Source organism: Pristiophorus japonicus, chromosome 21 (assembly GCF_044704955.1).
Source record: "Pristiophorus japonicus isolate sPriJap1 chromosome 21, sPriJap1.hap1, whole genome shotgun sequence".
Lineage (NCBI taxonomy): Eukaryota > Metazoa > Chordata > Chondrichthyes > Pristiophoridae > Pristiophorus > Pristiophorus japonicus.
This window is the reverse complement of record NC_091997.1, coordinates 53,007,680-53,150,931: the sequence shown is the minus strand read 5'-3', so window position 1 is coordinate 53,150,931 and position 143,252 is coordinate 53,007,680. Positions and strand designations below refer to the sequence as shown.

The window sequence follows — 143,252 nt, the reverse complement described above, 5'->3', positions numbered from 1 at the left end:
GGGCTGGGAGTGGAGTTAGGGCTGGGGCTGGGGCTGGGAGTGGAGCTGGGGCTGGGACTGGGAGTGGAGCTGGGGCTGGGAGTGGAGTTAGGGCTGGGGCTGGGAGTGGAGCTGGGGTTGGAACTGGGGCTAGGAGTGGAGCTGGGGTTGGGAGTGGGGCTGGGGCTGAGAGTGGGGCTGGGGCTGGGAGTGGGGCTGGGGCTGAGGCTGGGAGTGGGGCTGGGACTGAGAGTGGGGCTGGGGCTGGGAGTGGGGCTGGGGCTGGGGCTGTGAGTGGAGCTGGGGCTGTGAGTAGGGCTGGGGCTGTGAGTGGGGCTGGGGCTGGGAGTGGGGCTGGGGCTGAGAGTGGGGCTGGGGCTGAGGCTGGGAGTGGGGCTTGGAGTGGGGCTGGGGCCGGGAGTGGGGCTGGGGCTGTGAGTGGGGCTGGGGCTGGGAGTGGGGCTGGGACTGAGAGTGGGGCTGGGGCTGGGAGTGGAGCTGGGGCTGGGAGTGGGGCTGGGGCTGGGAGTGGGGCTGGGACTGAGAGTGGCGCTGGGAGTGGGGCTGGGGCTGGGGTTGGGAGTGGAGCTGGGGTTGGGAGTGGGACTGGGGCTGGGAGTGGGGCTGGGGCTGGGAGTGGAGCTGGGGCTGTGAGTGGGGCTGGGGCTGGGAGTGGGGCTGGGGCTGGGAGTGGGGCTGGGGCTGGGAGTGGGGCTGGGACTGAGAGTGGGGCTGGGGCTGGGAGTGGGGCTGGGGCTGGGGTTGGGAGTGGAGCTGGGGTTGGGATTGGAGCTGGGGCTGGGAGTGGGGCTGGGGCTGGGATTGGGAGTGGAGCTGGGGTTGGGAGTGGAGCTGGGGCTGGGAGTGGGGCTGGGGCTGGGAGTGGGGCTGGGGCTGGGAGTGGGGCTGGGACTGAGAGTGGGGCTGGGGCTGGGAGTGGGGCTGGGGCTGGGGTTGGGAGTGGAGCTGGGGTTGGGATTGGAGCTGGGGCTGGGAGTGGGGCTGGGGCTGGGATTGGGAGTGGAGCTGGGGTTGGGAGTGGAGCTGGGGCTGGGAGTGGGGCTGGGGCTGGGAGTGGAGCTGGGGCTGTGAGTGGGGCTGGGGCTGGGAGTGGAGCTGGGGCTGTGAGTGGGGCTGGGGCTGGGAGTGGGGCTGGGCTGGGAGTGGGGCTGGGACTGAGAGTGGGGCTGGGGCTGGGAGTGGGGCTGGGGCTGGGATTGGGAGTGGAGCTGGGGTTGGGAGTGGAGCTGGGGCTGGGAGTGGGGCTGGGGCTGGGAGTGGAGCTGGGGTTGGGAGTGGAGCTGGGGCTGGGAGTGAGAGTGGAGGTGTTCCTCGAGTTGAGGGTGTAATGGAAGCACTCTCATATATAATGTTTCATTATATATCACAAGCCTTCATAAAAAGCTAGTTATTTTTGCTCTGAAGTTTCTGGGCTGTGGAGGACAGAAATCCAAGGTTTCATTCACTGGGAGGGGCTGGAGTTTGAGTGGGGAGCTATGATTCATTGGGTTTCTGCCGCATTTCCCCAACATCTGAAATCTTCACGAGGAGTTTGACACATTTTCTGTCACCTCCTTGATGTCCTGGCAACAATTGGAGGCAGATTTGGGACCTGTTTGCAGACCCAGTGGATTGCACACCTGCTGAGAACAGGCACAGATTCTAAACAGGGCATTACAAAGATTCCAACCATTTTGATTTGGGCGAGGAAATGGAATAAATTGTTTGGTAATTCAAAACTGCCAGTCTAACATTGCACCAGAAATTTCTTGCCAACATTTTTTGTTAGTTCGTGCCTCGGATGTGGGCGATGTTGACAAGGTCAGCATTTATTGCCCATCTCTTGAGAAGGTGGTGGTGAGCCGCCTTCTTGAACCGCTGCAGTCCATGTGGTCAAGGTGCTCCCACAGTGCTGTTAGGGAGGGATTTCCAGGATTGTGACCCAGCGACGATGAAGGAACGGCCGATATATTTCCAAGTCAGGATGGTGTGTAACTTGGAGGGGAACTTGGAGGTGATGGTGTTCCCATCCGTTTGCTGTCCTTGTCCTTCTAGGCGGTAGAGGTCGCGGGTTTGCGAGGTGCTGTCGAAGAAGCCTTGCCGAGTTGCTGCAGCGCATCGCGTAGATGGTACACACTGCAGCCACGGTGCGCCGGTGGTGGAGGGAGTGAATGTTGAAGGTGGTGGATGGGGTGCCAATCAAGCGGACTGCTTTGTCCTGGATGGTGTCGAGCTTCTTGAGTGTTGTTGGAACTGCACTCATCCAGGCAAGTAGAGAGTATTCCATCACACTCCTGACTTGTGCCTTGTAGATGGTGGAAAGGCTTTGGGGAGTCAGGAGGTGAGACACTCACCACAGAATACCCAGCCTCTGACCTGCTCTTGTTGCCACAGTATTTATGTCGCTGGACCAGTTAAGTTTCTGGACAATGATGACGCCCAGGATGTTGATGGTGGGGGATTCGGCAATGGTAATGCCGTTGAATGTTAAGGGGCTGTGTTAGACTCTCGCTTGTTGGAGATAGTCATTGCCTGGCACTGTGTGCCACGAATGTTACTTGTCACTTATCAGCCCAAGCCTGAAAGTCATCCAGGTCTTGCTGCATGCGGGCATGGACTGCTTCATTTTCCGAGGAGTTGCGAATGGAACTGAACACTTTGCAATCCCATCAGCGAACATCCCCACTCCTGACCTTATGATGGAGGGAAGGCCATTGATGAAGCAGCTGAAGATGGTTGGGCCTAGGATACTACTCTAAGTAACTCCTACAGTGATATCCTGGGGCTGTGATGATTGACCTCCAACCACCACAACCATCTTTCTTTGTACTGGGTATGACTCCTGCAGTGGAGAGTTTTCCCCCTAAATCCCATTGACTTCAGTTTTACTGGGGCTCCTTGATGCCAGCCCCGGTCAAACGCTGCCTTGATGTCAAGGGCAGTCACTCTCACCTCAGCTCTGGAATTCAGCTCTTTTGTCCATGTTTGGACCAAGGCTGTAATGAGGTCTGGAGCCAAGTGGTCCTGGCGAAACACAAACTGGGCATCGGTGAGCAGGTTATTGGTGAGTAAATGCCGCTTGATATCACTGTCGATGACACCTTCCATCACATTGCTGATGATTGAGAGTAGACTGATGGGAGCGGTAATTAGCCGGATTGGTTTTGTCCTGCTTTTTGTGGAAGGACATACCTGGGCAGTTTTCCACATTGTCGGGTAGATGCCAGAGTTGTAGCTGTACTGGAACAGCTTGGCTAGAGGTGCGGCTAGTTCTGGAGCACAAGTCTTCAGCACAACAGCCGGGATGTTGTCTGGGCCCATGGCCTTTGCTGCAGCCAATGCGCTTAGCTGTTTCTTGATATCACGTGGGAATTGAATTGGCTGAAGACTGGCTTCTGTGATGGTGGGGACCTCAGGAGGAGGTCGCTATGGACCATCCTTTGGCACTTCTGGCTGAAGATGGTCGCAAACACTTCGGCCTTGTCTTTTGCACTCGCGTGCTGGGCTCCACCATCATTGAGGATGGAGATATTCATGGAGCCTCCTCCTCCCGTTAATTGTTTAATGGTCCACCATCATTCATGACTGGATGTGGCAGGACTGCAGAGCTTTGATTGGATCCGTTGGTTGTGGGATCACTTAGCTCTGTCTATAGCATGTTGCCTCTGTTGTTTAGCATGTAGTCCTGTGTTGCAGCTTCCCCAGGTTGGCACCTCATTTTTAGGTACACCTGGTGCTGCTCCTGGCATACTCTTCTACACTCCTCATTGAACCAGGGTTGGTCCCCTGGCTTGATGGTAATGGTAGAGTGAGGGATATGCCGGGCCATGAGTTTGAGTATCTGTGCTAGAAGTGTGGCTAACTGTTGTGACCAATTTACCCCAACTTCCACCTCAATGTACCCCAATTTAAACAGCTACCAAGTAAATGCTGTAAGAGTACAGCGGCTCCAGGTGAATACTGCGTGGAGGAGGCCATTTTGTTCACTGCATCTGGTTACGTTGCCTGTTTATCGATCTGGTTGGAAATCATAGGAACATAGAGACAGGAGTAGGCCATTCAATCCCTCCAGCCTGCTCCACCATCCAATGAGATCATAGCTGTTTGCCTTAGAAATCCATCTACCCAGCTTGCTTCCGTAACTCTAAATATCCTTGCCTAACAAATTACTATTAATTTCAGTTTTGTAATTTTCATTTGACTTCTCCCAACTTCAACAGCTTATTGGGGGAGAGAGTTCCATATTCCCACTTCCCTTTGTGTGAAGAAGTGTTTCCTGACATCACCCCTGAACGACCTGGCTCTAATTACACCCCCTTGTTCTGGACTGCCCCACCAGAGGGAATAGTTCCTCTCCATCTACCCCATTGAATACGTTAATCATCTCAAACACCTCATTCAGATCTCCCCTTAATCTTCTATAGTCAAGGGAATACAAGCCCAGTCTGTGCAACCTGCCCTCGTCATTTATCCCTTTTAGCCCTGGGGTCATTCTGGTGATTCTGCACCGCTCCCCTCCGAGACCAATGTATCCTCTCGGAGGGGCGGGGCCCAGAACTGGACGCAGTGCTCCAGATATGGTCTAACTAGAGTTCTGTATAATTGTAACATAACTTCCACCCCTGTGTATTCCAGCTACTTTGAGATAAAGGCCAACATTCCATCAGCCTTTTTATAAAACAAATTAGTCCCTGTCCACGAGCGTTTAGTGATTGTTGTACTCGGACCCCTCACACACTGCCCTGCTTCTCACCATTCTGAACATACTCTCATTGTCTCTCTTCGCTCCTGTCCTCACATTTACCCACAATGCACTCCGTCTGCCACTCCATTAACCTATTGATGGACCTTTGCAACTTTCTGCTACCATCTACCCCACCACCCCCGCCCCTCTCCCCCCCCAAACGATGGTGATGAGCCTGGAAACAATTCTCTCTCCCCCTGCTGATCCTCCACCGACCCCGCCCCATGCTACCTGACCAACCCCCCCCCCCACCCCCACCGATCCCGACCCCCCTGATCAACCATGCCGATCCTCTCCCCCCCGATCCTCCCCCTGATCCTCTCCCCTCTCTGATCCTCCCCCCGATCCCCAACACCTGCCGATCCTCTCCCCCCCGATCCCCACCACAATCCTCCCCCCCGATCCTCCCCCTGATCCTCTCCCCCCCCTCTGATCCTCCCCTCCGATCCCCCCCACAATCTTGCCCCCACCCCACGATCCTGTCCCCCATGATCCTCGACCCATGCCGATCCTCCACCGACCCCTCCTCGTGATACCTGGCTGAACCCCCCCCCTCCCCGATCCCCAACCACTCCGATCCCCAACCCCCACGATTCCCAACCCCTGCCGATCCTCTCCCCCCGATGCTCTCCCCCTGAGCCTCTCCCCACAATCCTCTCCTCTCCCCCCGATCCTCCCACCCCGATCCTCTCCTCTCCCCCCGATCCTCTCCCCCCCGATCTTCTCCTCTCCCCCCGATACTCTCCCCCCCTGATCCTCACCCCCCGACCCTCCCCCCCAATCCTCTCCCCCTGACCCTTTTCTCTCCCTCTGACCCTTTCCTCTCCCCCAATCCTCTCCCCCTCCCCGATCCCCAACCGATTGCCGACACCCCTCATGCGATCACTCCCCCAGATCGGCCCCCCATGACTGAGGCCCACCCGCCCACCGCCCGCCATCCTCCCGGGTTTCCTGCCCCGCCAGCCTCGGAGGACCCTGTCCCCAACCTGCCTCCCTTGAGAAAATTCCAGCCTTAGTTAATGAAAAGCTGAGGCCCCAGCGCACACCACTCGTCACCTCCTGCCAATTGTGGTACATACCCATTATCCCTACTCTCAGTCTCCGACCTCCCAACCAGTTCCCTACCCATGGCAATAGCTTGCCTCCAGTTCCTGCGCTCACATTCTTGTTAACAGTCTCTTGTGTGGAATCCTGTCGAATGCCTTCTGGAATCCATATCAATAACATCCATAGGCACTGCCATATCTACCACGTTAGTGAGATCCTCAAAAAAATCAACTGGGTTAGTCAGACATGAATCGCCCTTTACAAATCCCCACTGGCTCTCTCCGATCAGCTCACGATTGTCCAAGTGCTCAGTCACTTTGTCCCCAATAACAGATTCTAGTCACTTCCCTACGACACACATTAGACTAATAAGTCTATCACTTTCAATTTTTTCTCTCCTACCCTTCTTAACCAATGGAGTGCCTTTGGTAATTGTCCAACCCAAGTGAGATTGTTCCTCAATCAAGAGAGATCATGACTAACCCAGCTATTTCCTCAGCTATTCTGTTTAATACCCTGGGGTGGAAACCATCAGATCCTGGAGATTGGTCTGTCTTTAGTCTCAGTTTTCCATGATCATTTTTTTACTTGTATTAAATCAAGGCAATTCCTCCCCCTGATTTATTTTTAGTTTTCTTCCTATCTCTGCTGCTTTATTCTCTTCCTCCGCTGTGAGGGCGGATGCAGAGTCGTTATTTAGTGAGCCTGCCATTTCCTTATTTCCGATTATAATATCAGCTGCGTCTGTCATTAAGGGGCCCACATTGCACTGAACCTCCCTCTTTCTCTTAATAAACCCCTGAAAACCTTTACTGTTGTCCTCGATATCCTTCACATGTTTTCTTGTATTCCCTTTTTCAGCTCTTACTAATTTATTTGTATCCCTTTGCCGTTCTTTCTATCTCTCCTAGTCCGCCGGATCTCTACTGTGATTTGCATTCTTATAAGCCCTTTCTTCTAGTTTTATTCCATCTCTCATTTCTCTTGCTGACCAAGGTTGTTTAATGACACAAGTAGAGCTCTTGCCCGATAGGGCTATGTACAGATCTTGTAATGTACCAAATACTTCTTTGAACTGTATCATCTGTAGTTTCGCCCGTTAACAGTTTGTCCCACTTTACTCTGGTCAATTTCCGATGCATCCCTCCAAAGTCTACCTTCCCGAAAGTTAAAAGGCTGGAGTTTCCGCTTTCCCGATTTCGGGGTGCTAATCGCGTCGGGGCGCTCCCAATCCCGCCTGAAAAAAGTTGTGCCTTCGACTGGAGCTTTTGTTAAAAAATGAGGATCCATGATCAGGGGCGTTAAATCAGACATTACACAATGGACTTTGTGCCCCCCGAGCCGAAAATTGCGGCGGTAAAAGAGGCGGCCATTTTGTGCATGCGCAGTCGCGTTTTTGTTTTCCCGGCCGCAGGTGGTATTTCAGGGCGCGGTGACTTCCCGCGCATGCGCGGATGACCCGCCCGACCTCTGGCACTTGTGCAGAGATGGAGCAGTAGGAGGCCAGGCAGCGTGCTAGGCATTTCTCCCCAGAGGTTGCCGAGGCCGTAGTCCATGCAGTGTAGAGGAGGTGGACATCACTGCTTCTGTTGGGGGAGGGAGACCACTGCCAACTATTTTCAAACGATTATGATGGGAAATTGCCCAGGAGGTGTTGGCGGCAGACAGGCTCGCCAGAACTGGCACCCAATGCCGCAAAAAGTTCAATGACCTTACCAGGGACGTCAGGGTGAGTACCCTTCACATTGATGTATGCCTGCTATCCTTCCAACATTCATGTCAGACACGATGTGAAGTCTTTCATGTATCTGCCCATTCTCAAAGCCTTGCAGCCTGTAGTGTGGGTTTCACAATGCATCAGAAAGCTGAAGGCTGACTTCTTCAGCCATTGCCTCTGAATGAAGGATGCACATACCCTCTAATTCCCTAATCATTGAGAACCTTCCTCGCAATACACTCCCACTGCTGATATGGGTTTCATAAAGATCGCCTGCAGCCCCTAGGCTACCTCCCTCTCACCTCCCACCAATCGCTCACAAAGCTCATGCAACATCCACACAGATTGAAGTGAAGACATTTGCACATCCACCTAATCTCAGCTATTGAACTATGGTAGGCATATGTGGCAAAACAGGAGGTTGACACCTACTGAACCCTTCCTATTTTTCTCATTGAAGGCGAAGCTGTCACACAACAGGCGTGAGCAGCACCCGACAGGCGGGGGTCCACATCAGATCCTGGACTTAACAGATGTGGAGGAACAGGTGTCTGCTCTCATTGGAGCACCAGCTCAGATAGTTGCCGGGGACGATGCTGAGCCCCCTTAGGATAGTGAAGGTATGTAAATGGATTGCGCGAATGTTGTGACTTCATTCAGACATATTACAGAGTGGCGTGGGGCCTTCATATGTACATGTGCAATATCACCTTCCTAAAAATATCCCAGCAGTGGATAGTCAAGGGGCTATAGTGGGCGAAGAACTTAACATAATCACAATTACTAAGGAGGTGGTACTCAGTAAGATAATGGGACTAAAGTCGGATAAATTCCCTGGACCTGATGGCTTGCATCCTAGGGTCTTAAGAGAAGTAGCAGCAGAGATAGTGGATGCATTGGTTGTAATTTATCAAAATTCCGTCAATTCTGGGGAGGTCCCAACAGATTGGAAAATTGCAAATGTAACGCCCCTATTTAAAAAAGGAGGCAGACAAAAAGCAGGAAACTATAGGCCAGTTAGCCTAACATCAGTGGTTGGGAAAATGTTGGAGTCCATTATTAAAGAAGCAGTAGCAGGACATTTGGATAATTCAGTCAGGCAGAGGCAGCATGGATTTATGAAGGGGAAGTCATGTTTGACTAATTTGCTGGAGTTCTTTGAGGATGTAACGGACAGGGTGGATAAAGGAGAACCAGTGGTTGTGGTGTATTTGGACTTCCAGAAGATATTTGACAAGGTACCACATAAAAGGTTACTGTACAAGATAAAAGTTCACGGGGTTGGGGGTAATATATTAGCATGGATAGAAGATTGGCTGACAAACAGAAAAAAGAGAGTCGGGATAAATGGTTCACTCTCGGGTTGGCAATCAGTAACTAGTGGGGTGCCACAGGGATCAGTGCTGGGACCCCAACTATTTACAATCTATATTAACGACTTGGATGAAGGGACTGAGTGTAACGTAGCCAAGTTTGCTGATGATACAAAGATAGGTGGAAAGGCAATGTGTGAGGAGGACACAAAAAATCTGCAAAAGGACATAGACAGGCTAAGTGAGTGGGCAAACATTTGGCAGATGAAGTATAATGTTGGAAAGTGTGAGGTCATGCACTTGGCAGGAAAAATTGAAGAATAAGTTATTATTTAAATGGAAAAAAATTGCAAAGTGCTGCAGTACAGCAGGACCTGGGGGTATTTGTGCATGAAACACAAAAGGATAGTATGCAGGTACAGCAAGTGATCAGGAGGGTCAATGGAATCTTGGCTTTTATTGCAAAGGGGATAAGGTATAAAAGCAGGGAAGTCTTTCTACAGTTATACAGGGTATTGGTGAGGCTACACCTGGAATACTCAGTACAGCTTTGGTTTCCATATTTAAGAAAGGATATATTTGCTTTGGAGGCAGTTCAGAGAAGGTTCACTAGGTTGATTCCGGAGATGAGGGGGTTGACTTATGAGGAAAGGTTGAGTAGGTTGGGCCTCCAATCATTGAAATTCAGAAAAACGAGAGATAATCTTATCGAAATGTATAAGATTATGAGGGGGCTTGACAAGGTGGATGTAGAGAGGATGTTTCCACTGATAGGGGAGACTAGAACTAGGGGGCATAATCTTAGAATAAGGGGCCGCCCATTTAAAACTGAGATGAGGAGGAATTTCTTCTCTCAGCGGGTTATAAATCTGTGGAATTTGCTGCCTCAGAGAGCTGTGGAAGCTGGGACATTGAATACATTTAAGACAGAGATAGACAGTTTTTTACCGATAAGGGAATAAAGGGTTATGGGGAGCGGGCGGGGAAGTAGATCTGAGTCCATGATTGGATCAGCCATGACAGTAGTAAATGGCGGAGCAGGCTCGAGGGGCCGTATGCCCTACTCCTGCTCCTATTTCTTATGTTCTTATGTTCCTGCTATCACCCTGCCCCCTACCCTGTTGCTAACCACAAGTCTGTTGTTCCCAGCTTGCAGAAGAACAGCCACAATCGCGACAGGCATCTGGCCATGGGGGAGATGACGAGGCGTGCTAGGAGACTGCAATGCTTGAGCTGCAGAACCCACCAGTTGGGCCGTCTGCACAAAGCACATCTGGGGACAAGCCCAATTTCCCTGGCTTTGAGTGGTCGGAGGCTCCTGGCCCCAGTCGCCTACAGCAATGTGCAGTGAGAGGGGAATCCCGCAGGCCAGCTCTCCAGAGGCAAACATGAGACTGGACTTGGCGCAAATGTCCAGGGACAACACAGACATGCACTGAGAGCTCATGGGTGCATTAGGTCGGATGCCACAGAGCATCGACAAGCTCACTGCGACTGTTGTGGAGGCAGCGTCACGCATTGTCGGTGCAACTCGGGACTCCAGCGAAGCCATCATTGCTCACTCACAGAGGCTGGTGGCCTCCAGCAGCGACAGCGGTGTTCCAGAGTGTGTGTCACGTGCCATTGATCAGGTGACAGCATCGGCTGCACCGCAGGCACAAGCTACACTGCAGCTTGGTGATGTGGTGTGGTCGATGACTGATGCCATCCTCTCTGCATTCCCCACTGTCCAACGGGGACGGGACGGTGCCGAATCAGACCAGCAAGTTGTGGAGACACATCGTGCTCCGGATGCTGAGGCCCAGCCCTGTCAGACTCTCAGTGGCTCCCAGGAAATGGAAGGTGCTGAACTTCCTCGGGATGACAGCATTCTGGCTCCCACCACCGACTCTCCCACCATGCACCTTACACGGTACACACCCGAGTCACCCCCAGTGACTGTTTCCGCCGATGATGAGGTGCAGCAGTCCACAGCCATGACCAGAGCTGGTCCAGGGCATCCTCAAACGCTGTCTACACGTTTTGCCTCCCTAACACAGCAGCCCTCAAGCAGCCTTGCTGTAGGCACTGAGGCCTCATTGAGGAGCAGCAGCTGGTGTGAGAGGGGATGAAGGGAATGTTGGCGGCGGGGGGGACGGGAAATCTCAGGCCAAGTCCCATTAAAGGGTGGGACAGCCTTCTGCAGATGCCTTGATATTTTATGAGAACGCCGGTAAATAGTTGTTTGTTTAATAATGCACATTTTAATATTTTTTGTTTTTTTAATAATCCACAATTTAATAATTGTTGTTAAGTAACTTGCACAGAACGCTGTTTATTGTATCGTTTGGTTCTGTTGGGGGTGCATTGTTTGTAACTTTTTTTGATAAAAATGTCACTTTGACCCTTTGCCGGTGGTGTCGTGTGTATCATTGCGAAGCTCAGCGTAGATGTGCCTGTGTGGTGGCACACAGCGTGGCCAGTATTAGCTCCATCCCTCAGCTTCCTCCCGCCAACCAAACCGCTCCATTACGAGCTGGCGATGTGTGGCTCTTGGTCCGGCAGCATCTCCACGCTGCCTCCCCCGGCGATGGGGTGGCCTGTGCAATCGGGGCTCGCCAGACTCCTCCTCATCGTCCTCTTCCTTCTCCTGAGGTGGGTCTGCGATCCCCACTCACAATGCTTGGCCCCTCATGATGGCCAAGCTGTGCAGCATGCAGCACACCACAATTAATTCAGAGACCTGGAGAGAACTATTGAACGCTGCCTCCAGAGCGGTCCAGGCATCGGAAGCACTGCTTGAGCACCTCAACTGTCTGTTCGATGATCTTGCGGGTGGCAGCGTGGCTCTCATTGTAGCGCTGCTCTGATCTGTGATGGGGTTGCGGAGGGGGGTTATAAGCCAGTTGGCTAGGTCGTAACTTTTGTCCCCGATCAGCCAGCCCTGCCCTTCCCTTTGTCGCTGAAACATTCGTGAGACACCGCTCTCACGCAAGCTGGAAGCATCATGTGTGCTCCCTGGATAGCGGGCATTCACTGCAAGTATGTGCTGCATGTGGTCACACACCAGCTGGCCGTTTAGGGAGTGGTATCCCTTTTGGTTTCTGAATACCTCTGCATTGTCAAATGGTGCTCGCAAGGCCACGTGTGTACAGTCAATGGCTCCTTGAATCCTTGGGAAGCCTGCAATTCTGCCAAACCCACATGCCCGCTCATTCTGGCTCTCGCTGCTCATTGGGAACTTTATGAAGTCCAATCTGCGGGTGTACAGAGCCTGTGTGACATGGCGAAAGCAGCGATGTGTAGCGTATTGAGAGATGCTGCATATGTCCCCTGCTGCTGCCTGGAAGGAGCCGGAGGCACAGAAGACCAGTGCTACAATGACCTTCACTGCGACAGGCAGCACAGCCATGGTGCCTAGGTGAGGCTGTATGTCTGCCTGCAGTAGATGACATATCTCTGTCAGCACTTCCTTTCGGAAGTACAGTCTTCTCACATACTGTTCCTCAGAGAGCTGGAGGTACGAGTGTTGGTCCCTGTAAACCTGTGGGGGGGTAAGGCCTCCTCCCCAGATGTCTTCGGTCTCTCATTATCCATGGTCCGACATGGCCAGCAGCCCTTCGTCTAGCTTGGCGCTGCCTGTCAATAGCAAGCAGCATGATACGCTGGCGAACTAGTAATGCCCCCATTAAATTCTCTCACTGACCTCGTACGGGCACTGTAATGGCAGATAAAATGGCCGTTTGCAAGTCGCAGCGTGACGCAGCATGACACAGCGTGCTGTGCCCAACCGTTGCAGTCAATGTGACCTGCTATGTCTGATCCTCCTCCATCCAATTAAATACACTGCTAACATCACCTGCTGCACCCTGGGAACGCTGTTATTTTCAGATGGTTCCTGGGCCGGGTGTTAAATGAGGCGTAAGGATCAAATTTTTCATCCAGGGCTCTAGCGCAGCATTGCACGACAATTGACGTCATGCTCTCACTCCAACTGGAGGACGGGGCGGTCAGTTTTTGCACCGCCGAATTTACCGGCCGGGCGCTAACACCTGGATGCCTGGCATTATTCCCAGAAACAGCATTTACCGCCCCTCCGGGGCACAAACAGAGGCAAAAGAGAGCAGAAAATCCAGCCCAAGGCTTGGGTTTGTGGCTCGGCCTGCTCCCTCTCAAACCGAATATCGAATTCTATCATGTTGTGGTCACTGCTAGTTCGGTGTCTCAGCACTAAATCTCGGGTGGCCTGTTCTTTTGTTAGCTCAAGAACAGATTGTTTCACAAAAATCTCTCGAATACACTCAAGAGATTCACTGTCTTTTGACTCAAGCTGTTCTGCTTCCCCAGTCTATGTATTGATGAAAGTCTCCCGTTATAAGCACTCTCTTTTTACAACAAGCTTCTCTGATCTCTATGCTTTTGTATCCTGCTACTTTATCGCTGCTATCTGGAGGTCTGTAGACAGCTCCCACTAAAGTCTCAGCAGTTGAAATTCGCTTGATAACGCTGCTCGTTAGCACCGGTACAAAGGGCCAACCTTCGACGGTAAGCTGCATCGACACCTCGTCCTAACTTCAGTCGGATCTTTGGCAGAGGCGCCAAAAGGCAACTCTGTGCTGGCTAATACCACCCGCGTGGTGACATCATCCAGCGTGCAATACCGCTTTGACGCCTCTGTCCCGACATTTGCTTTGTGCCGTAACAGGAGGCTGTACAGCCTGAATAAAGTGGTGGTTAAAGAGTGGATCTCGGGCGGGATTGCCCAGAAAGGAAGATAAGTTTTTCTCTTTCTTTATTTCTGCATGTTTTCATTAGTTTTAAGAGTGGGGGAAGTGTGTGTGTGGATCGGAGAAGTTTGAGTTGTTCTTTTCCTTCCCGTTCTTTCTCCAGTATGGCGGCAGCCTTCCGTGGGGAAATTCCATCAGCCTCCTGAGCTCCCGCCTGAGGGTGAGTATGCAATGACACGTTTTAGCGCTGCTCTCTCAGCTTTGGGCGTAAAAACTGAATTTCGGACTTTGAGGCTGTGCCTAACGCCCAGCACTAAAATCAGCACTCAGGCGGTGACACCGCCTCAAACACGGCCATAACAAATTTCAACCCCTTACTTGTTTTTCTATTCCTCAATTCTACGCAGAGTGTGTCTACTATCTACTCACCCTTACTGATAGCCCCTCTTTCTAATGCTGTAATAGTTTCCCTTATCAATATCGCTGCACGTCCTCTTCCAAACTGCCTGCCTTTGTAACGTCCTTAGAACCTGGAATCTGTATCTGCAGTCATGCCCAGCTTGTGGTCGGGTCTCAGTGATGGTCACCATGTCATACCCTTAAAGCTGAATGTGTGCTCCTAATGTATTTGTTCCATTCCTTATGCCAGATGCATTTTTGTATAGAACTCTTACTGTGTATTAAAAGCCCTAACCTGCCCTTTGACCCTGACCGTTTTCCACCAACGTTTTAACTTATCAACATACACATGTGTTTTTCATTACTCCAGTTGTATTTTTAATCAGTTATTTTATTATTTCCTTTATTTGTTTCTGACCCTGAAGTATTTATATTACCTTTAACATGATTAGTAATCTAGACTTTGCTTTCATTCCTATTCCTTATCTTTAGGCTAATATTAATATTTCTGGCTGAACCCTCCCCACCCCCTTTATTTGTTTAAAGTTCTTTCTCCAGCCCGATTTGGAGGCTGTGTCAAGACATGTGGTGCTAGTTTTAGGCACAGCTGTGGCACTGGGAGTGTGGGTTTCCCAATGGGAATCCCTCCCTTCCTCCGTTATGAAGTGGGTGAGGCTGCCTTTCGTTATTCTTATTCGTTCATGGGATGTGAGCGTTGCTGGCAAGGCCGGAATTTATTGCCCATCCCGAGTTGCCCTTGAGAAGGTGGTGGTGAGTTGCCTTCTTGAACCGCTGCAGTCCGTGTGGTGAAGGTGCTCCCACAGTGCTGTTAGGGAGGGAGGTCCAGGATTTTGACCCAGCGACGATGAAGGAACGGCCGATATATTTCCAAGTCAGGATGGTGTGGAGGGGAACGTGGAGATGATGGTGTTCCCATGCTTCTAGGTGGTGGAGGTCGCGGGTTTGGGAGCTGCTTGTGGCGGGGGGGGGGGGGTGCGGTGGACTCATGTCTGAAGGCCCCATGTCTGAAGGCGCCTCATGTGCCAACATTGGAGGGAGGGGCGCAGGGAGGGGGGCGGGTTTAATGAGGCACACTCATTGCCAATCTGCAGGGAAGGGTTGCCAACCCTTGGGGATTGCTCTGGGGTCTGCGGGAATGGACGATAAATCCCCTGAACACTGCAGCGGGAGAAAAATCACGTGTTTCTTTTCATTTTCTTTAAACTTTTGTTTATTAGTGCTAAAAGTATTGAAGATGGGGAAAAAAGGGTTGCTTTTAGTAACAGATTCATCCAATCAACTTTCGAATTGACGTGGGGGGCAAGGCATCGTGAGGATGGACATGTTGGGCGACCAATAGCGGGAGTGTGGGGGCAGGTCTCCGTGAGAATGGACTTGTTGGGCGACCAATAGCGAGAGTGTGGGGGCAGGTCTCCGTGAGGATGGACTTGTTGGGCGACCAATAGCGGGAGCGTGGAGGTGGGGCTCCATGAGGATGGACGTGTTCGACGACCAATAGCGGGAGCGTGGGGGCGGGTCTCCATGAGGATGGACTTGTTGGGCGATCAATAGTGGGAGCGTGGGGGTGGGGCTCCGTGAGGATGGACATGTTGGGCGATCAATTGCGGGAGCTTGGGGGCGAGGCTCCGTGAGGATGGATGTGTTGGGCGACCAATAGTGGGAGTGTGGGGTTGGGGCTCCGTGAGGATGGACGTGTTGGGCGACCAATAGCGGGAGCGTGGAGGTGGGGCTCCATGAGGATGGACGTGTTGGGTGACCAATAGCGGGAGCATGGGGGCGGGGCAGTTGAAGACAGGCAGTCACACAATCAAACCTCCAGGAATATATGCAAGCAAAGTTGGCAACCGTGCTTCCGGGACACAGGAACATGTGCAGCCACTTCCCTCAGGCGCTGGGCACAGGCTGTGAGGTGCTACAGGTTGGTGCTGTCATAGAATGAATAGTTCCAGTGAGGCTTTTGGAGCCAAGGTGTGCTGGAAGGTCCCGCACAGGCCACTCACCAGCTTTTACACCGTAAATACCACGCATGCGGCAAAATTGAACGGGACAGTGCATTAAAAGGAACAGGCCGCGCAGAGCAAAGCACAGCTCACAGGGAACATTGCCTGGGAGCCCTGAGAGAGCATGGTGTACAAAGCTTCAATGACACCAGTGCTCGCTGCCAGTCCAGAATCCACTAAGGTAAGCTATTCCTGGCGTCAGGGTGCTGCGGTACTCTCCCAGACTGTCTCTATCTCCAGGGTGCTCTGTAGCTTGTGAGAAGTTCTGGCAGCACAGTGCAGGTCCAGGTAGTGGAATTATCCATCATCTTAACCATGTGACTGGAAAGCATGTCCATTGGGCGCCCCACTGCTCTCATATCAATGCTCCTTTGAGGTTTGCATCTCTGAGATCTTCAGTCCAGGACAGAGATAGAATTACACAGAATGTCTCGCATAGAGACAGGCCATTTGGCCCAACTGGTCCCTGTCAGTGTTTATACTCCTCATATACCTCCTCCCAACTTACTTCGTGTTACCCTATTAACATATAAGAACATAAAAAATAGGAGCAGGAGTCGGCCATATGGCCCCTCAAACCTGCTCCGCCATTCAATAAGATCATGGCTGATCTGATCATGGACTCAGGTCCACTTTCCTGCCCGCTCCCCATAACCCCTTATCCCCTTATCATTTAAAAAACTGTCTATTTCTGTCTTAAATTTATTCAATGTCCCAGCTTCCACAGCTCTCTGAGGCAGGGAATTCCACAGATTTACAACCCTCTGAGAGAAGAAATTCCTCCTCATCTCAGTTTTAAATGGGCGGCCCCTTATTCTAAGATCATGCCCTCTAATTCTAGTCTCCCCCATCAGTGGAAACATCCTCTCTTTATCCACCCCATCAAGCCCCCTCATAATCTTATACGTATATTCTATGCCTTTCTCCCTCATGTGCTTATCCAGTTTCCCCTTAAATACATCTACACTATTTGCCACAACCAGTCCCTGTGGCAGAGAGTTCCACATTCTCACCACTCTCTGGGTGAAGAAGTTTCTCTTGAATTCCTTATTGGATTTATTAGTGACTATCCTATATTTATGGCCCCTGGTTTTGACTCTCCACAAGTGGAAACATCTTCTCTATGTATACCCTATTGAACCCCTTCCTAATTTTAAAGACCTTTATTAGGTCACCTCTCAGCCTTTTCTTTTCTAAAGAAAAGATTCCCAGTCTGTTCAGTCTTTCCAAATAGTTGTACCCTCTCAGTTCTGGTCTTCATAAATCCTTTGTGACTTTCTCCAGTGCTTCTATATCCTTTTTGTAATATGGAAGACAATTGCTTCTCCCCCTCCATTGAGAAGCTGCATACACCCCCCTTCCATATCCTAAAGCTCACTAGCTCAGTGCCTCAGTCCGTGAAAACCCTCATGATCCTCCTGAGTGAGTGCCTCTGGGCTGGTGCTTGTGTTGGTATGATGATATGATAGACTTGATGATGAACTGGCAGCAGATCAGGCTCTGAATATGTCAACCGTGGTTCAGTGGGCAGCACGCTTGTCTCTGAGGCAGGAGGTCCTGTGTTCAAGTCCCACTTCAGATTGAAGACATAACCAAGGCTGACACTCCAGTGCTGTACTGAGGGAGTGCTGCACTGTCGGGGGCGTGTATTTCAGACGTGACAAGGCAGGAAATTCAATCTCAGATTCCTGGGCCGTTTAACATTTTATCCTCTAAAATGTTTACTAATTCACAACATTTGTGAGGCACACAGTGTTCACAAAGCTCTCAGATCTTACTATTGGCCTTAATTTGTCCATAACTCTGAACTACATTTCTACCATATATCCCATTCCAGAGACTTGAGCACAAAATCCAAGCTGACACTCCCAGTGCAGTACTGAGGGAATGCTGCACTATCATAGATGCAGTCTTTCAGATGAGACGTTAAACTGAGATCCAGCCTGTGCTCTCAGGTGGATGTAAAAAATTTCATGACAGTATCTTAAACAAGATCAGCGGAATTATCCCCAGTGTTCTGGCTAATATTTCTCTTCTTCTTAGGCAGTCCCCCGGATCGAGGATGACTTGTTTCCGCACTATAAGTTCCCAGATGACTGATGAGCCCAATGCGAGACCTACAGTCTCTGTCACAGGTGGGGCAGACGGTGTTGGAGGGACGGGTGGGTGAGGTGCCTGGGTTGTTGTGCGCTCCTTCCGCTGTTTGTACTTGGTTTCCGCGTGCTCCTGGCGAAGAGACTCAAGTGTTCGGTGCCTTCTCAGATGCTCCTCCTCCACTTTGAGCGGTCTTGGGCCAGGGATTCCCAAGAGTCGGTGGGGATGTTGCATTTTTTTAAGGAGGCTTTGAGGGTATCCTTGAAGCATTTTCTCTGCCCTCCTGGGACTCGCTTGCCGTGACGGAGCTCGGAGTAGAGTGCTTGTTTCGGGAGTCTAGGATCGCATATGCAAACAATGTGGCCCGTCCATCAGAGCTGATCGAGCATGGTCAGTGCCTCGATGTAGGGGATGTTGGCCTGAGAGAGAACGCTGATGTTGGTGCGCCTGTCCTGCCAATGAATTTGTAGGATTTTGCGGAGGCAGCGTTGGTGGTACTTCTCCAGTGCTTTGCGGTGCCTGCTGTACATAGTCCATGTCTCTGAAGCATATAGGAGGGCGGGTATCACTACTCTGTAGACCATGAGCTTGTTGCCGGGTTTGAGGTCCTGGTCTTCGAACACTCTTTTCCTCAGGCGACCGAAGGCTGTACTGGCGCACTGAAGGCGGTGTTGGACTTCGTCATCGATACCTGTCCTTGCTGATAGTAGGCTCCCAAGGTATGGGAAGTGGTCCACATTGTCCAAGGTCTCATCATGGATCTTGATAACCGGGGAGCAGTACTGTGTGATGGGGGCAGGTTGGTAGAGGAGCTTTGTCTTACTGATGTTTAATGTGAGGCGCAGACACTCAGACGCTTCAGTGAAGGTTTCAACGATGGTTTGGAGTTCAGACTCCAAGTGCACACAAATGCAAACATCATCTGCATATTGTAGTTCAATGACAGAGGTTGGAGCAACCTTGGATCTGGACTGAAGGTGTCAGAGGTTGAACAATTTCCCGCTCGTCCTATAGAGTAACTCCAATCCAGCTTGTTAAGGGTGAGATGAAGCATTGCAGCGAGGAAGATTGAGAAGAGTGTTGGTGCGATGACACAGCCTTGCTTGACCCCAGTCTGCACTTGGATTGGGTCTGTGGTGGATCCATTGGCAAGAATCACGGTTTCCATGTCATCGTGAAGCAGGCGGAGTATGGTGATGGATTTTTGAGGACAGCCGAATTTGAGAAGGGTACTCCATAATCCCTCATGGTTGACAGGGTTGAAGGCCTTTGTGAGGTCAAAGAAGACCATGTACAGAAGTTGATGCTGCTCCCTACATTTTGCTTGGATTTGCAGCGCGGTGAAGATCATGTCCATTGCGCCCCTTAGTGGGCGGAATCCGCATTGCGACTCTGGGAGGAGCTCTTCGGCCACTGGGAGGAGACGATTGAGGAGGACTCTTGCAGTGATTTTCCCTGTGGCAGACAGCGGGGAAACTCCTCTGTAATTACCACAGTTGGACTTGTCACTTTTCTTGAAGATGGTCACAATTACGGCATCTCTGAGATCCCCTACATACTCTCCTTCTTCCAGATAAGAGAGATGGACTTGCACCAAGAGTACTTCTCCACCTTGTTGTTCTTCAGTTGCTGGATCGCCTTTTCAACCTCATGCCGGGCTGGGATTGTGCCGAGGTGGTGACGGGTAGCTTGCTGTGGGATGCAGTCGAGGACACTCACGTCAAAGACAGAGTCTTGGTTGAGAACATCTTTGAAGTGCTCCTCCCAGCGGGCACTGATTATCTCCCTGTCCTTGATGAACACCTCTCCATTCTTGGCTCTCAGTGGGGTAGGACCTTGAGTGCTTAGGCCGTAGGTAGACTTGACTGCATGAAAACATCCACGCATATCGTGATTGTTGGCTAGATGCTGGATCTCCTGCACTTTCCGACCCACCATCTGTTCTTTAGGTCACGAGTTTTTGGTTGGACCTCGGTTGTCTGTAGGTCTCTAGGTCTTCTTTCTTTCACTCGAGTTATGGAGTTGTTTCCAATTCAGAAATGCTTTGCGTTTGCGGTTTATTAGCTCCTGGATTTCCTGGTCATTCTCGTCGAACCAGTCTTGATGTTTTCTGGTAGAGTAACCAAGAGTCTCTTTGCAGGACTTGAGGGCAGACCAGGCACTATGGACACTCTGCGGCTTTGGTTCATTGGAGGTTGTCAGGTTGGCTGTGAGGCGTAGCTGAATAGGGCTTTTTTTTGCAGGGTCTTTGAGTGCTTCTGCGTTGACCTTTTTGCGGCAGCATTTCTGTTGCCCCCGCCGTTTTGAGGCTACGTTGATGGAGATAACAGAGCGGATTAGACAGTGGTCAGTCCAGCAGTCATCAGCTCCTGTCATGGTGCGAGTGATGTGGACGTCTTTGTAGTCCTTCGCTCGGATGATGAAGTAGTCGAGCAGATGCCAGTGCCTGGAGTGAGAGTGCTGCCATGGAGCTTTATATTTGTCTTTCTGACAGAACAGGGTGTTGGTTATGACGAGGCCGTGATCTGAGCATTTTGTCAGGAGCAGGGTCCCGCTGGAGTTGGTTTTCCCTACCCCCTCCCTGCCGATCACATCTCCCCAGAGGTCCGTGTCCTTACCGACTCTGGCGTTAAAGTTGCCGAGGAGGATCAGCTTGTCGCCCGTTGGGACTCGGGACAGGGTTTGTTCAAGGCTGGAGTAGAATTTCTCTTTGATCTTGTCCGTAGCTTCCAGTGTTGGGGCATATGCACTGATGACCGTAGCACACTGGTTCTGGGCTAGGGTGAGCCAAAGGGTCATGAGGTGTTCGTTTATTCCGTAGGGGGAGTCTCTGAGGTGCCAAACTAACTCATTTTTGATGGCAAAGCCAACCCCATAGAGGCGACGATCTTCCTCTGATTTGCCTTTCCAGAAGAAGGTGTATCCTACACCTTGTTCCTTGAGCTGGCCTTTCCTTTTCCGCCGGTCTCGCTCAGGGCGGAGATGACGATGGCATAGCGTCTGAGTTCCCGGGCAACGATAGCAGTGCAACATTCTGGTCTGTCTCTGTCGGGGTTGTCCGAGGGTCCTGATGCTCCAGGTCCCGAACTTCAATTTAAAGGGTGGAAGATGCCTGTGCGTGAATTCTTTTAACGTGGGGTGGTCGTTGCACACTAGCCACCACATGGGCTTGACAGAGCTAGGTCTTGGTCCAGTAGTAAGGGGGTCCAAGACGATTCGAGACCAGGCTCTGCTGCATACACCTCAATTAATATCAGTAAAACAGATTATCTGGTCATTATCACATTGCTGTTTGCGGGTGCTTGCTGTGCGCAAATAGTCTGCCGCATTTCCCACATTACAATGGCGACTACTCTTCAAAAAGCACTTCATTGGCTGTAATGTGCTTTGAGATGACCCGAGGCTGTTAAAGGCGCTGTATAAATGCAAGGCTTTCTTTTATATTCTAAGTATGTTTGTGTAAATCTGCAGTGAAGCAACATTTGGTTAAACATTCAGATGGTAGGAATACGAATGGAAGTCAGGCGGAACTGCTTCAGGCAAAAAATAGCAGACTGAAGGAGTACACAGCCAGGAAGTGTAATGAAGTGTGCAGTATAAGTGGACTTGTTGTAACTGCAGTACGAAAGAGAGGGAATGAAAGTATTTCAGAACCATTACCTGAGGCTAGAAAAGGCAAAGCTGTGTACTAGCAGCTGAGAAAGATTGCTTACCAACTATCCGTATGCACAGAGAGGACTGACTAACCGAGGCACTGACGTCAAAAGTACTGTGTGGGAGAAATGGGCCTGGTGTGTGCCTCCCGTTAGTGCCTGTGGGTCAGTGATCGGGCGCGGCGAAGTTCACCGACCCCCGTGAACTTCCCTGCCGGTTTTGTGCTGGTGCTGACACTTACTGCCTGGCTCTCTTGCGCCCCGGAGATTGTGACATCATCCGGTGTGCAGCGCCCCGTTACATCGCCCCGGATGCAATATTCGCTCCCGCCCCCGGGCGTCAACACCGGCAGCTGCAGGAGGCGATGTTGCCTCGGCCGGCCGCTTGGGGAACACCAGTGGTCAGTGATGGTCAGGTGGGGCAACATTTATTTATCTCCCCATCGTGGTGCCTCCTGATTTCCAAGTGCCTCAGAGCGCTTGGGGCTGCTGTGCACATAGCGCAGGTATCGTGGCCCGACACAGAGAGCAGGAAAACCCAGTCACCCCAGCACTGGCCCTGCCACTGAAGCACTGACAGCAGCGTTGCACGGAACGTTGCTCAGCGCTCTGCCGCGACCACCCCTCTCACTCCATTTTGCGCTTTGAGGGAAGCGGTAACGCTTGATTATCAGGATCCCTCACCCTCCTTCTCTCCTCCCACATCCCCCTCAGCCCGCAATCTCTTCTGACGGAGAAGCCACAGATGGGGCAAGCACATACTTCTTACTTTCTCACTCTCCTCACCACAACCCTTCTTCAGATACACCAAAAACTGGAGCATTCTCAGCTGCTGGAGGAAGAGGAAGATGAAAGTGAAGATGAAGAGACACGGTCACTCGATCTCACACTCGCAGCCACCAGCTCAGAGACTGACACGGCGCGTATTTTAGAGGTTAGGATAGAGGAGGGGTCTGCATGTGGTGAGACACCGGGCACAAGTGTGCAGGAGGCAGGGTGGGGGAGGGGATAGTACAGGGGGCAGGGTGGGGGATCCCTCCTATATACACACACACTCCTGTATACACACACTCCTATAAACGCACACTCCTATATACACACACTCCTGCATACACACACTCCTGCATACACACACGCTTATATACATGCACTCCTGTAGACACAAACTGCTATACACACACTCCTGCATACACACACTCCTGCATACATACACTCCTGTATACACACACTCCTGTATACACACACTCCTGTATACACACACCTCCAGTAAACATACACTCCTGTATACACATTCTCCTGTATACACAAACTCCTGCATACACACAATCCTACATACACACAATCCTACATACACACACTCCTGTATACACACACTCCTCTTATATACACACTCCTATATACTCACACTCCTGTATACACACACTCCTATATACACAAAGTCCTATATACACAAAATCCTATACACACACACACACACACACAAATCCGACTTTCTGAGATATTGGCCCTGAAATCCCGGTTCTGGGCTTTCTGCGGGCGGTCGCCTGAAAAGAAGAGAAAAGATGCGCACTTACGTTTTGCTCGGGCGCCCACCAGCGATTGCGGTTTTGGGCCTCTTCTGCATGCGCCTCGGTGCATGTGCACAACTGAACGGACATGGAGCTGGAATCACGTGGGCCTGGACACCCAATCAAGGTAAAGTATTCTCAATCATAATGGGAACTCCATAAGTGGGTGTTCTCATTATTATGCAGGTGCGTAGCCTACTTTTATCAGCATAAGAGTTTAAAATATATAAAACAAGTATAAAATAAAATATAAAAACACATTCTTATGTTTAAAAACCCTGTCTACTAAGGTAAGTTTATTTAAAACTTTAATTACAAAACTTTAAATAATTCAGAAAAGTAAATTTTTTTTCTAACTCATTTTATTAATCCCCCCAAACACCCAAACACAAATACATTTTTTTAATTCACATATTTAACATTAATTTAAATTAAAGTTAATAAATGTGTTAGAAAAAAAATGTATTTTTCTGAAAGCATTTGGATCAGACCAAACTGCGATTCACTGACAACCAGGAACAACTTGAAAAGGACATCACCATCATCGATCCACCAACACACACCCAACCAGCAATTGACCTCGCCGTCAATCAAGAAAATGAACCCACCATGCCCAACAGTCTAGTCAGACCAGCCGCACTGCAGTACAGCAATGGCATGACCAACTCACCCATGCCAGGGGTCGAACACAGGCGTTCAACCAGGGAGCGAAGGGTCCCGGATCGCCTCAACTTATAAATAGCTTTTATCAAAGGTTTTCGGTGGGATGTAAACAATATAACTGTGTAAGACTTGCCACCAGAGGGCGCACCTGTTGGAGGCCCAAGGGTCACCTGCACACCTCGTGCAAGTGAGTATAAAAGTTTGTCTGCCATGCTGCTTTGGCACTCTGGAGTTTTATTAAAGAGACTAAGGTCACATCAGTTTAAGCTCAGAGTGCTCAGTCTTGTGGAGTTATTCTAAACATAACAGTGTATGTGGGTCTTTATGTGTCTCTGTGTTTGTGCATGTCTGTGTACATCTTTGTGTATCTCCAGGGAGTATTTTATCCCACCCCCCATCGGGTGGGGGTAAAGGTGGCAGCAGGGTGGTTTCATGCTGCATTCCCAATGTGTTCCTGCCCCTCTTCATCTTAACTCACCTGAGATCAGGAACGGGAAGCTCACCCTCGCCAGAGGGAGGGGAGCCTCATTTAGATGCACAGCACGAACCTGACCACAGGAGGCCTGGGTACGTTTACCCAGACCAGTCCTTCTGGCCCCTCAAGGATATCTTCTTTTATTATTCATTCACGGGATGGAGTCCCATCCCTACATGTCCACACCAATATTGGATGACAAAGTCTGCGTTCAACCGCGAGTGCCTTAACATTGCAAGTACTTTCATGCCATGACCGTCACTGACACCAGAGATGAGTGTAGCCTTACCCTGCAGTCGCACCGGATCGGCAGAAACGTTTGTGCTTGGAATGCGGCGATGTCCCACCAATGCCAACGCACGCTCCTCCAGCCTGGTCAATTCCACAACATCTTGTGAGCCCCCTCCAGTCGCACGCAGGCTTGCCTGTTTGGCTGCATGGTTTCTCTACACAAAGAAAGGAAGATTTAGGTGTTTTTATTTTGTAGTTTTGTAGCCTGTTGTAGTCGTTTTGTGGCCCTTGCACACTAATTGAGTAAGTGTTCAGAGCCATAAAAAGATACACTCAATTTCACCTGTGACGGGCATCGCTGGCAAGGCCAGCATTTATTGCCCATTCCTAATTGCCCTTAGGAAGGTGGTGGTGAGCCGCCTTCTTGAACCGCTGCAGTCCATCACAGCAGTTTTTTTTGATACGACAGAGTGTCTCGCTGGGCCATTTCAGAGGTCAACCACATCACTATGGGTCTGGAGTCACATATAGGCCAAACCAGGTAAGGACGGCAGATTTCCTTCCCTAAAGAACATTAGTGAACCAAATGCGTTTTTCCGCCAATCCGGTAGTTTCATGGTGACCATTACTGATACTGGCTTTTTAATTCCTTATTTAATTAACTGTATTTAAATTCCCCAGCTGCCGTGGTGGGATTTGAACTCATGTCTCCTGGTCACTAATCCAGGCCTCTGGAATACTCATACAGTAATATAACCACTATCATACCATTCCCTTGGACCTCCCCGCTTCCAACAATCGGCAACTTCCCTCCTTCCTCACCCGCCTTGCCGAGCACCATTTCTTTGTTTCCATGGTGACCTGGCTCACCAGGAATATGCACTCCCGCCATTGGCCATTCCCACAGACCCCTGGCTGGGTAGTCATTCTGGCCGAGCTTGGGTGTGGAACTGAGGCCCGGGGTTTAAAATCTCACCAGAGCCCAGGCTGAGGGAGCACTGAGGGGCAATGGGCCCAGGCTGAGGGGCAATGGGCCCAGGCTGAGGGGCAGAGGGCCCAGGCTGAGGGGCAGAGGGCCCAGGCTGAGGGGCAGAGGGCCCAGGCTGAGGGGCAGAGGGCCCAGGCCAAAGGGCATTGAGCCCAGGCCGAGGGGTATTGAGCCCAGGCCGAGGGGCATTGAGCCCAGGCCGAGGGGCATTGAGCCCAGGCCGAGGGGGGATTGGGCCCAGGCCGAGGGGGATTGGGCCCAGGCCGAGGGGGATTGGGCCCAGGCCGAGGGGGATTGGGCCCAGGCCGAGGGGGATTGGGCCCAGGCCGAGGGGGATTGGGCCCAGGCTGAGGGAGCTCTCAGGGGCGACCGACCCCATTCTGATCTGTTAGGTTTAAGATAATTCGCAAACAAACCAGAGGGGAGATGAGGACAATTTGTTTTACGCAGCGAGTTGTTGTGATCAGGAACGCACTGCCTGAAAGGGCGGTGGAAGTATATTCAATATTAACTTTCAAAAGGAGAATTGGATAAATATTTGAAAAGGTAACATTAATCGGGGCTGTGGGGAAAGAGCAGAGGGATGGGACTAATTGGAGAGCTCTTGCATGGTGGGCTGAACGGCCTCCTCCTGTGCTCAATGGTTCTATGAATTTTCTCCAGGCTGTGGCTCACAGCAGTGTCTGGAGTTTCATCTTCAATTCAGGGAGAATCCAGGACAATCCTGGAGGGTTGACGACACCACGCAGAATGTGTAATTGCAGCTGGCGGGAGCCATAGGAACAGGAGCAGGCCATTCAGCCCCTCAAACCTGTCCAGTGAGATCATGGCTGATCTGTGACCTAACTCCATATACCTGCCTTTGGCCCATGTTCTTTAATACCTTTGGTTAACAGAAATCAATCTCTGATTTAAAATTAACCGTTGACCCAGCATCAATTGCCGTTTGCGTAAGAGAGTTCAAAATTTTGATCACACTTTGTGTCAGCAAATAAAGGAAGCCGTGCTTACTACAATTCATCCTGCATTACTCGCCCGATATCAGTCTGTCGCTGTTAAGGTTCCTGTTGTTAGAACAGAGAGTGCCATATATTCTCGATCTATGAGACTGGGTTTGCAACTAATCAAGGTTCTGCTGATAATTTAATATCTGCTTATCAACCAAACATTTTGTCATTAATTTTACAACAGCAATAACAGCAATTGGTTTTCGATGATCTTTATTGACTTATAAACTGCAGCGACAGCAATAATAATGTTATTCATTACTTTAATAAAAAGCACCTCAGGGCGTTGGAAAAGAGCAGTCCTTAAACAGTGGAATCTTTCTGTGTTTACATTTTTAATATGCACTCTCGGGATGTGCGGTCGCTGGCAAGGCCGGCATTTATTGCCCATCCCTAATTGCCCCTTGAGAAGGTGGTGGTGAGCCGTTTCTTGAACCGTTGCAGTCCGTGTGGTGAAGGCAGTGATGTTAGGGAGGGAGTTCCAGGATTTGATGCCTCGGTCACAGGCAAGTGGTCAGTCCTCTTCTTCTTTTGCCATGGGTTTGATACGACTGGAAATTCTGGATCGGCCATTTCACAGAGCAGTTAAGAATCAACCGTGTTGGTGCGGGACTGCAATCACAGAGAAACCATTGGTCACTGGGTCACAGGGAGACCATTGGTCACTGGGTCACAGGGAGACCATTGGTCACTGGGTCACAGAGAGACCATTGGTCACTGGGTCACAGAGAGACCATTGGTCACTGGGTCACAGGAAGACCATTGCACACTGGAAACCAGCTGGGTCCTCAGTTCACTAAAGAGGTGTGATACAGAAAGTCTTGCATTCATCGAGCGCTTTTCACGGCCCACAACCTCAAAATGTCCCACAATGCTTTACAGTGAAGTATTTTTGGAGTGTAGTCACTCTTTTCTCATAGCAGCGCATTTGGAAAGAGGTGACATGATAGGTCCAAGTCAGCATGGATTTGTGAAAGGGAAATCATGCTTGACAAATCTTCTGGAATGTTTTGAGGATGTTTCCAGTAGAGTGGACAAGGGAGAACCAGTTGATGTGGTGTATTTGGACTTTCAGAAGGCTTTCGACAAGGTCCCACACAAGAGATTAATGTGCAAAGTTAAAGCACATGGGATTAGGGGAAGTGTGCTGACGTGGATTGAAAACTGGTTGTCAGACAGGAAGCAAAGAGTAGGAGTAAATGGGTACTTTTCAGAATGGCAGGCAGTGACTAGTGGGGTACCGCAAGGTTCTGTGCTGGGGCCCCAGCTGTTTACACTGTACATTAATAATTTAGACGAGGGGATTAAATGTAGTATCTCCAAATTTGCGGATGACATTAAGTTGGGTGGCAGTGTGAGCTGCGAGGAGGATGCTATGAGGCTGCAGAGTGACTTGGATAGGTTAGGTGAGTGGGCAAATGCATGACAGATGAAGTATAATGTGGATAAATGTGAGGTTATCCACTTTGGTGGTAAAAACAGAGAGACAGACTATTATCTGAATGGTGACAGATTAGGAAAAGGGGAGGTGCAACGAGACCTGGGTGTCATGGTACATCAGTCATTGAAGTTGGCATACAGGTACAGCAGGCGGTTAAAAAAGCAAATGGCATGTTGGCCTTCATAACGAGGGGATTTGAGTACAGGGGCAGGGAGGTGTTGCTACAGTTGTACAGGGCCTTGGTGAGGCCACACCTGGAGTATTGTGTACAGTTTTGGTCTCCTAACTTGAGGAAGGACATTCTTGCTATTGAGGGAGTGCAGCGAAGGTTCACCAGACTGATTCCCGGGATGGCGGGACTGACATATCAAGAAAGACTGGATCAACTGGGCTTGTATTCACTGGAGTTCAGAAGAATAAGAGGGGATCTCATAGAAATGTTTAAAATTCTGATGGGTTTTATTTATCCCTCAGTCTGTTTTATTTATCCCTCAGTCAACATCACTAAAACAGATTATCTGGTCATTATCACATAGTTGTTTGTGGGAGCTTGCTGTGCGCAAATTGGCTGCCGCATTTCCTACATTACAACAGTGACTACACTGCAAAAAGTATCTAGAAACATAGAAACATAGAAAATAGGTGCAGGAGCAAGCCATTCGGCCCTTCGAGCCTGCACCAGCATTCAATAAGATCATGGCTGATCATGCAACTTCCGTACCCCATTCCTGCTTTCTCTCCATACCCCTTGCTCTCTTTAGCTGTAAGGGCCACATCTAACTCCCTTTTGAATATATCTAACGAACTGGCCTCCACAACTTTCTGTGGTAGAGAATTCCACAGGTTCACAATTCTCTGTGTGAAGAAGTTTCTCCTCATTGGTTGTAAAGCGCTTTGAGACATCTGGTGGCCGTGAAAGGCGCTATATAAATGCAAGTCTTTCTTTCTTTAGTTATGTTGGTTGCAATGCTCCCCGTGAGCTGCGCCTCGTTCTGCGCAGCCTGTTTATTTTAATGCATGGTCCCTTTAAATGTCTGCGCATGCGCGGTGTGTACAGTGTAAAGGCCGGTGAGTGGCCGTCGCTGGACCTCGCAGATTGCTGTGCGGCCGTGCGTGTGTGCACCTTAGTGGGAACATTGATATGGCGAGCGATAAATATTGGTCAGGACACACAAACTTGGTTTGTTTCTCTTGTGTTTAGAAGGTTGAGGAGTGATCTGATCATGATGTTTAAATATTAGAGATTTTTGTCGGGTAAGGGGGTCAAGGGATATGGAGCAAAGGCGGGTAAATGGAGTTGAGGAGCAGAACAGCCATGATTTGATTGTGCAATGGTCTATATGTGATTGCAGTGTGCAATGGTCTACATGTGATTGCAGTGTGCAATGGTCTATATGTGATTGCAGTGTGCAATGGTCTATATGTGATTGCAGTGTGCAATGGATTATATGTGATTGCAGTGTGCAATTGTGCAGCAGACTAGAGGGACTGAATGGCATCTGTTCCTATGTTCCGGCCCCTGCACACCACACTCTGGCCCGCTGTTAAAATCTGTGGTGCTTATTCAGCTGCTGTGTTCTGACCTGTTGAGCCTCCATCTCCGGCCAACTGTTTGACAAATGAACGGCAGTATTGCCTCCAGAGACTGTCTCCCTCCACTGGATACAAACGTAATTACACAGAAGCTGCACCAAGCGTACAACTCCCGGTCTGAGCACTCGTTATTAATATTTTACTGTGAAATATAGACCCTAGGAGATACCACAGCACCCAAATTGCCCAGTCAGCATGTTAACTCAGCGATCTAATAAAAGAATTTCCGTTGATGCAATTTACTGCTGAGGCTGTCTATTTACCCTTCTGTTGGTGACTGCCAACTCAACAAACTCCACAGTTACAGATAGTGAAATAACTCACTCCCCTCGCCAATCCTGGATCATAAATCCAAACGCTGTACAGCCGGGTGACTGATGACCCACATGTAGGCCGTCGTTTCACGGGCTCCCAGGCCGCCTGCAATTTCTGCGGTCTGGAAGAGTCCGTGTTCCACGTTTTTATGGAGTGTGCGAGGTTGCAGCACCTGTTTCATTATTTAAAGGGCTGCTCCTCGATTTCTGATTGCACTTCAGTCCCACACTCCTGATCTTTGGGCACCCTGTGCGGAGGGGAGCGGTTAGGTCCGAGGGCCTCCTCGTAGGACTGCCCCTGGGCACGGCCAAGGGTGCCATCAGCTGGTCCAGGCAGCGGGCGGTCGAGTGGGTCGTTCAGCCTGACTGCCTGCCTCTCTTCCGCGCCTACATCCGCGCCAGGGTGTCCTTGGAGATGGAGCACGCGGTGTCCACCGGTACGCTCGCGGCCTTCCGTGAGAGGTGGGCGCCGGAGGGACTGGAGTGCATCGTTACCCCCGGCAACAAAATTTTAATTTGATCAAATAATGTGAAAAGTTTAATTGGTTTAATTTGTCGGTTTTAGTGTCCCTTTTAAGGGGGGGCACTTGGATTATAGTTTTCACTAAAATAGTTGTAGGCCATCCCACCGGGAATCATTGTATCATACGTAGTGTTACCAATACCAACCCTCCAGGATCGGCCTGGAGTCTCCAGGAATGAACAGAAAAGGAAGACTTGCATTTATATAGCGCCTTTCACAACCTCAGGACATCCCAAAACGCTTTACAGCCAATGAAGTACTATTGAAGTGTAGTCACTGTTGTAATGTGGGAAACGCGGCAGCCAATTTGTGCAAAGCAAGCTCCCACACACAGCAATGTGATAATGACCAGATAATCAGTTTTTTTGTTATGTTGATTGAGGGATAAATATTGGCCCCAGGACAATGGGGATAACTCTCCCTGCTCTTCTTCAAAATAGTGGCATGGATCTTTTACATCCACCTGAGAGAGCAGATGGGGCCTCGGTTTAATGTCTCATCCGAAAGATGCCACCTCGACAGTGCAACATTCCCTCAATACTGCACTGGGAGTGTCAGCCTAAGTCCCTGGAGTGGGACTCAAACCCAGAACCTTCTGACTCGGGGAGCAAAAATATAACCACTGAGTTACGTCTGATACTTCGTCTGTAAGGTTTCATCTGTACTGTTCTGTCTGGAGTTAGGAATTCCTGTTACAGCAGTCTCACTCTGCCGACTGCTCACACTGCTGTCAGAGAAGCTCAGACAGTTGCCACCTTAGCTCTGGGGGCCAGTGTTCACAAGGGGTTCCACAGCGTTGCCTCACTCCCGCATGCTGTTCCCGTACAGAGCCCCGGCAGTACTGAGGCCCAGTCCCAGGAGAGCGGCCTTGGTTCCGTGGGAGAGGCACCTGTTGTCCTCTCTCAGGATGGCAGCATGCCTGCTCTCCCGCCACCCACTCCGTCAGTGCCCTTGTTTGTGCCACACAACCACCGGGGCCAGCCTGCTCGGACAAGGCTGAGAGGCCGCAGTCTGTAGCCAGGCCCTCAAGGTCCAGAGTTGGTCCAGGCCCTCGAGGTCACACACCACAGCCATCTGAAGAGTTTTCGATTGGAGCTCGGCACCCTCTCAGCTCTGAAGCAGTAGGCACTGAGGAAACACTTTGTCGAAGCACTAGGATATGTAAAAGAGCACTAAGGGCTTGGATAAAAGTGATCCATAATTATTTCTGTTAACAACAATAAAAACATATTTATATAGCACCTTTAACATAGTAAAACGTCCTAAGGTGCTTCACAGCGGCGTTACCAAACAAAATTTGACACCAAGCCGCATAATGGGATATTAGGCAAGCTTGGTCAAAGAGGTAGGTTTTAAGGAGCGTCTTAAAGGAGGAAAGAGAGGTAGAGAGACAGCGAGGTTTAGGGAGGGAGTTCCAGAGTTTAAAACCTCGGCAGCTGAAGGCACGGCCTCCAATGGTGGAGCAATTAAACTCAGAGATGTGCCAGAGGTCAGAATTGGAGGAGGACAGAGATCTCGGAGGGTTGTAAGGTTAGTGGAGATTATAGAGAAAGGGAGGGGCGAGGTTATGGAGGGACATGAAAGCAAGGTTGGGAATTTTAAAATCAAGGTGTTGCTTAACCGGGAGCTAATGTAGGACAGCGAGCACAGGAGAGATGGATGAAGGGGCCTTGGTGCGAGTTAGGACACGGGCAGCAGAGTTTGGATGACCTCAAGTTTACAAAGGGTAGAACGTGGGAGGCTGGACGTAATTTTGTTGAAATACTCAAGTTTAGAGGTAACAAAGGCAGGGATGAGGGTTTCAGCAGCAGGTGAGCTGAGGTAGGGGCGGAGTCCGGCAATGTTACGGAGGTGGAAAAAGTCGGTCTCAGTGATTGGGCGAATATGTGGTCGGAAGCTCATCTCGGGGTCAAATACGACACCAAGGTTGCGAATCAGACCGTTGCCAGGGAGCGGAATGGAGTCAGTGATTAGGAAATGGAGTTTGTGGCAGGACCAAAGACAATGGCTTCAGTCTTCCCAATATTTAACTGTTAGATACAGATGGAATTAAGTTGTTGGATGAATATTTTGTTCTGGATTTGTCGTGGTGTTTACATTTGTGGTGAAGTGAGACTGGACTCAAGGACGGAGATCGGATTGTTGTGGTGAGGGCGATGGTGATCAGGATTGGGGGTGGGGGCGAATGGTTCAGGTGAAGCGCTCTTCGATGAATTGCTCTATGAGAGCTCTGGCAGCAGAGGCACTGGTGGTCGATACCTCTCCTGCTCTTCCCCCTCCCCCACCTCCAGCTCCTGCCCTTCATCCTGCCCAGGTGATGGCGAGAATTGGTCCCTCATGATGGCCAATTTATGCAGCAAAAGGCCACAAATCTGGATACCCGCTCAGGGCTGCAGTGCACAGCTCCTCCCAAAAGGCCCAGGCAGCGGAAGCGTTGTTTGAGCATACCATCATCACAGGCAGTCCCTCGGAATCGGGGAAGACTTGCTTCCACTCTAAAAATGAGTCCTTAGGTGGCCGAACAGTCCAATACGAGAGCCACAGTCCCTGTCACAGGTGGGACAGACAGTTGTTGAGGGAAAGGGCAGGTGGGACAGGTTTGCCGCACGCTCTTTCCGCTGCCTGTATTTGGTTTCTGCATGCTCTCGGCGACGAGACTCGATGCATACCAACTCTCTGCTCAGTGATATTTCGGGTGGCAGCTCTGGTAGTGGGACAGCTATTGCAGCTGTCCTTACGGGGGGGTAATGACCGAGTGTGAAGGGGCCAGGCCTTGTCCAGTGGGCAGCCTGTAAGCTGCCGGTTTGGTTGGAGCAGAAGACATCAGAAGAGGGTAGAACCCTCATTTGAATAATGTATTTATTGTTTTAAATAGTTCTGGCGTGCCTACAGAGCAGTCCAATCCAATATGGCGGGATGCGCAGTTTCGGCCAGTAACGAGCGCGGGGCCTTGCCCACCATATTGGATGCCTAGATGCCTGAGAAAGGGGAGTGGTGCCTTCAAATTCCCACCTCTGGCAGTGCTGACACCCTCACAACCCGCAGGGCCAAAACCTTTCTCCTGCTCTCTTATTTACAACAATTTGATCTTGTATCTATGCCCTGGTGTTCTAAACCCCTCAACCGCTGCAATATCTGTTTCTATCTGCTCTGTCGTAATCCTAAACATGTTGGGGTTTTGTAACTGGGTGGCTTAGCGCCCCTGGGAAAGGGTAGGAAGAGGGGTGTTAAAGGGGCGGGAGCGGCGAGCGCCTCTCGGCACGCTCAGTGTGCGCGGTGCGGGCGGGCGTGCGGCCCCGCCCCCGGGGATCCCTGCGGCCCCACCCCCGGGGATCCCTGCGGCCCCGCCCCTGTGGATCCCTGCGGCCCCGCCCCCGGGGGTCCCTGTGGCCCCCTGTTTCGAAGGTGAGGTGGTTTGTGTTGCGCGCTGACCCTGCGGCGCCCCGTAACGTGCCCTGGCGGGAGCGCGTGGAGCAGCAGGCCATTCGAGCGGTCCCGGCGGCACGGGGGCAGTGACCGCCTGAGGTAAGTGTCGCTTTTTATTTGGTTTTAATTTTAGCGATTTATGTTGATGTGGGGATGAGCAAGGTGTTGGGAATGTTTTTTGTGGGGATTTGATTTTCTCAGGGGCGCTCCGAGGCCGGCTCTTTATCTCGGGGGGGATTTTCCCCTTGCTCGGCCGGGCCTTAGCGCCCCGAGACAGCTGTGTAACGCACCTTTACCGCTCCGCCCCACACCCGGGGCCCAGCTGGTGAACGTGCTGGCTGCCATCGCAAACCATTTCCCGGCGCAATATTCACCGCCCCACCACCGTTAGCGCCCAAATTAGCCCCACGCCGAATTTGCGCAGTGTAATGGTTCCTTGTCCCCTGGCTCTGTGTGACCAGCAGCCCGCCTCTGGCCAGTGCCTCAGTCACCTGCTCCAAGGGCACACAGTTACAGGACTGTGGAGTGGGACACATTGGGCAGCCCCTGTCCAAGAGCTGGATGGCTTCCTTCTGGTCAGATTTTGTGATCCTATGCCGAGAGAAATCTGCGGGTAAGGACAACCCTTGCACAGCTTTAATCTTAAACACTAGCAGTCGGCAGGGCTGTGGGATCAGTCGCTGACTGAGCTCCTGCTTATCTGGCACAGAGGGACCTCTGATACCACCTGGTGATTGTGCATTGACTACTCTTCAGATTTATAATGAGTAACCTTGAAGTCAGATAAGAACAGGCGGCTGTAATCTTTCAGCAAAGAATCTTATGACCAATTCGTGACTTTCAGCCGTGGGAAGGGGGCAAATTAAAGTTGGGTCTGTTTGAGGTCAGAAAGAAGAAAGGAAGAAGTCAGCACAGCGACTCAGGACATCACAAAGCACCTCACAGCCAGTGAAGCACTTTTGAAGTGTAGTCACTGTTGCAATGTAGGCAAATGCGGAAGCCCATTTGAGCACAGCAAGACTCCATAGGCAAGCAATGAGATAAATGACCAGATCATTTGTTTTTAGTGATGATGGTTGAGGGATAAATTGTTGGCCAGGTCAAGTTAGATGCAACCCCTGGAAATGGGAGATTAAAGCAGTGTCAACCCTCTGTGACCACTGGGTCAGGCAGATACACAGCATTTCAAGGCCCTGTTCATGATGAGCCATGAGGGCTTGCTCATTGATGGGACATGGAAGGCTAGGCCAGTTACAGGTGGCTGATACTGGGATCTCTATAATCAGTTGTACAGAGCTGTGGTCAGATCCCAGCTGGAGTCCTGCCCCTCAGGAAGGGTATATTGGTCTTGGAGGGCTGCAGTGCAGATTCACCAGAATGATACCAGGGTTAAATTATGAGAACAGGTTGCATAGACTTGGCTGGTACTCCCTTGAGTTTAGATGGTTGAGGGGTGATCTAATGGAGGTCTTTAAATTGGTAAAAGGATTTGATTGGGTAGATAGAGAGAAACTATTTCTTCTGGTAGTGGAATCAAGAACGAGGGGACAGAACCTTAAATTTAGAGCTAGGCCGTTCAGGAGTGAGATCAGGAAGCAATTTCTCACACAAAGGGCAGTGGAAATCTGGAACTCTCTAAAAGGCTGTGGATGCTGGGGGCCAATTGGAGGTTTAAGATGGAGATTGATGTGGAGCGAAAGCGGGTAAGTGAAGTTGAGGTACATCACCCATGATCTAATTGACTAGTGGACCAGGCGCGAGGGGCTGAATGGCCTCCTCCTGTTCCTCAGGTTCCTATATTCCAAGCTGGACAATCTCACCAACGCTCACCAAGGTCCATTCTGGCCCCAGGTAAGTGGGGGTGGCAAGTAATCCAGCTACAGCTCCCAGTTACGAAAAGGGTATGGATGTGAAACAGACAGAAGGGAAGTGTACTGGACATTAACATACTCTGGGGTATGTTTATATAACTTAATTCTATCTTTTAAAATATTTATGAAGAATGATTTTGCTGAAATTGCTCAGATTGCCTGAAGTAATATTTCGACAGTATTAAAGTATCTAAATTTGCAAAATTGTTGTCCTGCCAAGACACAAGAGGGAGAAGTCTGAATGATTGTAAGGAAGGTTTTACAAAAATTCAGGTCTAGAAATTTGGGACGTTTGTGCCTCCCGTTAGCAACGCGGACTTTTCGCCCGGGTGGTGCGCCGCTAACGACTCCCGTTAAATTCCGCGGGAGCTTAGCACCGGCGTTAACCCGTAGCGCCCCGGACAGCTATGCCGATGATGACAACGTTATCACTGTGCGCAGTGACCGTTTTTTTTCCCTGGAGCTGCGCGGGGCGATGCTAGCGACAGGTTCAGGGCTTGTGAACTGGGCTTCCGGCCGCTCGCGGGGCGATACTTAAAGAGGAGGTGGCGGCCATGTTAACAAATAAAATTGCCGCCTTTCTTCGGCTCATCGTTGGTGCCATGATGGCGGAGTCCGTGCCATGATCGGTCAGCTCGGCTCTGTGCTTTGAGTGCCGGACGGTTGAGACGGCACTCCCAACTTCCCAGTGGTCCAGGGAGGGCCCGGTTCTTACCTGCAGAGTTTGCAGCTTGTGCCCTTCCCCTTTAATGAAGGGAAGAGCCCCTCCTACACGGCCTCGTGCATAGCGCTGAGCCCCGCTCCCGACCCGTCTGCCTCACTATCCCCCCAGAAAGGAAGTGGAGCACGTTATTTTGCGGGATTTCCGTGCCTGCCGGTTGTTACCGCCCCAAACGGGGCGATATGGAATTTCTACCCGTAAGAATTTAATTAAGACTTCAGAAATATTCCCCCACATTAACAGTTTCTAATATTGTAACCGTGGGACATGAACATAGATCAGGAACCTCTGAGCAGCTCAGATCAGGATGGAATCGGTTAGAACACCAGCTCTTATTCGCGGAAGTATTTCCCTGTGTGTCTAACACGGACTGAGAAAGAAAAAGATGGAGGAAAAGAAAGAAATTTAAAAAGAAAGAGAGAAGGAAAGCACAAACTTGCATTTATATAGTGCCTTTCAGGACCTCCCAAAGCATTTACAGTACTTTTGGAGTGTAGTCACTGTTGTAATGTGGGAAACGAGGCAGCCAATTTGCGCAAAGCAAGCTCCCACAAACAGCACTGTGGTAATGAGCAAATAATCTGTTTTTGTTTTGTTGATTGAGGAATAAATACTGGGCCCAGGATACTGGGGATAACTGCCCTGTTCTTAGTGCCAGGGCATCTATTGCATCCACCTGAGAGGGCAGACAAGGCCTCACTTTAACATTTCATCCAAAAGATGGCACCTCCAACAGTGCAGCACTCCCTCAGCACCATACTGGAGTGTCAGCCTGGTTTGTGTGCTCAAGTCCCTGGAGTTGGACTTACACCCACAACCTTTTGACTCAGAGGTGAGAATGCTGCCCACTGAGCCACGGCTGACACTAAGCACCTTAATACTTCCTCAGTGGAGGAGAAGCATTCAGGAAGACACCGAACACTTTGAGCCTCTTCGCGGGAGCACGCGGAAGCCAAGTACAAACAGCGGAATTCAAGCTCCTTACTCACCCGCCCCTCCAAACACCACCTGCCCCACCTGTGACAGGGACTACAGGTCCCGCATTGGCCTCATCAGTCACCTTGGAACTCATGTGTGGAAGCAAGTCATCCTCGACTCCGAGGGACTGCCTAAGGAGAAGACTTCCTCAGTACTTTCCAAAGTGCTTTACAGCCAATAGGTTACTTTTTAGTGGCGAATGAAGCTGTTATTGGTAGAATTTAGATACTGTGGCCGATTCCTGAAGCTTCCCAAGTGGGTTGGTGTAAGGGTTAACGACAACCATTTAGTAATGATTTGTACTGACAGATTTAGTAACTGCACAGGCACAGGTCAGGGCTTTGTACTGACAGAGCACAGTCACTGCCTCAGCAACACTAACACCAGGCAGCTTTAGGGACTCGTGAGTCAAGGGGTGAAAGGTCATGGGCAGTTTCTCAGGTCAAAGAGCAGAAGAACTGGAGGATACCGCAAAGGTGCGGACAGCACCGCTGTCCTTGGTGAATTAACTGGACACTAAAAGTCCCTCCACTTGCAGCAGGTTCTGGAGCACATCGACACATGCAACGTCTGCCATTTGCGGAAACCATCACCAGATTTCAGAGTTAGGAATCACCAAGGGTAGATATGAAATACTCAATCGTCTCCTACACGGACCCCCCCACCCCGCCCCGCACTGATTCAGGCCCAAAGCGAGGACCACCTCACCTGTTTGAGCAGTTGGATTGTGGGGTTGCCTGGAGCTGAGTGGGGAGATTCCATCACCCAGCGATAGTTCTACCCCTCCACACCCCAGCAACCAATTAGGCTGCAGATCAGTTACCAACAGTGCTGTGAAGTACTGCAGGCCTGGTCAGAATACTGATTCGGTTCCATATTCCCATTTTCATCTCAGAACCAACAAAACACAAAGGGGACCCTCCTACTCACTTCCGCCTTCAACAGGTCAGATGGATTATGAACTACAGGTTGAACCTCCCTTATCCCGAACCCTCGGGACCTGGCCTGTTCTGGATAAGGGATTTTTCTGGACGAGGGGGTCAGGTTAAATTGAATGGTACAGGTACTGAGCAAGGGGAAATCGGGGCTGGCTGGCTTGGGGCTGGGAGTGCGGCAGAGAGTTCATGGGGGAGGGAGGGGGGGTGGTGGATCGTGGGGTCTGGCCAGCGATTGCGGGAGTCGGCAGTGAGGAAGGACTTCAATTTGTTCATGTTGGAGCTCTGCGCATGCGCCATCCGGTGGCCGGGAATGGTTCTGGATAAAGGAGTTCTGGATAAGGGAGGTTCAATCTGTACCACCTTTCAGGACAGACTGTAGCTCGATCAAGCTGATTGGGAAAATGTAGAGATGGTCCCACATTAGCAGTTTCTAATATTTTAACCATGGGACATGAACATAGATCAGGAACCTCTGAGCAGCTCCGGTGAGGATGGAATCGGTTAGAACACCAGGTTTTATTCGTCCAGAAGCTGCGGAAACATTCTCTCTGTATCCACTCTATCAAAACCTTTCATAATTTTAAAGACCTCTATTAAGTCACCCCTCAGCCTTCCTTTTTCAAGAGAAAAGAGACTCAGCCTGTTCATCCTTTCCTGATATGTATACCCTCGCATTTCTGGTATCATCCTTGTAAATCTTCTCTGCACCCTCTCCAGTGCCTCTAAATCCTTTTTATAATATGGTGACCAGAACTGTACGCAGTACTCCAAGTGTGGTCTAACCAAGGTTCGATACAGGTTTAGCATAACTTCCCTACTTTTCAATTCTATCCCTCTAGAAATAAACCCTAATGCTTGGTTTGCTTTTTATGGCCTTGTTAACCTGTGTCACAACCTTTAGTGATTTGTGTATTTGTACTCCGAGATCCCTTTGCTCTTCTACCCCACCCAGACTCACACCCCCTTCCCAGTAATAAGTGACATCCCTATTTTTCCTACCAAAATGTAATACCTCACATTTATCTGTGTTGAACTTCATTTGCCAATTATATGCCCATTCTGCAAGTTTAATATGTAAAGTTAATGTGCAAAGTTAAAGCACATGGGATTGGGGGTAGTGTGCTGACATGGATTGAGAACTGGTTGTCAGACAGGAAGCAAAGAGTAAATGGGTACTTTTCAGAATGGCAGGCAGTGACTAGTGGGGTACCGCAAGGTTCTGTGCTGGGGCCCCAGCTGTTTACACTGTACATTAATGATTTAGACGAGGGGATTAAATGTAGTATCTCCAAATTTGCGGATTACACTAAGTTGGGTGGCAGTGTGAGCTGCGAGGAGGATGCTATGAGGCTGCAGAGTGACTTGGATAGGTTAGGTGAGTGGGCAAATGCATGACAGATGAAGTATAATGTGGATAAATGTGAGGTTATCCACTTTGGTGGTAAAAACAGAGAGACAGACTATTATCTGAATGGTGACAGATTAGGAAAAGGGGAGGTGCAGCGAGACCTGGGTGTCATGGTACATCAGTCATTGAAGGTTGGCATGCAGGTACAGCAGGCGGTTAAGAAAGCAAATGGCATGTTGGCCTTCATAGCGAGGGGATTTGAGTACAGGGGCAGGAAGGTGTTACTAAAGTTGTACAGGGCCTTGGTGAGGCCACACCTGAAGTATTATGTACAGTTTTTGTCTCTTAACCTGAGGAAGGACATTCTTGCTATTGAGGGAGTGCAGCGAAGGTTCACCAGACTGATTCCCGGGATGGCGGGACTGACCTATCAAGAAAGACTGGATCAACTGGGCTTGTATTCACTGGAGTTCAGAAGAATGAGAGGGGACCTCATAGAAACGTTTAAAATTCTGATGGGTTTAGACAGGTTAGATGCAGGAAGAATGTTCCCAATGTTGGGGAAGTCCAGAACCAGGGGTCACAGTCTAAGGATAAGGGGTAAGCCATTTAGGACCGAGATGAGGAGAAACTTCTTCACCCAGAGAGTGGTGAACCTGTGGAATTCTCTACCACAGAAAGTTGTTGAGGCCAATTCACTAAATATATTCAAAAAGGAGTTAGATGAAGTCCTTACTACTAGGGGGATCAAGGGGTATGGCGAGAAAGCAGGAATGGGGTACTGAAGTTGCATGTTCAGCCATGAACTCATTGAATGGTGGTGCAGGCTAGAAGGGCCAAATGGCCTACTCTTGCACCTATTTTCTATGTTTCTATGTTATTAATGTCCTCCTGTAATTTGTTGCAGTCCTCCTAAGTGTAGTCACTGTTATAATGTTGCTTCCGCAACAGTAATGTGATAATGACCAGATGATCTGTTCTAATGCTGTTGGTTGTAGGATAAATATTGGCCAGAACACCGGGGATAACTCCCCCGCTCTTCTTCGAATAGTGCCATGGGATCGTTTACGTCCACCTGGGAGGACAGACAGGGCCTCGGTTTAACGTCTCATCCGAAAGACGACATCTCTGACAGTGCAGCGCTCCCTCAGTACTGCACTGAGGTGTCAGCCTGGATGTTTTGCTCAAGTCAACATAGATGTAAGTGAACAGCCACAGTGAGTCCCTTCCCAGTTTGTCAGTGTGCTTCGCTTTCATCATAATATGGCCAAAAGAGAATTAACATCATAAATTGCCTATTAAAGGCCTGTGAAGATTGTCAGTTAGGGGCTGTCATGGTAAAACTGCAATCTGAACTCACACGCCGGATGCGAGTTGTTTAGGTGGAAGACATTACAGAGGAACAGCATTTAGAAACAAACAGAATGAGGGGATGGGAAAGAAAATAGAAACACAACTGCAGACAAGAAAAAAAAGTACTTAAGTAGAATAAGAGGAGATTGTGAAATGATATTCATCATCATAGGGAGTCCCTCAAAATCGAGGAAGACTTGCTTCCACTCTAAAAGTGAGTTCTCAGGTGACTGAACAGTCCAATGCGGGAATTACAGTCTCTATCACAGGTGGGACAGACAGTGGTTGAGGAAAGGGTGGGTGGGACTGGTTTGCTGCACACTCCTTCCGCTGCCTGCGCTTGCTTTCTGCAAGCTCTCGGCGACCAGACTCGAGGTGCTCAGCGCCCTCCCGGATGCTCTTCCTCCACTTAGGGTGGTCTTTGGCCAGGGACTCCCAGGTGTCGGTGGGGATGTTGCATTTTATCAAGGAGGCTTTGAGGGTGTCCTTGAAACGTTTCCTCTGCCCACCTGGGGCTCGCTTGCCGTGTAGGAGTTCCGAATAGAGCGCTTGCTTTGGGAGTCTCGTGTCGGGCATGCAGACAATGTGGCCTGCCCAACGGAGCTGGTCGAGTGTGGTCAGTGCTTAGATGCTGGGGATGTTGGCCTGATCGAGAACACTGACGTTGGTGCGTCTGTCCTCCCAGGGGATTTGCAGGATCTTGCGGCGACATCGTTAGTGCTATTTCTCCAGCGATTTGAGGTGTCTACTGTATATGATCCACATCTCTGAGCCACACAGGACAGCAGGTTTCACTATAGCCCTGTAGACCATGAGCTTGATGCCAGATTTGAGGTCCTGGTCTTCAAACACTCTCTTCCTCAGGCAACTGAAGGCTGCACTGGTGCACTAGAGGCGTGTTGGACCCATCGTTGATTTCTGCCCTTGCTGATAGTCAGGTCCTGAGCTATGGAAAGTGGTCCACGTTGTCCAAGGCCGAGCCATGGATTTTGATGACCGAGGGGCAGTGCTGTGTGGTGGGGTCAGGTTGGTGGAGGACCTTTGTCTTACGGATGTTTAGTGTAAGGCCCTTGCTTTTGTACGCCTCGGTGAAGATGTTGACGATGGCTTGGAGTTCGGCCTCTGAATATGCACAGATGCAAGCGTCGTCTGCGTACTGTAGTTTGACGACACAGGCTGGGACAGTCTTGGATCTGGCCTGGAGGCGACGAAGATTGAACAGATTCCCACTGGTTCTATAGTTTAGTTCTACAGTTTAGCAGGACAATCGTACAGTGAATGAGAGAAAGGAAAGGCAGATACTGGACTCTGTTAGTGTGGAATGGGTGTGCCAGCGTTTCCAGGGGTGGAGGGAAGGAGTGGTTGGCGCTTGGTGTGGGACCCATGTTCTATTTAAGCTGTGTGGCCGTGCAGTGCTCTGGAGTCCCGCACCACCGGCTCATCGGCTTTTAAATGGAAAAAACTGCGCATGCACGGAATTTTGTACAGGCCGCACAGCCCATTAATGGGGCTACATGACCCAAAATAAACTACAGGAAACATTGCTCAGGACACTGCTGCCAGGGTGCTGGCGGGGTGGGGGGGGTCTGCACCCCTGGTATCCACCTGCTTTTTCCTTCTCCCAGACTCCTGGGCCAATCGAGGCCACTCCACGTTTCCAGGTTTTCATGCTTTCCTTTCACCATCTATCTCCCAATCCCTTTAGCAATTTACACACACGCCATGTAAATGTATTTTATATTTCTCATTCTGCTTCTTATTATCTCAGGTTATTGTCACTTCTGCCATTTAACCATCTCCTGTTCTTCATGCAAGCACTTTTACAGGTCAATCTAATTATTTTCTGTTTGTGTGTGTGTGCTTCTGTATGTGCATCTGTGTCTCTATCCCGTGTGTGTCGCTGCCTGTGTGTATATCTGCGTGTGTCTGTGTGTGTGTGTGTGTGTATGTTTGTCTGTCTGTTTGGTGTGCGTGTCTGTGTCTCTATGTCTGTTTCCGTGTCTGGTGTGTGTGTGTGTGTGTCTGGTGTATGTGTGTGTGTGTCTGGTGTGTGAGTGTGTGTCTCTGTTTCTGTGTGTCCATCTCTGTTTTTGTGTGTGTGCCTGTCTGTGTGTGCGTCTGTGTTTGACTAAGTGTGTGCATCTGTGTCTCTGTCTGTCTGTGTGTGTCTGCATGTGTGTGTCTGCTGTGTGTGCTTTTGTGTGTCTGGTTTGTGTGTGTGTCTGTCTGTATGTCTGCGTGTGTGCCTCTCTACATGTCTGTGTGTGTATTTATCTGTCTCTGTCTCTGTGTATGTGTCTCTGCGTGTGTGTGTCTCTGCGTGTGTGTGTCTCTGCGTGTGTGTGTCTGTGTGTGTGTGCCTGTCTGTGTTTTTATTTCCTTTCTCTTTGTTCTATTCCTCTTTAAACACTGTCCATCTGTAATTTCTCCCAGTTCTGTTGAAGGGTCTGTACTCAAAGTGACTAGTCTGTTCTCTCCGCAGACACAGCCCGACCTGCTGAGTTTTTGCAGCATTTTCTGTTTTTATCCCCAGTGTATGTTTGGTTGAATGAATGTTACCTGGTGCCAAGAGCCAGAGAGCCGCAGATATGGCCACTGATGATGCCCAGCCTCAGCCCCTTCCAGCAGCAGATACAATGAGCTCTGAGAGCGACACCATGTGTGAGGGTGGGTGAGTGGGAGCGAGTGTGTGAGCGAGTGTGAGGGTGGGTGAGTATGAGTGAGTGTAAGGGTGGTAGCGAACGAGTGTGTGTGAGTGAGTGAGCGAGCGTGTGTGTGATCGAGCATGTGTGAGGGTGGGTAAGTGTGTGAGGGTGGGCGAGTGTGTGTGTGTGAGCGAGCGAGTGTGTGTGAGCGAGTGAGTGAGCGAGCATGTGTGTGATCGAGCGTGTGTGAGGGTGGGCGAGTGTGAGGGTTGTCGAGTGTGAGGGTGGGCGAGTTTGTGAGCAAGTGTGTGAGCGAGTGTGTGGGTGAGTATGAGCGAGTTTGGGAGCGAGTGTGAGGGTGGGTGAGTGTGTGGGTGGGTGAGTATGAGCGAGTTTGTGTGTGTGTGAGCGAGTGTGTCGGTGGGTGAGTGTGAGGGTGGGTGAGTGTGAGGGTGGGTGAGTATGAGCGAGTTTGTGTGTGTGTGAGCGAGTGTGTCAGTGGGTGAGTGTGAGGGTGGGTGAGTGTGAGGGTGGGTGAGTGTGAGGATGGGTGAGTGTGTGGGTTGTCGAGTGTGAGGGTGGGTGAGTGTGAGCGAGTTTGTGTGTGTGTGAGCGAGTGTGTCGGTGGGTGCGAGTGTGGGTGGGTGAGTGTGAGCGAGTTTGTGTGTGTGTGAGCGAGTGTGTCGGTGGGTGAGTGTGAGGGTGGGTGAGTGTGAGGGTGGGTGAGTGTGAGCGAGTTTGTGTGTGTGTGAGCGAGTGTGTCGGTGGGTGCGAGTGTGGGTGGGTGAGTGTGAGCGAGTTTGTGTGTGTGTGAGCGAGTGTGTCGGTGGGGGAGTGTGAGGGTGGGTGAGTGTGAGCGAGTTTGTGTGTGTGTGAGCGAGTGTGTTGGTGGGGGAGTGTGAGGGTGGGTGAGTGTGAGCGAGTTTGTGTGTGTGTGAGCGAGTGTGTCGGTGGGGGAGTGTGAGGGTGGGTGAGTGTGAGGGTGGGTGAGTATGAGCGAGTTTGTGTGTGTGTGAGCGAGTGTGAGGGTGGGTGAGTGTGAGGGTGGGTGAGTGTGAGCGAGTTTGTGTGTGTGTGAGCGAGTGTGTCGGTGGGTGAGTGTGAGGGTGGGTGAGTGTGAGCGAGTTTGTGTGTGTGTGAGCGAGTGTGAGGGTGGGTGAGTGTGAGGGTGGGTGAGTGTGAGCGAGTTTGTGTGTGTGTGAGCGAGTGTGAGGGTGGGTGAGTGTGAGGGTGGGTGAGTATGAGCGAGTTTGTGTGTGTGTGAGCGAGTGTGAGGGTGGGTGAGTGTGAGGGTGGGTGAGTGTGAGCGAGTTTGTGTGTGTGTGAGCGAGTGTGAGGGTGGGTGAGTGTGAGGGTGGGTGAGTGTGAGCGAGTTTGTGTGTGTGTGAGCGAGTGTGTCGGTGGGTGAGTGTGAGGGTGGGTGAGTGTGAGCGAGTGTGTCGGCGGGTGCGACTGTGAGGGTACAGGAGCGAGAGCGAGCATGAGCGTGTGTGTGAGCGTGTGAGCAAGTGTGTTTGAGCGAACGCGCGTGAGCGAGGGCGCGGGGCGAGTACGAGCACACAGGAGCGAGTGAGCGCGTGCAAGAACGTGTGTGAGCGCGCGCAGGAGCGATTGTGAGCACGCGGGAGCGAGGGTGGGATCGAGTGTGTGAGCGAGAGTGTGGGAGCGAGCGAGTGTGAGAGTATGTATGAGTGAGCGAGTGTGAGTGAGGACAACATTCGCCCTTCACACACTGAGACTCAGCACTTTATCGAACTGCTGCTGTTTGCATGACGTGGATTACTGTCCCTTGTGTGAGTCATTAACCCTTGCCCCTGTGTGACGGTTCGAAGCCCCATCACACTACAGGTCACCCAGGGTGTTACAGCAAAACTCCTATGATCAACCAGCACCATTCATCCGTCTCACTGTGTTTTGTGGGATCTTGCTGTGTGCACAATTGCTGCCACGTTTCCCACAATGGTTATGTTATGACGAGTAATCCAGGGGCCTGGACTAATAATCCGGATACGTGAGTTCAAATCTCACCTCCGCAGCTGGGGAATTTAAATTCAGTTAATTTTTTTTAAAATCTGGAATTCAAAAGCCAGTATCAGTAATGGTGATCATGGGCTCAATTTTCCCCAGTGATTTGCACCGTTTCTTTTGAGTAGGCTGCTTTTTTTGGCGTATTGCGTCAAATTTTTTTTTTCAAACTTTCCCCCTGCGATCTGTGCCGGCGTAACTGACTTAGTTCCGATTTTTCTAGGCCAGTTTTTTTGACGTCATAGTCTGCTCTGGTTTTTTCAATTTTTCGCAGTTTGGCCAACATTTTTTTGTATTACGTTAGCTTATCTGGCCACTCCCGAAAAACCTTCTGGTGAGTTCAGAAAACCAGCGCACATTCACAAATGTGCCATTGTTTTTAAATCGAAGATTTTGGAGGGAGTCAGGAACACTGTCAAAATCAATAATAAAGTTCAACTTTTTTTTTAACCTGTCAACGTAGAAGTGTAAATGTGTTGGATTTCACAAGTTCTCATTTTTTTAAACTCACTCACACGCCACCACCGAATGTCTTCAAGAAAGCCTGGAGGGTTGTCGGTTTGGCCGGCAGAATCGGCCTCGTGCACGGGCACAACGGCTCGGAGTTCGGCTACAAAACAAGCCGGGCCGGGGGGGGAGGGGAGGAAGAGAAAGGAGAGGAGGGAGAGATAGCCGATCTTCCGGCTTGTTGTAGCCCGGGGAGGGGGAGGGAGCGAGAGGTCACAAGACTGGTGGGGGGCGGTTGTGGAGAGGGGAGACCCTGAGGGCTCAGCAACTATTCCACATGGACATGCTTACTGTTTGGAGCTGATCTGTAATGTGTTGTATTAATGGAACATAGTTCAGTTTTAATGTAAAATATATTTTATTCAAAAGTTTACAATAACTTAACTTTAGTAAAATTATTCCTGTATCAAACTTCACTGAAGATTACTCTTTAAGATCACTTAAAAGCTTTAAGATCACTTAGAAATGTCTAAATTTACATAACTTACAAAAACTTTTAACTTGAATAGTTACAACAGTAACAATAATGACAACAACAGCAGCAGCAAAGACAGGCTGCACCCATCTCTCCTCCACTTTAGTCTCAGACCGCCGCTGCGCTTGGTCTTGGACAGTCCAACACCCCTGCCCGCAGGCAGTGGCGCAGTGTTTCTAGGCTTGGTACCAAGCTTATTCCTTCTAACATCTCGGGTACTGTGCACCTCTTGAGGTTGGGGGGCGTCGGTGTCAGGCGGCAAGTTGGAGGGCCCGGCTTTGGGCTCTTCAGAGGATGGTGTGGGGATTGCAGTAGGAGTGTCAGCTGATTCTGTCAATGGGCGCGGGGTCTGGGCGCGTTCCCTTATTGCAGCAACTAACTCACACATGCCGTCCCTCATGCACCCTGACAGTGTCTCAGCGGCCTGCAACATGGCCAGTGACGTGGTTTGCACTACCTCTGACATTCCCTCCCTCATGGCCACTATTCCCTCACTGATGGTCCCGGATATAGTTCCCATTTCTCGTGAGAGTGTTGTTACTTCTCCCGACAGTCCCGCTACTTCCATCACTCACCCCACTGATGGTGTCCAGGAGTGATCGGGTAAGGTCAATGCTCTCCGCACTCAATGACATCATCTGAATCACATCTGTTAGATCCTGCATCTCAGGAGAGCGTGGTACAGCTGGGACCCACAGCCTGGGACGGTGGGGCCCTGGGTGTGCCTCGCTGCACCACACCACTGGGACGTGCAGCCTGGAACGGTGGGGCCCTGGGTGTGCCTCGCTGCACCATACCCCTGGGACCCATAAACTCGGAAGTTGGGAAACCATGGAATGTCCCACCAACACTCAAACCACTAGTCACGGAAGGGGCTGTCACCTCCACGTGCGGCACCTCCTCCATATTCAGTACAACAGTGGGAGCTTCATCCAGCTCCATCCCCTCCCCCTCACCCCCATGTTCTTGGTCTGGAGGGTGGGATTGGAAGATGTTCCCCTCTTCAGGCTCATCCTCGTCTGAATCTTCTTCTGCATCGTCAGGGTTGGCCTCAAGTTCTGCAAAAGATAACCGAACGGTCAAATGGTTAGCAGCAGAGGAGGGGGCAGGGTGGGTGGTATGAGTAGGCTCACACATCGCAGGCCAGGTAGCAGGTTGATTTGAAGGACCATGATGAATTTGTAGGACTTGCCCTCTCCCTCGAGTGTGGGCCCAGCTTGTGCAGTGGTGATTGCTTTTTTCCAGGCAGGACGCACCAAAGCAGCGACCGTCTCTTCCAAGGGTGTCAGTGGGTGCAGATTTGCTGGGCCTCCTCCTGTTCGAGTTCTTTCCCTTTTATTATGTGCCACCTTCCTCTGCAAAGATGAAAATGCAACTCTTTAGAGAGGGTGTCTTTCTGCTGGGTGGGACATATACAGCTGGTCACATTTACAATTGCATTGAATAAATGAAAATATTACTTACACTAACTACTTGACCAAGGTCCTGCCATTTGTTTTTACATTGGCTTCCAGATCTCATGGTGTTCACCACTGCGCAGTAATCTTCTGCAACGTGGTTCCAGCGTTTCTTCATTTCTTTGGTCAGAACCTTTATGTGACCTCTGCTGGTATCCATCTCCTGCCATCTGTTCTCAATCACAGTAACTAGTGCCTCCACTTCTTCCAGTAAGAAATGTTTTGTCCTTGCACCGCGTTGCATCGTGTATTGCTCTAGCTGTGATTTTTCCAATGCTCTCACAGCACTCCTTCGCACACACACACACACAACTGGCTCATTAAAAATGGCCGATTGTCAAATCCGAGCTGTACTGAGCATGTGCGTCCATTGGAACGATGTCAAAAACGTTACTTTTTTCCCGTGCATGCGCAGAAGGTGCAGCATTGTTTTTTGACGCAGACAGCAGGCTCCACCCCCCCGAGGCGACTGGACATACTGCACGGCGGCAAATTCAAATTATAGATCAGGGAAACTTTGGCAAAATAGTTCTGCCGCATTTCTGGCCTAGAAAACCTGCTGTAACTCTGGCAACATGCCAGAAAACGGGATCGGGGAAAATTGAGCCTCATGAAACTACCAGATTGTCGTAAAAGCCCATCTGGTTCACTGATGTCCTTTAGGGAAGGAAATCTGCCGCCCTTACCCGGTCTGGCCTATATGTGACTCCAGACCCACAGTAACGGGGTTGACTCTTAACTGTCCCCTGAAATGGCCCAGCGAGACACTCAGTTGCACCAAAACCACTCCGACAAAGTCACACTGGGAGCACCTTAACCACACGGACTGCAGCGATTCAGGAAGGCGGCTCACCACCACCTTCTCGAGGGCAATTAGGGCTGGGCAATAAATGCCGACCTGGCCAGTGACGCCCACATCCTGTAAATGAATAAATAAAAAAATGTCAGTGCACTTTGCTGTGTGTGTTGGGCCTGGAGACATGTTGTAAATGTGATCATTAATCTCAGGGGGAAGTTGAGTTCCCCCAGGTGGTGAATCTCTGGAAGTATAGTCCCCAGAATCTCCCCAAACTGCTTTTTCCTGAATCTCATTCCACAGGTCTGTCGAGCCTTTCATCGGAATATAGGTGCTCCGGCCTGCAGCAAACGCTCAGTTAAACTTACACAATCAACCAGCTTTCCTCAGCTCTGCCTCACAACCCTCTGCTTTAAAAACAGCTAAAGGAGCAGTTTCAGCAGGAGGCGATTTCCCGACGCTCCTGGCTGGATCAACACTTGGAATATTGCCTGCATCCCACAGAAGGTGTTGGATGGATGAGGAGGCCTTGCCGAACTCTGTACCTGTCTTGGACTCGGATACTGGTAACTGAGTGAGGGCACGAATGTCCCGCCCCCCCCCCCCCCCAGATAGAGGGCCGTAACACAGAGAGAGAGTGTGAAAACCCAGGCAGTCAGACCCTCCAGCGCTGTCCCCTGTGCTGTCCCAACAGCTGTCCCAGTGATGTAACACCAGGGGGCGACATTGCTCTGCGCTAACCTGCTGGGGCCGGGATTTCCTGCGCCCAGCACAAGAGTCCCGTCCCGTCCCGCCGCTGAACTGGGCCTAGCGCCCCTCACAGGAAGTGGAGCGCAATCTCATGGGCTCCACTTCCTTTAGGGGTGGGACCAGGGGCGCTAACGGGGCGAACAGTGCAGCGCGAGTGCTGACGCGCTACAACGCACCTCCCCTTAAAGGGGAGGGCTGCTGCCCACTCTGCAAGGCCTCTGATGGCGTCCGCTGGACCACCAAAACCGAGTGGCGGGCTGCACGATGGCGACGCGAACCACGCGAAAATACAGCGAGGGAAGCCAACCCATGAGTCGGCAAAGAGGTACGATTGCGGGGCACTGCCGCCCTCCCCTTTAACCTCCGCTCCGCAAGCGGATGTCGGTCAGCTTCGCGACCCGCGGCGCTGACGGTGACACCCAATCGCGCCAGACGGTAAGGGGCTGGCGTGCGGCACTGGAGGGATCGTTAAACACGGCGATGAAGTCATTGCTGGTTGGGTTGTGCGGAGTGGTGGGGGGGGAGGGGTTAGTGGGAATGGGAGGGGTTGTGTGTGGGGTGGGGAAGGGGGTGGAGGTGGGAGAGCGATGAGGGTGGGAGGTGGTGAGTGTGACGTTAGTAGGGGTGGGGTGTGAGTAGAGGTGGGGGTGAAGCGAGGTGTGGGGGGGGGTGTGGGTAGCGAGTGGGGGTGAGCTAAGGCGAGGCATGTGGAGTGGGTTGGGGGGTGGTGGCGTAAGTAGGGGTGGAGTGGAGAGCAAGTGGGGGTGAGTAGAGGCTTGAGGGGGTAGGCTGAGAGTGGGGAGCGAGTGGGGGTGAGGAGAGGCTTGAGGGGGGTAGACTGAGAGTGGGGGTGAGTAGAGGCTTGAGGGGGGTAGGCTGAGAGTGGGGAGCGAGTGGGGGTGAGAAGAGGCTTGAGGGGGGTAGACTGAGAGTGGGGGTGAGTAGAGGCTTGAGGGGGGTAGGCTGAGAGTGGGGAGCGAGTGGGGGTGAGACGTGACTTCTGCTTTGTGACTCAGCTCTCAGCTGTGATCCTGTCGCTGTTTCAGAGACCGCCCTGCTTTGTTCCTGGTGGGATCCCACTGATAACATTACCCCCACTGGGAACTTGCAATGTGGAACAGCAAAATCCTAACCAGCTGCAGCGTTTACATAGGATTACACCGGATATACGGCACAGAAACAGGCCACTCTCTGCTTTCTGTCTTGAAGCCAGCTAAGTATCCATTCTGCTATTTGTTCCCAGACTCCTTATTTTCTGACCTTGCTCATCAGTCTATTATAGGTCAAAGGCCTTATACATGGCCTTTGACCTTACAAAGGCCTTTGACAATGTCAACCGTGAGGGTCTATGGAGCGTCCTCCTCCATTTTGGATGCCACCAAAAGTTCGGCACCATTCTCCACCTGCTCCACGACGACATGCAGGCCGTGATCCTTACCAACAGATCCATTACAGACCCAATCCACATCCAGACCGAATCTACCTCATTGCCATGCTCCACCTCACAGTCAACAAGCTCCCCGCTGGAGTGGAGCTAAACTACAGAACCAGTGGGAACTTGTTTAACCTTCGTCAACTCCAGGCCAGGTCCAAGACTACCCCAACCTCTGTCGTCGAGCTACAGTACGCAGACGACGCCTGCGTCTGCGCACATACAGAGGCTGAACTCCAGGACATAGTCAACATATTCACTGAGGCGTACGAAAGCATGGGCCTTATGCTAAACATCCGTGAGACAAAAGTCCTCCACCAGCCTGTCCTCGCTGCACAGCACTGCCCCCCAGCCATCAAGATCCACAGCGAGGACTTGGACAACGTGGACCATTTCCCATACCTCGGGAGCCTCTTATCAACAAGAGCAGACATTGATGACGAGACTCCCAAAGCAAGCGCTCTACTCTGAACTCCTTCCCGGCAAACGAGCCAAAGGTATGCATAAGGAACATTACAAGGACACCCTCAAAGCCTCTGCTATCTTTTCCCTAGAACCTGTCCTCACCTCACAGCACTACCACTGGTCAACGGCTTGGCCTTGGACAACGTGGACCATTTTCTATACCTCAGGTGCCTACTATCAGCAAAGGCAGACATCGATGACGAGGTCCAACACCGTCTCCAGTTGCCAGCATAGCCTTCGGTTGTCTGTGGAAGAGAGTGTTTGAAGATCAGGACCTCAAATCTGGCACGAAGCTTAAGGTCTACAGGGTAGTAGTGATACCCACTGTCCTATATGGCCCAGAGACATGGACCATATACAACAGACATCTCAAAGCCTGGGAGAAGTACCACTAACGCTGCCTCCGCAAGATCCTGCAAATCTACTGGGAGGATCGAAGCACCAACATCAGTGTTCTTGCTCAGGCCAACAGCCCCAGCATCGAAGCATTGACCACGCTCGACCAGCTCTGTTGGGCGGGCCCCATCGTCCACATGCTGGACACGAGACTCCCTAAGCAAACGCTATATTCGGAACTTCTACGCACCAAGCGAGTCCCAGGTAGGCAGCGGAAACGTTTCAAGGACTCCCTCAAAGCCTCCCTGATAAAATGCAACATCCCCACTGCCACCTGGGAAGATAGTCCAAAGTGGAGGGTGCTGAGCACCTCGAGTCTTGTCGCCAAGAGCATGCAGAAATCAAATGCAGGCAGCGGAAGGAGCGTGTGGCAAACTAAGCTCCCCACCCACCCTTTCCTTCAACCACAGTCCTCCCTTCCTGCGACAGAGACTGTAATTCCCGCATTGGACTGTACAGCCACCTTTGAACTCAATATTAGAGTGGAAGCAACTCTCCTCGATTTCGAGGGACTTTCTATGATGAACTCTCCCTAGATTCTTTTAAAATGTGTGGATGCAATCCATCCAATCCAGGGGTTTTATCCTCTGAGTTTGATTTGTTTATTTAATATACCCTCTTTTTACTTTGAATGCACTTATCTCATTACTAATCTCATCATCCAATGTCATGTCCACCTGTTCTATCTCCCTGGTAAATACTGAAGCAAAATATTTATTTAATATTTCTGCCATCTCTCTATCGTTACCTGTGGTATTATCCTGTCAATCCCTTAATGGTCCTATTCCCATCTCAACCTTCCTTTTTTATTGATGTGCCTCTAAAATATTTTATGTTCCTTGATAATTTACTGTCATAGTTCTCTTTGCCTTCCTACTTTTTTTTGGACCTCTCCTAATCTCTTTATATTCTCCCTTATCATGCACTCCCCTGCTGTCTATATACTTAATGTAATCCTCTTTCCTTACCCTCAATTGTTCCCTTATGGCTTTATTCACCCATTAGTGTTTAATTTGTTCTTTCCTTTGGCAGAATATATTGTTCCTGCACTCTGTTGAACACCGTTTTAACTGTTTTTTGCCAATATTGTTGCCCAGTTTATTTTCCCAAGTTCTATTCTCTGTCCCTCAAAATCAGCTTTTCTCTAATCTATTACCGTGGTTTTAGTCATACTTATGTCCTTCTCAATTATCATCTTCAAGCATATTATATTATGGTCACTATTGCCTAGATGTTCTCCTACTTTCATTTACCTTATCTGCTCTGGTTTATTCCCCATTACTAGATACAATAGCGAAAGTTGGGCTTTTTACATATTGGGTTAGAAAGGAGTCCTGTACATGTTGTAGGAACTCCATTCCCTTATCCCCTTTGCCTACCTCTGCTATCCAATTAATATCAGCGTATTTGAAATAATGATTACTATTTTATGTTTTTTACTAATTTGTCTGCATATTTCTCCCCCCACCTCCCTTCTACTATTACATGGTCTGTAGGCTACACCTATTAGTGTGATTGATTCTTTATTATCTTTTATCTCTGTCCATATTGATTCTATTTTTGTCATGCTGATCGCTGCATCACTTTTTCTTACTATCATCGGGCTCAATTTTCCCCAAAACTTTTTATTGGTGCACTTGAAGAGTTACACCTGTTTCTTTGAGGCCCAAGTACGCCAAAAATAAATGTTCTAAGTTTCCCCGTTTAATTTCTTCATTTTGGCACAGCCTAACCTGTCCTTTAGTTTTGGGGGTGGAGCCTTGACCTGTGCCAAAAAGATCGGGTTTCCACGGTAACCAAGTTGATGCAATGTACTTTTATGTGTTGCGAGCTGGCTGTATGTTTCACTTTGCAGCCTCAGCCCGCAGTGACTCTGAGCCGGAGAGATTCGAGACGGAGACGTGTCCTGAACACGTGTTTGCTCAGGACAGTCTCGCTGTCCACATCTCCCACATACATGTTATTTGTGTACCCACTCTCCCAATGTGCCCTGCTGCACTGCCCCTGTCGCCGGGTTCCCGCGCTGCGGTTAAAGGCTCCGCTCTCCCGATGTGCTCTGCAAGGTGACACTGAGCGATGCCTCCCCCTCACTGATTGGAAGAACTTCACCATTGAACCAGCTCAGCCGAGGAGCGAGAGCCAAACCTTCCTTCACCTCCAACAGCGCCTCCCTCACAGTTGGCCATCACTGTGCCGTTTCTCCCATGCACCTTCGCGCACTCCCATAATGCTCGGCTTGCTGCCATTGTGGCATCGGACAGGGAATGGTGCCGTCAGAGAAAGGAGCCCATAATCCAAGGCTGGGAGTTACACGCCGTGAGGGAGCCTGGAACCACAGGAGGTGGGGAGGCGTGAGGGCAGGTGCATGATGTCTTTTCTCTCTTCAGAACACGAAAGGTCAAGGATCAAGCAAGACACTGTCGTTGTTTTCCATCTTTAATGAATTTGATTTCACATATAGACACGGCAGTTTTTACCAGAAAGGAAGTGGGGCCAACCTTTTTCCAGTGAGCACAACTCAAGACAGAAGATTGATCAAAACAGAAAAAGCTGGAAATACTCAGCGGGTCAGGCAGCATCTGTGGAGAGAGAAACAGAGTTAACGTTTCAGGTCGATGACCTTTCGTCAGAACTGGAAAAAGTTAGAGATGTAATGGGTTTTTAAGCAAGTGTAGGGGCAGGGAAGGGGGGCAGGGGAGGGAAGAACAAAAAAGAAAGCTTTGTGATGGGGTGGAAGGCAGGACAGATTAAGAGACAGAAGGGATGATGGTGCGAGGCAAAAGGAGATGGTAATGGGACAAGTTAAGAAACAAAGGATGAGTCTAGATAGGGTGTAAATGGCAAAATCATCAACAAGTGCCGTGGGAAAGAGAAAAAATTAGATGCCACGAAAACATAAAAACATAAGAAATAGGAGCAGGAGTAGGCCACCTGGCCCCTCGAGCCTGCTCCGCCATTTAATAAGATCATGGCTGATCTGATCTTGGGCTCAGCTCCACTTCCCTGCCCACTCCCCATAATCCTTGACTCCCTTATCGCTCAAAAGATTTGTTCTTGGGAGAATACGAAGGTTGCTCACCGTCACTGCCTTGTGACATCATACGTGCTTCACCTGAAAACTCTTGCAGAATGGGCTGTTTTATATGTTTTTCCACTGAAATCTTCTGTTGAACATGATATCAGAGTTAGATTGTTGCCAACACTAAAAACATTCTTATCAGTTCCTCAGACCTTTCAGCTTACCAAGGTCAGTCTTGCTGACACATTCTACCCTCTGTCTCAGCAAATCTGTATCCTGCCGGTATTGTAGTAAACAAATCATGATCCTTTGCAGGAGATGTCAATGGCCAAATTTACTCAAGTTGACGGTTCTGTGTTATTTTACCAAGTAATCGTGGGTTCCAAGTCCATTCGTGAGTATTCTTCAAAAACAAGTATTGAAAGTCCATATTTAAAAGAAAGATTTGGATTTATATAATGCTTTAGAAACATAGAAACATAGAAACACTAGAAAATAGGTGCAGGAGTAAGCCATTCGGCCCTTCGAGCCTGCACCGCCATTCAATGAGTTCATGGCTGAACATGCAACTTCAGTACCCCATTCCTGCTTTCTTGTCATACCCCTTGATCCCCCTAGTAGTAAGGACTACATCTAACTCCTTTTTGAATATAATTAGTGAATTGGCCTCAACAACTTTCTGTGGCAGAGAATTCCACAGGTTCACCACTCTCTGGGTGAAGAAGTCTTTCCTCATCTCGGTCCTAAATGGCTTACCCCTTATCCTTAGACTGTGACTCCTGGTTCTGGACTTCCCCAACATTAGTAAGAACATAAGAACATAAGAATTAGGAACAGGAGTAGGCCATTTAGCCCCTCGAGCCTGCTCCGCCATTCAACAAGATCATGGCTGATCTGGCCGTGGACTCAGCTCCACTTACCCGCCCGCTCCCCATAACCCTTAATTCCCTTATTGGTTAAAAATCTATCTATCTGTAATTTGAATATATTCAATGAGCTAGCCTCAACTACTTCCTTGGGCAGAGAATTCCACAGATTCACAATCCTCTGGGAGAAGAAATTCCTTCTCAACTCGGTTTTAAATTGGCTCCCCCGTATTTTGAGGCTGTGCCCCCTAGTTCTAGTCTCTCCGACCAGTGGAAACAACCTCTCTGCCTCTATCTTGTCTATCCCTTTCATTATTTTAAATGTTTCTATAAGATCACCCCTCATCCTTCTGAACTCCAACGAGTAAAGACCCAGTCTACTCAATCTGTCATCATAAGGTAACCCCCTCATCTCTGGAATCAGCCTAGTGAATCGTCTCTGTACCCCCTCCAAGGCTAGTATATCCTTCCTTAAGTAAAGTAACCAAAACTGCACGCAGAACTCCAGGTGCGGCCTCACCAATACCCTGTTCAGTTGCAGCAGGACCTCCCTGCTTTTGTACTCCGTCCATCTCGCAATGAAGGCCAACATTCCATTCGCCTTCCTGATTTCCTGCAAACTAACTTTTTGGGATTCATGCACAAGGACCCCCAGGTCCCTCTGCACCACAGCATGTTGTAATTTCTCCCCATTCAAATAATATTCCCTTTTACTGTTTTTTTTCCCAAGGTGGATGACCTCACATTTTCCGACATTGTATTCCATCTGCCAAACCTTAGCCCATTCGCTTCACCTATCTAAATCTCTCTGCAGCCTCTGTGTGTCCTCTACACAACTCGCTTTCCCACTAGTCTTTGTGTCATCTGCAAATTTTGTTGCACTACACTCTGTCCCCTCTTTACAGCCAATGAAGTACTTTTGGAGTGTAGTCCCTCTTCAATGTAGGAAACGGGGCAGCCAATTTGCCCACAGCAAGTTCCCACAAACAGCAATGTGATAATGACCAGATAATATGTTTTAATTATGTTGTTTGAGGGATAAATACTGGCCAGGACACCGGGGAGAACTCCCTTGCTGGTCTTCAAAATAGTGCCATGGGATCTTTTATGTCTACTCGAGAGAGCAGACGGGGCCTCGGTTTAACGTCTCATCCGAAAGACGTTAGTCCAAAACCTATCGGTGGTGCCAACTACAGATCGGCTGCAGTGTTTGTGTTCTCTCAATATTACTGTCAGCACCCTGATGGTACAAGGCTGGAAGTTTACGGATGTAATTTGAAAGCTGATTTCACCTCCAGTTGTAACCTGGAGTGTGTGTGCGGGCGGACGCTGGAGCGAGCAGGAAGATCCCATGACGTGGCGAGAGTCACGCCCGAGTGGCTTGAATTCACGGGCCTCACTTATACGGCCCACATCAGACCAGTGCCCAAACCCAGCGTCATCGGGATTTCAGCCGACCAACGGCACCCCCTTCCCACACTGCACCCACCCTGCCCCCGCCCCAGAGCACCCCCTGGATTGATCCCTTCCACTCAGGTAAATGGTTAGCAGGTTAAAATCACGCCCGTGAGATTGCAGCGGCCATTTTAATTGCCCAGGCCTCCAACCCAGTTTCCGCCAGTTCGGCAAGTTTACAGACAACCCTTAATCATAAACTTGTAAGGTACAGATAGAGGATTGGGGCGGGAGGATTGGGGGCGGGAGATCGGAAAACCAGGAAGACAATCAGAAGCTGCAGGGGGTATCGGAGGACCCGGGAGGGAGGAGTGAAGGAGGGAAGGTGGAGGATTGGAAGGGTCGGGAGGGCGGGCAATGGGTGTGGAATCATGGGGGAATGGGTGAAGCAGGGATGTTCAATCCAGCAGCGCAGTGGAAAGGCCTTTAGCTCCTGGATCCGCAGTCCTCGCCTCTCTGTAGCTGGCGGGTTCCCCGAGGCCTGGGTAACACAGCAGCACAGAGTTCAATTGAAGACGCAGCTTCAGAATGAGGCAAGCAGCCTTATTATAATATTTAAATGGTGTCCCGTCTCCTGGGAGCGGATTAGCTGCCCACCCCTATCCCGCCTTGGTTATAGTCGCAAGTGGGCGGGTTGGGGTCGGGATTCCGTTTTTTAACTCAGCAGACTCCAGCAGGCTAAAATTATCCCCAATACGCCAGCTGAGGCCTAACCAGTTACCATAACTTACTAAAGGGTTACCATAACTTACTAAATTTTGTACTCCATTGGGCCTAAATTGCTCACCATCAGAAACGCGGCTCACCTCTCTGGTTTCTCGTGTTTTTACCAGTGCGGTGGATGTGGTGGCCTCTTGAGCGAAATTCCGTTCTTTGTTTTTTTTACCCGGTGGCCCGGAAGTCGGTCATAAAGGGGGCGGAGTTGGAGCAGTGAGCACACGACAGGGGCAGAGGTTGGGGGGTGAGCACACTAGAGGGGCGGAGGTTGGGGGAGGGTTGAGCACACTAGAGGGGTGTAGGATGGGGTGTAAGCACACGAGAGGGGCGTAGGTTGGGGGGTGAGCACACTAGAGGGGTGTAGGATGGGGGGTAAGCACACGAGAGGGGCGTAGGTTGGGGGGTAAGCACAAGAGAGGGGTGTAGGTTGGGGGGTGAGCACACGAGAGGGGCGTAGGTTGGGGGGTAAGCACAAGAGAGGGGCGTAGGTTGGGGGGTAAGCACACGAGAGGGGCGTAGAATGGGGGGTGAGCACACGAGAGGGGCGTAGGTTGGGGGGTAAGCACACGAGAGGGGCGTAGGTTGCGGGGGAAGCACACGAGAGGGGCGTAGGTTGGGGGGTAAGGACACGAGAGGGGCGGAGGTTGGGGCAGTGAGCACACGAGAGGGGCGGAGGTTGGGGGGTAAGGACACGGGAGGGGCGTAGGTTGGGGGGTAAGCACACGAGAGGGGCGGAGGTTGGGGCAGTGAGCACACGAGAGGGGCGGAGGTTGGGGGGTGAGCACACGAGAGGGGCGTAGGTTGGGGGGTGAGCACACGAGAGGGGCGTAGGTTGGGGGGTAAGCACACGAGAGGGGCGGAGGTTGGGTCAGTGAGCACACGAGAGGGGCGGAGGTTGGGGGGTAAGCACACGAGAGGGGCGTAGGATGGGGGGTGAGCACACGAGAGGGGCGTAGGTTGGGGGGTGAGCACACGAGAGGGGCGTAGGTTGGGGGGTGAGCACACGAGAGGGGCAGAGGTTGGGGCAGTGAGCACACGAGAGGGGCGTAGGTTGGGGGGTGAGCACACGAGAGGGGCAGAGGTTGGGGCAGTGAGCACACGAGAGGGGCGCAGGTTGGGGGGGTGAGCACACGAGAGGGGCAGAGGTTGGGGCAGTGAGCACACGAGAGGGGCGTAGGTTGGGGGGTGAGCAGACGAGAGGGTCGGAGGTTGGGGCAGTGAGCACACGAGAGGGGCGGAGGTTGGGGGGTGAGCACACGAGAGGGGCATAGGTTGGGGGGTGAGCACACGAGAGGGGCAGAGGTTGGGGGGTGAGCACACGAGAGGGTCGGAGGTTGGGGCAGTGAGCACACGAGAGGGGCGGAGGTTGGGGGGTGAGCACATGAGAGGGGCGTAGGTTGGGGGGTGAGCACACGAGAGGGGCAGAGGTTGGGGGGTGAGCACACTAGAGGGGCGGAGGTTGGGGGGTGAGCACACGAGAGGGGCGGAGGTTGGGGGGTAAGCACACGAGAGGGGCGTAGAATGGGGGGTGAGCACACGAGAGGGGCGTAGGTTGGGGGGTAAGCACACGAGAGGGGCGTAGGTTGCGGGGGAAGCACACGAGAGGGGCGTAGGTTGGGGGGTAAGGACACGAGAGGGGCGGAGGTTGGGGCAGTGAGCACACGAGAGGGGCGGAGGTTGGGGGGTAAGGACACGGGAGGGGCGTAGGTTGGGGGGTAAGCACACGAGAGGGGCGGAGGTTGGGGCAGTGAGCACACGAGAGGGGCGGAGGTTGGGGGGTGAGCACACGAGAGGGGCGTAGGTTGGGGGGTGAGCACACGAGAGGGGCGTAGGTTGGGGGGTAAGCACACGAGAGGGGCGGAGGTTGGGTCAGTGAGCACACGAGAGGGGCGGAGGTTGGGGGGTAAGCACACGAGAGGGGCGTAGGATGGGGGGTGAGCACACGAGAGGGGCGTAGGTTGGGGGGTGAGCACACGAGAGGGGCGTAGGTTGGGGGGTGAGCACACGAGAGGGGCAGAGGTTGGGGCAGTGAGCACACGAGAGGGGCGTAGGTTGGGGGGTGAGCACACGAGAGGGGCAGAGGTTGGGGCAGTGAGCACACGAGAGGGGCGCAGGTTGGGGGGGTGAGCACACGAGAGGGGCAGAGGTTGGGGCAGTGAGCACACGAGAGGGGCGTAGGTTGGGGGGTGAGCAGACGAGAGGGTCGGAGGTTGGGGCAGTGAGCACACGAGAGGGGCGGAGGTTGGGGGGTGAGCACACGAGAGGGGCATAGGTTGGGGGGTGAGCACACGAGAGGGGCAGAGGTTGGGGGGTGAGCACACGAGAGGGTCGGAGGTTGGGGCAGTGAGCACACGAGAGGGGCGGAGGTTGGGGGGTGAGCACATGAGAGGGGCGTAGGTTGGGGGGTGAGCACACGAGAGGGGCAGAGGTTGGGGGGTGAGCACACTAGAGGGGCGGAGGTTGGGGGGTGAGCACACGAGAGGGGCGGAGGTTGGGGGGTGAGCACACGAGAGGGGCGTAGGTTGGGGGGTGAGCACACGAGAGGGGCGGAGGTTGGGGGGTGAGCACACGAGAGGGGCGGAGGTTGGGGGGTGAGCACACGAGAGGGGCAGAGGTTGGGGGGTGAGCACACTAAAGGGGTGGAGGTTGGGGGTAAGCACACAAGAGGGGCGTAGGGTTTGGGGGTGAGCACACGAGAGGGGCAGAGGTTGGGGGTGAGCACACGAGAGGGGCAGAGGTTGGGGGGTGAGCACACTAGAGGGGCGGAGGTTGGGTGGTGAGCACACGAGAGGGGCGGAGGTTGGGGCAGTGAGCACACGAGAGGGGCGTAGGTTGGGACAGTGAGCACACTAGAGGGGCGGAGGTTGGGTGGTGAGCACACGAGAGGGGCAGAGGTTGGGCAGTGAGCACACTAGAGGGACGGAGGTTGGGGCAGTGAGCACACTAGAGGGGCGGAGGTTGGCTGGTGAGCACACGAGAGGGGCAGAGGTTGGAGGGTGAGCACACTAGAGGGGCGGAGGTTGGGTGGTGAGCACACTAGAGGGGCGTAGGTTGGGGGAGGGTTGAGCACACTAGAGTGGCGGTGGTTTGGTGGTGAGCACACGAGAGGGGCAGAGGTTGGGGGATGAGCACACTAGAGGGGCGTAGGTTGGGGGAGGGTTGAGCACACGAGAGGGGCGGAGGTTGGGGCAGTGAGCACACTAGAGGGGCGGAGGTTGGGTGGTGAGCACACTAGAGGGGCAGAGGTTGGGGGGTGAGCACACTAGAGTGGCGGAGGGACGGAGTGTCTGCCGCTGTCACTCATCAGCGACATCATCGCGCTGGCACGTCTCTCCCCTTCACTTAAAGGGGAGAGCCTTAGTGATTTTTAAACTTCGGTCCACTGGGCCACCAGGGAGGGTTTTGGCCGGGCCAGCAGCCTGGCAGCCAAGAGGGAGTGTGTGCCAGGCTGCCTATTGTCGGCCGGGCCAAACCCGGGGGCGTAATTGTCAGCCCGACCTGGTAGTCTGCCGACAAAAAAAAACATGGCGGCAGTGGCAAAAGGCCCTGTCCTTTAATGAGAGCCGCACTGCCATTGCAGAAGGCCACAGCCTCACTGCACCGCCGGGAAAAAGCAGCTTTTGGCACTACCCGACGGGAGCAAAATCTTCTCGGCGGAATTTCGCGATCGGGCGGGAACATCGGCGGTGTGCGCTCTGATGACGCACTTAGGTCGGATCGGCAGCAGCGGGGGGTGGGGTCACCGCCGGGATACCGCAGGAGCGGAATTTTTAAAATGGCGGCCATTGCACTCCGCAGCGTGGCCCGGCAGTAACAGGTCTATTTATAAAGCCCAGGGTCCCACGTGTTTTCAACAGTCTTCTTGTTCTGCCACCTTCGAAGGTTTGTGTCAGTGAACCTGCATGCCACTCCGTTCCTGCTCCCGCTTTAAAATTGCACCATTCGTTTATACAGCCTCTGGTTCTTTTGTCAATTGCCTGAATAGGAAAGCTTTAGCACTCGTGTCTGAGCCAGCAGTCTTGAACCGTCCTTTGGGTTGTGCCTCCGGCAGCCATTGCTAATGCGCCCTTTAAGCCGCATGCTGTGGAGCTCCCGTGCAGCCAGAGAGACGGCTCTTACCTGCAAAACCCGCTCCTGCGCAGGTTCTCAGAGGTGCCACGTGGCCCAAAACAATTAGAGGGAACATTGGTAGCTGTGTACTCATTGTCGACTGTGTTTTAATCTTGCAGATTATCAGTAAAATGAGAACATTTTATACTGAGATAACATTGATTGGAACACTGTGCTGCTTGAGAATGACAGGCAGGTGCAAGCAGCACATTTATTTTCGAATTGTGAAGTACATTAGTTGATACAGGAGTCACGTGTCCCATCACAGTTACAGATACTGTGTCACAGAAGCTTCCTCATGACTGCAAAGTAGCGCAATAATTTTAATTAGGTGAACATTTCTTGGTTACTTCACCTTTCTCACAGACCACAGTACACAAAGAAAGACTTGCATTTATATAGCGCCTTTCACGACCATCGGACGTCTCAAAACGCTTTACAGCCAATGAAGTACTTTTGCAGTGTAGTCACTGTTGTAATGTGAGAAATGCAGCAGCCAATTTGCGCACAGCAAGCTCCCACAAACAGCAATGTGATAATGACCAGATAATCTGTTTTTCATACGTTCATTGAGGGATAAATATTGGCCCCAGGACACCGGGGATAACTCCCCCTGCTCTTCCTCAAAATAGTGCCATGGGATCTTTTACATCCACCTGAAAGAGCAGACAGGGCCTCGGTTTAACATCTCATCTGAAAGACAGCACCTCTGACAATGCAGCACTCCCCTGGAGTGTCAGCCTAGAGTTATGTGCTCAAGTCCCTGTAGTGGGACTTAAACCCACGATCTATCTGAATCAGAGGCAAGTGTGCTACCCACTGAGCCACAGCTGACACAATAAATACAGACTATATAAAGAATGTGAGAGCTATGTGTTTCCTGAGCAGCATCATTGGAGCAGGTCAACACGTCAAATTCTGAATTGCAAAGTTGTTATTCCCGGTGAAGGAGAGTATGACCCAGTTGCTAAAATACCAGTTACAACAATCCAATTCTTGGATTTTTCTCTCACTAGTTTGCTGCACAGTTACCTTCTGCTTCATCCTTTGGCTGTGAAAATTATAACTGCTCTCTAAAATTCATTCTTCCCTTGGTTTTAAGATGCGATATGTCCTGGGTTGTCATGCAATGTTTTACAATTAGAAACATAGAAACATAGAAATTTACAGCACAGAAGGAGGCCATTTCGGCCCATCGTGTCCACGCCGGCCGACAAAGAGCCGCACGGCCCTCGGTCAGCAGCCCTAAAGGTTACATATAAACCTATGAACAATGACGAAAAGGCAAAGAGCAGCCTGCCTAACCAGACTGCCCCACACAACTGCGCCACCCCTTATACTGAAACATTCTACACTCCACCCCAACCGGAGCCATGTGATCCCCAGGGAGAGGCAAAAACAACCAGATTAAAAACCCAGGCCAATTTAGGGAGAACAAATCTGGGAAAATTCCTCTCCGACTCATCCTTGCGATCGACACTAGTCCAGGAGATCACCCTGACCGTATTCTATTCCCTGCAGTACTTATCATTATATCTGCACCGTCCAACAAAAGGTCATCCAGTCTAATCCCACTTACCAGCTCCAGGTCCATAACCCTGCAGGTGACTACACTTTAAGTGCCCATCCAACCATCTCTTAAAAGTGGTGAGGGTTTCTGCATCCACCACTCTTCCAGGCAGCGAGTTCCAGATCCCCACAACCCTCTGCGTAAAGAAGCCCCCCCTCAAATCCCCTCTAAAGCTTCCACGAACCACCTTAAAACTGCCCCCTCGTAATAGGCCCCTCCACCAATGGAAATAGACCCTTACTATCCACTATGTCCAGGCCCCTCAATATTTTGTACACCTCGATGAGGTCTCCTCTCAACCTCCTCTGTTCCAATGAGAACAAACCAAGCCTATCCAATCTGTCCTCAAAACTAAGATTCTCCATTCTAGGCAGCATCCTAGTAAATCTCCTCTGCACCTTCTCTAGTGTAATCACGGCCTTCCTATAATAAAGCGACCAGAACTGCAGGCAGTACTCCAGCTGTGGCCTAACCAAAGTATTATACAATTTAAGCATAACCTCCCTGCTCTTATATTCTATGCCTCGGCCAATAAAGGCAAGCATCCCGTATGCCTTCTTAACCACCTTCACCACCTGACCTGCTAATTTCATGGATCTGTGGACCGATGGTGGAGCTTTGGAGGCGTGGCCTAATCATTTGGAGCCTGGAGCAGTGAGAGAAGGAGCTCCCTGCTGTTGCTCCTGCCTGGAAGGCCTTTGTGAGCCCTGTGAAACAGCCCAGGAAGAGGAGGAAGGGGCTTACTACAATTCCAATTCATCCAGAGGGAGAGGAGGAGAGCAGAAAATTCATCAGCTTTATTACTTTTACAAAGAGTTGGAGAGAGGGGGAAAAAGAACAACAACTATCCAGTGTGGAAGGAGGGAGAAACTTCATCAACCAAAGGTGGGTGTGTTTTGGTGCATTCCCCTAAAGACCGGTGGGGGGAGAAAAGAAGATTTCTTCGAGGCCCGGAACATCACAGGGGGTGTGTGTGTGTGGAAGTGTGTGTGGGGGTCTTGCTTACATCTAGGCCCCACACACCACTGAAGCACCCCTCCCCCATTGCCTAGCCTGGGATAGCTAGAGTTACCTGGCTGAAGACTGATTAATCACCCTATTTAACATCGTTGGGAGTGTGTGCCTGGGTGGCTCCAGCTGCCCCAGGTGAAGACATCTTCTCCCCCCACCAGAAGACCATCCTAAAGACTGTGTCTTGCTTTTTTTCTCATCATCTGGGGAGTGCATCCCAAAGAAAATACCCACCCATCACTGTGAGGGGAGACCTGTCCTCACAGCTTCCCTCTTTCCCACCCCCCCTCACTCTTTCTCTGTCACTCTCTCTATCTCTCCCCTCTCTCTCTGAGAGCCCTTTCCTCCTAACTGAAAAAAACAATTAAGACAACTGAGCAGAGGGAGCAAGGCCCCTCCCCAATTGTCAACTAGGGGAGAGGTGTGCCTCATTGAGAGCTCCTCTGCTCATACACTTAAACGAGGCCAATTTAAGAACATTAAGGCCTGTGACTTTGGGGTGGATGTAGTCCTTAAAGGGACCCCGTGATGGCGACCCCATCCACGCCGGTGGCAGGGCCAGCTAAGACATATGCGCAGGCGGAGTCCACATCCACGGCAGCTCCTGCACCACCTGCTGCCCTGCCACCGTTCAGAATTATAACAAAAAAACACGGGGTCAAGAGCTACACTCACCCCACAATGACCATCGAGGAGTGCGTGCGGGCGATGGCTGGGGTAGTCGGCCCCTCAGCCATTGTCGCAGCCTCCAAGATGTCTGGGAAGGCTGTATTCTTCCTGGGGTCGGAGCGGGCAGTGTCCCTGGCCCTTGAAAAGGGGCTCACGGTGGGCGGGACGTTCCTGCCGGTGGACCCTCTCGAGGCCACCGCGCAGAGGGTCATCCTTTCTAACGTCCCGCCCTCTGTTCCCACTGGGCTCCTCCTCCCTCACCTACACCAACTGGGGGAGGTAAGGTCAGGGATCAACCCCATACCGATCGGCCTCAGGGAGAACAGCCTGCACCATGTCTTCTCCTTCCGCCGCCAGCTCTTTGTCCGGCTGGCGCGGGAGGAGATGACAGAGGGTAGTTTCAATGTGGTGCACGAGGGGACTGCCTACCGCGTCTTCTGGACGTCGGACGGCGTGCGGTGCCATGCCTTTAGGGAGGTGGGGCACGTTCGCAAGAACTGCCCCGCCTCCAAGGCCGCCAAACCACCGAAGGCGGCCAAGGCTGGCGCCGCCGCCACCCCTCCCCCTAGTTGCGTCCACGTGCCGGGAGCCGTAGGTGCGCAGGCATCGTCGGGGGCCTTTGTTTTCACGGCCTCTGGCGGGGGGGAAGGGAGAGCGTCCGATCGGAAAGAAGGCGCGGAGGAAGGCAAAACATCCAGAGGCGGGTCCCCTCAGTGCGCCAGACAGTTTGATCACCGCGCTCAGCCCAACTCAGTCATCGGCGAGCGCGGGGTGCCCTGAGCCCATGCCCGAGCCCTTGACCAATACCGCAGAGGGGCTCGGGCGCGGGCAAGATAAGAAAAAGGGGGGGGTGGAGGGGGAGGCCTCCGCAGACATGGAGGTCTCCCTGCCTCCGCGCACCCCCAGGAACAAAAGGAGGCGCCGCTCCAATGAGGCGGAGGGAGAACAACATCCCTCCGCAAAGGAGTCGGTGCCCGCCGCATGTCCTGCGCCCCCAAACGGCGCCGTAGGCAAGAGGAATCTGTCCCCGGGGAGGGTGGGGCAGTCGAGGCTGCCCAGCCTCTGCCTCCCGGGGATGGCGAGGAAGATCTGCCTGTCGTGGGGGGGCGTGGGGGGCCAGCGGAGGAATGCATTACCGCTGGGTCGAGCGTCCCCCGGGATTTGCTTGACTCGGCAGAAAATGACAATTTAAAAAATTTTAACATACATCCACACGCTGGGCCGGGGGGTGGCGGCGGGGAGGGAGAAGAACACCAAGCCTCGCCCCCTACTTTGGAGCTGACGGACTTGGTGGACCTGGAGAATTTCCAAAACCGGGTCTCTCCGTGTTCCCCGGTTCCTGGGGCGGAGGAGGAACCCCTTCCGCTGTCGCTTCCCGACCCAGCACCGCTTTTAAAGAGCCCAGTGGGGACTCCTCTGCCGACGATCCAGGGGGTGGGATCGGGGCAGAGCCAGGGCCGGATGGAGCGGCCGGGCCGTTTGCCGTACCTCGTGCGGTCGACGGGCCGGCTGCTGGCGGCGACCTCCCGGAGGGGGACGGGGACGAGGGTGAAGATCTCGAGTCCATCGCCAGTGAGGCGGTGGATCTTCTCGTGCCCGCCGCTGAGTCCCCCCTAATTCCTGTAAAGGAACTCCGGGACTTTTTGGCCCAGAGCCAGGGTCGCCGCAACCGAACCCATCTGTCCCTGGAAAGATGGTCTGAGCCGGGGCTGCTCATCGCGTCCGTCCGCGCCGCCGCTAAAACCATGGCCGCGGGCGGGCCCTTATCAAAGGCGCAAGGCCCTGAGCTGCGCCGGCTCAAAAGGTTCCTCGCTGGGCTGCTGAAGGAGTGGAGGTCAACAAACGACTCCACTCCCTCCTCCACAATAGGTTAAGGTAGAGGTTGTACTCTGCTTTTGCCATGAAGATAACCATAGCCAGCCTCAACATCAACGGCGGCAGAGAGGCACGCCGTAGATTTAACAATTTTTCGCTCCTGCGGAAGGGGAAATATGCGGTGTGCTTCCTGCAAGAAACCCACACCGTTCCGGGAGACGAAGCCACGTGGCTCCTGGAATGGCAAGGAGAGGTCCGCATGAGCCACCTCACCGCCATTTCTTGTGGGGTGGCCATCTTGCTGGCCCCGCATTTTCAGCCGGAGATCTTGGCGGTCGAGGAGCCCGTGCCAGGCCGCTTGCTGCACGTAACGGTTCGCCTGGGGGACGTGCTGCTCCATCTCGTTAACGTGTACGCCCCTCAGGCCGGCCCGCAGCAAACGCGCTTCTTCGAAGAAGTGTCCGCTCTTCTTGGCTCCGTCGACGTCGGCGACTGCATTGTCCTCGGGGAGGATTTTAACTGCACCCTCGAGGCGACGGACCCCTCCGGTGCCCCGCAGTGCATGACGGCGATCGAGAAGTTGAGGGACCTGGTCGGGTCCTTCGACTTGGTGGACGTCTGGCGAAATCTCCACCCCGACTCCAGCGCCTTGACTTGGGTGAGGCCTGGAGTAGGATGGTCCAGAATTGACTGCCTTTACGTGTCTCGGGCGTACATTTCCTGCGTCCCGGCGGCCTCCATGCGGCCGGTGCCGTGTTCGGACCACCACCTGGTGTGGGCGGAGCTCGCTTCGCTCCGCGCGAGGACGGGGTCCGCGTACTGACATTTTAACAACCAGCTGCTGGAGGACGTGCGGTTCCAGGACTCAATCCGTCGTTTCTGGGCGGACTGGAGAAGGAAGCAGGGGGGCTTCCCCTCCTTGAGGCTATGGTGGGACGTGGGCAAGGCCCACGTCCGCGTCTTCTGTCAAGAGTACGCGAGGGGGTCGACCAAGAGGCGGGCGGCCAGGTTCGGGTGCCTAGAAAAAGAGGTGCTCGACCTGGAATCCCGTCTCGGTCAAGTCGTCCAGGACCCGGCCCTGCGGACGGTGTACGAAGCGAAGAAGGCCGCGCTGAAGAACCTGCAGCTCGTCAGGTCCCGAGGCGCGTTCGTGAGGTCGCGCATCCGGTTCCTGCGGGATCTGGACCGCGGCTCCCCCTTCTTCTACTCGCTGGAAAAAAGGCAGAGTGTCCGTAAGCAGCTCTTGACGCTGCTGGCCAACGACGGCTCTCTCGTCTCGGATCCGGAGGGCGTCAACAACAGGGCCCGTGAATATTACGGGGCTCTGTTCTCTCCGGAGCCGTCCAGCGAGGAAGCGCGTAGAGTTTTGTGGGAGGACCTGCTGAAGGTCAGCCCGGAGGACGGCAAAAATCTGGAAGCTCCGCTAAGCCTGGCGGAGCTGACCGGTGCCCTCGCCCGGCTCTCGAGGGGAAAATCCCCGGGGCTGGACGGGCTGACCGTGGAGTTCCACAGGGCGTTCTGGGACGTCCTGGGGGGCGACTACGTGCGGGTCCTGGGGGAAAGTCTGGCGACCGGGGAGATGCCCCTCTATTGGCGCAGGGCAGTCATCGTCCTGCTGCCTAAGAAGGGCGATCTCCGCCTCCTTAAGAACTGGCGCCCGGTCTCCCTCCTCAGCACGGACTACAAAATCTTCGCCAGGGCGATGTCTGCTCGCCTTGGCGCCGTGCTGGACCACATGATCCACCCCGACCAGTCCTACACGGTCCCGGGCCGGACAATCCACGACAACATCCATCTGGTCCGGGACCTCATCCATCATTCCCAGGAGGCTGGTCTGTCGGTCGCCTTCCTATCCCTCGACCAAGAGAAGGTGTTCGACAGGGTGGATCACGACTATCTGTTCGGGACTCTGCGCGCTTTCGGGTTCGGGACGCATTTCGGCGCCCGGATCCGACTTTTGTATGCCGCCGCGGAGTGTCAGATTAAGGTTAACGGGTCCTTGACGGCGCCCCTTCGCTTTGGGAGAGGGGTGCGCCAGGGATGCCACATGTCCGGCCAATTATATGCCATCTGAGTGGAGCCTTTCCTGCACCTCCTTCGGACGAGGTTGATGGGACTGGCTCTGCAAGGGCCGGGCGTGGAGGTCGTCCTCTCGGCTTACGCCGATGACGTGCTCCTCGCGGTAGAGGATCCCGCTGACCTGCGGAGGATGCGTGAGTGCCAGGAGATTTACTCAGCCGCATCCTCCGCCAGGATCAACTGGGAGAAATGTTCTGGACTCCTGGTGGGTCAGTGGCGGGTGGACTCCCTGCCGGAGGAGCTCAGGCCTTTTGCCTGGAGCACGACCCATCTCCTCTATCTGGGAGTCTACCTTAGCCCCGACGAGGAAGCCTGGCCGGCGAACTGGCAGGAGCTGGAGGCCAAGTTCGCCGCTCGCCTAGGGCGCTGGACAGGCCTGCTCCGAGTGGTGTCCTACAGGGGTCGAGCGCTAGTCATAAACCAGCTGGTGGCCGCCATGCTGTGGTACCAGCTGGTCACTTTGACCCCTCTCCCTGCGTTTGTCACCAAGATACAGAAGAAGCCGGTGGACTTCTTCTGGAACAACAGGAAGCACTGGGTCTCTGCCGTGGTCTTGAGTCTCCTGCTTGGGGAGGGCGGTCAGTCGTTGGTGTGCGTCAGCGCCCAGCTCGCGACTTTCCGTCTTCAGACCCTGCAGAGATACCTTTCCGTCGTGCCCCCTCCGAGGTGGCGTGCTCTGGCGACGTATTTCTTCCGCCAGCAGCACGGCCTCAACTACAACACACAGCTCCTGTTTGTGAGCTCGGGGGGCGTCAGGACCGCCTTCCAGGAGCTGCCTGTCTTTTACAAGGAACTCATCAGGGTCTGAAACAAAGTCTCCACCAAGCGCAGCTCTCCACTGGCTGGAGTGGCGGCTGTCCTGCAGGAGCCGCTGCTCGGGAATCAGTACCTCCACGACCGAGGTTTTAGGTAGCAGTCGGACGAGAGGGCTGTGGCTGGTGAGGTGACCAGGGTCAGGGACCTGCTCGATGGCGGAGGAGCGGGCTGGATGGCGCCAGATGCCCTGGTGCGGCGCCTAAATTTGGCCGACGTCCGCCGCTCGGCCGATGCCATCGAGTCGCTAAAAACAGCTCTGGGCCCTGACTCCGTTAGGTGCATCGAGGAGGCTCAAGCACGTGGGGAGATCCCGTCCAAACTGACCCCCGTCTGGACGGAATTCCTCATCGGCGCCAAACCCCGGAACCTCCCTCGCGAGCCGGCGCCTCACAACTTGAGCCGCCTCGCGGAAATCCCCTCCGTGCCTTTCAGTTCTGCACGGAGGTGTTTCCTGTATGGGCTGCTCCTGCACACTCTCAACTTTGCCAACCTCGTCTGCCGTCCGGACACGCCATGGCGTACCATCTTGCCGTCCAGTGGAGGCAGGGGTCCCCGATGGAGGGCACTCTACGCGGGAGTCCTCCCACTATTTATCGGGGACTTGGCCTGGAGGGTGGTGCATGGAGCAGTGCCGTGCAATAAATTTTTAAGCCGGTTCACGGGCTCTCAGGCCGCCTGCAATTTCTGCGGTCTGGAAGAGTCTGTGTTCCATGTTTTATTGAATGCACGAGGTTGCAGCCCCTGTTTTATTATTTAAAGGGGCTGCTCCTGAAATTCTGGCTGCACTTCAGTCCCACACTCCTGATCTTTGGGCACCCTGTGCGGAGGGGAGCGAATAGGTCCGAGGGCCTCCTCGTAGGACTGCTCCTGGGCACGGCCAAGGGTGTCATCAGCCGGTCCAGGCAGCGGGCGGTCGAGGGGGTCGTTCAGCCTGACTGCCTGCCTCTCTTCCGCGTGTACATCCGCGCCAGCGTGTCCTTGGAGATGGAGCACACGGTGTCCACCGGTACGCTCGCGGCCTTCCGCGAGAGATGGGCACCGGAAGGACTGAAGTGCAACATCACGCCCGGCAACCAAATTTTAATTTGATTTTATGTTTTAAAGTTTAATTTGTTTTAATTGCCAGTGTTTTTTAGTGTCCCCCTCCCCTTTTATAGGGGGCACTTGGAGGGGGGAGGGAAAATAAGATTTTAGTGCCCAAAATAACTTAAAAAAAAAACAAAAACACAAAAAACCCCCCAAAAAAACACAAAAAAAAAGGGCCTTGAAAATGTTTGGTGTGTCCCCCAGACCGGGGTGGACACGATTTAATGTTTTAGTTTCCTCCCAAAAAGAGTTCTGTGGCCCAATGGTGGAGCTTTGGAGGTGTGGCCTAATCATTTGGAGCCTGGAGCAGTGAGAGAAGGAGCTCCCTGCTGTTGCTCCTGCCTGGAAAGCCTTTGTGAGCCCTGTGAAACAGCCCAGGAAGAGGAGGAAGGGGCTTACTACAATTCCAATTCATCCAAAGGGAGTGGAGGAGAGCAGAAAATTCAACATCATTTTTACTTTTACAAAGAGTTGGAGAGAGGGGGAAAAGAACAACAACTATCCAGTGTGGAAGGAGGGAAAGACTTCATCATCCAAAGGTGGGTGTATTTTGGTGCATTCCCCGAAAGACTTTGTTGTATCGGTGGGGGGAGGAAAGAAGACCATTTCGAGGGCCGGAACATCGCGGGGGGTGTGTGTGTGGGGGACTTGCTTACAGCTAGGCCCCACACACCACTGAAACACCCCTCCCCCATTGCCTAGCCTGGGATAGCTGGAGCTACCTGGCTGAAGAATCATTAATCACCCTATGTAACATCGTTGGGAGTGTGTGCCTGGGTGGCTCCAGCTGCCCCAGGTGAAGACATCTTCTCCCCTCACCCGAAGACCATCCTAAAGACTGTGTCTTACTTTTTTTTCCCATCATCTAGAGAGTGCACCCCAAAGAAAACATCCACCCATCGCTGTAAGGGGAGACCTGCCCTCACAGCTTCCCTCTTTCCCACCCCACCACTCTCTTTCTCTCTCTCTCTGTCTCTCCCCTCTTTCTCTGAGAGCCCTTTCCTCCTAATTAAAAAAAAAACAATTAAGACAACTGAGCAGAGGGAGCAAGGCCCCTCCCCAATTGTCAACTAGGGGAGAGGTGTGCCCCATTGAGAGCTCCTCTGCTCATACACTTAAATGAGGCCAATTAAAGACCATTAAGGCCTGTGACTTTGGGATGGGTGTAGCCCTTAAAGGGACCCCATGATGGCGACCCCATCGACGCCGGTGGCGGGGCGAGCTAAGACGTACGCGCAGGTGGCGTCCGCATCCACGGCGCCTCCTACTGCCCTGCCACTGTTCAGACTTATAACAAAAAAACACGGGGTCAAGAGCTACACTCACCCCACAATGAGCATCGAGGAGTGCGTGCGGGCGATGGCTGGGGTAGTCGGCCCCTCGGCCATTGTCGCAGCCTCCAAGATGTCTGGGAAGGCTGTGTTCTTCCTGGGATCAGAGCGGGCGGTGTCCCTGGCCCTTGAAAAGGGGCTCATGGTGGGCGGGACGTTCTTGCCGGTAGACCCTCTCGAGGCCACCGCGCAGAGGGTCATCCTTTCTAACGTCCCGCCCTTTGTTCCCGCTGGGCTCCTCCTCCCTCACCTGCACCAACTGGGGGAGGTAAGGTCAGGGATCAACCCCATACCGCTCGGCCTCAGGGAGAACAGCCTGCGCCACGTGTTCTCCTTCCGCCGCCAGCTCTTTGTCCGGCTGGCACGGGAGGAGAGGACGGAGGGATCATTTAATGTGGTGCACGAGGGGACTGCCTACCGCGTCTTCTGGACGTCGGACGGCGTGCGGTGCCATGCCTGCAGGGAGGTGGGGCATGTTCGTAAGAACTGCCCCGCCTCCAAGGCCGCCAAACTACCGAGGGCAGCCAAGGCTGGCGCCGCCGCCACCCCTCCCCCGAGTAGCGTCCGTGAGCCGGGAGCTGTGGGTGCGCGGGCATCGTCGGGGGCCCTTATTTTCACGGCCTCTGTCGGGGGGGAGGGAGAGCATCCGATCGGAAAGAAGGTGCGGAGGAAGGCGAAACATCTCGAGGCGGGTCCCCTCAGTGCGCCAGGCAGCTTGATCACCGCGCTCAGCCCAACCCAGTCATCGGCGAGCGCGGGGTGCCCTGAGCCCGTGCCCGAGCCCTTGACCAATACCGCAGAGGGAGGCCTCGGCAGATATGGAGGTCTCCCTTCCTCCGCGCACCCACAGGAACAAAAGGAGGCACCGCTCCAATGAGGCGGAGGGGGAACAACATCCCTCCGCGGAGGAGTCGGTGCCCGCCGTGTGTCCCGCGACCCCCACCAGCGCCCCCAAGCTGCGCCGTAGGCAAGAGGAATCTGTCCCCGGGGAGGGTGGGGCAGTCGAGGCTGCCCAGCCTCTGCCTCCCGGGGATGGCGTGGAAGATCTGCCTGTCGTGGGGGGCGCGGGGCCAGTGGCGGACTGAGGCGGGCGGGGCCGAAAAGGCCGAACCTGAGCCCGCCCAGCCAATATCCAACTTCCCCCGGGATTTGCTTGACTCGGCAGAAAATGAAAATGTAAAAAATTTTAACATACATCCACACGCTGGGCTGGGGGGAGGCGGCGGGGAGGGGGAAGAACAACAACCCTCGCCCCCTACTTTGGAGCTGGGGGACTGGGTAGACCTGGAGAATTTCCGAAACCAGGTCTCTCTGTGTTCCCCGGTTCCTGGGGCGGAGGAGGAACCCCTTCCGCTGTCGCTTCCCGACCCAGCACCGTTTTTAAAAGAGCCCAGTGGGGACTCCTCTGCCGACGATCCTGGGGGTGGGATCGGGGCAGAGCCAGGGCCGGATGGAGCGGCCGGGCCGATTGCCGTACCTCGTGCGGTCGACGGGCCGGCTGCTGGCGGCGACCTCCCGGAGGGGGACGGGGACTCGGTGGGGGACGAGGGAGAAGATCTCGAGTCCATCGCCAGTGAGGCGGTGGATCTCCTCGTGCCCGCCGCTGAGTCCCCCCTAATTCCTGTAAAGGAACTCCGGGACTTTTTGGCCCAGAGCCAGGGTCGCCGCAACTGAGCCCATCTGGCCCTGGAAAGATGGTCCGAGCCGGGGCTGCTCATCGCGTCTGTCCGCGCCGCCGCCAAAACCTTGGCCGCGGGCGGGACCTTATCAAAGGCGCAAGGCCCTGAGCTGCGCCGGCTCAAAAGGTTCCTCGCTGGGCTGCTGAAGGAGTGGAGGTCAACAAACGACTCCACTCCCTCCCCCACAATAGGTTAAGGTAGAGGTTGTACTCTGCTTTTGCCATGAAGATAACCATAGCCAGCCTCAACATCAACGGCGGCAGAGAGACACGCCGTAGATTTAACAATTTTTCGCTCCTGCGGGAGGGGAAATATGCGGTGTGCTTCCTGCAAGAAACCCACACCGTTCCGGGAGACGAAGCCACGTGGCTCCTGGAATGGCAAGGAGAGGTCCGCATGAGCCACCTCACCGCCACTTCTAGTGGGGTGGCCATCTTGCTGGCCCTGCATTTTCAGCCGGAGATCTTGGGGGTCGAGGAGCCCGTGCCAGGCCGCTTGCTGCACGTAACGGTTCGCCTGGGGGACGTACCGCTCCATCTCGTGAACGTGTACGCCCCTCAGCCCGGCCCGCAGCAAACGCGCTTCTTCGAAGAAGTGTCCGCTCTTCTTGGCTCCGTCGACGTCGGCGACTGCATTGTCCTCGGGGGGGATTTTAACTGCACCCTCGAAGCGAGGAACCGCTCCGGTGCCCCGCAGTGCATGACGGCGATGGAGAAGTTGAGGGACCTGGTCGGGTCCTTCGACTTGGTGGACGTCTGACGAAATCTCCACCCCGACTCCAGCGCCTTGACTTGGGTGAGGCCTGGAGTAGGATGGTCCAGAATCGACCACCTTTATGTGTCTCGGGCGTACGTTTCCTGCGTCCCGGCGGCCTCCATGCGGCCAGTGCCGTGTTCGGACCACCACCTGGTGTGGGCGGAGCTCGCTTCGCTCCGCGCGAGGACGGGGTCCGCGTACTGGCATTTTAACAACCAGCTGCTGGAGGACGTGCGGTTCCAGGACTCGTTCCGTCGATTCTGGTCCGACTGGAGAAGGAAGCAGGGGGGCTTCCCCTCCTTGAGGCTATGGTGGGACGTGGGCAAGGCTCACGTCCGCGTCTTCTGTCAAGAGTACGCGAGGGGGTCGACCAAGAGGCGGGCGGCCAGGGTCGGGCGCCTAGAAAAAGAGGACCCGGCCCTGCGGACGGTGTACGAAGCGAAGAAGGACCTGCAGCTCGTCGGGTCCTGAGGCGCGTTCGTGAGGTCGCGGATCCGGTTCCTGCGCGATCTGGACCGCGGCTCCCCCTTCTTCTACTCGCTGGAAAAAAGACAGAGTGTCCGTAAGCAGCTCTTGACGCTACTGGCCGACGACGGCTCTCTCGTCTCGGATCCGGAGGGCGTCAACAACAGGGCCCGTGAATATTACGGGGCTCTGATCTCTCCGGAGCCGTCCAGCGAGGAAGCGCGTAGAGTTTTGTGGGAGGACCTGCCGAAGGTCAGCCTGGAGGGCGCCGAAAATCTGGAAGCTCCGCTAAGCCTGGCGGAGCTGACCGGTGCCCTCGACCGGCTCGCGAGGGGAAAATCCCCAGGGCTGGACGGGCTGACCGTGGAGTTCCACGGGGGGGCGACTACGCGCGGGTCGTGGGGGAATGTCTGGCGACCGGGGAGATGCCCCTCTCTTGGCGCAGGGCAGTCATCGTCCTGCTGCCTAAGAAGGGCGATCTCTGCCTCCTTAAGAACTCCCGCCCGGTCTCCCTCCTCAGCACGGACTACAATATCTTCGCCAGGGCGATGTCTGCTCGCCTTGGCGCCGTACTGGACCACATGATCCACCCCGACCAGTCCTACACGGTCCCGGGCCGGACAATCCACGATAACATTCATCTGGTCCGGGACCTCATCTATCATTCCCAGGAGGCTGGTCTGTCGGTCGCCTTCCTATCTCTCGACCAAGAGAAGGCGTTCGACAGGGTGGATCACGACTATCTGTTCAGAACTCTGTGCGCTTTCGGGTTCGGGACGCATTTCGTCGCCCGGATCCGATTTTTGTACGCCGCCGCGGAGTGTCTGATTAAGGTAAACGGGTTCTTGACGGCGCCCCTTTGCTTTGGGAGAGGGGTGCGCCAGGGATGCCCCATGTCCGGCCAGTTATACGCCGTTTGCGTGGAGCCTTTCCTGCGCCTCCTGCAGAGGAGGTTGACGGGACTGGCTCTGCAAGGGCCGGGCGTGGAGGTCGTCCTCTCGGCTTACGCCGATGACGTGCTCCTTGCGGTAGAGGATCCCGCTGACCTGTGGTGGATGCGTGAGTGCCAGGTGATTTACTCGGCCGCATCCTCTGCCTGGATCAACTGGGAGAAATGTTCCGGACTCCTGGTGGGTCAGTGGCGGGTGGACTCCCTGCCGGAGGAGCTCAGGCCTTTTGTCTGGAGCACGACCCATCTCCTCTATCTGGGAGTCTACCTTAGCCCCGACGAGGAAACCTGGCCGGCGAACTGGCAGGAGCTGGAGGCCAAGGTCGCCGCTCGCCTAGGGCGCTGGACAGGACTGCTCCGAGTGGTGTCCTACAGGGGTCGAGCGCTTGTCATAAACCAGCTGGTGGCCGCCATGCTGTGGTACCGGCTGGTCACTTTGACCCCTCCCCCTGCGTTTGTCACCAAGATACAGAAGAAACTGGTGGACTTCTTCTGAAACAACAGGAAGCACTGGGTCTCTGCCGCGGTCTTGAGTCTCCCGCTTGGGGAGGGCGGTCAGTCATTGGTGTGCGTCAGCACCCAGCTCGCGACTTTCCATCTTCAGAGCCTGCAGAGATACCTTTACGTCTAGCCCCCTCCTAGGTGGCGTGCTCTGGCGATGTATTTCTTCCGCCAGAAGCACGGCCTCAACTACGACACGCAGCTTCTGTTTGTGAGTGTGGGGGGCGTCAGGACCGCCTTCCAGGAGCTGCCTGTCTTTTACAAGGAACTCATCAGGGTCTGGAACAAAGTCTCCACCAAGCGCAGCTCTCCGCCGGCTGGCGTGGCGGCCGTCCTGCAGGAGCCGCTGCTCGGGAATCCGTACCTCCACGACCGAGGTTTTTGGTGGCAGTCGGAAGAGAGGGCTGTGGCTGGTGAGGTGACCAGGGTCAGGGACCTGCTCGATGGCGGAGGAGCGGGCTGGATGGCGCCAGACGCGCTGGCGCGGCACCTAAATTCGGCCAACGTCCGCCACGCGGTCGATGCCATCGAGTCGCTACAAACAGCTCTGGGCCCTGACTCCGTTAGGTGCATCGAGGAGGCTCAAGCACGTGGGGAGATCCCGTCCAAACTGATCCCCGTCCGGACGGAATTCCTCATCGGCGCCAAACCCCGGAACCTCCCTCGGGAGCCGGCGCCTCACAACTTGAGCCGCCTCGGGGAAATCCCCTCCGTGCCTTTCAGTTCCGCGTGGAGAGGTTTCCTGTACGGGTTGCTCCTGCACACTCTCAACTTTGCCATCCTCGCCTGCCGTCCGGACACGCCATGGCGTACCATCTTGCCGTCCGGAGGAGGCGGGGGTCCCCGATGGAGGGCACTCTACGCGGGAGTCCTCCCACTATTTATCAGGGACTTGGCCTGGAGAGTGGTGCACGGAGCAGTGCCGTGCAATAAATTTTTAAGCCGGTTCACGGGGTCCCAGGCCACCTGCAATTTCTGCGGTCTGGAAGAGTCCGTGTTCCATGTTTTTACCGAATGCACAAGGTTGCAGCCCCAGTTTTATTATTTAAAGGGGCTGCTCCTGAAATTCTGGCTGCACTTCAGTCCCACTCTCCTGATCTTTGGGCACCCTGTGCGGAAGGGAGCGGGTAGGTCCGAAGGCCTCCTCGTAGGACTGCTCCTGGGCACGGCCAAGGGTGCCATCAGCCGGTCCAGGCAGCGGGCGGTCGAGGGGGTCGTTCAACCTGACTGCCTGCCTCTCTTCCGCTCTTACATCCGGTCCAGAGTGTCCTTGGAGATGGAGCACGCGGTGTCCACCGGTACGCTCGCGACCTTCCGCGAGAGGTGGGCACCGGAGGGACTGGAGTGCATCATCACGCCCGGCAACCAAATTTTAATTTGGTTTTATGTTTTAAAGTTTAATTTGTTTTAATTGCCGGTGTTTTTAGTGTCCCCCTCCCCTTTTATAGGGGGCACTTGGAGAAAAAAAATGTATGATTTTAGTGCCCCAAAAAAAACTTTAAAAAAACCAAAACACCAAAAAATAAACAAAAGAAAAAAGGGCCTTGAAAATGTTTGGTGTGTCCCCCAGATCGGGGGGACACGATTTAATGATTTAATGTTTTAGTTTCCTCCCAAAAAGAGTTCTGTGGACCAATGGTGGAGCTTTGGAGGCGTGCCCTATTCACTTGGAGCCTGGAGCTGTGAGAGAAGGAGCTTGCTGCTGTTGCTCCTGCCTCGAAGGCCTTTGTGAGCCCTGTGAAACAGCCCAGGAAGAGGAGGAAGGGGCTTACTACAATTCCAATTCATCCAGAGGGAGAGGAGGAGAGCAGAAAATTCAACAACCTTTAATACTGCTGCAGAGAGTTGGAGAGAGGGGGAAAAAGAACAACAACTATCCAGTGTGGAAGGAGGAAGAAACTTCATCAACCAAAGGTGGGTGTATTGGTGCATTCCCCGAAAGACTTTGTTTTCGTGGTGGGAGGAGAAAAAGAAGATTTCATCGAGGCCCGGAACATCGCGGGGGTGTGTGTGTGTGGAAGTGTGTGTGGGGGTCTTGCTTACAGCTAGGCCCCACACACCACTGAATCACCCCTCCCCCGTTGCCTAGCCTGGGATAGCTGGAGCTACCTGGCTGAAGAATCATTAATTACCCTATTTAACATTGTTGGGAGTGTGTGCCTGGGTGGCTCCAGCTGCCCCAGGTGACGACATCTTCTCCCCCCCACCCGAAGACCATCTACAAAGACTGTGTTTTCTGCCATCTGGGGAATGCACCCCAAGAAACACCCACCCATCGCTGGGAGGGGAGACCTGCCCTCGCAGCTTCCCTCTTTCCAACCCCCTCTCTCTTTCTCTCTCTCTCTGTCTCTCCCCTCTCTCTCTGAGAGCCCTTTCCACCTAATTAAAAAAACAATTAAGACAACTGAGCAGAGGGAGCAAGGCCCCTCCCCAATTGTCAACTAGCTGAGAGGTGTGCCTCATTGAGAGCACCTCTGCTCATACACTTAAATGAGGCCATTTAAGACCATTAAGGCCTGTGACTTTGGGGTGGGTGTAGCCCTTAAAGGGACCCCGTGATGGCGACCCCATCCACGCCGGTGGCAGGGCCAGCTAAGACGTACGCGCAGGCGGTGTCCACATCCACGGCGTCTCCTGCACCTCCTGCTGCCGTGCCACCGTTCAGACTTATAACACAAAAACACGGGGTCAAGAGCTACACTCACCCCACAATGAGCATCGAGGAGTGCGTGCGGGCGATGGCTGGGGTAGTCGGCCCCTCGGCCATTATCGCAGCCTCCAAGATGTCTGGGAAGGCATCCTGGGGTCGGAGCGGGCGGTGTCCCTGGCCATTGAAAAGGGGCTCACGGTGGGCGGGACGTTCCTGCTGGTGGACCCTCTCGAGGCCACCGCGCAGAGGGTCATCATTTCTAACGTCCCGCCCTTTGTTCCTGCTGCTCCTCCTCCCTCACCTACACCAACTGGGGGAGATAAGGTCAGGGATCAACCCCATACCGCTCGGCCTCAGGGAGAACAGCCTGCGCCACGTGTTCTCCTTCCGCCGCCAGCTCTTTGTCCGGCTGGCACGGGAGGAGACGACGGAGGGATCATTTAATGTGGTGCACGAGAGGACTGCCTACCGCGTCTTCTGGATGTCGGACGGCGTGCGGTGCCATGCCTGTAGGGAGGTGGGGCATGTTCGTAAGAACTGCCCCGCCTCCAAGGCCGCCAAACCACCGAGGGCGGCCAAGGCTGGCGCCGCAGCCACCCCTCCCCCTAGTTGCTTCCGCGTACCGGGAGCTGTGGGTGCGCGGGCATCGTCGGGGGCCTTTGTTTTCATGGCCTCCGGCGGGGGGGAGGGAGAGCGTCCGATCGGAAAGAAGGCGCGGAGGAAGGCGAAACATCTCAAGGCGGGTCCCCTCAGTGCGCCAGACAATTTGATCACCGCGCTCAGCCCAACCCAGTCATCGGCGAGCGCGGGGTGCCCTGAGCCCGTGCCCGAGCCCTTGACCAATACCGCAGAGGGGCTCGGGCGCGGGCAAGATAAGAAAAAGGTGGGAGTGGAGCGGGAGGCCTCGGCAGACATGGGGGTCTCCCTGCCTCCGCGCACCCCCAGGAACAAAAGGAGGCACCGCTCCAATGAGGTGGAGGGGGAACAACATCCCTCCGCGGAGGAGTCGGTGCCCGCCGTGTGTCCCGCGTCCCCCACCAGCGCCCCCAAACTGCGCCGTAGGCAAGAGGAATCTGTCCCCGGGGAGGGTGGGGCAGTCGAGGCTGCCCAGCCTCTGCCGCCCGGGGATGGCATGGAAGATCTGCCTGTCGTGGGGGGCGCAGGGCTAGTGGAGGAATGCGTTGCCGCCGGGTCGAGCGTCCCGGGGACTGAGGTGGGCGGGATCGAAAAGGCCGAACCTGAGCCCGCCCATCCTTTATCCAACTTCCCCTGGGACTTGCTTGACTCGGCAGAAAATGAAAATTTAAAAAATTTTAACATACACCCACTCGCTGGGCCGGGGGGTGGCGACGGGGACGGGGAAGAACACCAACCCTTGTTCCCTACTTTGGAGCTGGGGGACTGGGTAGACCTGGAGAATTTCCTAAACCGGGTCTCTCCTTGTTCTCCGGTTCCTGGGGCGGAGGGGGAACCCCTTCCGCTGTCATTTCCCGACCCAGCACCGCTTTTAAAAGAGCCCAGTGGGGAATCCTCTGCCGACGATCCTGGGGGTGGGATCGGGGCAGAGCCAGGGCCGGATGGAGCGGCCGGGCCATTTGCCGTACCTCGTGCAGTCGACGGGCCGGCTGCTAGTGGCGACCTCCCGGAGGGGGACGGGAACTCGGTGGGGGACGAGGGAGAAGGTCTCGAGTCCATCGCCAGTGAGGCGGTGGATCTCCTCGTGCCCGCCGCTGAGTCCCCCTTCATTCCTGTAAAGGAACTCCGGGACTTTTTGGTCCAGAGCCAGGGTCGCCGCAACCAAGCCCATCTGGCCCTGGAAAGATGGTCCGAGCCGGGGCTGCTCATCGCGTCCGTCCGCGCCGCCGCTAAAACCTTGGCCGCTGGCGGGCCCTTATCAAAGGCGACTATCTGTTCGGGACGACTATCTGTTCAGGACTCTGCGCGCTTTTGGGTTCGGGACGCATTTCGTCGCCCGGATCCGACTTTTGTACGCCGCCGCGGAGTGTCTGATTAAGGTTAACGGGTCCTTGACGGCGCCCCTTCGCTTTGGGAGAGGGGTGCGCCAGGGATACCCCATGTCTGGCCAGTTATATGCCAGCTTCAAGGAGACTTTCCTGCGCCTCCTGCGGATGAGGTTGACGGGACTGACTCTGCAAGGGCCGGGCGTGGAGGTCGTCCTCTCGGCTTACGCCGATGACGTGCTCCTCGCGGTAGAGGATCCCGCTGACCTGCGGAGGATGCTTGAGTGCCAGAAGATTTACTCGGCCGCATCCTCCGCCAGGATCAACTGGGAGAAATGTTCCGGACTCCTGGTGGGTCAGTGGCGGGTGGACTCCCTGCCGGAGGAGCTCAAGCCTTTTGCCTGGAGCACGACCCATCTCCTCTATCTGGGAGTCTACCTTAGCCCCGACGAGGGAGCCTGGCCGGCGAACTGGCAAGAGCTGGAGGCCAAGGTCGCCACTCGCCTAGGGTGCTGGACAGGACTACTCCGAGTGCTGTCCTACAGGGGTCGAGCGCGAGTCATAAATCAGCTGGTGGCCGCCATGTTGTGGTACCAGCTGGTCACTTTGACCCCTCCCCCTGCGTTTGTCACCAAGATACAGAAGAAGCTGGTGGACTTCTTCTGGAACAACAGGAAGCACTGGATCTCTGCCGCGTTCTTGAGTCTCCCGCTTGGGGAGGGCGGTCAGTCGTTGGTGTGCGTCAGCGCCCAGCTCGCGACTTTCCGTCTTCAGACCCTGCAGAGATACCTTTACGTCGAGCCCCCTCCTAGGTGGTGTGCTCTGGCGACATATTTCTTCCGCCAGCAGCACGGCCTCAATTACGACACGCAGCTCCTGTTTGTGAGCTCGTGGGGCATCAGGACCGCCCTCCGGGAGCTACCTGTCTTTAACAAGGAACTCATCAGGGTCTGGAACAAAGTCTCCACCAAGTGCAGCTCTCCACCGGCTGGAGTAGCGGCTGTCCTGCAGGAGCTGCTGCTCGGGAATCCGTACCTCCACGACTGAGGTTTTAGGTGACAGTCGGACGAGAGGGCTGTGGCTGGTGAGGTGACCAGGGTCAGGGACCTGCTCGATGGTGGAGGAGCGGGCTGAATGGCGCCAGACACGCTGGCGCGGCACCTAAATTCGGCCGACGTCCGCCGCGCGGCCGATGCCATCGAGTCGCTAAAAACAGCTCTGGGCCCTGACTCCGTTAGGTGCATCGAGGAGGCTCAAGCACGTGGGGAGATCCCGTCCGAACTGACCTCCGTCCGGACGGAATCCCTCATCGGCGCCAAATCCCGGAACCTCCCTCGGGAGCCGGCGCCTCACAACTTGAGCCGCCTCGGGGAAATCCCCTCCGTGCCTTTCAGTTCTGCGCGGAGGGGTTTCCTGTACGGGCTGCTCCTGCACACTCTCAACTTTGCCATCCTCGCCTGCCGTCCGGACACGCCATGGCGTACCATCTTGCCGTCCGGAGGAGGCGGGGGTCCCCGATGGAGGGCACTCTATGCGGGAGTCCTCCCACTATTTATCGGGGACTTGGCCTGGAGGGTGGTGCACGGAGCAGTGCCGTGCAATAAATTTTTAAGCCGGTTCAGGGCTCCCAGGCCGCCTGCAATTTCTGCGGTCTGGAAGAGTCCGTGTTCCATGTTTTTATTGAATGCACGAGGTTGCAGCCCCTGTTTTATTATTTAAAGGGGCTGCTCCTGAAATTCTGGCTGCACTTCAGTCCCACACTCCTGATCTTTGGGCACCCTGTGCGGAGGGGAGCGGGTAGGTCCGAGGGCCTCCTCGTAGGACTGCTCCTGGGCACGGCCAAGGGTGCCATCAGCCGGTCCAGGCAGCGGGCGGTCGAGGGGGTCGTTAAACCTGACTGCCTGCCTCTCTTCCGCGCGTACATCCGCGCCAGGATGTCCTTGGAGATGGAGCACGCGGTGTCCACCGGTACGCTCGCGGCCTTCCGCGAGAGGTGGGCACCGGAGGGATTGGAGTGCAACCAAATTTTAATTTGATTTTATGTTTTAAAGTTTAATTTGTTTTAATTGCCGGTGTTTTTTAGTGTCCCCCTCCCCTTTTATAGGGGGCACTTGGAGAAAAAAATGTAAATATGATTTTAGTGCCCCAAAAAAAAACTTTAAAAAAAAAACGCAAAAAAGAAAAAGGGCCTTGAAAATGTTTGGTGTGTCCCCCAGATCGGGGGGCCACGATTTAATGTTTAAGTTTCCTCCCAAAAAGAGTTCTGTGGACAAGCACTCCAAAGTCCCTTTGTTCATCTACACTATTAAATGGCCTACCGCTTAATGTTTACCCTTTCCTTATTCGCCCTCCCTAAGTGCATCACCTCACACTTCTCTGAATTAAATTCCATTTGCCACTGCTCTGCCCACCTGACCAGTAGATTGATATAAGAACATAAGAACATAAGAACATAAGAATTAGGAACAGGAGTAGGCCATCTAGCCCCTCGAGCCTGCTCCGCCATTCAACAAGATCATGGCTGATCTGGCCGTGGACTCAGCTCCACTTACCCGCCCGCTCCCCATAACCCTTAATTCCCTTATTGGTTAAAAATCTATCTATCTGTGATTTGAATATGTTCAATGAGCTTGCCTCAACTGTTTCCTTGGGCAGAGAATTCCACAGATTCACAACCCTCTGGGAGAAGAAATTCCTTCTCAACTCGGTTTTAAATTGGCTCTGGTATTTTGAGGCTGTGCCCCCTAGTTCTCGTCTCCCCGACCAGTGGAAACAACCTCTCTGCCTCTATCTTGTCTATCCCTTTCATTATTTTAAATGTTTCTATAAGATCACCCCTCATCCTTCTGAACTCCAACGAGTAAAGACCCAGTCTACTCAATCTATCATCATAAGGTAACCCTCTCACCTCCTGAATCAGCCTAGTGAATCGTCTCTGTACCCTCTCCAAAGCGAATATATCCTTCCTTAAATAAGGTGACCAAAACTGTTTCTTTAATCAGTACCGCAACCCCCTCCTCCCCTTTTTACCCCCCTCTCTGTCTTGTCTAAAGATCCTGTATCCAGGAATATTGATCTGCCAAACCTGCCCCTCTTTCAGCCATGTTTCTGTAATGGCTATAATGTCATATTCCCAAGTATCTACCTGTGTTATTAGCTCATCCGCCTTATTCGCTAAACATTGAAACATAGAAACATAGAAAATAGGTGCAGGAGTAGGCCATTCGGCCCTTCGAGCCTGCACCGCCATTCAACAAGATCATGGCTGATCACCCACCTCAGCACCTCCCCCCACACCCCCTCCACACCCCCCCGACCCTCCCAGCCGCAAGGACCACATCTAAATCCCTCCCGAACACATCCAATGAACTGGCATCAGCAACTCTCGGCGGCAGGGAACCCCACAGGTCAACAACTCCCCGAGTGAAGAAATCTCCCATCCCAGCCCCAAACAGCCCACCCCCCATCCCAAGAGCGTGCCACCCTCCGCCGGCTCTGGACCCACCCAACACCGGGAACACTCCCCCCGCATCCAACCCGCCCCGTCCCGTCAGAATCCTTTCCAAAGGCCGAACACCCCCGGATGTCGAGCCCCCAGCCCTGGCCACCCCGGAGCCACACCCCCGCGACGCCAACCACACCACACCCACCAACCGCCATCTGCGCAGTCAACCCGTCCACCCCACTCTGAACACTCCCCGCACCGAGGCACAGAGCCCCCAGGCCTGCCCCTCCAACACACTTCGCCCCCCCCAGACCTCCACTGCAATGTGGCCCCTCCTGGACCCGCCCCCCCCACCTCCACCACTCTCCCCACCATCCCCCGCCCCCATCTCCCCATATCTTTCCTCTGCCTCCCCGCACAGGCTCCCATCTTGGGGGCGGTAACCTTCTGGGGCCGGGAATTTTAGCCCCCAGCATGGAAGTCCTGCTCCCGCCGCAGAATTGGCCTTACCATCCCTCAATGGAAGCGGAGTGTAATTTCCCACACTCCACTTCCTTTGGGGGCAGTTACCGGGGCACGATTGGATGCTTTTGTGACAGTTGGAACTGATGCTCTCCACTCTCCCGTCCTGTGACAGTGGGAACTGGTGCTCTCCATTCTCCCGTCCTGTGACCGTTGGAACTGGTGCTCTCCACTCTCCCGTCCAGTGACAGTGGGAACTGGTGCTCTCCACTCTCCCGTCCTGTGACCGTTGGAACTGGTGCTTTCCACTCTCCCGTCCGGTGACAGTGGGAACTGGTGCTCTCCACTCTCCCGTCCTGTGACAGTTGGAAGTGGTGCTCTCCACTCTCCCATCCGGTGACAGTGGGAACTGGTGCTCTCCACTCTCCCGTCCTGTGACAGTTGGAACTGGTGCTCTCCACTCTCCCGTCCGGTGACAGTGGGAACTGGTGCTCTCCATCTCCCGTCCTGTGACCGTTGGAACTGGTGCTCTCCACTCTCCCATCCTGTGACAGTTTGAACTGGTGCTCTCCACTCTCCCGTCCTGTGACCGTTGGAACTGGTGCTCTCCACTCTCCCATCCTGTGACAGTTTGAACTGGTGCTCTCCACTCTCCCGTCCTGTGACCGTTGGAACTGGTGCTCTCTACTCTCTGTCCTGTGACAGTGGGAATTGGTGCTCTCCACTCTCTGTCCTGTGACAGTGGGAACTGGTGCTCTTCACTCTCCCGTCCTGTGACAGTGGGAATTGTTGCTCTCCACTCTCCCGTCCTGTGACAGTGGGAACTGGTGCTCTCCACTCTCCCGTCCTGTGACAGTGGGAACTGGTGCTCTTCACTCTCCCGTCCTGTGACAGTGGGAATTGGTGCTCTCTACTCTCCCATCCTGTGACAGTTGGAACTGGTGCTCTCCACTCTCTCTCCACTTAAAGTATATACCATTCAGCACAGGAAGACCTCTTTGCTTATAACATACTAAGCCCTATTTCCTCTGACTTACAGATTCACTTTCTCGATTCTTGCTATCCAATTTCTGCTTTAATTCCTTCCCTTTTGAATTCGTTCTCAGGTTCCCATCCCCCTGCCAAGCTAGTATAAACTCTCCCCAACAGCACTAGCAAAACTCTCCACGACGATATTGGTCCTGGCACTGTTGAGATGCAACCCGTCCGGTTTGTACAGGTCACATCTCCCCCAGAAGCGGTCCCAATGTCTCAAGAATTTAAAGCCCTCCCTCCTACACCAACTTTCCGGCCACGTGTTCATCCTCTCTATCCTTCTATTCTTATACTCATTAGCACGTGGCACCGGTAGTAACCCGGAGATTACTACCTTTGAGATCCTACCCTTTAATTTTCTTCCTAGCTCCCTGAATTCTTCTTGTAGGATCTCATCACTCATTTTACCTATGTCGTTGGTCCCGATATGGGCCACGACCTCTAGCTGTTTACCCCCCTCCCTCCCCTAGGATGTCCTGCGTCCTCTCTGTGACATCCTTGACCCTGGCACCAAGGAGGCACAAAACCATTCGGGAATCATGTCTACGGCCGCAGAAACCCCTGTCTGTTCCCCTAACTATAGACTCCCCTATCACTCGAGCTCTTTTGTTCTTTGTCCCTCCCCCCTGTGCAGCTGAGCCACCCGTGGTGCCTTGGAATTGGCTCTGGCTGCACTCCCCAGAGGCACCATCGCCCTCACTGATACTCAGAAATTAAAGTATTTACATTCGGCCCAACAAGTCCATGTTTATGCTCCACACAAGACACCTCCTACCCTTCTTCATCTCATCCAATCAGCAGAACCTTCTATTCCCTTCTCCCTCATGTGCTTATCTAGCTTCCCCTTAAATGCATCCATGCTATTTGCTTCAACCACTCCCTGTGGTAGTGAGATCCACATTCTCACCGCTCTCTGGGTAAAGAAGTTTCTCCTGAATTCCCTCTTGGATTTATTGGTGACAGTCTTATATTGATGGCCCCCAGTTCTGGTCTCTCCCAGGCCTACCACATGTTATTAGAGAGTGGAACACTTGAAGGTAGCGGGGAAGGTCTCAGAAACCGCGGCCCCGATCAGTTATTGGCGTGTCACTGCTCTCCCACTGTAACTCTGGCGAGCACATGACTGACCCCGCTGGAAAACGACGTAGAGTTGTCTGCGCTCGTTCCCTGCCACTTCCGACTCACCTTGTAAGGGGCGGAGCCTCCAGTTGGTGGAGCCAGGGAGCGGGCACTCCCCAACACTTGTTCGGCTCATTTGGGACCCAGTCGGTGAGGAGACATACCACTTTCCAACTGGGGCAGGGTGGGCCCCATTAACGAAGTCCATGCGAAGGAAGTGGGACCCTTTAAAATCATTTTTTTTAAATCAGTGGGCCCCCTTACTGAGGGGATGGAGTGGGACACGCTGGGGTTGAGGGAGTAGGTCAACATCACCCCCACTCTCTGTCGCCCAATGATCAGGTGGCCAGGGATTGATATGGGGTTTGTGTGTGACACTGTTCCCTCCTGGCCAGGTGAGTGATTGTTGCTGGAGTTCAGAATGGTGCAAATCTATTGAGCTGTATTCTGTTCTCCCTTCCCTGCTCCTGAAGGTGCTGAGGTATAGGTCACCGTCGCACCACTGGCACCTCAGTCAAGTGGCCATTCTTCATGAGTGACAGGGAGTATAAGCAGACTATTCCACTGTGGGGGCATCACCGCCATATGCTCACCTTACATCCACACTCGCACACGGTCTCCAGTCGGGGTGGGACAGCTTCCCGGGACACACAGGACCAGCAAGAGTCACTGCATGTGGGACAGAAGAGTGGCGATATGTGTACCCTCACAGAACCTTGAGAGATTGAATAGACTGGGCCTATACTCTCCAGAATTTAGAAGAATGAGAGGTGATCTCATTAAAACATAAGATTCTGAGAGGTTGTTTCCCCTGACTGGAGAGTCTAGAACTAGGGGGCATAGTCTCAGGATAAGGGGTCGGCCATTTAAGACAGAGATGAGGAGAAATTTCTTCACTGAAAGGGTTGTGAATCTTTGGAATTTTCTAGCCCAAAGACTGGATACTGAGTTGTTATGTGTTTTCAAGGCTGGGATAGATAGATTTTTGGACTCATGGGGAATCAAGGGATATGGGGATCGGGCGGGAATGTGGAGCTGAAGTCGAAGATCAGCCATGACCTTATTGAATGGCGGAGCAGGCTCGAGGAGCCGAATGGCCTACTCCTGCTCCTGGCAGTCGACACAGAGCAGCATTAAACAGAGTGTTTTATTTGGGAATTTGGAAAGAGTGGGAATTTCTGGTAAGTATTGGAAAGGTTGTAGCTGTAAAAAGCAAAATTTAATTTAACATTTTGATTTTTAACATAGAATTTTAAAAACTAGTTAACCGAAGCTGCTTGACAGCGGCAGTTAACTGTCAGTCAGATGGAAGTGTTTGTCTTGAATAGGTGCTAATCACCAGGAGCTGGGGAGCTGAGTCAATACTTGTAACTCCAGAGAGTATACACTGGGGCTCCTACGGTAGAGACATAGAAACATCGAAAATAGGTGCAGGAGTAGGCCATTCGGCCCTTCGAGCCTGCACCGCCATTCAATAAGATCATGGCTGATCATTCACCTCAGTACCCCTTTCCCGCTTTCTCTCCATACCCCTTGATCCCTTTAGCTGTAAGGGCCATATCTAACTCTCTCTTGAATATATCCAATGAACTGGCATCAACAACTCTCTGCGGCAGGGAATTCCACAGGTTAACAACTCTCTGAGTGAAGAAGTTCCTCCTCATCTCAGTCCTAAATGGCCTACCCCTTATTCTAAGACTGTGTCCCCTGGTTCTGGACTTCCCCAACATTGGGAACATTCTTCCCACATCTAACCTGTCCCGTCCCGTCAGAATCTTATATGTTGCTATGAGATCCCCTCTCATCCTTCTAAACTCCAGTGTATAAAGGTCCAGTTGATCCAGTCCCTCCTCATATGACAGTCCAGCCATTCCTGGAATCAGTCTGGTGAACCTTCGCTGCACTCCCTCAATAGCCAGAATGTCCTTTCTCAGATTAGGAGACCAAAACTGAACACAATATTCCAGGTGAGGCCTCACTAAGGCCCTGTACAATTGCAGTAAGACCTCCCTGCTCCTATATTCAAATCCCTTAGCTATGAAGGCCAACATGCCATTTGCCTTCTTCACCGCCTGCTGCACCTGCATGCCAACTTTCATTGACTGATGAACCATGACACACAGGTCTCGTTGCACCTCCCCTTTTCCTAATCTGCCACCATTCAGATAATACTCTGCCCTCGTGTTTCTGCCACCAAAGTGGATAACCTCACATTTATCCACATTATACTGCATCTGCCATGCATTTGCCCACTCATCCAACCTGTCCAAATCACCCTGCAGTCTCTTAGCATCCTCCTCACAGCTCACACCACCACCCTTTTTTAGTGTCATCTGCAAACTTGGAGATATTACACTCAATTCCTTCATCCAAATCATTAATGTATAATGTAAAGAGCTGGAGTCCCAGCACTGAGCCCTGCGGCACTCCACTAGTCATTGCCTCCCATTCGGAAAAGGACCCGTTTATCCCGACTCTCTGCTTCCTGTCTGCCAACCAATTCTCTATCCACATCAGTATATTACCCCCAATACCATGTGCTTTGATTTTTCACACCAATCTCTTATGTAGGACCTTGTCAAATGCCTTTTGAAAGTCTAAATATACCACATCCACTGGTTCTCCCTTGTCCACTCTACTAGTTACATCCTCAAAAAATTCCAGAAGATTTGTCAAGCATGATTTCCCTTTCACAAATCCATGCTGACTTGGACCGATCCTGTCACTGCTCTCCAAATATGCTGTTACTTTATCTTTAATAATTGATTCCAACATTTTCCCCACTACTGATGTCAGACTAACCGGTGATAATTACCCGTTTTCTCTCTCCCTCCTTTTTTAAAAAGGGGTGTTACATTTGCTACCCTCCAGTCCATAGCAACTGATGCAGAGTCGATAGACTGTTGGAAAATGATCACCAATGCATCCACTATTTCTAGGGCCACCTCCTTAAGTACTCTGGGATGCAGACAATCAGGCCCCGGGGATTTATCAGCATTCAATCCCATCAATTTCCCCAACACAATTTCCCGCTTTATAAGGATATCCTTCAGTTCCTCCTTCTCACTAGACCCTCGGTCCCCTAGTACATCCGGAAGGTTATTTGTGTCTTCCTTCGTGAAGACAGAACCAAAGTATTTGTTCAATTGGTCTGCCATTACTTTGTTCCCCATTATTAATTCACCTGAGTCTGACTGCAAGGGACCTACGTTCGTCTTTACTAATCTTTTTCTTTTCACATATCTATAGAAGCTTTTGCAGTCAGTTTTTATGTTCCGGGCATACTTCCTCTCGTACTCTATTTTCCCCCTCCTAATTAAACCCTTTGTCCGCCTCTGCTGTATTCTAAATTTCTCCCAGTCCTCAGGTTTGCTGCTTTCTCTGGCCAATGTATATGCCTCTTCCTTGGATCTAACACTATCCTTAATTTCCCTTGTTAGCCACGGCTGAGCCATCTTCCCTGTTTTATTTTTACTCCAGACAGGGATGTACAACTGTTGAAGTTCATCCATGTGATCTATAAATGTTTGCCATTGCCTATCCACCATCAACCCTTTAAGTAACATTTGCCAGTCTATTCTAGCCAATTCGCGCCTCATGCCATCGAAGTTAGCTTTTCTTAAGTTTAGGACCCTAGTTTCTGAATTAACTGTGTCACTCTCCATCATAATAAAGAATTCTACCATATTATGGTCACTCTTCCCCAAGATTGCTAATTAGTCCCTTCTTGTTACACATCACCCAGTCTAGGATGGCCAGCTCTCTAGTTGGTTCCTCGACATATTGCTCAAGAAAACCATCCCTAATACACTCCAGGAAATCCTTCTCCACCGCATTGCTACCAGTTTGGTTAGCCCAATCTATATGTAAATTAAAGTCGCCCATGATAACTGCTGTACCTTTATTGCACACATCCCTTTTTTTTCTTGTTTGATGCTGACCCCAACCTCACTACTACTGTTTGGTGGCCTGTACACAACTCCCACCAGCGTTTTCTGCCCTTTGGTATTCTGCAGCTCCACCCATACCTATTCCACATCATCCAAGCCAATGTCCCTCCTTACTATTGCATTAATTTCCTCTTTAACCAGCAATGCCACCCCGCCTCCTTTTCCTCTCTGTCTGTCCTTCCTAAATGTTGAATACCCCTGGATGTTGAGTTCCCAGCCTTGGTCACCCTGAAGCCATGTCTCTGTGATGCCAATTACATCATATCCATTAACTGCTATCTGCGCAGTTAATTCGTCCATCTTATTCCGAATACTCCTCGCATTGAGGCACAGAGCCTTCAGGCTTGTCTTTTTAACATACCTTGCTCCTTTAGAATTTTGCTGTAATGTAGCCCTTTTTGTTTTTTGCCTTGCGATTCTCTGCGTCGCTGAGGTGAGAGTCAGGGGATCGGAGAGGCCTAGAAGGGCCGCGAGATCAGAAGTCGGGAGGTGTGTCGCTGAGGCGAGAGTCCGGTCTGCAGAGCACAGAGCAGACTACACAGAGCGCCATTAAACGGAGAGCACTTAAACTGAGTGTTTTATTTGAGAATTTGGAAAGAGTGGGAATTCAAAGAGGGGGAGGGAGTTGCTGCTTTTTGCCTACACTACTTGTAGTGCTTTGTGTTACAGGTAGATATTTAATTTAATTACCCATAACTTTATCTAGATCAAGTAAGTAGTCAAGAAACTAAACTCTAAACTTTGTTACTTAAATACAAATTTAATAAAATAGAACAATGTCACATAGGAGTGACACTGAAGGTGGTGTGCCGCAACTGTAGCACGTGGGAGTTTGTGGCGAGCATTGTGATCCTGGACAACGACATTTGCAGTAAGTGCCTGCATCTTGGGGAAACATAGAAACATAGAAATTAGGTGCAGGAGCAGGCCATTCGGCCCTTCGAGCCTGCACTGCCATTCAATAAGATCATGGCTGATCATTCCCTCAGTACCCCTTTCCTGCTTTCTCTCCATACCCCTTGATCTCTTTGGCCGTAAGGGCCATATCTAACTCCCTTTTGAATATATCTAACGAACTGGCCTCAATAACATTCTGCGGTAGAGAATCCCACAGGTTAACCACTCTCTGAGTGAAGAAGTTTCTCCTCATCTCGGCCCTAAATGGCTTACCTCTTATTCTTAGACTGTGAGCCCTGGTTCTGGAACTCCTCAGTTGAGGAATCTCAGCTCAGAGTTGTTGAGCTGGAGTCTGAAGTGCAGACATTGCAGGGCATCACGAATGGGGAGAGTTACATGGACACTTTGATCCAGGAGGTAAATTGGGTTAAATAGTGGTACAGGTCTGGTTAGTGGTCAGAGACAGGAGGGTGTGACTGCAACTCGGGTAGGTAAGGGGATCCCAGGTGCAGTGCTGGAGAAGCCTCAACCTTTGCCCTTGTCTAACAGGTATGAGGTTCTTGCTGCCTGTGTGGATGAGTGAAAAGCCTGCAGGACAGATGAGCAAGCTGACCACGGTACCATGGAGCAGGAGGTCATTCAAGTGGGTGGAGTGAAGGGAATGTAGTTGTAGTATGGGACAGTATAGTCAGAGGGATAGATATTGTTCTCTGCAGCCGCGACCTGGAGTTTCGAAGGTTGTGTTGCCTGCCCGGTGCAAGGGTTAAATACATCTCCATGCGGCCGGAGCTGATCTTGGAGTGGGAGGGGGAGGATCCAGTTATCGTGGTCCATGTAGGAACTAATGACATAGGTAGAACTAGGAATGAGGTCCCGCTGAGGGAGTTTAAAGAGTTGGGGTCCAAATTAAAAAGCAGAACCTCAAAGATAATAATCTCTGGATTGTTACCTGAGCCACGTGCCAATTGGCACAGGGATAAGCAGATCAAAAAGCTAAATGCATGGCTCAAAGAATGGCGTGGGAGGCAGGGGTTTTGCTTCATGGGGCACTGGCGCCAGTACTGGGGAAAGAGGGAGCTGTTCCATTGAGACGGGCTGCAATTAAACCAGACTGGAACCAGTGTCCTGGCAAATTGAATAACTAGAGCAGTAGACAGGGCTTTAAATAATGAAGCAGGAGGTGGGAGGGGTGGTGGTGGCTGGTTGGGCAGGGAGGATTCAGGAAAGAATAAATTTTAAAGCAACAAGAGAAATGTCAAGGCTCCAGAGCAGAGCAGAGTTTTGGTCAGAAATAAGCAGAGTGGGTCAGTAAGGGACAGAAAGAGTAACAATGGTAATAGGTCATCAGTCACTAAGGTGACATCAGGGAAAAATAGAAAAGGTGCTATATCTAAATGTAACAGTCGTAACAAAATAGATGAATTAATAGCGCAGATAGAAATTAATAGGTTTGATCTAATAGCCATTATGGAGACTCAATATTCCAGGATACTTAACTGTTAGAAGAGATAGGCACAATGAAAAAGGATGAGGGGTAGTCCTGATAATAAAGGATGGGATAAAGACAGTAGAGAGAAAGGACCTTAGCTCAGAAAATCAAGAATCAGAATCTGTTTGGCTGGAGCTAAGAATCAGCAAGGGGCAGAAAACATTGGTACAGCAAGCAATTAGGAAAGCATATGGTATGTTAGCTTTTGTTACAAAGGGATTTGAGTACAAGAGTAAAGGGGGGCAAAATTGCCCCTTTCCTTAATCTGTGGAGTGGAGTGGCCGCCGACTTTTTGTGGAATGGGCGCTGCTAGCCCAATCACCTCCCTCCCCCCGAGTTTTCCCGGTAGTGCCACAATCTCCCCTTACTGCTCTGCTGCTGCCAATCGGTGTTAAGCGCGGTCATCACCGTGCGCACTGCTGAACTAACCCCCCGACGGCGACAGTCCCCTCGGAAAATCTTCAGCCCGCACGACGATGCCAAAACAAGCTCTTTCCTGGTGGTCCAGTGAGGCTGTGGCCTTCTGCACTGGTGGTGTGGCTTCCCCTAAAGGGGAGGGCGCACTGCTGCTGCCGCCATGTTTTTTTTTGGCGGACGACTGCCAGGTCCACCCGACAATTATGCCCCCGGGTTTGGCAGGGCCACCAACCGGCAGTTTAGTACTCTCTCTTGGGCGCCAGGCCGCTGGCCCGGCCCAAACCCTCCCTGGTGGCCCAGTGGGCCGCAGTTTAAAAATCGCGAAGGGTCTCCCGTTTTAAGTGAAGGGGCGAGCTGTGGTGATGTCATCACGAAGGTGACTCTGCACCACCCTCAACTTCCGCCCCTCAGTTGCTGTCACTGCTGCGACTTTGCCCCTCAGGTGTAGTCACCGCCCCCATTTACACCGACTTCCGGATCAAAACAAAAAAAATCAAAGAGCGGAATTTCGCGAAAGAGTCAACCTGAACCGCAGCCGTGGTAAAATACACCGAAATGGCGTGGGAACACCCCGTTTCGGGCAGTGGGCAATTTCTACTCCAAGAAGTCTTACTACAATTGTTCAGGGCATTGGTGAGGCCACACCTGGAGTACAGTGAACAGTTCTGGTCTCCTTACCTAAGGAAAGACATACTTGCATTAGAGAGAGTGTAACAAAGATTCACTAGACTGGTTCCTGGGATGGGGGATTGCCCTATGAGGTGAGATTGAGTAGACTAGGCCTATATTCCCTAGAATTTAGAAGAATGAGAGGTGATCTCATTGAAACATATAAAATTCTTAAGGGGCTTGACAGAGTTAATGCTGAGAAAATGTTTCCCCCTGGCTGGAAAGTCTAGAACATGGGGTCACAGTCTCAAAAGAAGGGGTCGGGCATTTAGGACTGAGATGAGGAAAAATGTCTTCGCTTAAAGAGTTGTGAATCTTTGAAATTCTCTACCCCAGAGGGCTGTAGATGGTCAGTCGTTGAATATATTCAAGACCGAGGTTGATAAATTTTGGGGAACGAAGGGACTTAAGGGATATGGGGATAGTGTGAGGTAGAAGATCAGCCATGATCTTGTTGAATGGTGGAGCATGCTCGAATGTGCCTAATGGTCTACTCCAGCTCCTATTTCTTTGGTTCTTATATTAACCATCATCCGTGCCCATTGTTGCTGCACTCCTGTTACAGGACATTACCATCACTGATCAGTGGGAAAGCAGACTTCACTCAGTGAAGCCCCACCTTCTCATTGAACCAGTGTTATCTAATATATTCGCCAATAGCCAAATGTGGCTAATTGGGAATCCAGAGGTGGATAATTGCATTGCTGATTAGTAATAAGAGGCTCCCGAGGTATGGAAAATGGTCCACGTTGTCCAGGGCTGCGCTGTGGATCTTGATGACTGCGCTCTACTCGGAACTCCTTCAGGGAAAACGAGCCAAAGGTGGGCAGAGGAAACGTTACAAGGACACCCTCAAAGCCTCCCTGATAAAGTGCAACATCCCCACTGACACCTGGGAGTCCCTGGCCAAAGACCTCCCTAAGTGGAGGAAGTGCATCCGGGAGGGCGTTGAGCACCTCGAGTCTCGTCGCCGAGAGCATGCAGAAACCAAGCGCAGGCAGCGGAAAGAGCGTGCGGCGAACCTGTCCCACCCTCCCTTTCCCTCAACGACTAGCCACACCTGTGACGGGGACTGTGGCTCTCGTATTGGACTGTTCAGCCACCTAACGACTCATTTTTAGAGTGGAAGCAAGTCTTCCTCGATTCCGAGGGACTGCCTATGATGATGATGATTAGTAAATAAAAAATGAGTCGTTGGGCATATGATCTCAATACTCATATTTTGTCCTGTGAACTTTAACCTTTCTGTGCGTTTGTTGGTAAAATGGCATGGCGATAAGCAGAGTGTGTGTGCATTTTCTGAGCAATGTTCAATGAATGATGGCAGTTGTTTGTTAAGCAAATATCTTAAGTACATTTACCTGCACTGTGTGAGTACATTAGGCATTTTCTACTAAAATTAGTGCAAGTAGCTGAAATGTGGTGATTCAGTGCTCATTATTGAACAACACTGACTTGAGGTGATCCCCAAATTTAACAAAGACAGAAGAGACAGCCAACTCCACTCTGGAACTGCATGTCTCCATGATGACAGTCTGAGCGTCCGTGGGAAAAGTACCAACTGCCCCTCGGAGTTCATTTTATGAGGGTCTCCATGACAGATCTTCCGAGAGATACAGTCACTCAATTGCTGCAGTCCTTCTCCAGCTCACGGCATTTCACCATGTCCGGTGATCACCCCAATAGGCAGCACCTCTGCCTTGAACCCACAAGCTTCTGACTCATAAGAACATAAAAAATAGGAGCAGGAGTCGGCCATTTGGCCCCTCAAGCCTGCTCCGCCATTTAATAAGATCATGGCTGATCTGATCGTGGACTCAGCTCCACTTCCCCGCCCACTCCCCATAACCCTTCATTCTCTTATCGCTCAAAAATCTGTCGATCTCCACCTTAACTATATTCAATGACCCAGCCTCCACAGCTCTCTGGGGCAGAGAATTCCACAGATTTACAATCCTCAAAGAAGAAATTTCTCCTCATCTCAGTTTTAAATGGGCGACCCCTTATTCTGAGACTATGCTCCCTAGTTCTAGATTCCCCCACGAGTTGAAACATCCTCTCTGCATCCACCTTGTCCACCCCCCTCATAATCTTATAAGTTTCAATAAGATCACCTCTTATTCTTCTGAACTCCAATGTGTAGAGGCCCAACCTACTCAACCTATCCTCATAAGTCAACCCCTTCATTTCCGGAATCAACCTAGTGAACCTTCTCTGAACTGCCTCCAATGCAAGTATATCATTCCTTAAATACGAAGACCAAAACTATAGGCAGTACTCCAAGTGTGGCCTCACCAATACCCTGTACAGTTGTAGCAGGACTTCCTGCTTTTATACTCTCTCCCCCTTGCAATAAAGGTCAACATTCCGTTTGCCTTCCTGATTAGTTGCTGTACCTGCATACTAACTTTTTGTGTTTCATGCACAAGGACCCCCAGGTCCCTCTGTACCGCAGCATGTTGTAATCTCTCCCATTTAAATAATAATTTGCTTTTTTATTTTTCTTCCAAGCGGATAACCGCATAATTTCCCACATTATACTCCATCTGCCAAATGTTTGCCTTCTCATTTAGCCTGTCTATATCCCTTTGCAGATTCTTTGTGTCCTCTTCACAATTTGTTTTCCCATCCATCTTTGTATCATCAGCAAATGTGGCTACATTACACTCAGTACCTTCATCCAAGTCATTAATATAGATTGTAAATAGTTGAGGACCCAGCACCGATCCCTGTGGCACCCCATTAGTTACAATTTGCCAACCGGAAAATTACCCATTTATCTTTGTTTTCTGTTAGTTAGCCAACCCTCTATCCATGCTATCATATTACTCCCAACCCTGTGAGCTCTTATCTTGTGCAGTAACCTTTTATGGAGCACCTTATCGAATACCTTCTGGAAATCCAAATACACCACATCCACTGGTTTCTCCTTCTTGCGATTGAGGGAGTGCAGCGAAGGTTCACCAGACTGATTCCCGGGATGGCGGGAATGACATATCAAGAAAGACTGGATCAACTGGGCTTGTATTCACTGGAGTTCAGAAGAATGAGAGGGGATCTCATAGAAACTTTTAAAATTCTGACGGGTTTAGACAGATTAGATGCCGGAAGAATGTTCCCAATGTTGGGGAAGTCCAGAACCAGGGATCACAGTCTAAGGATAAGGGCTAAGCCATTTAGGACTGAGATGAGGAGAAACTTCTTCACCCAGAGAGTGGTGAACCTGTGGAATTCTCTACCACAGGAAGTTGTTGAGGCCAATTCACTAAATATATTTAAAAGGAGTTAGATGAAGTCCTTACTACTAGGGGGATCAAGGGGTATGGCGAGAAAGCAGGAATGGGGTACTGAAGTTGCATGTTCAGCCATGAACTCATTGAATGGTGGTGCAGGCTCGAAGGGCCGAATGGCCTACTCCTGCACCTATTTTCTATGTTTTTATGTTTCTATCCACCTTGCTCGTTACATCCTCAAAGAACTCCAGCAAAAATTTGTCAAACATGATTTCCCTTTCATAAAACCATGCTGACTCTGCTTGACTGTATTATGCTTTTCCAAATGTTAAGAGGCAGGAGTGCGACCCACTGAGCCACGGCTGATTTAATGAACAATGCAGAGTATCCTTGCTTTCAAACCAGGCCCAGCAATCCTCAGGCTCACCAGCCAAGCGGGACATAAGCTGCTCTTCCAGTCGGCAGGTTCCTGATCTGCCTTGGCCTCCCCCGACCACCAGTTACTTTTCACTGGCACTCTGTGTCTCACCCAGCACGCTGCCCTCTTGCTCAGGGTGAATGTATCAGGGCTGGTGTTCGGGAGGCATGGGCCGAGAGTTTACTCAGTAAAATCACCCAAGTTTGGGCAGCCCTGGACCAAGAAATTGGATTGGCAGTGAATTAGCTGACAGGGGATGTTGGACTGGGAGAAGGCAAACCTCGACAGAAGCCCATCCCACATCCGGGAACGCTGCCAATGTGCATTGTTCCTTTTAAAGGATTGAAAGGTGTGTTCCAAGAGTTGTTTATTGAATCAACCATGGCTCAGTGGGTAGCATAATTGCCTCTGAGTCAGAAGGTTGTGAGTTCAAGTCACCAGTGACTTGAGCACCAAATCTAGGCTGACATTCCAGTGCAGTGCTGAGGGAGTGCCGCACTGTCGGAGGTGCTGTCTTTCGGAGGAAACATTAAACCGAGGCCCCATCTACCCTCAGGTGGACGTAAAAAAATCCCATGGCGCTATTTCAAAGAAACGCTGGGGAGTTCTCCCTGGTGTCCTGGCCAATATTTATCCCTCAATGAACATCAGTAAAACAGATCTTCTGGTGATTATCACATTGCTGCTTTGTGGGATCTTCCTGTGTGCAAATTGGCAGCCACGTTTCCCACATGAATAGAAACATAGAAACATAGAAAATAGGTGCAGGAGTAGGCCATTCGGCCCTTTGAGCCTGCACCGCCATTCAACAAGATCATGGCTGATCACCCACCCCAGCACCTCCCCCCCATGCTCCCTCCACATCCCCCCCGACCCCCCCAGCCGCAAGGACCACATCCAACTCTCCCCCGAACACATCCAATGAACTGGCATCAACAACTCTCGGCGGCAGGGAACCCCACAGGCCAACAACTCCCCGAGTGAGGAAGTCTCTCCCAATCCCAGCCCCAAACAGCCCACCCCCCATCCCAAGAGCGTGCCACCCCCCCGGCTCTGGACCCACCCAACACCGGGAACACTGCCCCCGCACCCAACCCGCCCCGTCCCGTCAGAATCCTTCCCAAATGCCGAACACCCCTGGATGTCGAGCCCCCAGCCCTGGCCACCCCGGAGCCACACCCCCGCGACGCCAACCACACCACATCCACCAACCGCCATCTGCGCAGTCAACCCGTCCACCCCACTCTGAACACTCCCCGCACCGAGGCACAGATCCCCCAGGCCCGCCCCTCCAACACACTTCTCCCCCCCCAGACCTCCACTGCAATGTGGCCCCTTCTGTCCCCCACCCTGGGTTTCTCCGCCCCCCCACCTCCACCACTCTCCCCTCCATCCCCCGCCCCCGTCTCCCCTCCACTTCCCTCTGCTTCCCCGCAGAGGCTCCCATCTTGGGGGTGGTAACCTTCTGGGGCCAGGAATTTTAGCCCCCAGTGTGGAAGCCCTGCTCCCGCCGTAGAATTGGCCTTACCACCCCTCAATGGAAGCGGAGTGCAATTTCCCACACTCCACTTCCTTTGGGGGCAGTTACCGGGGCACGACTGGATGCTCCTGTGACAGTTGGAACTGTGCTAACTGGTACTCCACTCTGCAACAGTGACTACACTTCATTGTTTATAAAGTGCTTTGGGAGATCCTGAAGTCATGAAAGCTGCTTATCCAGTCCGGGGATAGGGATAGGAATTGTGGGCATATCAAGGGGTGTATTGGGGGAGCTCCAGGGCCTCCCCAGGAAATTTCTCCCTTTACGCCCTTGAAAGGCCTCAGTGGAATTCACGCCAGATGTGCGTCTCTTTGAGACCTTCTCGAGGCCCCAAGCCTTCACTAGAGTAAAGTCACCAATACTGGAGCAGACCCATCACCTCCTCTAGTTGGACTGGATCCACAGGAGCTGTTACTTGGAACTCGGGTACTCCATTCTGCCTCAGAAGCAGGGACTGGCTCAAGACTTGGCGAGAGAAACGGTCCCATTGTTAAGATTTGGTGTGGGGTCTCGAGCCTTGGGCAAAGGGCAGGCAGCGGCTCAACTCCATCCCACTTACACTGGCGGAGTGGAGTCCCAGGAATTTCCAGGGCTATATGTAGGCCTCAGGCTTCATGGTAGATAGCTACATGACCCACCTAGACTTGTTTGGACGCCCCAATCTCTAGCACACGTGGTACTAGGTACTAGCAGCACCACTGCGACTTTTCCCAGAGCTCTAGACGGGAGACACCCTTTCATACTGAACCGAGCCGAGGATGTCATGTAATACGTCCACCTGAGAGGGCAAACGGGCCCTTGGTTTAACGTCTCGTCCGAAAGACGGCACCTCCGACAGTGCGGCACCCTCAGTACTGCACTGGAGTGTCAGCTTAGATTTTTGTGCTCAAGTCCCTGGAGTGGGGCTTAAACCCACAATCTTCTGACTCAGGGGCGAGAGTGCTGCCCACTGAGCCACAGCTGACACTGTAGAAGTAGAGGCCGGTTTGGGAGGTGCTGTCGAAAATCAGGTGAATGGTTTTTGAGAATGTTGTGTGGTGGTATCGGCCCATTCCCAGCATTGTGTGGAGAATGCAGCCTGTGGAAGGAGGCCTGTGCAAATAGGCTTCGTGCTGGATCCACACTGGAGTCTGTCAATCTGCAAGATAGGATTTGTCAGCCAGCAGTTAGCTGGTGAATGCCAGTTAGTCCGGAGGTGCGGTGGGAGATCATGGGGGAGGTGCAGCGAATGTTTGTGGTGGAGGAGTGGCAAGAGATCGTGGCAGAGGTGCAGCGAATGAGGGTACGGGGCCCAGAAGAGGCGAGGGCCCAGGGGCAGCACAGACCAGCCCACACTGCGATATGTGTGTGCACTAGGTTTGTGCAGCAGAGCTGGTCTCCAGTCGTCCTGGTTAACCCTTGCCACTGGACCAAGACCTAGCTCTGTCAAACCCATCTGGTGGCTGGTGTGCAACGGCCACCCCACATAAAAAAAATCCACACACAGGCATCTTCCACCCTTCAAGATGTGGTTCGGGATCTGGAATATCAGGTCCTTCATTGTGAACTCATCCCTTTTTGACCTGGAAACAAGTCATCCTCGATACGAGGGACTGCCTATGATGATGATGATGATGATGATGGCGAATGCAGAGAGTGTGAGGTAGCAATTGGGCTCAATGTGTGATTGGTGACCGGGAATCGGTGGCTCTGATTGGTGATCGGGAATCGGAGGCTCTGATTGGTGACCGGGAATCGGTGGCTCTGATTGGTGACCGGGAATCGATGGCTCTGATTGGTGACTGGGAATCGGTGGCTCTGATTGGTGACCGGGAATCGGTGGCTCTGATTGGTGACCGGGAATCGGTGGCTCTGATTGGTGACCGGGAATCAATGTCTCTGATTGGTGACCGGGAATCGGTGGCTCTGATTGCTGACCGGGAATTGATGGCTCTGATTGGTAACCGGGAATCGGTGGCTCTGATTGGTGACTGGGAATCGATGGCTCTGATTGGTGACCGGGAATCGATGGCTCTGATTGGTGACCGGGAATCGATGGCTCTGATTGGTGACTGGGAATCGGTGGCTCTGATTGGTGATCGGGAATCGGAGGCTCTGATTGGTGACCGGGAATCGGTGGCTCTGATTGGTGACCGGGAATCGATGGCTCTGATTGGTGACTGGGAATCGGTGGCTCTGATTGGTGACCGGGAATCGGTGGCTCTGATTGGTGACCGGGAATCAATGTCTCTGATTGGTGACCGGGAATCGGTGGCTCTGATTGCTGACCGGGAATTGATGGCTCTGATTGGTAACCGGGAATCGGTGGCTCTGATTGGTGACTGGGAATCGATGGCTCTGATTGGTGACCGGGAATCGATGGCTCTGATTGGTAACCGGGAATCGATGGCTTTGATTGGTGACTGGGAATCGATGGCTCTGATTGGTGACCGGGAATCGATGGCTCTGATAAGCCCGTGTGGTGGCTGATGTGCAACGGTCACCACACGTTAAAAAAAAATCCACGCACAGGTATCTTCCACCCCCTCAATTGGAGTTCAGACTGGAACATCGGGTCCTTCATTGAAACATCTGTGAATTCATGTGGAAACAAGTCATCCTCGTTTGAGAGACCCCCTATGATGATGATGAATGCCAAATTGTTTAAAATACCGACCTGGAAATGACACCCTTAACGCATCGGTACACCACAGCAGATAGCTGAGTTTTGTTTCAGACTGGTCTACACGAGCAGTTGCCGGATCTAGTCAGATATATTCGGGAGGGTTCATGACATGACCTCCTGTCCAATCAAACAACCTCTTTTTTTTATTAAGAACTAGTTGGTTTATTTGCAAAAGGTTTAACAATCACAGTACACATTACCGGTTCATCCACCGGGCTTCAAATAACCTCTTTCCTCACCTCCAATAATTTTATGGACAAAAGTGTTTAAACAAAGTGGGGGGGAAAAAACACGCAATTCATTTATTTCCACGATGATTTTTCACTCGGGTTGTCTGGGAGATTAATCTTTAAACCCTGGAGACTCCGGGGTAATCGTGGAGGGTTGTCAGCCCTACAATACACGTCAGTTAAAACAGAGCCTGAAAGAGCTTGCAGTAAGCATGTCGTATCCGCACACTAATATTGTGTAGGGTAGTACCCAGGCTGTACTTCTTCTGCTTCATTCAATCCTGCAGCATTATAATCACAGAGGGAATGCGATTGTGTGTGGTCTGCTCCCACACAACTCGCCACGCACACATATCGATAAGGAGAAGGACTTGTCTCAGCATAGATTCAACTCTGGTGGAGAAAGTATGACTCAGTTCCTTATCTGAATCAGCAGGTGCAGGAACAGCCAACAACATTACTCGACAGCCTTTTGCATCGCCACGGCAACTAGCTAGGCCCAGAGGCTGTGCCTGGCCCGCCTATATGCGTTCTTGCTCAGCACAAGGTTTGTGGGCAAATCAGATAGCACTGGCTTGCAGGAGGATGTTTGTCTGCCTGTGTCTGACAGCAGCTGCCTGAGGTTTGATCCCAAGTTACTGAACTCTCAGGGCCAGCAATTCGCTCAGTGTCTCTTCTTCCTGGCAGCAGTCACAACCCAGTAAGAGTGTGTGTTTTTTCTTCTCTTCCCTTCGGTGACGTGGAGGTGTGTCATCCTGTGACCCGAGGGACAGCTGGAGCGAGCCATTGTACAAGTTGACCAGGAGCAGCAGGTAAGCATTTTAAGTGTTGCATTTCACAGTCAAAGCATTGCTGTCAGCACCTGGGGCTTCCCAGTGAGTGGGAGACAGTCTTGTGGGTCTTTGCACAGGGTTACTCGTAGAGATAGGGTGTGTGTTTACTAAAAATAGCTACAGGTGTGGCTGGACGAGCAGGACCAGCACTTTCACATTAACTTAGATGACAGCGAAAACTCTGCTGCATCAAACAGCAGGCACTGAGCTTTGCACCGTGCACTGTCATGTTGGCTGGGCAGCCCTGTCGACTTACTTTGCTGAATGGAAGCGATTGCAGGCATGCACCTGACTCCCTCCAGCCTGCTTCTCCCCACTGCCAACAACCCGAGGAGCCGGCAGCCCCCGCCACCCACCTTGCTACCCTGCCGGGGCAGTCTGCGTCTTGCCGGCTGGCGGTTGTGTGCAAGTGCTGAGCGATTACTAGCTGTGGGGCTCTCGGTTAAACACACACACCGCCCTGCACTGGCTGTCTGAGTGCAATCCAGGGCTGAGCTCCGAGCACTCTCCCGGAGTGAAAAAACGCAAAGTCAAGGCCTGCTCAGAAAAACCTAAAACGTGTGCAAAATGTCTTAGAAGCTTACAGCACCGAAGGAGGCCATTCGGCCCATCGTGCCCGTGCTGGCTCTTAAAGCCAACCAAGTGCCCCCTTGTTAAAGGTGCACAACCAATAAAACCTGTAAACTAACGAGACAGTTTAAATGAACCGTAACGAATTAGATTACTATCCTATTTCCAGGGGTGACGATGCACTGCAGTCCCTCCGGTGCCCACCTCTCGCGGAAGGCCGCGAGCGTACCGGTGGACACCGCGTGCTCCATCTCCAGGGCCACCCTGGCGCGAATGTAGTCGCAGAAGAGAGGCAGGCAGTCGGGCTGAACGACCCCCTCGACCACCCGCTGCCTGGACCGGTTAATGACCCCCCTTGGCCATGCCTAGGAGCAGTCTCACGAAGAAGCCGTGCCTGTGCCTGTGCCTGTGCCTGTGCCAGCTCTGGTAGAGCTATCCTAGTTGGTGCCTCTCCCCCATTCTTTTCCCAGAGCACTGCAAATCATTTATTTACTCAGAAATTGACCTAATCTACTCTTATTGTTACTTCTTCTAAGAATTCAGTAGGGTTGATCAAACATGACCTTCCTTTTTGAAATCCATGCTGACTATTCTTTGTTATATTTTCAGTTTCTAGATGTTTTTCTGTTGCATCTTTGAGTAAAGATTCTGTTATCTTTCCTACCACCGATGTTAATCTAACTGGTCTATAGTCCCCTGGACTTGTTCTGTTAATATAAACTAAATGGTATAATTCAAAGTGGATGCAGGAACAGAGACCAAGGGATTTACAAACACAAATCTTCGAAGGTAGCAGGACAAGTTGATAAGGCTTTTGAAAAAGCTTACGTGATCCTGGTCTTCATAAATAGAGACATGGAGTACAAAAACAAGGAAGCAGGCCATAACTGGAGCACTGTGTCAATTTCTGGGCACCGTACTTTAGGTAGGATGTGAAGGCTTTAGGAGAAGGTGCAGAGGACATTTACTAGAATGGTACCAGGGATGAGGGATGGAGAAGCTGGTGGTGTTCTCCTTGAACCAAAGAAGGTTAAGAGGAGATGTAGTAAAATTGTTCAAACATGAGGGGTTTTGATAGAATAAGGAGAAGCTGTTTCCACTGGCAGGAGGGTTGGTAACCAGAGGACACAGATTTCAAGTAATTGGCAAAAGAACCAAAGAGGGGACGAGGAGACATTTTTTCTGTGGTGAGTTGTTATGAGTTTATAACTCTCAGCAAAGATATATTATAGTGAGAAAGAAAGACTCCATGAGAAGGATGAACCATTCATGACTAACTAAGGAAGTTAAGGATGTATCAAATTGAAAGAAAAGGCATACAATGTTGCAAAGGTTAGTGGTAGGCCAGAGGATTGGGAAATATTTAGAAACCAGCAAAGGATGACTAAAAAAATAACGAGGGAGAAGATAGGTTATGAGTAAACTAGCAAGAAATATAAAATCAGACAGAGCTACTACAGATATATAAAAAGGAAGCGAGTGGCTAAAGTAAATGTTGGTCCCTTAGAGGATGAGACTGGGGAATCAATAATGGGAAACAGGGAAATGGCAGAGACTTTGAACAAATATTTTGTATCGGTCTTCATGGTAGAAGACACTAAAATAATAGATAATCAAGGGGCTGTAGTGAGGGAGGAACTTAAAACAATCACTATCACTAGAGGAAAAAGTACTAGGCAAACTAATGGAACTAAAGGCAGACAAGTCCCCTGGACCTGATGGCCTGCATCCTAGGGTCTTAAAAAAAGTGGCTGCAGAGATAGTGGATGCATTGGTTGCAATCTACCAAAATTTCCTGGATTATGGAGAGGTCCCAGCGGATTGGAAAACCGCAAATGTAACGCCCCTGGAATCTAGAAAAAGGGGGCATTGTTTCAGAATAAGGGTTCCCCCATTTAAAACGGAAATGAGGAGGAATTTCTTCTCTCAGCAGATGGTGAATCTTTGGAATTCTCCACCCCAGAGAGCTGTGGAGACTGGGTCATTGAATATATTTAAGGTGGAGATAGACAGATATTTGAACTATAGGGAGTAAATGGGTTATGGGGAGTGAGCAGGGAGGTGGAGTTGAGACCAAGACCAGATCAGCCATCTTGTTGAGCGGCGGAGCAGACGCGAGGGGTCAAATGGCCCACCCCTGCTCCTATTTCTTATGTTCTCATGTGATCTAGAATGCTCTGTCTGAATGGGCGGTGCAAGCAAATTCAGTAGTAACTTTCAAAATATATGTACTTGAAAGGAAAAAAAATTGGGGCAAGAGTAGGGGATGTGACTAATTGGATAATAGTAGGGGAGAGTGGGATTAATTGGATAATAGTTGGTGAGTGGGCTTAATTGGATAAGATTCTATAGTTTTATGAAGTGACTGAAAGCTTGGTCAAAAAGATAGGTTTTTGAAGATGGAGCGATGAGATGGGTGGGGCACGCAAAGGTTGTTCCACCCAGAGGACGGGGAAGGGAGGAGTGGCACTCACTAGAAAGAAAGCTAGAGGGCTGAATTATTTCAAATTCAGTGCATTCGGGGACAGGGAGCAAGTGTGGGGTAGTGTAGGCAACCAGGTTCCCTGCCCAGCCTTTCCCTCAACGACTATCTGTCCCACCTGTGACAGATTCTGTGGCTCTCGTATTGGACTGTTCAGCCACCTAAGAACTCATGCTAAGAGTGGAAGCAAGTCTTCCTCGATTCCGAGGGACTGCCTATGATGATGAGTGCAGGCAGCAGTGATCGGGATATAGTCAGGATATGGGCAGCTGAGCTATGGGCAAACTGGAATTCATGGAGGGTGGGGGACAGGAGCCGGCAAATAGAACACTGGAGAATTTAGGGTAGAGTTTGCCTTTTGGTTGTCAGTTGATTGGTTGCCCGTTCTGGCCACCAAGAGGTCCCGAGCCTCACTGAAACTTGAGGGGGGAGTTGCAGTCGCCAAGCGGGCCACAGGAATATCAGGCAGTTGGAGGAGGGGTGGGGGTGGGGGAACTTGAGGTGGGGTGGGGGGCGAGGCTGAGGTAGGGGGAAGGCGGGTGGATAGCAAGGCCAAGGTGGGGTGTGGAGTTGGGGTCGGCAGCGACCCACTGTATTTTCCTGAGGCTCCGGAGACCATTCCTACCCCTCCGGCCCCCACAGAATGATACACAGACCAACCTGTGGGACCCTCTGTAATACTGAATTGACTGCCTGCCCGCCTGGCATTCAGCCTGTTTCCCTGAGGTGTGCCCGAGGTTACTTTGCCAGCCATATTCCAGGAAAATCAGCTGCTGCTCTGGGGATCCAGGAAAATTCCTGCTTTAATCGCCATCCTCTATAACAGTTAGCTCACCCATTTGAAAGGGCGTTGGGCATCAGATCTTCCCTGTTGGAAAGGGGACACTGCTTGTTTCTCTTTCCCTTGACAGTCTCTCTCCATTTCTACCGCAATTAGACATCAGCGTCAAACGGTTGTAGTTAAAAACATCAATGTAGAAATTCTCTTTGGTCAGCCTGTTTTACACTCTGCCCAAAGGGAGATAGCCAATCGACAACCTGTTTCACACTCCGCCTGACGGGCAATAGCCAATCGACAGCCAATTTTACACTCTGCAAAAAGGGAGATAGCCAATCAACAGCCTGTTTTACACACTACCCGAAGGGCAATAACCAATCACACTCCACCCGAGCTGCTTCTCCATGGAAAGGAAAATGGTGCTGGGTGTAAAACAAGCTGCTGATTGGATGTAAAATAAGCTGCTGATTGGGTGATAGCCCTGTTTCGTGCTATCACCCAAGGCACATTTTTATCCTATCAACTCTTATTCCCCACTGGGGTAATTTCACCGGGGGTTGGGGCATGGGGGGGAACGGAGGTGAATTTCTCGGGGATTCCTCTGCTGTCCTGTCAGAATTTCTGCCGGAGGCGGGAAGCCCCAAGGAAATTAACCCCCACTGTGTCACTACAGTGTAATCATCAATGAAAGAGACTATTGGAAAATAGGAAAATTGCTGACTGACCCGCTGAGATTGCCAGCATTTTCTGTTTTTATATTGGAAAATAGGAATATTTGTAATAAACTAAAGACCTAGATATTCAATGATCTCTCTTACAGTTCCTTCCATTCTTCCTGCATGGTTCGAGGTACTCTCCCATCCAACTCATCCCTCTCCCAGTGCTGACCCTGTGGATGCTGATAGTGGGGCAGCCATCACCGACTCTCTCCGCATCTCCCTCCAGAATGTCCGGTCGCTTGTGAAAAAGGCCCTTTTCAACCATGAGCTTGGATGATGACATCGACATCATGGCCCTGACGGAATCCTGGTTGAGGGGCGATGACACCTTACCTTTAAATGAAGCCTCCCTGCCTGGCTATACCTTTAACCATTTGCCCCGCTCAGCCCGCTGTGGTGGCAGTGTGGCTCTCGCTACCAAATCACACCTTGGTCTGTCCCCCGACTCCTCTGGCACTTTCTCCTTCTATGATGTGGTTAGCATCACAGAGACATGGCTCCAGGGTGACCAAGGCTGGGAACTCAACATCCAAGGGTATTCAACATTTAGGAAGGATAGACAGAAAGGAAAAGGAGGCGGGGTGGTATTGCTGGTTAAAGAGGAAATTAATGCAACTGTAAGGAAAGGCATTAGCTTGGATGATGTGGAATCGGTATGGGTGGAGCTACGGAATACCAAAGGGCAGAAAACGCTAGTGGGAATTGTGTACAGACCTCCAAACAGTAGTAGTGATGTTGGGGAGGGCATCAAACAGGAAATTAGGGGTTCATGCAATAAAGGTGCGGTAGTTATCATGGGTGACTTTAATATGCACACAGATTGGGCTAACCAAACTGGAAAAAATACGGTGGTGGAGGATTTCCTGGCGTGCATAAGGGATGGTTTTCTAGACCAATATGTCGAGGAACCAACTAGGGGGGAGGCCATCTTAGACTGAGTGTTGTGTAATGAGAGAGGATTAATTAGCAATCTCGTTGTGCGAGGCCCCTTGGGGAAGAGTGACCATAATATGGTGGAATTCTACATTAGGATGGAGAATGAAACAGTTAATTCAGAAACCATGGTCCAGAACTGGAAGAAGGGTAACTTTGAAGGTATGAGGCGTGAATTGGCTAGGATAGATTGGCGAATGATACTTAAGGGGTTGACAGTGGATGGGCATTGGCAGACATTTAGAGACCGCATGGATGAACTACAACAATTGTACATCTCTGTCTGGCGTAAAAATAAAAAAGGGAAGGTGGCTCAACCGTGGCTATCAAGGGAAATCAGGGTTAGTATTAAAGCCAAGGAAGTAGCATACAAATTAGCCAGAAATAGCAGTGAACCCGGGGTTTGGGAGAAATTTAGAACTCAGCAGAGGAGGACAAAGGGTTTGATTAGGGCAGGGAAAATAGAGTACGAGAGGAAGCTTGCAGGGAACATTAAAATGGACTGCAAAAGCTTCTATAGGTAGGTAAAGAGAAAAAGGTTAGTAAAGACAAACGTAGGTCCCCTGCAGTCAGAATCAGGGGAAGTCATAACTGGGAACAAAGAAATGGCAGACCAATTGAACAAGTACTTTGGTTCGGTATTCACAAAGGAGGACACAAACAACCTTCCGGATATAAAAGGTGTCAGAGGGTCTAGTAAGAAGGAGAACTGAGGGAAATCCTTATTAGTCAGGAAATTGTGTTGGGGAAATTGATGGGACTGAAGGCCGATAAATCCCCAGGGCCTGATGGTCTGCATCCCAGAGTAATTAAGGAGGTGGCCTTGGAAATAGCGGATGACAGTCATTTTCCAACATTCCATTGACTCTGGATCAGTTCCTATGGAGTGGAGGGTAGCCAATGTAACCCCACTTTTTAAAAAAGGAGGGAGGGAGAGAGAAAACAGGGAATTATAGTTAGCCTGACATCGGTAGTGGGTAAAATGATGGAATCAATTATTAAGGATGTTATAGCAGCGCATTTGGAAAGAGGTGACATGATAGGTCCAAGTCAGCATGGATTTGTGAAAGGGAAATCATGCTTGACAAATCTACTGGAATTTTTTGAGGATGTTTCCAGTAGAGTGGACAAGGGAGAACCAGTTGATGTGGTATATTTGGACTTTCAGAAGGCTTTCGACAAGGTCCCACACAGGAGATTAATGTGCAAAGTTAAAGCACATGGGATTGGGGGTAGTGTGCTGACATGGATTGAGAACTGGAAGCAAAGAGTAGGAGTAAATGGGTACTTTTCAGAATGGCAGGCAGTGACGAGTGGGGTACCGCAAGGTTCTGTGCTGGGGCCCCAGCTGTTTACATTGTACATTAATGATTTAGACGAGGGGATTAAATGTAGTATCTCCAAATTTGCGGATGACACTAAGTTGGGTGGCAGTGTGAGCTGCGAGGAGGATGCTTTGAGGCTGCAGAGTGACTTGGATAGGTTAGGAGAGTGGGCAAATGCATGGCAGATGAAGTATAATGTGGATAAATGTGAGGTTATCCACATTGGTGGTTAAAAACAGAGAGACAGACTATTATTTGAATGGTGACAGATTAGGAAAAGGGGAGGTGCAACGAGACCTGGGTGCCATGGTACATCAGTCATTGAAGGTTGGCATGCAGGTACAGCAGGCGGTTAAGAAAGCAACTGGCATGTTGGCCTTCATAGCGAGGGGATTTGAGTACATGGGAAGGGAGGTGTTACTACAGTTGTACAGGGCCTTGGTGAGGCCACACCTGGAGTATTGTGTACAGTTTTGGTCTCCTAACTTACGGAAGGACATTCTTGCTATTGAGGGAGTGCAGCGAAGGTTCACCAGACTGATTCCCGGGATGGCAGGACTGACATATCAAGAAAGACTGGATCAACTGGGCTTGTATTCACTGGAGTTCAGAAGAATGAGAAGGGATCTCATAGAAACGTTTAAAATTCTGACGGTTTTAGACAGGTTAGATGCAGGAAGAATGTTCCCAATGTTGGGGAAGTCCAGAACCAGGGGTCACAGTCTAAGGATAAGGGGTAAGCCATTTGGGACCGAGATGAGGAGAAGCTTCTTCACCCAGAGAGTGGTGAACCTGTGGAATTCTCTGCCGCAGAAAGTTGTTGAGGCCAATTCACTGGATGTGTTCGGTGGGTGTGGGGGGGGGGGGGAAGAGTTAGATTTGGTCCTTGCTACTGGGGGATCGGGGGGTATGGAGAGAAAGCAGGAATGGGGTACTGAGGTTGCATGTTTAGCCATGGACTCATTGAATGGTGGTGCAGGCTCGAAGGGCCGAATGGCCTACTCCTGCACCTATTTTCTATGTTTCTATGAACATCTCGCCCTATTCCCCCCCTCATGTCTCATTTAAAACTCTCGTTCTCTGCCGCCCACCCAAGTAGCATAACAGTGTTATTACCAAGATATCTTCACTGCTTTCCTCCCTTAGTCTCTGCACTGAACAACTTCTCATCCTCGGTGATTTCAACCTCCGTCTCAATTCATCAATCTCTCTCTCCTCTGAGTTTACTAGCCTCCTACCCTCCCTTAATATCTCCCTCCTCGTAAACTCTCCAACCCATCTTCACAGCCACCCCCTCAACCTTGCCATCTCTTGTGGCCTCGCTGGTCCCATCATGTCAATCAAAGATAAGGCCATCTCTGACCACTTCCTCGTATCGCTCTCCACCCACATCCCCTTTCACTGCCCTCCAACCCTACCTCCTTCAGTGTCTGCTCCTGGAAAAAAACTCTCTCCCGACTCTCTTACAACTGCAGTTATGAACTCCCAACTGTCCAGCCTTTGGCCATCCATTTACCACGACATTTCTGCAGCTACCGATCTGCTCAACCATACCCTCACCACCACCTTTGATCCCCTTATAATTACTCTCTCTCTCACCTGGGCGTTCCCCCTGGTACGGCCCTTATCTTCGCTCACTTAAGACCAAGGGATGCAGACTTGATGTGGCGGACAACTGGTTTAGCCATTCACCGCCAGACCTGGCTGGAACGCAAAAAGCATTATTGGGTCCTGCTCTCGTCTGACAAAATTGCTCACTCATTATGGAATGCAAAGGTAAACCCCGGCTTCTATTCCCCATTGCTAACTGTCTTCTTAAACCCCTCTCCCCAGTCTCCTCCGCCCTCACCTCCGACAATAAGCATGAGGAGCTCATGGACTTCTTTGTCTCTAAGATTGAGCCCATCCAATCAGCTGCCTCTGCCACTTCCCTTCCTTCCCCCCAACCACCAGGCCAAACTTCCTCTGACGATCTCCCCTGCCCAAGCCCTGACCTCACATCTTTCTCCAGTTTTCTCCCCGCATGACCTCTCCGAGCTCATCTTGTCCAAGAGACCTACTTCCTGCTCCCTTCCTATTCCCACTGAACTGCTGTCGACCCAACTTCCTTTTCTGGCTCCCATGTTAGCTGACATTGTTAACGGTTTTCCTCAGGTATGGTCCCCCTTTGCCTAAAATGTGCAGTCATCACCCCTCTTCTCAAAAAAACAACCCTTGACCCTTCTGCCCTTGCAAACTACCACCCAATCTCCAACCTCCCTTTCTTCTCTAAAGTCCTTGAATATGTTGGTCTGCAATGGAAGGCAGTTCCTTGGAAGGGCACAGCCTGGGCCTAATGCCCTGGTTTGTGGCTGCAACCCAGATCCTTGGCCTGGCTGCTGTGGTCATGACTGGTGTGTGGATGGGTCACTATCAAGTGGGCTTTGCATGGAAGTTCTCTGGAGTTCAATGTCCACCCTCATAGACTTCTGTATCAATAACTCGCGAACCACGTCTCAAGTACACTCTTTCGGCGAAGAGGTACATTACTGAGGAGAGACCTCCGGACCCTTACAATATCTGGGATAATTACAATCTGGCTAAATCTTTCTAAAAAGTGCTCTCCGGAGGACGGTAACATTCTCGGGTTGTTCCTTTCCTTTAGGGGAGATAGTCCGGACCTTTAGACCTAGTTAGCGTCTTTAGGATTCGGCTAACGCAACCCTAAATTTAGAGTGAACACTTGAGGAGTACACCTGATCCGGGGTAGCCCTAAAGAGGCTAGGATTGTTAATTTTCCTTTCATACCCACAATGACTGAATAAGCAGATGATTCCATTTGGCTAGCGGGTGGATTCCTGAAGTAGATGTGGGGGTAGGGGGCGGTTGGAAGCAGAGCGGAAATTATGCCCACCCGCTGCAGAGGGCCTGGACCCCATCAGAAACCCTGTGGTTGGTGTATTTTACATATCTTGGATGGGCAGACATACTTGGGATGGGTACTTGATATCGGAAACTCTCGGGTAGGCCTGACTTGGCAGCTGTGCTGCTTCTTGCAACTCCAGGTCCTCTGGCAGCATGCACCCTGTCAGCTATCTTATGCCCAGCACTTCAGGCTTCTCTTATCAAAGGGGACAGCCGTCTTCTGGTTCCTTTCATCCAACATGAATCCAGTGCAGCATCTGGGTGCGCGTGAGTGTGTGCGCGTGAGTGTGTGTGTGTGCACATTATGCTGGAATATTACTGTCTCTCTTCCCCTTTCCATGAGATGCAAATGGGAATGCAATCCTTTCAATGGCTGCTGCAGCCCTTGAAATACTGCCAGCTCTGTCAGTCCACTGTCGGCCCACTGTCGGCCCTCTGTCGCTCCACTGTCGGCCCTCTGTCGGCCCTCTGTCGGCCCTCTGTCGCTCCACTGTCGGCCCTCTGTCGGCCCTCTGTCGGCCCTCTGTCGGCCCTCTGTCGGCCCTCTGTCGGCCCTCTGTCGGCCCTCTGTCGGCCCTCTGTCGGCCCTCTGTCGGCCCTCTGTCAGTCCACTGTGGACACATTAATTTATGCTAAATATGGGGTGGACATGTCCGTGCTTCAATAACGCCCCCTCCTAAAGTGCACTGCATACAACTTGCTGGTGCTTAGCTCACAATATCGAACTCCAGGAATTTCACTCCATTAGGTCCCCTTCTCTAGTGATTTCTATCCAAACAAGATCGAGTGTGACTAAGCCCAGTCAGCATCTCCAGGTCTCTTTTCTTTGAAGGCTTCTCTGTTGATGGCCCCTCACCGACAGTGCTCCCCCAAACAGAAATTAAATAACAGCCAGTTTGATTGTGGGATAAATAAATGGGATAACTCCCCTGTCCCTCTTTGAATAGTGCCATGGGATCTTTTAGGTCCATCTTCGAGGGAAAGTTTCTGGAGTGAAACTCAAACCCACAACCTTCTGATCCAGAGGCGAGAGTGCTACCCACTGAGCCACAGCTGACACTGGGAACGATAATGGGCGTCCAATCTGATATCACCCGTTTTACACTATCGCAAAAGGATAAAAACCCACAGTGAGTTTTGAAATATATTGTGTTGACCCAGGTTAAGATGATGAATGTGATGCCTCTTCTGTTGGATGCTGGCTGACCCCTCTCCTAGATAAACTTGTATCATGTTACCAATGAGCCAAACCAACACCTTGCTACAGATATATTATGCTTAACACTTAGTGTAGGCAAACACATACTCTGGTGGGGTCGGAGGCTGCCCCAGGGGTGGGAGCAGGGATCACCCTTGAAGACTTCGGCCTGTACTACCAGCGCACTTTACTGAATTCCTCGTGCTAACCAGGAGTAGTTTCACAATAAATTGATCTTTTGACCTGTAACTATTTCTCTTACAGGCCTGTGGAGCCGGGAAGCCTACACACTGCAATGGAAGGCAGTCCCTTGGAAGGACACAGCCTGGGCCTAATGCCCTGGTTTGTGGCTGCAACCCAGATCCTTGGCCTGGCTGCTGTGATCATGACTGGTGTGTGGATGGGTCACTATCAAGGGGGCTTTGCATGGGATGGAAGTTCTCTGGAGTTCAATGTCCACCCTCTGTGTATGGTGATTGGAATGGTCTTCCTCTATGGAGATGGTGAGTACCAGATACATGCTTCACTTTGAAGATTTAGGAGGAAATATTCATTCTCTCCCTGTTTGTGGGGAGGGTGGTGGTTAACTCCGAAAGCCGGGAAACTTAGTGCCAGGCGTTAATGCTTTCCCGTTCTCCAATAAGTTGACTTTAGCACTCCAGGAAGGAAGTGGAGTGAATGAAGGGCTCCACTTCCTCCTTGGAACGCTAAAGGACTGGACTGTGCAGCGCTGCCGTGTACAGAGCCTTCCCTCCCTTAAAGGGAAGGGACATCGCTGCAGGCTCTGCAAATAAAAACAGACCTACCTGGACCAGCGAACCCTTGCGATCAGCCCCGCATTCGAGCAACTCGATCGCGGGCAGGAACCTGTGAAGAAAGCGGCATCAACAAAGGTAAGTTTTTTTTTTACTTACCTTGGCCACCTCGCCATTAAACGTCGCCCCGGTAACGGCCGGTCGCCCGATCTGCGGCTGCCGGTGTTTTCGCCTGGCGATGCTGCAGGTGGCGGAAGTGAATTTCGGGTCCGGGACATTAATGGGGCAATGCGCACGGCGATGATGTCACAATCTCCGGGCGCAGGAGAATGGGACGCAACACCATAGTGCCGCCACTAAACTCTCGCTAAATATGGCGGGAGTCGATGTCAGCGCCACACCCGGTCGCAAAGCCCCCTGGAGGTGCTAACGGGAGGTGCAGATGCAGCCAATTTCTAGCCCTAAGGAGGATTGTGCTCCTGATGATAAAATATCTCTCACCTCCCACACCGATGACACTTGTATGTGTATAACACAGTGATCTATATCTGCCTAAACAACAATTCATTATCGGCAATGTATTGAACAGATAAAGTTCCTCCCTTCTGAGCCCAGCCAGGCTGCTCCCCTCTGTTCTATGTGGGCATCAGCTTTGTACCTAAAACAGCTCATCAAATCAATTTATTTCAAGGGCTTTCTGACAGAGACTAACAATACTAACATGACCAGAGAAACCAGCCAGTGTGGTTTTCGGTAGCGTGAGTGTGTGGGATATGGGTAGGCTGAGAGCCAGGTTGGAGTGTAGGTAGATTGGGAGTTCAGAATGTGGACAGACTTGAACCACTAAATGTAGCGAGTTAGGAATATAAAAGAAAGAAAGGCTTGGATTTATATAGCGCCTTTCACAACCACCGGATGTCACAAAGCACTTTACAGCCAATGAAGTACTTTTGGAGTGTAGTTACTGTTGTAATGTGGGAAACGCAGCAGTCAATTTGCGCACAGCTAGTTCCCACAAACAGCAATGTGATAATGACCAGATAATCTGTTTTTTTTGTTATGTTGATTAAGGGATAAATATTGGCCGGGACACCGGAGATAACTCACCTGCTCTTCTTCGAAATAGTGCCATGGAATCTTTTACGTCAGGCAGCCCCTCCGACAGTGCAGCACTTCCTCAGCACTGTACTGGAGTGTCAGCCTAGATTTTTTTGTGCTCGAGTCCTTGGAGTGGGACTTAGACCCACAACCTTCCGGGTCAGAGGCAAGAGTGCTACCCACTGAGCCACGGCTATGGGAAGCAAAGAGTGTGGGATATAGCTGTTTTAGGAATGTGGGATTTGGGCGTGCAAGATTTGCATGGGTTGTGTGTGGAACACAGGCGGGTTGGCAGTGGGTTTGATGATTGGTTTGGAATGGTGTTGGCCACTGACGTATCAAGCTCCTTCTGTTTTCATTCTGGGTGGTGGCGACTGTCATCGGTGAATTCTACCTGTTCCTGATCCCAATGAAACACCGTCTGCCAGGACCTGAATACAATCAAAAATTGAGCTTTTTTAGAAATGGAATTTCATTAAGAGTTACCTTCCTCTGGTGCTTTTAACCTTTTTTCCTGCTGCTCCTAGTTTCACTGATCATGGCCAACATTAAAGCAATTCCCCTGACACACAGATTTTCAAACTGGGGTCGCCTTACTCTGGGCGGTGAGGTACTCCTGAGGAGATCCCAGGTGGTCAGACTTCTGTCCACCCACAGCCGGGTTAGTCTGTAGTCATGCCAGACACGAGACTCCCAAAGCAAGTGCTCTACTCGGAACTCCTTCACGACAAACGAGCCAAAGGTGGGCAGAGGAAACATTACAGGGACACCCTCAAAGCCTCCCTGAAAAAGTATAACATCCCCACTGACACCTGGGAGACCCTGGCCAAAGACCATCTTAAGTGGAGAAAGTGCATCCGGAGGGCATTGAGCACCTTGAGTCTCGTCGCCGAGAGCATGCAGAAATCAAGCGCAGGCAGCGGAAAGAGCGTGTGGCAAACCTGTCCCACCCTCCCTTTCCTTCAACAACTATCTGTCCCACCTGTGACAGGGACTGTGGTTCTCGTTTTGGACTGTTCAGCCATCTAAGGACTCATTTTAAGAGTGGAAGCAAGTCTTTCTCGATTACAAGTGACTGCCTATGATGATGATGAGTCTGTAGTCAATATCCAAACAGAAAGGAGCAAAATCTGCCCCATTAGTGAGGTCTCAAAGATTGTGAAGGGAGTACATCAATTCAATCTGGATAATAGGTTCAAGTTGCCTCGAACCAGACTCCAGAACCAAAACGCACAGCCTCAAGCTCAGGAGACGGAAGGTGCATAGAGGAGTTTGTTTTAAACAGACAGATTTTCCTTTGGAGTAAAAATAGAGCAACAGTGACTCCAGCGATTGAGGAGGCCATGAGGGTGTGACAGTATTTGCAAAGTAAGGGGATGGGCAGGCATTATTTTCAGGAGGGATGTGTGGCAGTATTTAGAGGGACCCATTTTCAGAGTCTTGCCCATACTGAAAACCAACGGGGCTGTATGCTGTGTGAAACTGTTAGTGGAGTGGAAGCAACACTCACCCTGACATCACCCGCCCAGTATTGTAGAAATCAAAAAATCTAAATGGGGAGGGAGGGGAGGGGGGGAAAGAGGATCTTAAGGTAGAACCCAAAGTACAAGCCTCGATGAGCAACGTGCTGAAAGGGTGGAACATGATCAGCACTCGGTGGGATTGTGGACTTTGAGGCTTGCACACCATGCCTGCTTTTTCCAGCTCTCTAATGTTGGGAGATCCTGATCCCGTCTAAGCCCTAAGCTCTCGAATTTGTTTTCTAAACCTCTCTACCTCTCTGTCTTTCTTTAAGATGCTCCTTAAAGCCTTCCTCTTTTACCAAGCTTTTGGTCACCTGTCCTAATTTCTCCTTATGTGGCTCAGTGTCAAGTTTTGTCTGATTACACTTCTGATTAGTGAGTTTCTGGTTCAGGCTGGGAGTGCGACTCATTTGGGATGTTTTAATACGTTAAAGGCCCTATATCAATGCTGCTGCTTCTTCTTGGGCAGCCCCCCAGAGTTGAGGATTCCTTGCTTCCACACTCAAATGTGCTCTAAGGTGACTGTTGAGACCAATGCGGGACCTACAGTCTCTGTCACCGGTGGGACAGACGGTGGTTGGAGAGACGGGTGGGTGGGGTGCTTGCGTTGTCGTACGCTCCTTCTGCTGTTTGTACTTGGCTTCCGCGTGCTCCCAGCCAAGGGACTCGAGGTGTTCGGCGCCTTCCCAGATGCTTCTCCTCCACTTTGAGCAGTTTTGGGCCAGGGATCGGTGGGGATGTTGCAAGCTGTTGTTGTAAAACAGGAGAGTTGAGAGTTACACGCAGTGCAGCAACTGTTACATTCAGCCAATGAAACTGGCAAGAATGTCCATAAGTAACCTCGGTCGGTACGTGTTGCACCAGAGAGCTGCTCACTCACGGACAGACACCAACCACCTGCTGAGATAACAGCCTCGTTCACTTTCATTACTACAATTGGAAGAGACTCACATCCTGTCTCCACTCTGTGTCCCCAGGAATAGGGCCTGGTTGTTTTTGTGAAGGAATCATTAACCCAGCCCAGAGCTGATACTCTGCCTGGAGGCTAGTGCTTTTAATGAGATTTACAGCTACAAAGTGAATGGCAAATTTGCTCTTAGATGGATCAGTGTGCTGACTGTGAATCGTATACAGACAGTCGGAATGGGAAATCAGATTAGCTTGTGGCCTTGGGCTTGGTGAATTCAATTTTGATCTCTTGGACTATGGAAAAAGGAAGATATTTTGATGTACAATCAGTGTAATTGTGTTTTCTCAGTTACACCCTCAGGACAAATGCAAATCAAATCACCCCAGACCAGTCCACTCACTTGATGGTTGACCAGGAGTGGCTCTGCTTGACTTACGAATCCATTCTTTGGAACCCAGCCACATTTGCCTATTGACCCTTTGTGAGCTGACCGCACTCTCTCCACAGTAAAACCCAAATCGATGGTGAAGGTGATGGTGCCTCACTCTGACTACCGCCGGGATTTTGCCGGCGCTCCGAGGGCGGGTTCGGAAGCGGGTCCTCTGTCATTATCTAAAAGATTGACAGCGGGGCGGTAACCTGCTGTGAACCCGCCTCGGTTTCAGTTTCCCAAGTGCCGGGTCTGCCTCCGCTTTACAGACCCCGCACTAAATGGCAGGTGAGCCAAGTGACATAGTTAAGAGAGTGTTTAAAGGTACTTGTACAGCATTTTACCAGCTACTAACCATTTCTCCAGCTTTTTGAGCACTTTGGGTCCCAGAGCACTTGGGGATCATGTCAGATGAGTAGGTCGGGTTTTCAATTGCTCTAAATAGGTGACAGCTGCAAATGTGGTATAAAAGTTACCATTTCACAGCTATTCACTTTCCAATGTTAGAAACTGGAGCTTCAGGATTTGAAATACACTTTTCAGCTTTAGGAAGGTTGGAAGTGTTTGGACTAAACTCTCTATCCAGTGTCACATCCTTGGAGCAACCTCTCTCACCATTAACAGATCACTTCTGTCATCTCAACTCTAGCTGCCATCTATTCCAGCAGAATTGGTGCCCTTGGGAAAAAAAATCTCACCTTGGACCTCCGAATTCCACCACAGTCAGCCCCAACACCAACATCACCAGGCATACCAGCATCACCAACAACAACACCAACCTTCTCCACAATCACCTGATGCTGCACAGGACACAGGACATCAGCACCCGGCCACATTGCTGTCTGGGAGGCCAGAGATAGCCTCACCATGGCCACATTTACTTCACTTGACACTGCACACCCTGGCTGTCACATGATGCACAAGATATGGGCACCTCCCCACACTAGCTCTATAAAGCATCTCTGAAATGCCCAAGCCATTCCTTTCACACTCATCAGCATTGCGGGGGGTACTCTTATGTCTCACCATTCACTGAAACTCACTAAGTCACTTCCAAAGGTGCACACAAATCTGTCCAAGAAGGCAAAGTGTTGAAAGTAAAGATTTCAATGTTTGACAGCACATCAACATAAACTTTACATGAACATTGGCCAAAAGACCCAAGCGGCTACCAGTCTGTGTTAGTTGGTATGATTGGACAAGGATGAGAGTGAGTGTGAGGGGTGGCTAGTCGGATGGGGATGTGATAATGTAGACAGAGAGAGGGGATGAGTGGAGGTGCAAGGTAACTTGGTGTGAGTAAGGATGTATAGGGGTAGAGTAGGGAAGGCAGAGTGATGGGGATGTGATGAGTGGCACAGCAGGATGAGGTTGAGTGTGGCTTTGCAGTAACGTTTCGTGATCTACTGAGATCATTGAAAGGTTTGTACCAGTGCAGCCAGCTCCTCCTGCAGACATCCCTGCTTGTGCCCTCCTCTGCAATGTGCAACCAGGCTGCGTAGGTGTTCTTCCGCCCATTGAAAAGGAAGAGGACCTCCCTGCGTGCTGTGACTCTCTCCATAAGCATCTGGAGAGGGTTATGGGAGAGCCTGATATAGTTGTGCACCTCTGTGCAGGGTTTGTCAGTGTTTGCAGCACTCAATGCCGCAGAACACTGACAGCACAACTGTCAAAATGAATGTGACCATGGTCCCTTTAAGGGAACCAGCTGATGACACGTCATCAAATAACGTTATCAGACCCGCTTCCTTATAATTGGCCGGTAATCTCGCAGGGCTGCCTTAACTAGCTCCATCAGGGGAAAGTCTTGGGGGAAGCCAGCATGGAGCCAGGAGCGGGGTCCCAGCCCACCACCCAACTCAGCCACACTGAGCCTGCCTCGGTAAGTGAAACCTTGGCCTACAAAACATGGCACTCTGCAAATCCAACCTCCCCTCCCTTTCACCTACACCATCCTGCCTCACAACACTACTCAAGGAATGCAGATTAACAGAGTGTGGTCTGGGCCTTGATCCCAGTGAAAGTGCCGGGATCTGTCCACCAGCCGCCTCTGACACTGACCCCTGCCCCCTGATCTATGCCAATGTAGCCGGGGTCAGGAGGAAGTTTCCTCTTCTACATTGTGGTTGAGCACTATCGCTAAAAGCTCGTGTACTGGCCCAAAAAGTAATCAAAAAGGCTAATGGAATGTTGGACTTTATCTCAAAGGAGCTGGAATTCTAAATTCTGGAAGTGAAGCTTCAGTTGTACATAGCCTTGGCCAGACGCTAGCGTTCAGTCCTGGGCACCGCCCCTCAGGAAGGGAATATTGGCCCTGGAGGGGGAGCAGCGCAGATTCACCAGAATGATCCCGGGGTTTAAAGGGCATAAACCTAGCTTGTATGCCCTTGAGCTTAGATGGTTGAGAGGTGATATAATCGAGGTATTTATAATGGATTTGATGGAGTAGATCGACAGAAACTATTTCCTGGTGGAGGAGTCTAGAACAAGAGGCCACAATTTCAAAATTACAGCTAGGTCATTCAGGAGTGAGATCAGGAAGCAGATTTCCACACAAAGGGCAGTGGAAATCTGGGACTCGCTCCCACAAAAGGCTGTGGATGCTGGGGCTCAATTAAAATGTTCTAGACTGAAATTGCTAGATTTGTGTTGGGTAAGGGAATCAAGGGATATGGATCAAAGGCGGGGAAATGGAGATAAGGTACAGATCAGTCATGACCTAATAAAATGGTGGATCACGCTCAAAGAGCTGAATGGCCTCCTCCCATTCCTATCCTTGTAAACTATAGAGGCAACCTGGGTGCCCAAGTGTGGGGCGGGGGGCGATTGGATAGAAAAACGTATTGCGCGGAGACCAGATGCTGGCTAGTTCCTGGGAAGCACTGACACATTGTCAGTCAAATTGGTCCCTCTATGAGGAAGCTTTATACAGCTTGGTATGTTCTTCGAGGGTCCAGGCCAGGAATTCTCAGTGGGCATAATATCTGTCAGTGCCACCTTTCACCTATCTGGCGCACTGGCCACCCGGCTGAGTCCCGTCTCCCTCCAACCCATCTGTGGGAGTCCTCTCAGATGTGGGGCACTATGCTTTGGAGGATCCGCCCTAAACAGCCACCCCCTCTCCCTCCACCAGAAGCTCTAGGAAGGGGCCGGGACTTGGGGAACTGGGACCCAGCCCAATTTACAGGCCTTGCACCACACTCCTGCCCGACTTGCAACCAGGCTGTGCCAGAAAGCCCAGAGATTTTCAGAGCTGCTCCATTTCTTCAGGCCTTCTCCCTGTGGGTGGGACAGAGGGTGGCTAGGGCAGAATGGTATTGTGGGGTGGGGATTGGGAGCAGTGGGGATGGATTGGGAGGGGGTTTGGGATTAGGTCGGGTGGGATTGGGAGGGTTTGGGTGTGATTGGATGGGGTGGAATTGGGAGTGGGTGGGGTGGGATTGGGAGGGGGTGATTGGGAGTGGGTGGGGTGGGATTGGGAGTGGGTGGGGTGGGATTGGGAGTGGGTGGGGTGGGATTGGGAGTGGAAGATTGTCTTTGTGACAATCATGGAAGCAATTTTAAAGCAATTGAACAAATCAGATGTAATGACAATTTATAAGTACAGAGCCAGCAGTTTCCACACATGAAGTGAGGGGAAATCTCCCCAGGCCTTCATTATAAAGAGGAGGGACAATGGAATTCACTGCAGCTTCTGTTCTGACCAAGCCCGTACTCCACCGTGTTCAGCGGGCGATGTGACAGAGGCTACAGACAGGGTAGCTGGTTTACTAGGTCAGCCTGTATGCTAAAGTATATTCTCAAATCCATCCAGGGCCACTAAAAGTAACAACATTTTAAATGAAAAACTGAGCACTGAGGTCAGGCACAGTGTCCTTTGTTAACGTCTTAACATCTTGGTTATTAACCAGATCACCCTCCTCAAATAAAACCATGGAAACATCACCACAGCTGACCCCTCCTGAAGGTTACTGACAACCCAGTGTCTCTCTCTTGCAGCAATCCTGGTGTACAGAGTGTTCCAAAACGAGAGTAAAACCACAGTGAAGATACTCCATGCAGTCATCCACCTGATCGCACTGGTGGCAGCCATTGTTGGTAAGTCTGGGGTGGCACAGGGCAGCGACACTCAGTGTGCAGTGAGAATGGGACTGTCAACCTGCAAGTGAATGCGTGTGTGTGTGCACATTTCTGTGTGTGTGTGTGTGTGTGTGTGTGTGTGTGTGAGTGAGTGCACATGCATGGGGTAGATCATTGGGAAGTCAATGGAAATAAAAATTGGGACAGATACAAGAAATAAGAGAGAGTGAGCGCAAGGGAGAGAGTATGAGGGAGAGAGAGCTTGCAAGGGAGAGAGGGAGCATGAGGGAGAGAGACTGCGTAAAGGAGGGAGAACGTGAGGGAGGGAGAGAATGAGCGTATGGTAAAGAGAGAGAGAGAGAGTGATTGTGAGGGAAAGAGAGAGGGCACAAGAGAGAGAGAGAAAGAGTGTGCGAGAGGGAGAGAGAATGATGAAGAGCGAATGTGTGTGTGAATGAGTGTCCCTTCGCTGGGTGGTAAATGAAGCTGTTTTGCTTCTGATTTGGGACTGAGATCCCTGTAATCTGAATGCTGGAAAGGCCTCAATGAAAATGTAAGTTGTAGTGATTGGGGACCGAGACAAACATTTTATTGTGACTGGAATGGGCATGCGATGACCAGTCAGTACGCGGTGGCAAAGTTATTTTTTAAGAATAACTTTGTTCAGTTACAAGCTGCAGAAAAGGCAATTGGTTTCTATTTCCCGTAATCGCTTCAGTTTCAATTTCTATTCTCGCTCCAGACATTTCAGAGTCTGGTGCTGCAGACACCACTGTAAACTACTGGATTGGATGTCATCAGGGTCCAGTTTGCTGATTGGAGCGTGAGCAGGAGCGACGAGGTTGGGGTGAAGGAGCGGCGAGAGTCTGTGGAGCGATGTGGCCCAGGGGAGGCGTGAGTTCGGGGCCAGAAGAGGCAAGGGCCCAGGGGCAGCACGAGCCAGCCTACACTGCGATATGTGTACGTACTAGGTCCGTGCAGCAGAGCTGGTCTCCGGTCGTCTTCATTAATCGTTGCCACTGGACCAAGACCTAGCTCTGTAAACCCCTATGGTGGCTGGTGTGCAATGGTCACCACACGTTAAAAAAATCCAGGCACAGGCATCTTCCACCCTTCAGGATGTAGTTTGGGATCTGGAATATCAGGTCCTTCATTGAAACACCTGTGAATTCGTCCCTTTTTGGGGTGGAAGCAAGTCATCCTCAATACGAGGGACCGCCTATGATAATGATGATGATGATGGCAAAAGCAGAGAGTGTGAGGTGGCAATTGGGCCCCATGTGTAATTGGTGACCGAGAATCAGTGGCTCTGATTGGTGACCGGGAATCGATGTCTCTGATTGGTGACCGGGAATCAATGTCTCTGATTGGTGACCGGGAATCGATGTCTCTGATTGGTGACCGGGAATCGATGGCTCTGAGTGGTGACCGGGAATCAATGGCTCTGATTGGTGACCGGGAATCGATGTCTCTGAGTGGTGACCGGGAATCAATGGCTCTGATTGGTGACCGGGAATCGATGTCTCTGATTGGTGACCGGGAATCAATGTCTCTGATTGGTGACCGGGAATCGATGTCTCTGAGTGGTGACCGGGAATCAATGGCTCTGATTGGTGACCGGGAATCGATGTCTCTGATTGGTGACCGGGAATCGATGTCTCTGATTGGTGACCGGGAATCGATGGCTCTGATTGGTGACTAGGGTCAGTGGCTCTGATTGGTGACTGGGAATTGGTGGCTCGGATTGGTAACCGGAAATCGGTGGCTCTGATTGGTGACCGGGAATCGATGGCTCTGATTGGTGACTAGGGTCAGTGGCTCTGATTGGTGACTGGGAATCGGTGGCTCTGATTGATTGGAGTATGTGGACTCTGATTATGTTTTTTTTCCACTCCTAGGTTTGGCCGCTGTGTTTGATTTTCATTCAGCGAAGAATATACCCAATATGTACAGCCTGCACAGCTGGTGTGGCCTCATAACCATCATTCTCTTCTGTATACAGGTTAGTGCCCTGTACTGTGTCACTCCCTGCCCTCCGGGGCACTCTGCACAGGCTGCTCCAAGGTCGGGTACACTCACCTTGAAGCCTGGAACTTTCACACCCCAAAAAGCTGTTGAGGCTGGGGCTCAATTGAAAAAATCTGAGACTGTTAGACTTTTGTTAGGTAAGGGAACCAAAGCGGGTAAATGGAGTTTGTTAGGTAAGGGTATTAAAGAATACGGAACCAAGGCGGGTAAATAGAGTTAAGAGACAAATCAGCCATGATCTAAACGAATGGCAGAACAGGCTTGAGGGGCTGAATGGCCTGCTTCTTGGCTGCTACTGGGATCTCCTAATAAACAACAGGCAAAATAGCTGGAAATCTGGAAACAGAAAAGGCTGGAAACAGTCAGCATGTCCGGCAGCATCTGTGGAGAAACAGAAGTCAGTCAGTTGATAATTCAGCTCCCAAGACACTTCCTCAGGGACCCGATGTCTGGTTTCAGGGCAGGTCCCACATGCTGCTGAGCCAACGGTGAACAGAACTTACAAAACAGTTGCGCTCGTAACCAGCTAAAAACTAAGCAACCGTAGTAATTGGGGAAAGTGTGTTCATTCTCATCACCATAGCAACCACATTGGCCTTGCGAGCATGAATGAGCAAACAGCAACTAATCAGCTAACTTGAATTTATACCGTGAGGAAACGAGGGGCACCCACAGATCATTGAAGGAGGGTCAGGAGAGGGGACCAATGTCTGGGTTTAACAGACAGATTTTCAGAGGCTTTTAAAGAGAAAGGGGGTAATTTAGGGAGGGAGTTTCTGAAAGTAGAGGTATACAAATAAGGCCAGAGATTCTGAATATTCATGAAAATATAATACATGCACTTAGAGGGACGGTAGGTGGAGGTGTACAGCATCTGTTGGGGTATTTCAAGTTGACATCTAACGGGAAAATGAGATGAGAGGACTGAGGTAGAAGGGGACTGAGATCCCTCACCTACCTGAAGATTTGATTGAAACCAGGTCTGCTCCCTCATTGATTGGCACTGAGGCGTGATTTGTACCGTGCTTGTTATGCTGTGTTAGTATTGGGTTAAAGGTTAAAATGTCTTCTGTTGGCCCTCCTTTTACAGTGGGTTATGGGGCTGACGTTCTTCCTGTTTCCCGGCACGGCCTATTCTCTCCGAGCCCTCTACCGACCACTCCACGAGTACCTCGGACTCGGACTATTTATTCTGGCTATCGGGACCTGCCTGCTTGGGATCACGGAGAAGCTGCTCTTCTCCATCAAGTAAGGATCGGTGGGGGCACTGGTAGGATTGTAGGAGATTGGTAAGCTGCTCCAGCAACGCTCGGTGCTCACATTATGGGCACTGTGTCCAAATGCGGCAGAAGGTCGCATGATCGATCCCCAGTCGGTGCCGCGATGGCTGTGTTCAACCTGGTGCTACAGTTAGCCTCAGTTCCCCAGGGCCTAGGCGGGGTGGAATTGCCCAGAATTTCCTGACGGCTGCCTAGCGACCCCGTGCTGGAGAGTGTGTGCAGGTTGTTGTCGGGTGAAGACAGGATTGGGGTCGGCCATGATGCCACCCCTCTGCCCCCACACCCCGTGCAGGGTCCCACGTGAAGCACAGCCACTGATGCAGGGTAGTGGAGGCAGCCTATGCCCTGTAGTCCCGCTCTGCAGGAGGAGCCAGACCTTTAAGTGGGTAGGGTACAAACTGGAGAATTATATTTTAAAAGAAAGATTTGGATTTATATAGCGCCTTTCATGACCACCGGACCTCTCGAAGCGCTTTACAGTCAATGAAGTACTTTTGGAGTGTATTCTCTGTTGTAATGTGGGAAACGCGGCAGCCAACTTGCGCACAGCAAGCTCCCACAAACAGCAATGTGATAATGAGCAGATAATCTGTTTTAGTTATGTTGATTGAGGAATAAATAAATATTGGCCAGGACACTAGGGATAACTCCCTTGCTCTTCTTCGAAATAATGCCCTGGGATCTTTTGCATTCACCTGAGAGCAGACTGGGCCTCGGCTTAATCTCTCCGAAAGACACTGCAGCACTCCCTCAGTACTGCCCCTCCGCCAGTGCAGCACTCCCTCAGTACTGCCCCTCCGCCAGTGCAGCACTCCCTCAGTACTGCCTCTCCGACAGTGTGGCACTCCCTCAGTACTGCTGCTCTGACAATGCAGCGCTCCCTCAGCACTGCTGCTCTGACAGTGCAGCGCTCCCTCAGCACTGCTGCTCTGACAGTGCAGCACTCCCTCAGTACTGCCCCTCCGACAGTGAGGCACTCCCTCAGTACTGCCCCTCCGACAGTGCAGCACTCCCTCAGTACTGCCCCTCCGACAGTGCAGCGCTCCCTCAGCACTGCTCCTCTGACAGTGCAGCACTCCCTCAGCACTGCCGCTCCAAAAGTGCAGCGCTCCTCAGTACTGCCCCTCCAACAGTGCAGAGTTCCCTCAGTACTGCCCCTCCGACAGTGTGGCATTCCCTCAGATCATCATCATAGGCGGTCCCTCGAACGAGGATGACTTGCTTCCACATGAGTTCACATGTTTCAATGAAGGACCCGATGTTCCAGTCCTGAACTCCAATTGAGGGGGTGGAAGATGCCTGTGCGTGGATCCTTTTAATGTGTGGTGACCGTTGCACATCAGCCACCTTGTCAGAGCTAGGGATTGTCAGAGCTAGGTCTTTATCCAGTGGCAAGGGTTGAACCAGGACGACTGGAGACCAGTTCTGCTGCACGGATCTCGTGTGCACACATATCGCAGTGTGGGCTGGTTCCCCTATCCCCTCCCATTTACTGGTGCCCCTCCCCTATCCCCTCCCATTTACTGGTGCCCCTCTCTATCCCCCATTTACTGGTGCCCCTCTCTATCCCCCATTTACTGGTGCCCCTCCCCTATCCCCCATTTACTGGTGCCCCTCCCCTATCCCCCCATTTACTGGTGCCCCTCTCTATCCCCCATTTACTGGTGCCCCTCCCCTATCCCCCATTTACTGGTGCCCCTCCCCTATCCCCCCATTTACTGGTGCCCCTCCCCTATCCCCCATTTACTGGTGCCCCTCCCCTATCCCCCCCATTTACTGGTGCCCCTCCCCTATCCCCCCCATTTACTGGAGCCCCTCTCTATCCCCCATTTACTGGTGCCCCTCCCCTATCCCCCCCATTTACTGGAGCCCCTCTCTATCCCCCATTTACTGGTGCCCCGCCCCTATCCCCCATTTACTGCTTGTACTTGATATGGCAGTGTCAACATAACAAAAACAGATTACTTGCTGTATCTGCATATGTTCCCTCAGTCCTGCCCCTCCAACAATGCAGCGCTCCCTCAATCCTGCACTGGAATGTCAGCCTAGATTTTTTTTAAGCTCAAGCCCCTGGAGTGGGACTTGAACCCACAACCTTCTGGCTCAGAGGTGAGAGTGCTGCCCACTGAGCCACAGATGATACTTCATAAAAACAAACAGTTCTAATATTTTGCTTTATGGTTAAAAATGGTTCTTTTATAAAAACAAAGTCTTGGTTTAGCACAAAATAGGAAGAGTCTAATCTGATATATTCTGGAGAACCCATGTGACCTTATCATGCTTAAAAGGGACAGTCAGAGGAGCAATGTCATGTGTCCTTCTCCCGCCCAATGATGCTCAAGGATCTCCACAATAACACACGTTCAGGTTTAGTTCACCGAAAGATTGGGTTGTCTCTTCCCGGTGTCTGTTTTACTGATACAGTCCAGGTTCTGTTTACACTATGTCGGTCAGATGAGATCAGTCTGCATGTTCTGTTATTTGAATGTTACTGGTTTGGGGTATTTGATCTTGTTCAGGTTTCTGTTTTGGGACTCCGGCATCGGCAATCCTCAATCGCGGCCGATATTCATTCAAGCAATCTCCTTCTGTTTCATTGCGAGGTTTCCGTGGGATCCCCACAGGGACAAAGGTCTGTGGGAGAGGGGCGGAGATGTGTGACTCTGGGACTCTGCCCCCTTTACGTTGTCCTGGGGAGTCCAGGGTTGCCCACTCTAGGATCAGGCCTGTATCTCTCGGGTCTTTAACTGAGAGATGCAGGTCAACCATTCCCACAGTTGGGGGAGGGGTCACTGGGATTTTTTTTCACTTTCTTTGAAAACTTTAGCTATAAAAATGGTGGAGATGGGATAAAAAGGCTGTTTGACCCACAATCGATCATCACCCAATTGGGTGATTGAGATCATGTTTGCCTTCCAATTGGCCATTTGTAGGTGGAGCCTCGTAGGGATGGGCATGTCGGGCGACCAATGATGGGAGTGTGAGGGCTGGGCGGTTGGAGGCAGGAGGTCATGTGATCAAACCTCGCGGAATCCGTCCAACCGGTGTTGGCAACGCAACCGGACGCTGAGGCTGAGCATGCCACGGTTTGTGATTGGTGTTACCCTTTCCCTTGCAGAGACACCTACCCGAAGTTCGTGCCCGAGGGAATCCTGGCGAATGCACTGGGCGTAGTGCTGGTGGGGTTTGGATTAACAGTCGGTTACATCGTGACGCGCAGCGAGTGGAAGCGGGTCGCAAGCCCTGAGGAGGAGGCCCTCTCCATGCATTTCAAAACCTTGACCGAGGGCGACAGCCCCGGGTCACCAGAGGGGTCATAAAGGTCAAAATTCAAATCAGGAGCGTCAAGTGAACACTGATGTGATGCCATGTGAGTGAGTGCACGTGAAAAGCACGGGGGCCATTGATGTTGCTTTTTGGTTAATGAGGCCGATGCTGATTTTCTTCTCTAATGCCAAGTTGTCTCGTCTCCCGCCTATAGATTGTGTCTGCCGTGCATTAGTGGCCCAGCAACATGGAAGGAAAAGAAAGCTGAATAAATTAAAGGGTAACGATTGAAAATTTACCCTTGTAGGGCAGGGGGGTGGGGAATGGCACTGTGGGCCTCTCGCCCCCTCACCTCTGAGACCCAATCCAGTCCAGGCTGACAGGATGACCATCCACTCTGTCTGCCGGGCTCGGTGTGGAATGAGCTTCAGCAGTCTCAGTCCAGTTCCCAATAGGCATGGGACCCTCTCTCTCTCGGTCAGGGGGTTCTTGGGGTTCGGCCAAAGTAGCGGGAGGTTTACTTTGCTGTACGTGAGCTATGTGATGTTGGTACTAGATTTCCCAGCACCAACATCCCTCACCTTCACATGCACAAAGACAACTTAAAGCTTATCCCCATGGACTTGGATTGATTAATTTCCTTGAATTGACCACTTCCTGTCTGCACCAGATGTACTGTATTGGCTGTAAAGCGCTTTGGGACGTCCTGAGATTCTGAAAGGCGCTATATATAAAAGCACGTCTTTCCACTTTCAATTGCTAAGCTAGAACTTGTCCTGGTTCAATGTTCAGGCACTTCCAGCAGGGTTGTTCGGCAGCGATGAGGAGCAGGAACCCTGGCTGATTTTTCCCTCACTAACCTGTGGGCCATTGAGGTCAGTCACACAGCCCCGTACACCCACTGCAGCCTGGATTAGCAAACTAAGCCATGGATCAGGAATTGAACCCTCCTGGTCTGTATGGTTCAGTGTTACACCACCAAACCCAGGTCAACAGCTGGCTGAGTGAAACAAACTGAGTCTGTGGGGTATACTCAGACACCTGGGGGCAGACATTGCCCTCAGCGGCAAATTGGGGAGGGCAATTTCAATAATTCCCAAATTTTCCGTTCAGATGGAAGAGCCGGAAAATTCATCTCTTTAACTCTGACACCACGGCCTCCCAGCGCTTTGGGGCACTGTTTGAGACGGTGTAGAGGTGGGTTCCATCACCACCGCACTGACACTGCGAGGTCTACATCCAGCCCATGGCCACCAGAGAGGGTTTCGGCCAGGCCAGCGGCTCAGCACCAGGGAGTGTTTTGGCCAGGCTAGGCCAGTGGCCCCCACACCAGGGAGGGTTTCGGCCAGACCAGTGGCCCCGCACCAGGAAGGGTTTCGGCCAGGCCAGACCAGTGGCCCCGCACCAGGGAGGGTTTCGGCCAGGCCAGTGGCCCCCACACCAGGGAGGGTTTCGGCCAGACCAGTGGCCCCGCACCAGGGAGGGTTTCGGCCAGGCCAGACCAGTGGCCCCGCACCAGGGAGGGTTTCGGCCAGGCCAGCGGCCCCACACCAGGGAGTGTTTCGGCCAGGCCAGGCCAGTGGCCCCGCACCAGGGAGGGTTTCGGCCAGGCCAGCGGCCCCGCACCAGGGAGGGTTTCGGCCAGGCCAGCGGCCTGTGGGCGGCCCAGCCAAACCAGCGACCACCATTGTCCGGCTGACTCAGGAGTCGGCCCACAATTGAAACAAAATGGTGGCTGCGGTGGTGTGTCCTCCCCTTTAAGGGCGGCCGCACCGCCCAGACACTGGCCGCTTCCCGCCGTGCGAAGCCCTGCAGCCTGCCCCCAGGCGAAAGGCTTCACCGCTCCGTTACAGCCTCTTACAGGAGGTAACGGGCCTTAAAGAAGAGGGCAGCTTCCTGTTGAGGGAAGTTAAAGAGGAGGGCCCCCACCCCCTGGTCCCTGACACTGGTCAGTCAGACAGGGACAGACTGCCCCCTTGCTCACTGCACTGCACGCTTTGAGCTGATTCACTGTTTCACCTGTACGGTTCAAAGGAGAGGCTGTCACTGCAGTGCCTGATGGTCCCTGTCCTCCCAAGGAGGTGCCACTAACTGTCGAACCAATGCCACTCCCAATGTGCCCTTTGCCTTCCCTCCATTCTCCAATGGGTAGAAATCGGTAACCATTGTGCCCATTTCTCGGCCGTAAAACGGGCCCAATGCTTACCAATTTAGCAGTGGGACGGCTTGTCTCCAATCTACGCAGGTGTTTGGCCCACTGCTAAATTCATCGGGTCCATTTTGGTGGCATTCCGGACGGCTGCTGTTAGGTTCCTAATTAACATATCTAAGGGACTTAACGCCTGTTGAGGATCCCTGTGGCAAACTGGCCCATCTCTGGATGTGAGCGCATAATGTAGGCCGACAGCGACCTGCGATACTGAGTGGGAGTGCCGCAATTTCAGAGCAGACTTATGGATAAGACGTTAAGGTGGATATTTAAAGATCCCACGGCACCATTTGTGTCCTCCCTCAGCCTACACCACTGAAAGCAGACTGAAAAACCTCACTGCTGTTGATGAGATCTTGCTGTGTGAAAAAAGGCTGTTTTAAAAAAATTTGTTGCTGGTATATGGGCGTCGCCGGCAAGGCCGGCATTTATTGCCCGTCCCTAATTGCCCTTCAGTAGCTGGTGGTGAGGCGCCTTCTTGAACCGCTGCAGTCCGTGTGGTGAAGGTGCTCCCACAATGCTGTTAGGGAGGGATTTTGACCCAGCGAAGGTGAAGGAATGGCCGATATATCTCCAAGGCAGGATGGTGTGTGACTTGGAGGGGAACGTGGAGGTGGTGGTGTTCCCATGCACCTGCTGCCCTTGTCCTTCTAGGAGGTAGAGGCCGCGGGTTTGGGAGGAGCTGTTGAAGAAGCCTTGGCGAGTTGCTACAGTGCATCGTGTAGATGGTACACACTGCAGCCACGGTGCGCCGGTGGTGGAGGGAGTGAATGTTGAAGGTGGTGAACGGGGTGTCAATCAAGTGGGCTGCTTTGCCCTGGATGGTGTCGAGCTTCTTGAGTGTTGTTGGAACTGCACTCATCCAGGCACGTGGGGAGTATTCCATCACACTCCTGACTTGTGCCTTGTAGATGCTGGAAAGGCTTTGGGGAGTCAGGAGGTGAGACACACACCACAGAATACCCAGCCTCTGACCCGCTCTTGTTGCCGCTGTATTTATGTGGCTGGTCCAGTTAAGTTTCTGATCAATGGTGACCCCCAGGAGTCCACTACACTGCAACCAGTGAGGCACTTTGAGAGGTGATGACAATGGATCAGATTTTCCTGGTCCTGCTCTGTGGGATTGTTGGAATGGTCGGCGTCAGCGATTCGGGAGAAATTGGAATGGGAGTGGAGCGCGCAATCCCTGGCGGAGCCGGCTTGACTTTCCTCCCCCTCGGATTTCCCCATATATGCTGGGCCCTCCCGATACAGTAGCCCCAGGGAATTCTATCCCAGCGGCTTATGGTGGTGTAGGAATAGTTTTCCTCTTATCTACCCCAGGACCACTAGATGGTGGAACTCCCCTCCTCCTGTGGTCTTCCCTTCCTCCGATAATCTGCAGGCTTTCAAAGCCCAATCCCAGCGTCTCAAACCCCTACTGCGTGACTGACCAGCTCCCGCTGGTTGAAGCCTGCACTTTAGCCCCTGTCAGCGACGTAACACTGAACTGTACCAGCTCAGATCCAGGTGGTCGACAGTGGTGGAACCAACAGCATTATTAGTGGGAAGGTCTGTTTCTGTGGTCACAGTAACTGAACATCGTGAGAGGGTATCAAACTTGTACCCTCAGCCCAGTAGCAAGCCTCTTCTGTGAGCACAACCTTATTTATTTCAATTTCCATGTTAAAATGATTGCTTTATTTGTATTCACATGACGATTTTATTCAGTGAGGGGACAAATTTAGCCCAACGCCCCCCCCCCCCCCCCCCCCCCAGCCCCAGTGGGAAAGTGCCATCAACCCGGGTGTAAGATGGGCGTCCCACTTGCACCGGCCCAGTTCCCACTGCGTGCCTTGGGTTACAATGACCCCCCCTTGTGATTCAAGGTGTCGCATCAGTCAACTGCAAGTCCCAAAGTCCCAAATCCGTTTCTCTGCACCGCCTTTGGCAAAGGGACATTGCTCAGTGAACGCTTCCTTCTTTCAACTTTGAAAATACTTTCCCAGAATCCTACTTGAGTTGCCAACTGTGCTGGGACATATTCCTGGAGGTTATTGTCACATGACCCTCCTGACTCCAACCGCCCCACTCTCAAACCTCCGCCATTGATCACCTGACACATCCCTCCCACGCTGATTGGAAAGCGATTAGACTCTGCAGTAGCTGATGACATGAATGTTGATTGTCACAAAACAGCTTTTTTTCCTATCTTTATAAATGTGTTCAACATTTTTTTTAAACCCAATTCTTTTTAATAGCAGTGTCCTGGAGATAAATCTTTAAATCCTGGAGACTCCACTGAAAACCTTGAGGGTTGGCAATCCTATAACCAGCGTTTCAAGGAATCATCATCGCCTCTTCAAAACTGTTTTTGTTTTCCATAATTTCCAGTCTCCACATTCCATTGGGCTTCCTCCAGGGTCAGGGGGAAGTGATACAGACTGTACCCCCCAGGGTCAGGGGGAGGTGATACAGTCTCTAACCCCCGGTCAGAGGGAGGTGATACAGTCTCTAACCCCCAGGATCAGGGGGAGGTGATACAGTCTCTAACCCCCCAGGGTCAGGGGGAGGTGATACAGACTGTACCCCCCCAGGGTCAGGGGGTGATGATACAGACTCTAACCCCCAGGGTCAGGGGGCGATGATACAGACTGTACCCCCCAGGGTCAGGGGGAGGTGATACAGTCTCTAACCCCCAGGGTCAGGGGGCGGTGATACAGACTCTAACCCCCGAGGGTCAGGGGGCGGTGATACAGTCTCTAACCCCCAGGGTCAGGGGGAGGTGATACAGACTCTAACCCCCGAGGGTCAGGGGGCGGTGATACAGTCTCTAACTCCCAGGATCAGGGGATGGTGATACAGACTCCAACCCCCGAGGATCAGGAGGAGGTGATACAGACTGTACCCCCAGGGTCAGGGTGCGGTGATACAGACTGTACCCCCAGGGTCAGGGTGCGGTGATACAGACTGTACCCCCAGGGTCAGGGGGCGGTGATACAGACTGTACCCCCAGGGTCAGGGGGAGGTGATACAGACTCTAACCCCCAGGGTCAAGGGGTGGTGTTGCGGACTCTAGTCTACCCTCCAGGGAGAGCGGAGCGGAGCGGCCTATTATCCTGATCCACCAAATCCCTCCAGAACCACAGCTTTGCGAGCAGGGAATACGGTTCAGTGTTGACTTTCTGACCCTCAGCGAGCAAGACCGCTCACTGAACCGCACAAGCTGGGCCCCCCGTGGTAGTATTTTCGGCTGAGGGATGTTACACCAAGTTTGTCGATTACCTTAGTAAATATCAAGTATTCCAAGCAGGTGCTGGTGCCAACAGAGGCTACAGAGAGAGAAGGAGCCAAAGAGGGACATCGGCCTCCCAACATCCATTTGTTTATTTTTCTGTGAATGATTTTCAGCTGGGAATGTGCGTTGGTTGAAATACTTATTTGTACACTTTGTTCTGTTTAATATTGCTAGGTTATTAAATAAATGTTGCAGCAAAAATCAAATGTGTGTGCAGTGTGTTCCTAACTTGCAGGTTCGGGAGGTCCATTTATTCAGCTGTTCAAACAGGCTCAAAAGCCCTCCCTCCCTCTGTTCTGTCATTTCTCGAACAAGTGAGATTTTAAAAAAGCAAAATACTGCGGATGCTGGAATCTGAAATAAAAACAGAAAATGCTGGAAATCTCAGCAGGTCAAGCAGCGTCTGTGGAGAGAAACAGAGTTAACATTTCAGGTCAAAGGTGACATCTGAATATTTTATTTGTATTTAAAAGAAATTATTGTCAACGTAAGAACAAATGTACAAGCAAACATGCAGTAAAATTAAATGCTTAACTTTGGTAATGTATGTTTGAGGTAAAGACCTTCCCATATGTTTATCGGGTAAACTACCTTTTAGTTTTTAGGTTTTGCTTTGTGGTCTTGATTGCCTAACACGCATGTGGCTGTGGAATAGTTAACCGGGAAGTAATGAGATATATTGCTGTATGGCTAGCTGCATTCATGTCTTCTGGACTTTTCATAAGAACACACAAGCACAATTGTTACCAAGAAAATGTGTAACGTTGATGTGAGTGGAATAAAATGTTTTATGACCTTTCCTTCTGTTCTTTCCTCCCCTCCCCCTTTCAGTGCAGGTTAAGAATCCATTCTTTCTGAACATTCGCCAGTTCTGCCGAAGGGTCACAGAACCGAAACATTTACTCTGTTTCTCTCTTCACAGACGCTGCCTGACCCGCTGAGATTTCCAGCATGTTCTGTTTATATTTAAAATCTGGGACCGGGTGGGATCGGGTCACCATCGCCGGGAATTTCTGTGGGGGATTCACCCGACCAGGAGCCATTAACTTCAGGGAGAGGGAGGGGGTAAGAGCGGGGAGGGCATCAGGGGGAGCCAACAAGTGAGAAAAATAATGACTGATCGGGGCGGCGGAGTCGCTGCGAGGGCACTCGACCGGAACACCACCCCAAGCCCAAAATAAAAACAAAGACGTGAACTTCTCCGGTAACTCTGCCACATGGACTGCGGCAGAGAAAAACTTTCAAAAACGGTAGGTGAGGCCCGTTTTGGGCGGGGCTCAATTTCGGCTCCTCTATCGTTATACTGTTTGGCTGCTGTAAGCTGCACTTGCACAGCTCTGCCCTTGTCTTTTAGTCTTATCATCCCTCTGCTGATTCTGTGCTGAACACTTCTGTTGAGCCATGCCATGTACTTGTGACTCTCTCATCCTTTTATATTGGCTGCATTATCTCTCAGCAATGCGCAAGACACTGTTATCTGAGAACTAATTCAATAAGGTCATACGTAGTGCCCCCAAGTCTTCTTGCTCAGGCAGTTTCCAAACTTATCGGGTCTTTAGGTACTTGGGTCGCTTAGCAACCACCTCCCTTTTCTAGGCAAAAAGGTCACCTCTTGACCTTGGAGGTTATAATTCGGAAACCTCAGCGTTCTGTCTGTTAGCTTTATAAACTGTCTTTGCTCACACATAGAAACAACACTGCCCCCAATGAACTTTGTCCTCTCCCTAAAATGTTTGGAGCAAAGCGAGATGGAATACTTGGACTATTCTCTTTGGTTTAAAGCATATTCATAAAATATTCCAACACTGGGAATCTAAAATAAAAACAGAAAATGCTGGAAATACTCAGGTGGAGAGAGAAACAGTGGTGCAGAAATCCCGGTTTCTTCTTCCCGTGGGTGTTCTGTTGTGTATCTATAAAACATGCACTCCCATGTTCCGCCACCAGGGAGCTCATCCCCTGAAGTTCCAAGGGATCCCAGCATCCCTTAGGAGCACTGTATATAAGCCAGCCCCTAAGGCCTGTTCCTCACTCTGGAGTGTCTTAATAAAGACTGAGGTCACTGTTACTTTAACCTCCCTGTGTACAGTCTCATCTGTGTTAGGAACACAACGACGAGTATACGAATCCAACGCAATGATGCAGCAAACTGGTCATCCTGGAGAAGTTCCTGGAGAAGTTCTCGGAGAGTGAGGACTGGGAAGCCTATGTTGAACGACTAGACCAGTACTTTGTAGCCAACGAGCTGGACGGAGAAGGAAGCGGTCCTCCTCACAGTCTGCGAGGCACCGACCTACAGCCTCATGAAGAATCTTCTGGCTCCGGTGAAACCCACAGATAAGTCGTATGAGGAGCTGTGTACACTGGTTCGGGAGCATCTTAACCCGAGGGAAATCGTGTTGATGTCGAGGTATCCGTTCTACACGTGCCAGCGATCTGAAGGTCAGGAAATGGCGAGCTACGTCGCTGAGCTAAGACGACTTGCAGGACAATGTGAGTTTGATGGCTACCTGGAGCAAATGCTCAGAGACTTTTGTACTGGGCATTGGCCACGAGACCATCCTATGAAAACTTTTGACTGCAGAGACACCGACCCTCAGTAAGGCCATTGCGATAGCCCGGACGTTTATGTCCACCAGTGATAACACCAAACAAATCTCTCAGCACACAAGTGCTAGCAATGTTCATAAATTAACTGGAACTGTGTTTGCGAGCAGAAATGTACAGGGCAGAAACCACGAGTCTGCAACTGGCAGCAGGCCTCAGGTGACCCAGATGACTCAGAGTCCACAACAAAGGATGCATGCAAGGCAATTCACACCTTGTTGGCATTGTGGACGCTTCCATTCAGCCTATTCATGCCGCTTCAAAGGGTATGTTTGCAAGAGCTGTGGAACAATGGGGCACCTCCAACGAGCTTGCAGATGAGCTGCATGCTCTGCAAAACCTGCTAACCACCACGTGGCAGAGGAAGATCGGTCCATGGTGGATCAAAGCAATTTCGAGCCTCAGCGAGGAGGCAGATGCTAAAGTACACGGGGTGCACACAATTTTGACGAAATGTCCACCTATAATGCTAAATGTAAAATTGAATGGCTTACCCGTAGCCATGGAACTGGACACTGACGCTAGCCAATCAATCATGAGTAAAAAGATGTTTGAGAGACTGTGGTGCAACAAGGCACTCAGACCAGCCCTGAACCCCATCCACACGAAACTGAGAACGTACACCAAAGAGCTTATCACTGTCCGGGGCAGCACCATGGTAAAGGTCACCTACAAGGGCACAGTGTACGAACTGCCACTCTGGATTATCCCGGGCGATGGCCCCACACTGCTTGGAAGGAGCTGGCTGGGCAAAATCCGCTGGAACTGGGATGACATCTGAGCGCTATCACATGTCGATGAGGCCTCATGTACCCAGGTTCTTAACAAACTTCCTTCACTTTTTGAGCCAGGTGTTGGAAACTTTTCCGGGGCGAAGTTGCGGATCCACTTGGTCCCAGAGGCACGACCCATTCACCACAAGGCGCGAGTGGTACCTCACATGACGAGAGAGAGAGTGGAAATGGAACTGGACAAGCTGCAATGCGAGGGCATCATCTCCCCAGTGGAATTCAACGAGTGGGCCAGCCCGATTGTTCCAGTACTCAAAAGTGATGGCACGGTCAGGTTTTGAGGCAATTATAAAGTAACTATTAATCGTTTCTCGCTACAGGACCAATACCCGCTACCTAAGGCAGACAACCTATTTGCGACGCTGGCAGGAGGCAAGACGTTCACCAAGCTCGACCTGACTTCAGCCTACATGACGCAGGAGCTGGGGGAGTCTTCGAAGGGCCTCACCTGCATCAACACGTACAACAGATGCCCGTTTGGAATTCGATCGGCTGCAGCGATCTTCCAGAGAAACATGGAGCGCCTACTCCAGTCAGTACCACGCATGGTGGTTTTTCAGAATGACATATTGGTCACGGGTCAAGACACCATCGAGCACCTACAAAACCGGTGCTACTCCAGTGATTGGATCGCGTAGGGCTGCAGCTGATGAGGTCGAAATGCGTCTTCGTTGCAACAGAAGTGGAGTTTTTGGGGAGAAAGATTGCGGCGGATGGCATTCGGCCCACAGACGCCAAGACACAGGCTATCAGGAACGCGCCCAGGCCACAGAATGTCACGGAGTTGCGGTCGGTCCTGGGACTCCTCAACTATTTTGGTAACTTCCTACCGGGGTTAAGCACCCTCTTAGAGCCCCTACATGTGTTATTGCGTAAAGGTGAGAACTGGGTCTGGAGAAAGCCAGAAACATTTTATGCTCCAACAAGCTGCTTGTATTGTATAACCCGTGTAAAAGACTTATGCTAGCTTGTGATGCGTCGTCGTATGGAGTCGGGTGTGTATTACAACAAGCTAACGTTGCGGGGAAGTTGCAACCTGTCGCCTATGCCTCCAGGAGCTTGTTTAAGGCTGAGAGGGCCTACAGTATGATTGAGAAAGAGGCAATTAGCGTGTGTGTTTGGGGTAAAGAAAATGCATCAATACCTGTTTGGCATCAAATTTGAGCTGGAAACTGATCACAAGCCCCTCATATCCCTGTTCACTGAAAACAAGGGGATAAATATTAATGCCTCAGCTGGCACACACAGGTGGGCACTCGCGCTATCAGCGTCTAACTATACCATCCGCCACAGGCCAGGAACCGAGAACGGTGCGGATGCTCTCACTCGGCTACCATTGCCCACCACGGGGGTGGAAATGGCGCAGCCTGCAAACTTATTGATGGTGGTGCAGCCCGCAGACTTGTGATGGTCATGGAAGTGTTTGAAAATGATAAATCACCTGTCACGGCCCGCCAGATTAGGACTTGGACCAGCCAAGATCTTCTGCTGTCCCGAGTAAAAAAACTACTGCATGGGAGCTAATCAAGCCGTTCCAGCGGTGAAAGGACGAGCTGTCCATTCAGGCAGACTGCCTGTTGTGGGGTAACTGCGTAGTGCTACCCAAAAAGGGCAGAGAGACATTCATCTCGGATCTCCATAGCACACACCCGGGTACAGTAATGATGAAAGCGATAGCCAGATCCCACGTGTGGTGGCCCGGTATCGACTCAGACTTAGAGTCCTGTGTATGGCAATGCAGCATGTGTGCTCAGTTGAGCAACACGCCCAGAAAGGCACCACTAGATTTGTGGTCCTGGCCCTCCAGACCATGGTCGAGGATCCATGTCGACTATGTGGGCCCGTTTCTCGGTAAAATTTTCCTGATTGTGGGTGCTTTTTCAAAATGGATTGAATGTGAAATAATGTCGGGAAGCACCGCCACCGCCACCATTGAAAGCCTGAGGGCCATATTTGCCACCCACGGCCTGCCTGACATACTGGCCAGTGACAATGGGCCATGTTTCACCAGTGCCGAATTTAAAGAATTCATGACCCGCAATGGGATCAAACATGTCACCTCGGCCCCGTTTAAACCAGCCTCCAATGGGCAGGCAGAGCAGGCAGTACAAACAATCAAACAGAGCCTTAAACAAGTCACAGAAGGCTCAATCCAAACCCGCCTGTCCCGAGTACTGCTCAGCTACCGCACGAGGCCCACACTCGCTCACAGGGGTGCCCCCGGCTGAGTTACTCATGGAAAGGACACTTAAAACCAGACTCTCGCTGGTTCACTCCAACATGCATGATCAGGTAGAGAGCAGGCGGCAGCAACACTGATGGTCGCGCCACTGTGTCACGGGAAATTGATCTGAATGACCCTGTGTATGTGCTAAACTATGGACATGGTCCCAAGTGGATCGCGGGCACGGTGATAGCTAAAGAAGGGAGTAGGGTGTTTGTAGTCAAACTAGACAATGGACAAATTTGCAGAAAGCACCTGGACCAAATGAGGCTGCGGTTCACAGAGTGCCCTGAACAAACCCACAGCAGACACCATCTTTCTCGAGCCCACAACACGCAACCAAAGGATCAACGACAGCACCCCGGACCAGGAAATCGAACCAATCATGCCCAACAGCCCAGCAAGGCCAGGCTCACCCAGCAGACCTGCAGGGCCAACAACATGCCAGCCCAGCGAGGGCACAGCCAACACACCAGAATAGACATTTGTACCGAGACGGTCCACCAGGGAAAGAAAGGCTCCCGACCGCGTCACCTTGTAAATAGTTTTCACTTTGACTTTGGGTGGGGGGGGAGTGATGTTGTGTATCTGTAAAGCATGCACTCCCATGTTCTGCCACCAGGGAGTGCATCCCCTGAAGTCCCAAGGGATCCCAGCATTCCTTGGGAGCACTGTATATAAGCTGGCCCCTAAGGCCTGTTCCTCACTCTGGAGTGTCTTAATAAAGACTGAGGTCACTGTTACTTTAACCTCCCTGTGTGCAGTCTCATCTGTGTTAGGAACACAGCATGTTCGACTAAAAATAGGAGAAAAGATGCGCACTTACCTTTTGGTCAAACGCTCGCCAGAGATCCCGGACTCGAGGTCTCCTGTGCAACGATACGAGGGACCACCTAAGAAAAAAAAGAAGCTAAGTGCCTAATTGAAATATGAGATGCTGTTTCTCGAGCTTCAGTTGAACTTCATTGGAACAGTGTAGGAGACCGAGGATGGAGAGGTCAGAGTGGGAGTGGAGCGGAGAATTAAAGTGACAGAAAATCGGAAGCTCAAGGTCACACTTACGGACTGAACAGAGGTATTCAGCAAAGCGGTCACCCAATCTACGCTTGGTCTCCCCAATGTAGAGGAAGCCACATCATAAAGTAAATACAGTATATTAAATTGAAAGAAGCACAAGTAAATCGCTGTTTCACCTGGAAGGAGTGTTTGGGGCCTGGTATGGTGAGGAGGGAAGAGGTGAAAGGGCAGAATTATAGAATCAGAAATTTACAGCACAGAAGGAGGCCATTTTGCCCCATCGTGTCCGCGCCGGCCGACACAGCTATCCAGCCTAATCCCACTTTCCAGCTCTAGGTCCGTAGCCCTGCAGGTTACGGCACTTCAAGTGCATATCCAAGCACTTTTTAAAATATGGTGAGGGTTTCTGCCTCTACCACCCTTTCAGACAGTGAGATCCAGACTCCCTCCACCCTCTTGATGAAATAATTTCCCCTCAAATCCCCTCTAAACCTCCTATCAATTACTTTAAATCTATGCCCCCCAGTTGTTGACCCTTCTGCTAAGGGAAATAGGTCCTTCCTATGCACTCTATCTCGGCCCCTCATAACTTTATACATCTCAATAAAATCTCCTCTCGTGCTCCTCTGTTCCCAAGAAAACAACCCCAGCCTATCCTATCTTTCTTCACAGCTAAAATTCTCCAGTCCAGGCAACATCCTCGTAAATCTCCTCTGTACCCTCTCTAGTGCAATCATATCTTTCTTGTAATGTGGTGACCAGAATTGCACGCAGTACTCTAGCTGTGGCCTAACTAGTGACTTATAAAGTTCAAGCATAACCTCCCTGCTCTTGTATTCTATGCCTCGGCAAATAAAGGCAAGTATTCCATATGCCTTCTT

At 51.7% G+C, this 143,252-nt stretch overlaps 1 protein-coding gene across 5 annotated transcripts; it reads left to right on the top strand.

The window, feature by feature from the left end:
* The first annotated feature begins 33,900 nt into the window (after nt 1–33,900).
* cyb561 (cytochrome b561) lies at nt 33,901–135,938 on the top strand. 5 transcript variants are annotated; one of them, XR_011588252.1, is made up of 9 exons: nt 33,901–34,001; nt 40,757–40,958; nt 103,879–103,945; nt 115,140–115,378; nt 123,591–123,689; nt 125,570–125,673; nt 126,790–126,947; nt 130,098–130,349; nt 134,699–135,938. XR_011588252.1 is itself a non-coding variant. In XM_070864763.1 (8 exons), exons 2-8 carry the CDS (start codon nt 40,814–40,816, stop codon nt 130,297–130,299), a joined length of 1,014 nt encoding a protein of 337 aa, XP_070720864.1. In that variant the 5' UTR covers nt 33,901–34,001; nt 40,757–40,813; the 3' UTR covers nt 130,300–135,938. The 5 variants fall into 5 exon arrangements, 3 of the variants coding, with proteins under 3 accessions (XP_070720864.1, XP_070720866.1, XP_070720865.1); XR_011588251.1 differs by having other exon boundaries at nt 134,696–135,938; XM_070864763.1 differs by having other exon boundaries at nt 130,098–135,938.
* Nucleotides 135,939–143,252: the final 7,314 nt, after the last annotated feature.

Excerpts from the sequence above, each read along its gene's own strand:
- cyb561 (XM_070864763.1), top strand. The coding sequence starts at position 40,814 with ATGGGATCGTTTACGTCCACCTGGGAGGACAGACAGGGCCTCGGTTTA. Across the intron at positions 125,674-126,789 it reads TCATTCTCTTCTGTATACAG|TGGGTTATGGGGCTGACGTT; the intron begins GTTAGTGCCCTG and ends CTCCTTTTACAG. Across the intron at positions 126,948-130,097 it reads AAGCTGCTCTTCTCCATCAA|AGACACCTACCCGAAGTTCG; the intron begins GTAAGGATCGGT and ends TTTCCCTTGCAG.